The sequence below is a fragment of the Lagopus leucura genome, unplaced genomic scaffold, assembly GCF_019238085.1.
Source record: "Lagopus leucura isolate 7727_CA_CO unplaced genomic scaffold, USGS_WTPT01 Super-Scaffold_100027, whole genome shotgun sequence".
Lineage (NCBI taxonomy): Eukaryota > Metazoa > Chordata > Aves > Galliformes > Phasianidae > Lagopus > Lagopus leucura.
The window spans coordinates 5,576,372-5,720,550 of record NW_024962278.1 but is presented as its reverse complement, the minus strand read 5'-3'; the positions used below and the strand labels follow the sequence as shown (position 1 = coordinate 5,720,550).

Sequence of the window (144,179 nt, the reverse complement as noted above, 5' to 3'; positions counted from 1 at the left end):
ATACCTCCTAGGAGCAGTTCACAGACAAATGAAGCAGACTGTGTGACAACAGTTGCCACCATGATGATCCATGCAGGTTCACAAGAACGTATTAAATAGTGGCCATTCATTTGTTGTTCAGAAAAAAAACAAACAGCCATGCATTTCTACTTTCTATAGATAGCAATTCAATTATTATTGGGCTTGAGTCTCCTTGTATTCCTGTGAGAAGTTTTATTATTTATTTATTCTCATTTTATAGACCAAGATACAGGAACATACTTGGCTGAGGACACAAAATGAATCTATCTGAAGCTTTCTAGGAATTTTGCCATAGTTAATATCGCTTGTTGAAAAGCATTAGTGTAAAGGAGGCCATCAGTCTCTTCACAGCCCATCCGCCTCTGAACAGATACACACAGTGCAGAGATGTCCATTGTTTGGTTGCATTGCTGCTCAGAAAGTTGCTCTGCCTCTTCCCGCCAGCAAAAGGCTTTGCAAGAGAGCAAAATGACGAATCCCACAGCAAGAAGGGTATACCTAAACCACTCTCACTCCCAAATCATGCTGTTAACATTTGACAGCTTCCCTTGTTTTTCACATCTCCACCTTTCTGTGCTTTCAGTGTGGAAGGGCTGTAGATATGGATATCTATGGCTCACAAGGAACTTTGGGGCACATTGCTGCCAATCAGCCACGTCACACAGAGAGCCCCCAGAGCAGACCCGAGGCCACAGCTCTGGACTTCAGCATGGCAGGGCTTCAACAGTAGAAAATTTATCTTTTCTTGCATGAAAACAAAGCTCTTCTCTTGACTGAGATTTCATGCAGCGCTGACAGTGTTTGCTGGGCTGCTGCCAAGTAATGAAGGGCAGCATTTTCTTAAAAAAGCAGAAAGCGTATTAAAAGTTCCCAGTCTGTGTTTGTGAAGATCTCAGAGCCGCTTGATTAGGAGCTTGAAGTTGGTCGGACTCCTTCCAGATTCCCCTCTTCACCCTCCTTTCTGCATGATGCTGCAGCTGTTCTGATGAAAAACAGTTATTTAAAAATGTGCTTGTCGCTATGGCAACCTCCATGCGCTGTATTTCAATTGAAACTCTAAAACAGCGGCAGAAGTTTCTTAATAGGATATTTATGAAGATTTTAGTCTTTGCACATTTTAAAATGGAAATATTCAATTTTTAAAGGAGGTTATCAAAATCTCATTAATTTTGAAACTGCTTTTTTTGTTGCGAGAGCTGCCGCTTAGCTCTATTTTTTTTATTTTTTAATTGGTCTTCTCTTTGTTTTTGTTTGAGATTCTTCTGGTTGCTTTAACCCTAGAGAGCCCACAACCTGAGGCACTTTCCCACTGCCTGCTCCTCCCCAGCCTTCTGCCCTTGCTAACAGATGGCTGTCTGTAATGGCAGGTGGAAGGGCACAGTCATGTTTGGATAGAGCTGACTCGGCTGGAGCATTGCCAGCCTTTGCCTTTCCACAGTAAATAATCCAGATAATTTATTTAGTTCTTTGTCAATGCAGTTTTCAGGTGTCTGCCTGCTCTGGGAGAAGCAAATAGATGTGCCTGCAGTTAGCCTATTTAGTGATAGTTCAACAGTTCTTCACAAAGGCACAACTTCCAGGGGGCACTTGCATTTGCCTGGGCTCAGCCACAGTAGTTTGCAACCTCCCACTCATCTCAGTGTGCCAGCTCCACCTGATGGGGTTAAATTCATAAAGCTGCTGAATTTTTTGTTCTTTGTTTTCTTCCCTCTTCTTTTTCTCTGCAGACATGAGCCTTCAAAATCACAGGGATAAAATTAAGGAAGCCTTGCACTTCGCTGCCTTAAACCCCCTGAGCCATGGTGTTATGTTCTAGTGCCTCCGAAGTGTGGATTAGGCCTCATTAATATTATTTCTTGATCAATGGTTTTGACACAAACTCGTCTAAGGGATTTGCGTAATTACAGCTTCAACAGAGAGGGCTTCCCCCCCCCCCCCCATCAGCAGTTCTCAGTACTGTGGCAGGGAACTTTGTTCCCTGATGGCTGTAGGAGCGTGTCCACCCTGCCACTCTTGCTCTTTTTCACCTGGGCAGGTATAGAGCTGCTGGTTTGCTGCTGGAAGACACCTGAGGTGCAGACAGGCATGCTCCTGTAATGGAGTCCATACCACCTGACGCACACAGTGAAATGCTCTTCTTTTTGGCAATGCCTCACAATAGGTAATAATGAAGCAGCTGAGGAGGTGTTATCAAGGTACTTAGAGTACTTAGAGAGGATTTTTGTGTTTCTTTATACTTATCTATAGAGGAAAAGTTGAACTGATCACATCTGACAGTACATCTAAAAGAAAACATGCAAGGGATGGGAAATGCTCAGCATCCTGCAGCCCTCCCACTCTGCATTTCAGATGATAAGCAGTCTCCCCATGCAATGAGCAGCCCATGTATGGTCCACCTGGCACATCTGTTGCAGTCGGCACATCTGTTGCAGTCATCAGATGAGAAGGACCAAACACAGAGGAATCTATGCCTATTGGACAGGCATGGCTCTGGAACTGCATGACTATGAAAGAGATTAATTTAAATAAGGAAACTTTGCAGACCATTGCCTGTAGTAAAGCAACCACACTTTGCTCAGGGTTGTGAAGATCTAACGGAGGCTAGAAAAGCTGCCAAAAGGACTGAAAGTATGTCTGTACTGGGAGGAGAAACTTATGGTTCTATAAGACAAGAAGAATCAAAGAAAATAAGGCTGGGTGAGTTCTAAAGGGATCACCTAGTCCCAGCCACGCAATGTGCTATGAGGCATTAATAGGCAAAAAGGAAACATAGGGCTTGGGTTCAGGGCTGGATCCAGCTGTTAGCAGCTCTACGCTGTAACATTTCCCTTTCTCAGCTACAGCTGACAGGATGTGCAGAGCTCTGCATGCCCTTGGCACAGAAGTGAACTCACACGGAAGGGTAGAGCCTTGCCAAGCACCAGCACAGTCTGTTACAGGCCAGCACAGCAGGGAAGGGGACAGAGCACAGAGCTAAAAGGATGTCATACACTCATGTCTGTCCTCTCTTCTACCAGGTCCTGGGAGGAACTCTGTCAGCCTGGAGGACTAAAGCTCCTTTGCCTTCTCTGGAAATTGCCACGTGCAGCACACAGACATACATAGCCTCAATGCACTTCCATCCATATGCTGGAGGTGCTGCAGGATTAATGCAAAGCTTGGGATTAAAATAGTGTTAACACTCCCTGTACTTTAGGACACTGTAGCGATACAGTCATACCATGAGACAAATATTTCTGGCTTAAGAGAAAACATTTTGATTCACACAGAGGCACCCAGGAAGATAAGTCAGAAACCACGGCATAACTTGCTGTGCTTTGCTGTTTTCCTGGTTGGTCTTAAAGTCCAACCAATCCAAAGGCTTCTTTTAACAGCTGGACGAGCACGACAACAGGGACTGATACTGGGAGATTCACATCAACAGGGTCTGTGCCTTGCATAAATCAAATGTTGGTGGGGTAACTTGGAAATTCCTCTTTAATTCTCTTAGCTAGCCTGAAAACTTTCATTGCTTCTTCCTGGCTTACCATGAGTTCTCTGGTTCCATATTTTTTTACTTTTCTTTTTTGCTTTCCTTCAGGATTTGTTTCTTTCCCCTTACAGCTCACATCCTTGGCAGTGGGGGAGAAGTTATCTGAACTTCTAGTTAAACAAACCCAGCTTCATAGAGGCCCCTTGTGAGAAAGCCCAGCTCTCTGATGTGAATTCCTCAAAACTGGATGAGAAACAGAAAATGCACATATTCATTTGAGCACAAGCATTTATAGGAGCTATTGATGACCTGCCTCCTGCCACGGGGTTCTGCTGCTTCGGAAACATAGGGAGATGACCATCCTGTGTACTGAGAACAGATAGCATGAAAGCCTTAAACCCAGGGTTCATACTGAGGTTTTTTTCCTCTCCTCTTAGAGCAGCAAGAAGAGCTGAGCTCGCCGTGCGCTAGAGGGCAGGAATGCAACACCGAGGCTGTGCCGAGCAGGCTTGGGGGCTGGTGTCTGTGAGGGGCTGCTCTCATTAGGAGAGGGAAAGGGGAAGTGGAGAAAGCAGAGGTGTGGACCTCTGGGAGATGAGATGCAAAGTATCTATCAAGTATTTTTAGGGGGAAAAATAAAAATAAAAATCAGGGAAATGAATGCTTGTCAATTCTACAGATGGAATTTGTAAAGGAGGAAGGCATTTACTCTATGAATCTTTGTTTTCACAGAGAATTTACAGGTGGCACTGGAAGAAGGGGACAGAAACAGCAAAGGGTGATTTCAGAACTTGTTACTTCCACTGAATGGCACTGGGAATTGTCCCATTCCTTCCCTGGGTTCTGCAGAAGACATTTAGTGCTCTCAGGCTTGTTTAATCCAAAGAGCTCTGCAGTTGCCTTTGCTTCAGGGACTGTTTACACAGAGGCTGCTCAACTGAACCTCCTAAATATTCACTGCATCTCCTTCCCCTGTCCCCAAGAAGCCGCTTTGCAGCAGCATGCAGCTCCCTTCCACTAAGCTGACCGCAGAGCTGCTTGGGAGGCCAAACACAGCTCTCTGGATTTATTGAAATGCATTGCTTGCTTTCTGTCAGCAGCGCTGATGCCAGTAAGAACAGGGCAAACACCTTAATAGTTGAGCCAAGAGCCTGTGCTGTGGGCAAACCTGGATATAGCTCAGCTAATACCAGCAGCAATGGTATTAGTTCTGAATAGTGATGGAATTAATTGCAGCTGGGCCTGCCTAAAGCCTGGGTAGCTGCTGGGTCAGCACTAGGCCCATGCAGAGCATCCTCATGGGTGCAAGGCCAGGGGGCCTGTATTGATTCTGGCAAAAGAAAGTCTTTATCTGGCTCAGAGTGACACAGAGGCTGAAAGGCTTTGGCACTGCAGAGGGATAAGTGCAGTGGGAACTTGTACTGCATGTCTGCCCCTGGCCAGCCTTCCTGGTAAAATACAAGGGAAGGAGGCAGCCCTCCATATGCTCTGCTGGGAGAGCATTTACTGAAACAGAAACCACTCTCCCAGCACTGCCCTCCTGTGGGTAGATCTGCCTCTTCTCAGCGCACAGAAGCACCCAAAAATGCTCAATGGCTGTGCCCAGAGCAGTGTCCTTTGTTACCCACACTGCAGAACTACTCCACTTAATAATTGCAATTGTAGAATTATTCGGGGGATCTGAAAAGCTATGGCCACTGTCCAGCTCAGAGTAATGTTCTTTTTATGTGAACAAAAACATCTAAATATCACAGGTACACAGCAGTGAGATAAAGAGCCTTGCTGAATAGCTGCACAAAGAGGCTGAAGGACAGCATCACACTGCCCAGATACAGATGCATCAGATGGATCTCACTTGTGATAACTGAAGTCTGAGCAGTTGTGACCAGCTGGGGTTTGCATCCCATCTCAAAAGGCAGAACATTTTGTTTTAAATGCTAAACCTTTCTTGAAGAATTGCTTCAGCAATGAATCAGGGAGCAGACCGCAGTGAATTGAATCACTGCTCAAATTGACTAGTGTGAGGAATTTAGTGCAGAGAAAAGGTTAGTGGAAAAGCTGTAAGGTCCAAGGAGATCACAGCCCAAACTGCTGCAGTCACTTTAACTTGCTAGCTGCTGCAGTTTGGTCTCAGCCCCAGTGCTGATGTCTTTTTCCTCGTTTGATTGTTCTACTTCCCTTTGGATTACATTGGTATTGCCCACTGTCCAAATATAGACTAACACAATGTTTCCATTCAGTGCTTTTGTATGTAAAATGTGTTGATCTGTACTAAGCAGCAGAACATCTTCTATAAGCTGATGTCCTGGCACCTGCTTCACTCTGGAGCTATTTTGAGTTTCAGATAGTGGTGCAAGGGATGCCTGCACCACGCAGAGCTCCCAGTGGTTCTGGGAGGCCTCTGCTAGTGGGATGCATCCAGTGAAAGAGACCAAGCTGACACAAGCATGCTAAAGCCACGCTGGTGATGTTGTGCATGAAGCCTGTGTTGAAAGGAAATATTTGGGTCTTGGTAAATCAAGGCCTGGGTCAGGCAGGGGAAGACTTTCCAAGGAACTGAAGTTTGAGTCTGTAAGAACAACTGCTATAGAGAAGTTGGGCCTGTGGATGGCATAGGCAAGGAGATGAGCTCCACCCAGGGATGTGTGTAAGCAAACAGCAGGTATCCAAGACAAGGTGGCTTCACTAAGCCATACAGGCTTACGTACAAGAGCAGTACTCCTCCCTCATGTGCTGTTCAGTAAGCCAATTCTCAGCAATCTGCCTGATCAGAGTTATAGGGACTCAGCCACCAGCACCTCCATTTGGGCTTAAAGAGAGGTGTGATGGAAGGTGGGAGTTGACAGCCAGCCTTCTTCCAAGCAACACTACCTGCTACAACCTATCTCCTGTGGTCTTCTCACAGCCCACAGCTCTGCAAAGAACCCATGTAGAAGGCAGAGCTGTCTGCTGTCATGCTTCATGAGGTTTCTTTGTTTAGAATTGACTGAATGTTGAACACCCAGTCTCAATTCAAGCCAGGGAGATTCTTGCAGCTCCAATGTAACAAAACAGAGAGACAAAACATTTTACAGTGTAATGCTATAATATGATGGAAAGTACAGCAATAATAGTGGAGTTGGCTGTAGCAAACAAGGACAAGCCCAAATGCAGCAGACATAGATAAAAAAAATGATAGGAAAAAAACCTGCTTACCTTCAGAAATCATCAGATACACAGGGGTCTCCAACAGGATATTCTCACTTCCACTGCCAACCCTTAAATGAAGTCTGGAAAGGGGCGGATCCTGGCTCCATCCCTTCTGGTCACTCAGGTACATTGCATACACTTGAGCTCCTCTGGGTGGGCCCTCCATTCTCACCAGGTGCTCAATCACTGCTTCAGGACATGACTCAGCATTTCCCCTGCACATGGCAAATATGAGTATGGAAGAGGGGAGGGCAAATCATCCATTTCCCACAGTGAGTGATGACATAATTACATCATAAGTGACAAAGCTGGTGCTTTTAGGAGGATAAATTTCCCAAGGGTAATGCTAAGACAATGAGCTTTCAACTCTGATGTGATGTTTGCTGTTTCTTCTTGTGTTGATTTTTACAGTGCTTTGTCTTGAAAAAGTGGCTACTCAGCAATCTTAGCGTGTCAGAATTGTACCCTAAGATGGAATCCAGGATTTAATGAGCAAGCTTTTCACATATTTGAAAAAATCATATTCATATCAGGAGAGACCATTTATCAGTTACCACTTTGCTTCCCAGCCCACTCCACAAAACCCAGGGATCCTTGCACTGCTCCTAGAAGCCACTGATGGAGGCTCCCTGGAGCTAATGCAAGAGAAACAATTTACTGGGAATAAAATGAAAAAAAAAGTCTCTTCTTTCTAATACACATTGTCTGTGATGAATTATCACAAGATTTCTCCAGATATAGATAGGATTAAGACAGAAGCTCAACAATTTATACCTAGCAATGGCATTTGCAGCCTCTTGGCTGCGCGGCCCAGGAGAATGGCTTCTTAATATTCCTCTTAAATACTGACTGGTTTTGTTGGGCTTCCTGTAAATTCACTGTGTTTCATTTGCAGCCAAATTGCAACAAAACCCACATAATGATTAGGAAGCCTTGCACGTATATACAGAAAATGCAGTCACAAGATTGCTAAATAGAAATCGCTCTATCTTTAAATGATCATGAGCTGTCAGCTGTTCCTTTGTTTGGATTATTATAGGCACATATAAAACGTTTGATTGAATGCTCAAGTTTTCACCATCTAGAATCCAGACGGATGTCTGACAAAATAACAAACACTCCCCACTCCACCCCTCCTCAAATTCCCCTTCCTGCTTCAGCTGAATTTCTCCCTGTAGTGAAGCCAATATTTCATGGACTAAATTGGACAAAGCAAGCAAACAATCTCCCTTGCATTGATATCCAAATCAAATCATTGTTAATCACATCAATATTCCCAGCTGACAGTAGACCCCGAGGCCGGCATTCCATCCTAAACAAGCTCTTCCATGTGGGTGTCACAGAGCTCTCTGTGTGTGCCGCTGAGATTTGCTGTTAATTATGGCTGGAAGCATTCAGTTCTGATTGTCTCACCTGTTCCTTCTCCTCTCCTCCTCCTCAGATGATGAGGAGGAAACTAAAACATAGTTTTTTGCCTGGTGCTGGCTTTCTGACCACCCTCAATGATGTCAAGGGAGCAGCTGCCCTGTGCTAAACCACAGATCACCGGCTTGCCTGTAAGCAATGCAGTACCTGACCCTTTAGTAAGCATGGCAGACATTTCAGAGTGGAAAGACACTAATTTCTGGGGCTAAACTCTGCTGTCTGTGGTACAACTCTCACAAGGGTGCAGGGGATATCAATGCCCATTTCCTTGCCTGTGGCAACTGCAAACCATAAGCCCAGTGCTGCAGACATTGCCCAAGATGCTGATTTCAAACCCGTATGGGCATCTGTCTACATTCTCATGCTTTAAACCAGGACAGTGCCTGTGCTCTGGGAGAACTAGAGATCAGTGCAGGGGCAGGAACCCACTTGTATGAACAGGGGGGAATGGGGCACACCTGGATGCTTCCCACCAGGGAGACAGCTCCCAGGAGATCTGTGCTTGTGTATGCACAGGACACGCATATGCTGCTCATTCGACACATAATAAATTTACTCTGCCAATAGGCAACACTTCAGGACTGCATCTGTAGCATCTATTAGGAATGGCAAATTAATTAAAATCACAAGCTAATTAACCTCCCAGCTCTTTGCATGCTCACTCTGCTGCTACTCACAGGGCTGTGCTGGTCCCTGCATTGCTCCGGGGTGGATAGGGACAGTGAAACCTGCTGCATCATGAGGCTGTTAACTGTTTGATGGTGCTTTCTGTGCAAGTGTTCTCTTTAGAATCATAGAATTGTTGAGTTGGAAGGGATCCTTAAAGACCAAGCAGTCCAACTTCCCTGCAATGAACGTAAACCTACAGCTTCATCGCTTCATCGCTGTCCAGCCTGACCTTGGGAGTTGGGTGTTGAGAGCCGTGTTAGCTCCTGAGGTGGCATCTCCTCATGAGAGCTACTCCTTTTCATTCTCCTGTCTGTTCACCTGTAAACCAAATTGCCATGTTCTCTTACTCCTCCAAAAGTTACTGTTTACATAGCATCTGTATGATGCTATTTTCCCCTCTGAATAATTGTTTTCATAATGAGAAACTGGAAAGAAGCTCCAAACAACTACCATGAAGAAAGGAAAATTCTCACAGAATAAATCTCCATAGGCTCAGTTAAATTTCCCCATAAGCATGTGTGACTTCTGCAGCTTCCTGGAGAGGCAGGGAATTATTCTGCCCCCTTTTTGTGTACTGACCGTACCAAGTATTTCCTTTCATGCTATCAGGTGGTAGGTAGAGCATTTGCTGTTTTCTGTTTAGTAGAGCTGATATTCAAATTAAGGGATGTCCCTTGTCACAGATATAATTTCATCCCTCTACAGCACTTGCCAAGAACAATGAGATGGCCTCGTTATTAGACACTGTGCTTGGTTCATTACTTTAAAATATGTTAGCACTTTGTTTGCAATAGGTTTGATGGCTTAAACAGCATAGTTGCTGAATTTTTAATGGTAACAATCAAGTATTTTATTTGTATTTGAAAGAGGAACAGAAAGAATGCGGCTGCTTTGGGAGAGAGCTGGTTTGTGAGACCAAAGCCTGCTGTGCCTTGCTGTGCCATGCCTGCACCCTTCTTTCAGGTCACTCTGACAATGTCACGATTACTAAAGGTGATTTGTCATTTAAGGGAGGTATAAAACATTCTCTGGGAGCTCTTGCAACACATGGGAACATTTCCCTTCAGAGCATCCACAAATAGGGTCTAATCATCTCTGTGTAAAGGGAGAAGACCTTGCCTGTTCTTGAAGCCTCTTTCAGTCAGTGCAAGGGTGTTTCTTATGAGGGTGCTAAAGAGACAGAGCTCGGATGTGTCTCATTAACAGTGAAGTTGAAACCCCACTGATCCTGTGAGAACTGCTCAGGAAGAAAGTGTTATGAGGCTGCCCCACATTCCTGTATTCCAGCCGAAATCTGGGCTGCCCTTGGGCAGCATTCCCTGATGGTGTTGGGAAGAGAAAGGGAGGAACCCTTGAGAGTATTTCCTTTGCCAAAAAAAAAAAAAAAAAAAAAAAGATTTTTTAAACCCATGCACACAAGGTTCAGCTTCCTCTGGAACTGGAGGCTGTCTCACAGCAACATATGCTAATTCATGAAATGAATTTCATTCACTGAAATGTGCAGTAGAGTAATTTCTTCCTACTTTTGAATGCAAGTTGTAATTCAGACTTTACTATGGTGGCATTCCCATTACATGGGACTGAAGAATGTCTGTAATATTTACTTCATTATTGCTTTTTTTTTTTTTTTTTTTTTTTTTTTTTTTTCCAATAAGCTCTCTCTCATCCCACAGCGCCCCCTGTGCAGTGTGTTGTATTTTGGCATTGCACAGAAGAGGTTGGCTGCCCTGGTCAGGCTGACAGTGTCCTGGACAAATGGGGGCTTTGGGAGGGGCACGATGTGACTTAGTGCTCTTCTTCTTCCTGGAGGGAAGTGCTTAGTGCAGCTCCAGCAGTGCAGTACCCCCACAACAGGAACCTATTGAGGCACAGCCAATACGTGGTGTATTTCACTTTGATTTAAATGAGCAATTAATTAATAAATAGGGGGATTTGCTTATATTATGATTTGCATTTTGAATGAATGATTCTTCCAGCAAAAATAAGCTACCCCTAAATAGTAACATCTTCATAACCCTGATGCTTCTCTTTGGGCTGCTGATAGAAATACTGCATAGCCACTGTCAGCACTGAGCTCCTACTGAGAACCACAAGCATTGAAAGAGAAAAAGGAATAGTGGGAGAGGCAGAGGAGGGTGAGAGACAAAAGGGAGTTTGCTTCCCCACTATGTAACAGACTGATTCTTAAAAATTCTTTTGATGGATTTCATGTGCTTACAATAGACTATTCTGTGTATTTATCTGTGTTCTCCCTGTGTGAGGCTAATGACTGCCTGAAATCACTCACTGAAAGCAATTGTTTGGACATCTCTCCAGATATGTTAAAAGGTGATAAAGTATAGGATTTTAGTTATTGTTCAGCTCACATCTGGAATTAACTGCAGCCAGCGTCTGGCACAACAAGTCAATAGCCTCACTCTATATTCCAGCTGCATCTTTTCCTTTTCTGAGCTTGTTCTGTCTGGCTTTGTGTTGCTGAATGGTGCAGTCACAGGAGGGATCGTGTGCGAGAGAGCGAGCTCTCTGGTTTGAGGCAGGAGCTGGTGTGAGGGATTAAAGCTCCTGTTGTGACAGAGATGGTAACAAAAGCAGAAAACTTCCTCGTGCAGAAGGAAAAGTTGTCTGTGTGATAACAGATGTTTGGAGGGGATGCATGGATATTGATCAATGGGTTTCACACTAATTCCCAAAGTGGTGGTGGTGTCAGTCTTGTTCAGGTCCTGATGCTTTCTAGCCTGGGGCTGCAGGGTGATGCTGCTTCCCACTGCTGCTGGAGAGTTTGTTCCTACTGGCATGGATACAGAACGTGCAGTGAGGAGAAAGGAGTTCCTTTTTATTGCCCTCCCATTTCCAAATCCTGGGGGTTCTATATTGCTGATGGCATATGCCAAGGAAAACCAAGCATGTTTCTCCCTGGCCAGTGCCTCGCTGTCTGCCCAGCTGTGGGTGCCAGCCCCTGCCATGGAACATCCTCACTGCAGCCCCAACATGCCAAGAGACAGCGGGCTGCTATGCACAGCCTGCGGGTGCTTAGGGTAGGCAGGCACCTCGTGGTGATAAGCTGCACTTTGGTATCAGTAAATAACAAGAAAATCCTTCAGGCTTAAAATTGCTTATGGTAAAAAGCTCCTATTTGTAGGTATCGCTGTCTAACAGAACAAACTGTGTAGGGAGCTTAAGGATAAACCTGGCATTTACTAGTGGGACTGGTTGTGGGGTGGGGGAATAAGGTGAGACTGGGGCAAAATGCACACAAGTTGCATTTGAAGAAATAGCATTTTAGCAAAAGTAGTCTTACTCTTCATCTCTCGTCTCTCACTATTTAAGTCACAGTGCAGCTTCCTGCCATTATTACAGCAATTAAAATGCAATTACTTTTTCATCTTTATTTCAGTTCTTGAATAATTAAAGCCACTTTACATCAAGGGTGATCCATAAAGGAAGTCATTTTGCATGTGAAAAGCTGTGAAGAGTGGAAGACATCGGGGTATCGCAGTCAGCAGAGAGCATCTGAGATCGGTTATAGCACGGTAAGCTGCCTCCTTTGCACAGCTCCACAGGATCATGGAAGGAGGCCAATTGCTGGATTTCAGTGCTTTATCTTGATTAAACGGCTGTTTCAATTTGGTATTTGCTCCTTTCATATTTGTAATCACTTTAAGATTTTCATTTTATAGTATTTGCTTACTTAACTGCTTTTTTCCTGCCAAGTCCAAAAAAAGAAGGGCTTTTCCCTCCTTCCCCTTTTCAGAGCTGCAATGAAGAAAAGAGTTTACACAAAATGACTTCTATATTTAAAGTCTCCTGATGTAAATCTCTGAGTGCTTTATATAGTCAGAGCTGGTAGCTATGGCAGATAAGTGTTAGAGTTCTGTGTAGGTGCCTCCCCTTCCCTGATGCTCGGAAAGATTTTGGAGATTGCTGTGATTCCTTTTCAAGTGTGTGCTGAATGCTTTCATCAGTCGTTGTCTCTTTTGTGAAATGCTTTGAGATCTTCAGTCGTGGAGGCACTGAACCATCTGAGATATCGGCATCACAGATGTATGTAAGTAGCAGCCTCCTGTGGGCAGCCCTCACCCCACACCTCTTTGCCATAGCGAACTCAGGGGTCACCAACTAGAAAAGATTCCTGCATACACAAATGCCATCTCTCAAATCACCCAGGATGGAGTTTTCAGATGACAGCCTAACAGCTGGTACAAGACCTGTGCACTCATCTTGCCCCTCCACAAAATTGCACCATGCCGTAAACTGGGTTTGATTACTGCAAGGGACAAATAGCTTGTACTGCTAAAGGATTCTGTAACTAGCTTGTGAATCAGGGGAAGGGAAGGGAGTGGAAGAAGAAGGAGAAGGAGAATGAGAAGGAGAACAAGAATGAGAAGGAGAAGAGGAATGAGAATGAGAATAATGAGAATGGGAAAGGGAAGGGAAGGGAAGGGAAGGGAAGGGAAGGGAAGGGAAGGGAAGGGAAGGGAAGGGAAGGGAAGGGAAGGGAAGGGAAGGGAAGGGAAGGGAAGGGAAGGGAAGGGAGTCTGGCCAAATAGTGCATTTACAAGAAAATCAAATTGGTCCTCAAACTTGGCAGTCTGCAAAAGCTTATTGAAAGACAAAGCAACTGTTGCACAGCCCTTCTGTGGCTGATTCAAAGATTGTGAGGGCTAAACTTGCTTTTACCTGTACTGAGTTGCAGTGCTATTGTGTGGGTTTTGCTTGGTATATTCATGGTGTATGAGCCTACCGGTGTGCTGGGAAGTGATTGCCCAGAGGAAACTTGTCTCTTGCTAGATATGCTACCTGATCAAAGAAGGGACTGATAATACAAGGGGAAATGTAAAATCTACAGGAAGAGTGGCTCAACTAGAAGTACTGGAGTCCAAGGGCTCTTACAATGTTTTTTTTTTCCCTTTCAAATAGAAATAATGCATTTATGGCCTTGATGATCTCTGAGAGCTGGAAAACCCTTGCAATCCTTTGTATGGATTTTCTTTAGCCTTCTAAATCTCAGTGATATGAATCAATCATATGTGAGCAGCTCTGTAAAAATCTCACGTCCTTTCCACTATATTTCACCCACCATCCCCTTCTCCAATCAATAGAACAAAAGCCAACTGCAATCTTCATTCATAATTGGTGCAGAAAACAAGTTTGATATTTGAAAAGAAAGTTTCCATCATTTCTCCTTAACCTCAACCCTTTTCGTCTCCTCTCTCTGCCAACTATCAGATTTCTGATGTTGTTTGATAATAAGAGGTGCCTGGTAAGAGGGCACGAGCTCTCACAGTGTCTGACACCACTAGAAGCAGCACCATCATTCCTTCTGTTGTAAATTAAAAGCTTCACAGGGACATGTGTGAACAGAAAAACCTCCTGAGCTTAAAAGAATTGGAAGAGGTGAATGAGCAAGCAAAAGCTTGATGGTTCACCTGAGCTGCATCTCCAGCAGCACAGCCACCTCTCGCTCAGGAAAGACTTTGTCTCTTCATCTCTGTTTCATACCACTTTGCTCACTTCTGGCTCTTTCCCAGTTATGCAGTGGCATAAGGCTTTTTTTACATCAGACCCCGGGGACATGCAACCTGCAGCTTATACCCTGTATAGGCCACAAGTGTTGCTAAAGAGATGTTAGGGCTCTGGGGACAGAAGCTTTGGATTTTGACAGCTCTATCTGGTGCTGCAAGCAGCACAAAGCATGGACACCCCACAGCAACTCAGAGGGATCAGAGGGATCTCAGGGTCGCTTACAACTTTGACTTCTTCCCTCAAGCTTCTCAATGAATTTCCCAACCTTTCTGCACAATGAAGGTTTAACTTTGCTGTGATTTTTGAGACAGAGAGGAAAGAAAGAGAGCAGATGAAGTCTTACATGGAAGTTTGCATGGTGCTGGGCATCACAGCCCAGTCCTGCTCATAAGAAGATGGTGTGCCTGCAGCCTGTAGGCACAGAGCGGGGTGAGCAGAGGAGATGCCATGGGTAAAGGCAGTCTCACTGCTGCAGCAGTGCCAGGCACTCTAGGTGCAGAATAGCCATATGAATTACCATCATCATAGGCAACACCTTACTTTATTCAATGCCTGAAGCAAGGTTTTATCCTACCTGGTTTTATGCTGAAACCATATTTCTGTCCCCTCCATCCCTGTCACCTCAAGGCACAGAGCTTCTCGGGGTCACAGAACTGGGGTGAGGTTTCCTCACGGGCTGCTGTGCTCCAACCCTGCTGCACTGTGATGGGAGAAAAGCACTGCAAGAAGAGGTGGAAAATTACCTGCAAGTCATTTGGTTTTTGTGTGAGTGGTTCTCTCCCAGTTCGCTCCACTGCAGAAGTTTCCTCTGAACACGTATTCCTGCAGCTTGTAGCCAATTCTGCTTGCTTTCTCTCCTGCAGTTTCTCCTGTCCTTGGATTTGATCGAACTGAGTTTTAACTGGCGCCAATTCAGGGCTCGGAGAGCAGCGTTCTGTGAGCTACGCTCTGAAAAATTAAAAGCCTTGACCTCCGCATTTCTGTCTTCACCCTTCACCTCTGACATGTAGTAAGGCTTGGGCTCAAGCTTGGGAGTTGCTGAATTTTTTATTATCTAATGCAATTTTTCTCTGCAGATTGATTTCTGTGAAGTACCTTGGGGTATTTGCTAACATAAACATTGCTCCAGTTGCACAGGCTGTTTGTTTGCATCGACAGGAGGAAAAGAGTCCTTATTACTGATATTTTGACTTCTTTCCTCAAGCTTCTCCCCAGGAGCCAGCACGTAGGCAATATTGATAACTGCTTTTTTAATTTAGGGCCAATTTTCTATATAGATGGATGTGACGATGCATAAATAATACACCTCTTTGCTGCATGGATTGTTTATCCCTGACTTCATTGGCATGCACGGCACACAGGCAAACCGAAAGCTTCTCTGGATGGGTATTGTCAGATAACTTGCCAGGTTATTCCCTAGAGAAAATCATCAGACACACAGAGCTGGAGTTTTTAAAGTCCTTTTATTTCATCCTTTCAATGCACTCCGTGCTGGTACAGCAAAGTTCAGGCTGAATCAGCACTCCCATTAAAATTCCTTATTTTCAGGAATTTATAAGTTGTTGGTGAAAAGAATAAGAACAGGGCAGGACTGTACAAGAGCTGAGCTCCAAGGATGAAGACATTTGCACAAAAGTTTAAAAAGCACACAAAGGAGGATGACAAATGCTCTCTGTACAAAGCAAATAATTGTTCCATGTGGCTGTCTGGCTGCAGAAGGTAGGCTCTGGAAAAATCCTGCTGCTTAATTCAGAGGATTTGGACATCTGTGCAGGACACCCACCCCCTCCACAGCCCCTCTCAGCCCCAGGCTGGCCACAGGGGCAGCTCAGGGCTGGTCATGGGCATTGCATGGGCATGGGTGGCAGTGAAGGCCCTTCACCTCCTAGAGAGTTCTTGAGCTCCGAGGGGAAACAAATGCCTGGACAGCTTGTTTGCTGTGGTGCTTATCATGGTGCATAATATATTCCACTTTTAAATAGATTATGAAAGGCCCAGTTCTCTCATTAATTGCAACATTCTCAAGAACGTCATTATCAGCAGGCCTTAAATGTACATTTTAGAGTCTTAATTACTTGATATGCCATATGCCATTCCCTGGATTTAATACTGTGAGCAAAACTCATTCATGAGTGCTTTATGATGAACTCAATTTTACAGCTGATACCAATAATATTCAATTCTTTCCTAATGCTAGGAAATAATCTCAACACTTTTGCTATGGGAATATATTATTTAATCTGCTGATTTGAAGAATGAAAAGGATTTAAAAATGCGTGCTGTGTTTGGTTACTAAGCACTGACCCACTCATGTTTTGAGGTCCTGGTGATTTCTGAAAATGGGGAATAGTGACCAACTTGTTTCCGCCCTGCTCGCAGAATTCTGGCTTTTATAATTACCACATATTAAAATTACATTAGGTTTATCGTTTACGGCAGTGCCTTCCAGGCTGCATAATGCACGGAAGGATGCTCAGCATCCAGATGCTGGAGTGGCCCATGCTTCAGAAGGCAAGCGTTAAGTATGGGGGATTTTCCTCAGCTGAGTGTGTGCTGTTTGGTGTTAGTTACTTCGGATTAGAAGGAGCCTGCCTCTACTCCCAACTCTGAGAGATGGCAAAGTAACACACTATTGTCTGGATTATAGTTTCTTAACAAGTTATTAAATGTTTGCTGTTAAATTTTGCAAAAATGCAAGCAGGGAAATACAGGCCTGAGAGGCATAGCTGAAGCAAACATATTACCCAGGGGAAATTATTGTGGTCTTGCATGTCTTAATAAGAATAAAAGGAGAACAAAAGATATTTTGTTACATGAGATTTGTATGGGTAGTTTGCTGAAATTGTTTTTTGCTTTTGTTTTTTTTTAGTTAGTAATTAATTGCTAGGCTAAGCTGTAATAATAATATCAGCATAGCAATGAGATAATGAGTGCTGATTGATAGCAGGCATAAATTTAAATGAGTGGTGCAACTGGCCTTGTACGAGCAAAGTGTCCCTGTTAATGGCCAGGAAAGGCTTGGAAAAATAAATATGTAAAGCATATTGACTAAGGCACATGAGTTAAGTTAAACGCAGTGGTGCTTTGGCTCTGCTCTCCTCTGCTTGCTGGTCTCCAAAATGCTGCAGCCATGTGCTGGCAGCCCAGCAAGTTGAGCAGTCACGGGATGAAGATGGCCGGGCTAAGCTGGTCAGTTCTGCAGCTTAATGGGGGGAAACTGGTTTGACTTTAGCAGCAAGGATGTGATAATGTAGTTTGGTTTCTAATGAGTACACAAAGTAGCACCCGGTCTGTGGAAGAATGGGAGTATTGCTTGTGTTCGGTTTTCTTTGGCCCACAAATTCTGTGTCCCAGTTGGATGCTGAGGCTCCTACTCTCCCTGCACTGTCAGAAGCAAACAAACTGCTGCCAGGGGCAGTTCAGAGCATTCTGGGTGGCCTCTGCTCTGAATTGCTCTGTAGGCTTTGGGACTTGGGCAACCAAATTGGTCCCACGCTTAATAGGAGTCTCCCTGGGCTTAGTGCATCACAGCTCGTGAAAGGGCTACCCTGGTTGCTCCTTCCTTTCCTAATCTCCTTTGCCTCTATAGAAAATTTCCTACCAGAAATCGTTTGCCAGCCTCAGTTTTTAAATCCCAGTTAGCCTTCAGCTGAGGAGCAGCTCGTTGAAGCAGCACCAGGACACCGGTGTCACACTGCTGAGAAGAGCCCATGGGAGAAGAAGCCCTGATGCAAGCCTTGACTTGGTAAGCAACGCACAAAAGGCTGCCAATGGGAACAAATGTATTTTGGTGATATAGGTGAACTATATTTTAGCCATACATCAGCAAGAGAGTGCCTAAAATGCTGCTGAGGGGACAGAAGTGCTGACCACACCTTGTGCCTTATTATGGACTATCATTATTAAGCTGCTATGGACAGTCAGTTCCAGCACTTTACTCGACAGTGCTGCTCACTGTGGAGCTGTTTGTCTCCTCTGAACACCTCAGAGCACATGCCATGATTTCTCAGTGTCACCTGTAGCTGCAGTGTCCCAGCTCAGCAGTGGCTGCGGTGCTGCCCCGGTGTACGCAGTGGAGGTCTGTGTGTGCTGGTAAATGTGCTACGGAGCAGTGAGAATGCAGCGAAAGCACCAGTGCAAATCACTGTTTGAGAACTGTAAGATCTAGAAAAGAAAGACAAGTTCAGACAGAAAAATACATCAGAAACATCATTAAACATTAATACTTGCAAAGCACTCAGAAGTTCCGATACACTGGAATTAAGGCATCTCGTACAGCCTGGACCTGTCGTGGCAGCGCTTTCAGCTTTTCATCAGCTATTTGCTCACATGCAGCTCTGCCATTGTTTTTCTTGTTTTCCCCAAATTCATGTGCCCAGAATGGTGACTGGCTGGTGCAGATGAGGCCTATGAAAGGAGGTGGTTTGCCTGGGAGCTGTGAATTGCTCTCTGGCCAAGTAGTTGGTCCCTCCCTCCTCCAGGTCTTTGGTTACAATGCTCCTATTGCAAACACAGGTGTTTTTTTTTTTGCAGTAGATGAGTTCTTTGATGGCATGCAAACAGAAGACTGAGCATGTAAAGATGAATGCTTCATGCTATCTCCTATTGAGCAGGCTGAGCAATGCCTCAGGACTGAATGAGGCTGAAGGCTGCAGAGAGCTCAACTGTGGTTGCAAGTGACATCAGCAGCCTCACTCCACTTACAGCTCCCTGCAGAGCAGCAGGGTGCCCCCAGGATCCGGCTGAATGACGCACAGGAGCCTCACAAAGAGCAGGAGATGCATGTGATGATCATACGCCAAAATGGATGTGGGCAAGATGCCTAACACGATGTAGGGGCTTGAGCAATTGCTGGAGATATGCAGCAAGCCCTGGCACTTCTCTTAAATGAGAACTATCTTTTTTTGCTGGGATAATCTATCATACTTGAAACATTTGAAAGGCTGTATCTTTCCCCTTAACCATTTTATCATTTTAATTTAAAAGCTTTTTAAAATTATCACCCAAATAAATGATTAGTAACAGGGTAAACTCCTCTGAGCTCTCCATTAGTGCAAACAATGCAATGTGACTGTGTTCTATTTACAGAAAATTAATGAACGTAAAAAAGATGAAGTGCTCGCCATCCTGGTGATTGTAGGTTGTTTTTCATGCAGCTTTATCCATTAAATTCTGGGACAAAAGAAACGTCCTCACAATTTTAATAGTTGTAATATATGATTGCATGTGCAGGGAATAGGAATAACATTTATTTTATTTAATGAAGACTAATGAAGTTGTTCTGATCTTTCCATTACAGTTTCAACAAATTTTTCTAATCAGGAAGATCCTACTTTCTGAAAGCTAATTTTTCATCTTAAACATCATCTAAAATGCCAGCATAATAGTGAAATGCAGGAGCAATATTATAGGATGCCAGAAAATTTCCAGTACTAATGGAAAATTGATGCATTTCAGAGGTTTTTTGGTCTCTTTTTTGGTTAAGAGAAAAATGCTCAGGTTACTAGAGAAACGTTTGCTTTTCTGTCATGGTGCTTTATCATCTATTAGACAAACATGGCAGATATTGGCTGATACTTCAGCTGGGAGGAATGAAGGAGTACGTTTCCTGAGTCTGGTCAGGGCAGGACACTGGACAGTGTAAAGTAAAGGACGGTGTTGGGAGATGGAGAGACTGAAGGAGGTAATCACTGCAACCAGGTCCTCCTGGGGCACTGCAGTCAGTGATGACATTCTTTGAAAAGTGTGCTTGACTCATTAAGCCAAGGTTCAGGCTGCAAATACTGGGAAGTTATCAGGGCCAAATTTTAGGGAATACGTATGTTAAGATTCACGAACGAGCGTGGCTGTAGGGATCCAGATGCTTTTGGGGATCCCAAAGCACCAGCAATTCCTTTGGTGTGGGCACCTAAACGACTCCATAGGCAGGACAGGGTGCTAAAGGCAGCAGGACTGAAGGTCTCTGAGAATGCCTTAGTCAATAGTCATGACTTGATGTTGGGGTCTTCTATGATGACCTGTCCCATTTCCTGCTGTAAGCTGCTGTGTTTCAGATCATGTGCAGCAGCATTGCTCTTAGGAAAAAAAAGGAGTAGTTGCCCAGTCTTGTGCTGTCTTAATTTCTGTTATATATATCTTCTGCTGTGTTGGTGCTGCTACATAAATCTGTCTAACACCTTCTCGTAGCATTAATAGGGTTGTTGAGCCGTCAACATTTTTCACACCTGACAGTTTCTTAGAATGCATCAATTATTTTTCTACCTTTGTTCACAGTTTTGCTGTCTTCTGGAGAGAAAAAAAAAAAAAAAAGAAAAGAAAGGATTGATTTTACTTTTGGTTTGAATAGAAGAACTGAAGTATTTTATAGCCTTTGTGTAAGCACAAACATGATAAATACCACGGGCAGTGGTGAATCTTGAACTGGTGAACTGCCATTTTTAGGCCAGCAGGTGTGCAGAACAAGCAGGACAGGAAACTCACACTGAAAATAACAGGAAAAAAATCACTGCCTGTTATTGCCATTTCTAGATATGCTGATGCACACGTATACACTCGTGGATTCACACAGAAACTACGTCTGTCCTTAGCAATTTGGTTTTGTTGTATAAACTTCTTGTCATCTGCCTTGTGTTGCAGCAGCTCTTCCTCTGTTTGCTCTCCCCATTATTCACTGCCTCTCCTCCAGCTTAATGCTCAGGGGGTGGCAAGTCAGTGAGTCCTTTGTGGCAAGTCTTGCCTTGTTTGTCTGGAAAAGCACTACATCACGCAATGACAGATGATAGGTTCTTTTTGTATTTTCTTAGGAGTCCTGATGTCTCACTAGCAATGAGACTTTTATTCCTCTATTTACTTAGCTCTTTCCCTCAGCAGTGTAACCCACACTTCTACTTGACTTCTTTCTTGCCCTTACACACATACAGTAGAAAGCTGGCAGTTTTAATAAGTACAGACTTGGCTGCCTAATTGAGATTAACATAGATAGTTAAAGTATTAGCACAGGAGCTGAACCTTGGTGGCTTTCAGGAATTGCTCATCTCTTTGCTGGGTCAGGTTCTGGTGAGTTATTTTAACACTTCCATATTTGCAATGCGACGTCATGCGATAGACCTACTTATGCCATCCTGCCCTTCATGGTGTGCGCAGGGAGGGAGCCTGAGAGAGAGGAAAAACCCACACACATGCACAGACCTTCCATCTGTCTCTCTGATTTACATGCTTCAACACACTCTGGTGCTAGCCAGAACTCTGGGCACTACGTGTCCTTGCATGGCCAGGAACCAGCGTGACCCAGGCTCCTGCTTGCTTGAGTGATGCTAGAAAGAGTGTCACTTGCTGCCTGTCAGTAAAATGCTGCCATAAAATGACTCCAGAAGAGGTAGCTCTTACACTAATTTTGCGGTCGTTACTACTAGCAGCAACAGACAGGTAGGTGACCTTGGGCAGATCACACTTACCCCTGCCCTGAACGCCCCCCAGAACACAAGGGATTTCTGAAGATCTGCCCTGCTGGCAATCAGTGATGGATTTCCTCAGGTTTCTCTTTTTGTGCTGAAGCTGTTCAAGGCTCGTGGGGGATGACTTCTCTCTCGCACTAAAGCTCCAGGGTGCACAGCCCCAGGAAGGACAGCACTGTGACCTCTGCGCCACCCTGAGCTCCAAGGCCATCGCAAGCAGAAAGGGCACCAGGCAGCAGTCCCTCTGTGGCTCAGCCCAAGTGCTGAGCCCATGGCAGGGAGGAATGGCAGCGGGATGGAAACACGAGGGGTGATCTGCATGACTTTGATCTCTGAGCACAATTCTTGCCCTAAAAAGGGCACAGCTGTCACTCCGTTTGTCAACATCAGCAAGTCATTATGTAAAGCAATACATCATTGTACTTTTGACTTTGTTGCTTGTCGTTTCGGTCGGAGACCGATAGATGGACCACTTGGTCTGTGTGAGGTAACCGCACGGTGGGGAATGCGCAAAGCTGGAAGGGCTCCTCTGGCTCCAGCTAAGCTTGTTATTTTTTCCTCTAATAATAGAGTGAGAATCGAGAAAGAGAGAGAAAATTAGCAGGAGAAAAAGCAGTTCCTCTTTGTTGAATAGACAGTTTAATTTATTCCTGAGCACAATGTACCTGAAGAATGATAAGAAACAACTTTGATATCATGCTAAATAAATAAAAAAGAGGTTACATAATCTAATTTTCCCCGGGTCCTGCAGCAGTGTCTATTTTATCAGCTTTCATTTAACCAGAGCAAAATTAATAAGATGAGAAAAGTAAGGCTACCTGAAATACTATGAGATTTCTTACAATGACAAGGAAAGGGTCTTTTAGCTAATTATTTCGTGTGTGGGTTGCTGTCTGGCATGTCAGGAGGACTCACCTGCAGGAGACGCTGATGTTATGTGTGGGGCATTGTGATCTGATGGTGGGCTGGCACAAACTGCTGCTCTGGGGCTGCATGAGGTGTTGGACATTGGGCATAGAGGGCAGCAGGGCAGATTTGTGTAGATTTGTGTTGTTCTTCTCATGTGAGACGTGATAAACCATGGTAAGCACCCAAGATTTCAAAGGCAGTTGATTAAAACAGACTGAAATTATTTACTCCCTGTGAGAGCATAACAAGCCCTTCAGTTATTTCCTCTCTCATGGCTTCCCAAAGAAAAGAAAGCAAAATATGAAAATAAGCTGTTTTTTTCTTCTTTTTCTTTTCCAGATTTTTATTCCATTTGATGTAGAAATTGACCAATACTACAACAGTTGCAGTGAGAGGAGATCGTGACACCTCCACGCATCCCTTCCCCTGTGTCAGACCTTCAGAGTCCCTCACCAGCTGACAGTGGCTTCAGGCACAGCTTTACCATTTTGGCTCTGGATGTGTTTTAATATCAGTCTGGGGAGGGCAGTGGATGTAAAATTCCCCTTAAAAAGCAGTGATAGGTAATTATTTTCTGTTTCTGCAGAGGAGGATGTACATGTAGATACTGTAGTTTTCCTTTTGGTGAGTATGACTAACACTAACCCATGCAGGAGGGCATCTGTGCCTTCTCATTAACTGGAGGGGCAGAGCAAAGGGGAGCTGCACTCATGCAGATACAGCCTGTAAAGCTGTGTAGTGCAGTAACATCTTTTGCACTAAAATTTTCAGAGAGGCTTAAATTGTCATGGTGAAAGGTAGAAGGTCCCAGGAGCTTGTTTTGTGCCTCTTCTCCTTGGGCACAGCTTAAAGGCTCCTGGTAAGGAGCAGCGCTGGTGCTGTCAGTGCCTGGGAGCTGGCTATGCTTCTCCAGAAGAAACACCCATCTGCCAGCTGCTAGTCCCAGGGCTCAAACAGCTCTCACAATGGTCTGACATGAGGCTAAGCCTCTTATCTTATGTGTTGTAACCATGCAGCTGGAAGCAAACTTATATATGCAAATTGTACATCAGTAAATAGTGACAAACATGACCTGATTCCTCTGGCATTACGTGTTTATATTGGTATCTTTTGTGCTTTGGAAATACAAAATGGGTATGGGAAAATAAATTAGAGAGTGTTGGGAGTTTTGTCACCAGAGGTACTTATCTTTTTTTTTTTTTTTTTAAAGGAAGGAAATCTCAGTTGTGCTGCAAGTTGAGAGACACTAGCCTCAGAAAGCCACTCGATGTTTTTGGCTTGCTTCTTGCAGTCTTTACTGCTGCAGTACCACTCAAACAAGGATAAAACTCATGAGTGCCTGGTTCAGCAAGTCACTGCCTAGCTTCCTCTGTGGGCCTCCGTGTACCACTCTGCCCATTTGTCTCAAAGCACCTGATGACACACAGACCTGGGGTTACAGACAGACCCTTACTGGTACTCTTGCTATTAGGCCAAAGGCATTTATGGCCCCAAACATCTGACACATTGGTTAAAACAGGCATTCCTCATGTCCAAGCTATGCTGCAACAAAACTATTGCAGTCCATTTGCCTTAATCGAGGTCCCTTCCAACCCAAGCCATTCTATGTTTCCGTAATTCTACAACCACCTTTCCACCATAGATAAAATAATGCTATAGCATAGCAGGCTGCAGATATGCTTTGCACTGGATTGTAGAATGGAAATATATTGCAGATGGTATTTACTTAAAAGACAAGTAAATTTTTATTTTTGTCTCTGCAAGGAGTAAAACTAATTAAAAACTAGGCAGAATGTTTTCTTCTTCACTTGAACATTACAATAAGTGGTAACATCTGCGTTGCACAATTTATTATTTGTGTGTGCAATGTTGTAAAATATACTTTCCCAACATTATAAGCTGGTGTACTAATTTACATTAAAATGCTAATTTAATTTGGAGTAGAAGAGCTCAGTATCATTACTTTTTTTCAAAGTATTTTTCTCATCCCATTCCAAAACTCCAGGGAAACTGTTCTAGAATGACTTTGGGGAGTCCTCTCACCACATACAATGGTCTGTTAATTACAGGATGCAACTTCAGCTGAACTCAACACTGGGACACTGAAACTGGAAAAATGCCCTGTAAGTGTTTATTGAATCAACAAGATTTGAGCCAAATGAGACTGCAGAGTCTCCTAGACATTGCCCTGAGTCGCACAGGCAGCCTTGCAGTACATAGTGGGGATAGTGACTCAGGAAGTAATACTTCTGGTATAACATAATACATTATCACAGCTTTTCATCCAGCAGCCACCTAATGCAGAGCACAGCGGGAGTCCTCTTTGCAAGGACAAAAAGGATGCTCACTGCCACACAAGTGTCCAACTTTACTCATTTTACTTCTGCAGTGGTGTTCCATTCAGCCTTTCTTTCCTTCTCCACTTATTGTCCCCATCAACCAAACCCTTAATAGACCCCTCCAAGTCCATCCATCCTTTGCTAAATCCCAGGGGAGGCTGCACTCTCCTGAGAGGTGCACTGCTTCCAGGAGACACGTAGTCCTGTGCCTCAATGTATGTGGGAGGGAAGGTAGAGACACGAGAGCTGAAGAGGCTGCTTGTCCCCTAGTGTATGATATGAGCTCAGCCCATTCCCCCTATGACTCACACTGTTAGGAGACTAATTAAGCAGAGGAATATCTCTGTATGGATTATAAATAGCCTGAGGGAGTACATAGGGTAAATCAAAGGAAGACCTTGATCACTGTCATTGGCAGCTTAAATCAGGCAGTGTGACTTTGCACAGGGATGACTCAAACAGGAGTGTGGGAATTGCTGCTCCTTCTCCTGAGCACTTGGCTGGTGGCTCTCCTCTGCCACTGTCTTACCTGACTGCAGCTCCAGCCTGGCACTGATAACACAGTGTCACCATGTTAGCAGACGTACTGTGAATAAGCCTGTGGGCAAGAACCTTCAGATCATGTGTGTTTAATCTTGAGGTGATTGATTTAGCCTGTGTACAAGGGAGTAGCCTGTTCTACCACTGCAGCCAAGTTTATTGGGGACTGTGAATTGATTTGAGCCACTAGATGCTACCAGTAGGGCCTTGCTGTTAGCAAGCAGCAGTGAAGAAACATCAGCTGCATCCCTCTTTTGGAAAGAACCATTAACCTCCCGGCTACTGTTAGCCTGGAGATATTCAGCAAGGATTTGTCTCTTTATCTGTGCTTTTAACCTCAGCTGTGAGCTGTTTCTTCAGCTTTGAGAGTTGATTGCATTCCCAATTCTACTTAAGCTGTCGGAATATCTTTGTGCAGCCCATTACTGCCACCAGTCATCTAAATTACATAATTTGCATTGATTTGGTTAATACAAAGAATTTTTATCCATTCAGAATGGGAACTGATTTTCTGTTGCTGTTGTTCACACAACCATTGCAGACAAAGTAACGTCAGGTGTTCTTCTGCCTTCCAGATACCTCCATTCCCACTGCAAGGCTGGGTGTCAGAGTGGCACGTCAGATCACAGGAAGGTATGGGACACCCCTGCCTTTGTGTTTCCTACCCACAGACAACCATGATCACTAGAGAAATATTAAACTGAGACTCATCACCTCATCAGCATTTGGGCCGCAAAGTATTAATACAACAAATCAAACTCTCCCCCTCCTTTGGCTCTCACATGGAACTGTCCCTCTAAAAAACCAGACTCCGTTTGGGTTACAGCTTCAGTTTAGTATCAAGTTCAAAATCCTATTCTATTGTCACGGTGAACAAGAGCTGAAGTAAGAAAAGGGAAGGTTACTTTTTTTTTTAAAAAAAGTTGGTTTTTATTACAACTGGAAGGTAGAACTGAAAACTCTGGAAAGCCACATGAAACTCCATGTAGTCAGATTCCCTCAGTGATTAATTAATCAGAAAATAAATCAAATAAACTGTGTTTTTCTCTGTTTCTTTTGGTGGATCCCATGTTATGTGCTTGGCAATCCCAAGGGGATCCCTCTGCTTCTGACTATTGCAATCCACTTTATTCTCTTGCCCTTTGTTCAGTCCCAGGATGCTTCCACCTGCCATGAGTATGAGGAGATGATAACAAAAACCCCACTGTCTATGGGGAATGATCACTTTACCTTTTATTACAATCTGTTTTCAGGCAGCATGTCTTTTGTGTTCAGTTCTTTGCACTGCAATCTGCATCGCTCAGTGACGTTAGAACAAATTGAGTTACTCCTTCTCGCTCATTAAAAATATCTTGTGTCTGAAAGGGAGATGAGGACAGAAGGGGGAGAGAGAAAGCATCATTATGAGCATGAATTGCTCTCTGATCTTGTTTGGTTTCATCCTAGCCTGTGGAGCAGAAAGTGTTCTGTCTGGCTTTGGCAAAGCCAGAATTTGAAAGTTTTTAATTACCGTCAGCCATTGTATATGCTTGTTATAGAGCCAGCATAAGAAAAACTCAATTCGCAGCACCAAAACCCAGCCCTCCATGTGTGCTGATGCTGCCCACTGCAACAGCATGTGGAGCTGACGCGCCGGGTGCCATCAGACTGCTGGGTATGGGGCCTCACCTCTGCGCACTGCTTGGCAGTGCTCATGTAACACTAGAGAGTAAATGATGCCCTCTGCTATGTTTGAGTGAATCTGGAAGTAACATCTACTACAAGTGTGATGCTGCTGGCCCTCCCGTGGAGGGAAGTACAGCGAGGCAGCCCACTGGGTGCACGAGGGGTGTGCAAACCCTCACTCCCCGCACGGCAGCCTGGGTGTGAAGGGCACTGGCTGTTTGTCGGGCTCTGCAGGCTGCTCTCGGGGCAGCTTGTTCTGAGCAAGTCCTGCGGAGACCTGGCTCACACTCCCGGCTGCATTCACACACAGCTTTGTACAACCAGAACAGGGCATGTTGTTCTCCCACTGAGAACAAACAGCTCCTCAGGCTGTCCTTTCTTTCTCTGCCTTTCCTTTGGTCCCAGAGCAGAATGAGCCCAGCACCACAAACAGCTGAGCACCAGAGAAGAAGCCGTAATGTCTAACCTGTGTGTCAGGCTGCTGAGGGAGGACTGGCTGTGCTGCCTGGAGTGATGTCTCACAACACATCTGTCTGTCCTACAGCAGTGTGCACCAGAGGGAATGGCGGCTGCTGCCTGTCTGCTCAGCTGAGTGCCCAACGCTGACCTCCAGCCTTAGGTCCCACAGCACTGCTGGTTTTCTTGGAGCCTGGAGAAATCTGCCAGAAGCAGAAGGAGCTCTCACCTTATTGTTTTTCTATGGTTTGTCCTGTGTCACAGTCAGGCTTTCTGGCTGTCCCTGCTGGCCCAGTAAATGGGATTTCTTTACCTCTTGTTCTCAAACAGAGGATACAAAGTGTAACTGGGATCTGTGCTTTATCAGTGTATAGAAAATAAGTTGATTGGAGTTAAACCAGTCAGCAGACACCCACCTCGGCTGTTGCTATACGAATAAGGTATCCATGGAGATCAAGAGGCTAAATCTAAGAGACATAAAGATCTGGCCCTTGCCTTTTAGGGATTCAGCTGTACGTACAGATTTGCCTATCCTCTCCATCTTAGCAGCAGCCCCAGAGGGCAGGGGAGAGGAGATCCCTCATAGGAGAGGAGATGCTGTGAAGAGGCAGCGAGGCACTGCCTGTTCCCTGCTGGGTTCTGAGAACAGGTGCTGCTCATCCAGCCCAGGTAGCTGAGTTTTAAAGCAGGTTAAACCCAAAGATCACAGGAAATGAGGAAAGGAGAAAGGAATGGTTTGGGGGCAGAGCCATTACCAAATCTCTGTAAAATGTTTTTTTCCACTCTTTCTGCTATTAAAGTCATTTTTTTCTTTAGCACTCAAACTGATTCTGCTTTTGCAGGCTTAGATTTGGTTTAAAGTGCTGTTGGCTCGGTTGTGGATTAGCTGGTTCAGACAAGCCTGCAGGCGGATCCCATTAGCACCTGCTCTTCCCCTATCTTTGTGAAGCCTTGCTGGGACCTGCAGGGATGCAGCTGAAAGGGCAGCAGATCCAGCAGTGCCAACACCCACACAGGGCCTGATCCACACTCCCACACATGTGAAGACCAAAGAGTACAAACAACCAGGCAGTGCAATGCTATACGTATCCATTTGTCTCTTTTTCTAGGATATTGACAACTTCTTCTTCCCTTACATTTAGCAAATACATGGACATGTTACCTGCTTGATAATTTTTCTGGAAGGTCTTTGTCTCGTTACTAAAAATTTTCTTTCTGTGAAAGCTTTTAATAAGTCACATCCAGCCTGGAAAAACACTGTGAGGGACATTATCTTTTTAGCTGTGCTGTGTGGGGCTTAGACCCTGCTTACCAGTCTGCTCAATGTTCTCCCTTTAACTATTAGGTCTCAGTAAGCTTGTATTAATTTTGCTTTTCCCCAGTTTTAATGTATGTGCTTAAGAGACTGGCTGGTTGGCTGGCTGGGGGGAGGTTTTAGATGTCAGGGGGAGAGTTCTTCATTGAGAGAGCAGTGAGGTGCTGGCACAGGCTGCCTAGAGAGGCTGTGGGTGCCCCATTCCAGGAGGTGTTCAAGACCAGGTTGGATGGAGCCGTGGGCAGCCTGGTCTAGTACCAGATCTGGAGGTAGGTGGCCCTGCCTGTGGCAGGGGGGTTGGAACTTGATCCTTGGGGTCCCTTCCAACCCAAGCCATTCTATGATTGGCATGATTCTGACCAAAGTCCATTTATCTGCCTTGATTTTGCTGACTATCCTGCCTGTTAATTCTAATCAAGCTCTTCCATATCCATATTTTTCTCTTCCAGAGAATTATTTGCTCCAGTGTTTTGATACGCCGTTACTGGATTACAGTACTGGAGAACCAGGTTTGCAGGGAGATGTGCTCTGGTAACTGACTACAGCTGGAGTCAGGGACTGTGCTCAGCATTTGCAGAATTAATGTAATTTCAGCACTGAAAGTTGGCAGAAAAGGAATTAAAGAAAAGTAGAATCCGACTCCTCTAGCTGGATAGAAACTTCATGGTAAAGCGTCTCAATTAGAAGGATATGTTTTAATGGCTTTGTAACTGCCTTAACTTTCAGCATCGCACAGCTCTCAGGTCCAGGCAGCACAAGCAGAAGGTGGCTGCGAGGCCCTGTGCTCAGGTACAGGTGGGCTGGCAGAGCTCATCAGAAGTGAAGCACGTACTGAAGGATAAGCAGCTGTATGTTGCCAGGAAGCATTAAAAAGTACAGGTAAAATGTGACACAGGAATCTCTCTTCTCTGATCATGTAAGTACCTGGAAAAACATAGGAATTATCTAGAAGTAATATGCATAATAATATACATAAATACATGCAGTGTATGCATATAATTCATATATGTATGCATGCATCTATTTCAAAGCAAAGACATTGGAAATGCACACCTTTGCTTCTAAGGGTTAACTATATTTCATTGTTACGCAGTTTAAATCCTCCCAACCTATAACTGCCAGTATGACAATTATTCTTTGTTTCCTTTCTTCCTATACAGTGTTAATTTCTTAATGTCAAATGTGATGCTTTTGACACTCATAAAAAGTACTAATTTGTAAATTAATTTATTTATAGTCTTCTCTATGGAGTTCAGCACCATCGAGTCTGAATGCCCTTGAAAAGTTGCTAGGTGACACTGTCATACCTCAGTCTGATGAACAAATGAGAGCTCGTAATGTTGATGCAGTGACTTTAACCAAGCATTCTGCTTTCATTCTGATAGACTTTTTGATTGCAAATTGTTTGTTGTGAACTGCAAACAAGCTCAAATTATCCTATTCTCCAGTTATGGCTTGGTTCATAACTAAACTGGTTCATAAAATCAATGCTAATCTTTCTATGTTGTTTTTATGGAAATCACAGCAAATTCAAATATTTACATACGCACCAATATTCATAGCCTGTTCCAGAAAATGAACAAACCCATCACATTTTCACAATGTTGAACCTGAACAGCATTCATTGACAATGTTGTTAATTTCTTCCTTTCCCACCTGCGCTGGAAATGGAATCCAGCTGATTGGAATCCTCTTTGTAATGCTCTTTCACGTTGAGGAAGATGAGTTACAACAATGGTAGGGCACACAGAGTAGAGGCACATAGATGTGTGTATGTGCTTGTGAGCACCGGGCCTGGGAATCAGCTCTGACTCTACAGTTCCTTGATCAGAATGAGCATGGCTTTCTCCCAGCTCCATCCCAGCAGCTGGAACCATATTGCTAATATTACAGCATTATGGCAGGAAAAAGGATGAAAAGAGCCAACAGCCTCTTATTTCACTGCATAGTTTTCCTTCTTTTCTGTTTCATTTTCTTTCTCAAAACAAGCAAACAAAAATAAAAGCAACAATTTCTATTATGTTTCCTCCCTGCTTTGGAATAGTAACACTGCTGCATTGACTCAGAGCGCTCACAAACAAGGTGATTCCATTTAGGTGGGATTGGTGAGAAATGTGTTTCTGACAATTTTCCTGCAGATTTAAGCCTACCGAGCTGGGAAATGTCTCTCAGTGGGGCTTTTCTGCAGTGAAATCGTGAGTTTGAAAAGGGACTGTCAATGGGCTTTCAAGGCTTTGGCCTGGCTCTCTCTAGCAACATTTTTGTGATCCAAATTGGCATCGATTTGAGATATGTTCCTGTGCAGGGTAAGCAATAGCTTACAGCAGCTGCTAATTAGCTCTGCTCTGCTCTGTTCTTGCTTTTCATGTCTAGATACCTCCTTCAGAAATAAGGAGCAGAAGGAAAACATCCAAGCAGAAGAATCAGAAGGCAAAGAAAAGGGAATGGATGGGGATTGCAACTGAAAAATTAATGAGGAGAGACCTCATTTCACAAAGCTTATATAAAGTCGGACTGCATCTGTGCAAGGAACAGTGACCCAGAAAGAGAAATCTGTAAAAATTCAGGGCAAGGTGCAAAACTTGGTATCCTCCTTCCCTCCGAGACACACCTACACTCACACACAAGGATCCTTTGCTCCAGGCCACTGCAAACACCTTTGTGACGTCCCTCCATCCCTGCAGCAGGCTCTGGGTGCAGCAGCAGGACGCGGTGCTCACAGAGGTGAGTCTGGAAATCTGTGCTGCAAGGTCAGGATGAATTGTCTCACATTTATCAGGGGATATCAAATCTCCTTATGTACCCTATTTACTTTTTTACTGTCTGCTCAATACGCACTTTTGTTTGTTGTTAGCTTCTGCATGAGGTGAAGTACTGCTGCTCCCCATCCTGCTGCCTGGAGAGAATTCCCTTCCAGGAGATTCTGGGGTTGTTCCCAAGTGAACTGCTAAAATCTGTTTGTGGTATGTCAGAACAGCAGAAGTCTGGAGGAGGTCACATAACTGAAAAGCAAACTGAATAATGGCACTTAGAGCTAAAAAGAATGAGTAATATGTCTCATTACTTTACAGTGAAAATGCACAATTAATGGCATAATCTTACATAACCAGATCCAGAAAAAAATGACCTTTTGCACCTTGAAGGTCAGGGCTGGGATTCTCAACCCAAAAGCCTGCTCCCTCAGTGCCTGACAAAGAGAGTTCTTCAGATCTCCCTGGAGGAGAGGGACGTTTCCAGCTGTGCCACATCAACACGCAAGATTGAACTGCACCTTGTCTGCTCGCCTGTTGCCTTGAGCAGAAGCTCAAGGGGAATTATTTAAAATGAAGACTGCTTTCTATATTAAGCACATCTCAGGTAATACCGAGCAGCTCACTCTCTACTATTAATGGGTCTCCAGGTATTAGCAGAGCACTTCCCTCTCCTATTAATTTCTCCTGTCAATCTTTGCCTCACAGTTCAAAAAAAGGGATCGAGGCATCATCTGCTATAGTGTAGCATAGGCTTCTCCTCTGAGCAGCATTGCCTGGTAGCAGCCAGCCTAATGTGATTGTTTCCAAACCAGAAAGGACAGCTGTCACTTGCCTCTCCAGAACGTACTCACAGGGTATAATCAAGAAATCTTCTCGAAGAAGTTGTTCAAAGCTATGCTTATCAAATGACTGTTAAGACAATAAACTAGTTAATTTGCTCTAATGGACAGTTGCAGTGTGAGTATTTAGTGTCTCGTTAATATTGACTGGCGATACTTAAAAGAATCCGAATGTTAGCTGCTAGAGTGGCAGAACATAAAGCACTGATGATAAATATTTCTACTTCTACAAGCAGTTCATTCCAGTTTAGTTAACAACTGAAATTAAAAGTGTTTAAAACTCACACTTTGTGAATCTGTTCAGCTTTCCCTTTCAGATGCTCATTGTTAGCTCTGACAAGGTGCCACCATACCATGGTAGGGATTTCTACTGAAAAAACTCACCTGGATCCTCCCTACATTTCACACCAACTCGTTCTACTCCTTCCTGTCTCCCCTACTTTAGCCAATATGATGATATAAAGCCAGTTTGTGCAAGGTAAGGCTGAGGATGATTATTCTACTTACAAACTGGAAGCGCAATGCTGGGAACTGCATTCTGCAAGACATTCTCTGCCAGCATCCTGAGCAACCAAAGAACCCCAAAGCAACACGTTTGTTTTCCAAAACAAGGGTTTCCCAGCAGCAGACCCACATGGGGGTAGTGGGACAACCTCTGCATTGTTATTTGTGTGTTTTGCTTTTGTTTAAGAGTACTGTTTAACATGAACTACATAGAGAGGTTACTGAACGCCACCTCATGTTCTGTGCAGTCTCATGAACCAGGGGAAGGGCTGTTTGTCCCTTCTTAAGCCCTGAAGCAGAGGGCAGAGACTATTATGCCATCTGTTTCACAGTTAAGTCTGGAAAAATATATATTGTTCCATAACTTGTTTTCTTTCTGTTTCAGCAGCATGTTATCCACTTTACTGCTGGCTCCTGCAGCATTCCAATCTGGGGAACTCTGCTCTGGGGAAAGAGCATCACTAGGGACTGGCTTACGGAAGCCTGTGCAGATAGGCAATACCTCCTTAACCTTGGGATAGTGATTAAAACATTCCTTGAGTCTGCTGTGAGTCAGGTAACAAAACAAAAGGGCTCAAAAGGTCTGGGGAGGGATGTAAGTAGATAACAAAACCTAGTAAGACCTTACTTTTGTGGCAGGCAGTTTCCATATATTAAACTTAAGTCTTGCTGAAGTTTTTTTAAAACCACTTATGTACAGTTTCTTTTCACGGAAATACAGAGGAATTATTCTCTTTCCTCTTCCTGAATATCTGATTATTTAGCAGAGTTGAATTATTACTGGCTTAACAAAGAACCATGTGCAATAATAGCACTACTTTTGTAGTAAATTCTATGTTTTGCCTTTTGTGAGCTGAAAGAATCTTTTTGACGCTGACAGGCAATTGATTAGAGCTGGGTAAATAGTATTAAGCAGACAAAATATTTCTTAAATCTTAGCATTTAGGGGATTCAGAATAATTTCCTATCCCTTATCACCATTTAAAAGGATTTTCATTATCCACCAAACAGCATAGATTAAAAAAATAAATTGCAAAACAGTGGCTTGCTGATAAACCTTTGACTATCTGGTTTTTATCAAACCCAACTAACTTGAGCTTTACCTGCTTTTTCTCTGGTGTCTATACATTTCCAGAGAAATAAAACACTGTTGTATGTAACAAGCAAAGCATATCTAAGAACACATTTCCAACAAAATGGATTTCAAACTTTTGATGTTTGTGGTCATTGTCATGAATTTTTATGATAATAGGCATCATAGGAAGCAATAGGTATTGACATTTTTACAATAAAAGAGCAACAAATTGATTCTGAATCTTTAGTGTATTGATATTTATGTGAACTTATTATTCTAGCATTTGACTAAACTCTCTAAATTCCATTTTGCTTCAGAATTTTTGTGTTTGTTACGCCAAAAGTCTTGTATGGAAAACTGGTCTCCAGTTAATTCTGCACCATAATAAAAGTTGTGACATTTACCACAATGACCGTTATGAGATGCTTGCTTTCTTTTTGGTTGCCTATAAAATTGTTCTAATAGCTACATGATTACTGATCCAAATATAAAAGCATAGCTCCCATCAGCAGAAACCATAAGCAAAGGGTCACACCAAAAAAAGTCCTGCATTTTCAGATGATGTGGGTAGAGATCTGGTTTCAGAAAAATCATATAATAAATATATACCAGAGACAGCTCTTAAAGATGTTCTGTAGCTGATTTCCCTGTATGGTTCATCTTCTAGTTCTTCCTGTTGCTAAGATACTAGCAGCACTGCCTTTCACTGTGGCTTTGGGATTTGAAGATTTATATTCCCTTACTCCCAAGTAAAAGTCTCCTCCATATACTGCATCCATACCTTTTCTGGCACTTTTACTTTCAGAAAGGACAGGTGGAGAGTGTAGGTGACAGAAAGCCACAGCCATCCAGTTACTCCAGTGGAACACTCCTACCTTACAACCACTTACAATCTGGCCTGGTAAATGTTACAGCTTTATTTAGCAATTATGGTTTTGAGGTTGTGTCATAGTAGGTAATGCAAATTCTTCTTTAAATGCAATTAAATTCATTGTCCTTAATGAAAACAGAATTATTTTGCATTTTATATGAGAGTTCTGATTTTCAAAGTTAACTTTAAAATTCCCTACTCAAATACCTGATTGCCTCAGTCAAAACAATTTTGATATCTAAATGGTTTTGTATTTTAGTACTGCCATCAGCCTTGAGCCATCACAAAACCTTCAGGCTAGGAAGTTAACTTCAGTGTTTTATAAATGATGATGTCCATTTCCAGGAGAACTGAAGATGGAGTGATTTGAAAGAAATTCATTCTTTAAAGTTCATCACTCTCACTAAGCATGATTAAATACTATATAATTTAACATTATTTGCTGATAGAAAATCAAAGCATTTGCCCCTAGCATGCTGACATTTACAGCAGTGGAGAACATTTGCACATTTTATGCTTATAATAACAGATGAGGTATGAAATGGATTGTGATAATGCTTTGAACACCATGGAAGTCTTCTCATTTATCATAGCATGTGAAGTCTGGATCCCTACCATTATTCCATACAGTGGAAATATAGAAAAGCCTTCTTTAGGTCTCTTCAAGGAAGCCCCAATGTAGATTCAATCTCATTTCTTACAGTCTTTTTATTTATTTATTTATTTTTAAATGAGGGCTTGGATAGACAAATAACTGATGTGATGTAGATTGTACCTCCTTAGTGCAAAGAGATTACATCCTCTCCTGAGATGCTCTGCTTTCCTACATTTCTGTGGGATCCCGACTAACCACTTATGTGGAGTAGCCTCAAGAAACTGCAAAAATGAACGCAAATCAAATGGACGCATTGTCCAAGTCTCCTTTTAAATAAGTGTCTTTCCAAATCAGTATTAGGATTTTAAACTTTTATTTGGCATATGCTGGAATCATGGCATCACTGAATTATAAAGTTGGAAAAGACCTCTAAGGTCTTCAGCCCAACCCCTTCATGCCCACTAACCATGTCCCTCAGTGCCAGGTCTACCCTTCTATTTTTTATCTAAGAGTTATCAACTGCAAGCACAGTTCTGGCTCTGTGATATCTCTGGGCTATATTCCTTGCTTGTTATAAAACTCAACGTTATGAAACAGAGCAAAAAATTTTAAGAACAAATTTCCATAATATATATATGTTCAAAATTTCTGTAAGGTCACATTTGAAGCTTTACAGCATTACCTCCTCGCAAAACAAGATTAAAAGCAGAAACATTTTAGCCTGCTACGTCTGAGTTCATTATTCACAGTTCTCTCTACTTAATTAAGCACATGTAGATGCATACTTTATTCATTTTACTCTTAAAACACTCTAGACAGACATTTCAAGACATGAGAAACCACTGAAAGATGCCTGAAAATGGTTTAAGGACTTTGTGAATATGCTGAAGGCTGTAGACAAGTTTATGTTCCTCCTTTATCATTAATCTTTCCTGAACTTGGTACTTATGAGCCCATCTCCTGTTCTGCCCGGTGTACACAACAAGAAAATGAAGAATCTGCTCTTGTATTTGGATGTTGACTTAGAACATGACTTTACTGGCCATAAGCTGCAAAAACATTGTGAATGAGGCACCATTCACATCAAACACAAACAGACATTTATTCTTCCTGCCAAAAGTAGAAGTAAACTATCAACAAAACAAGATGGGCTCTAATAAAATTGCAGTTGAATCCAGATGACTTTAAATGAGCTCCGCTGACCTGTCTGCATCCTGCTAATTCGCATTTTTGCTTCTTGAATAAAACCAATAATGCTAGAGGAGTTTTGCCAGTCAGCTTGAGGTTAAATAGAATGACAGTACAAAGGGAGAAATGCCAGTACACAAAAGAAAAGCACCAGCTGTGTTTGTATTCACCTTTCAACATACTGGCTACTTATTTCAATATTTTTTTTCTCAGGGTTCTGAAATAATACCTTATTTCCATTGGTGTTTCTTAAGATGCTGACAGGTGCTGCACAGGCAATGGCAGGACTTGGGATGGTGCAGCCCATTGAAAGGAGCTCATCGGGGTGGAATTCATGACTATGCCATGGCCTGAGCTACTATAACATGTAAGCTGTCAAAACTGCCATACCGACAGGCTGTGGAGGTGGGAGAATACTTCAGTAGCTGCACAAGGAAAGGTGAATAACCACTGCCTTCAGTGCCCTCAGACAACAGTTACCTCTCTGCTATTCTTGGAAAAATAAACTCTTCATACTCTGTATTCAGATTTATTCTTGTTTAAGTAGCTGCGAATTATCAGATGTTACATTATAAGAGCTGGGCAGCTCTGTTCATGGTGGTCACATGTCCTGATAATTGCAGCAAGCTCCAATCACTGCCAATGTCAAAAGTACTTCACAGATCTTCAGTGCTATTTGGTCAGCTCTCCAAGTCCCACCCTCTGGGATCATTAACTTCAAGCATCTCTTGTTTCTGCATTTATGTTTTTACTCATCAGTGCTGCTCGCAAGCACCTAATAACGCACCTAAAACATCCTGCCTGCACTCACCCTGATGCAAATAGTTCCGCACATCACCTTGAACTGCAATCAAACAAATGGATTAAACAGTGCAACATCAGCCAACAATGTGGCAAGATATATGCAATTTGTCCGTGGGAAAAATGTCTTTTTTTGTTGTTGTTGTTCTGCAGCATTATAAATGCCTCTCTCCAGATAATCTAAAAGCCCTTTTAATTTTTTTTTTTTCTTTTTTATTGTTCTGAGAATTAAAAGAGGACAAACTGGATTCTTCCTCCTATCCCACCTGACTAATTCTGAATTTTAGACCGAAAGAGTTACTGCTGATACCAAACAGATTTCAGCTGTAGAGGCACATATATTCAGATTGTGATGCTAAGGCAGGCATGAACAAAGTGTATATATCCATATGGATTTCCTATTCCTTGTATTAAAACAAGCAAACAACTCACAACTCACCTCTGTGAGAACATGATGGATGGCTCTTCACTGGCCACTGCAAGCAGCATGGAATCACATCTGTTATTCAACCGATTTTCTTGGTGTATCAGCTCCTCTCCGGCTATGCATGAGACATCTCCTCCAGTTTGCCACGTAGGTAGAGCTATGTACAGCTCAAAGCACTGTTGCTTATGCAGCATCATTATTACAATAATATGACTGTAAGAAAAACATGCAGTGACTTCACAAAAACCAATGATTTTATAGTCCAAGTACATGCAACACTATCAAAAGAACATGTATTAAAACGTGAGACACCTGCTGTGTTGAGTTCATGTAAAACTAACAGAACTTAAATCCTGACAGTATTACTAAATACATCTTGAAATAAAAAGCTATCTTGAAAGACCAGCTAGGCCTAAAGAACACATTTAGTAAACATATATCCCTTCTGCAAACAACACGTTAGAGGGTTTTGTTTTCTCATGGTAGGCTTGTGTTAACTGGGAAAAAAAAAAAAGGCTTTAAATCCAGAGCCTATTCTGTAAAGGGACTGATTTATCTCTTGATCAAAGGGAAGTGCCAGTCCACTGCCTTTCTAATAAAAGAGAGTTCATGATCACTGCTTACCCAGGAGCATAGGAGAGATCAGCTATTTAGCAGTGAGCACAGGTTTTGAACTATGGGCAGTACCTGCTTCAGAGAAGGACTGGTAGCATTGTCACCCAACAGGAGATGTATTTGGAGAGAGCTTTATACAGCTGTGGAGTCAGTTGGGATGCAGAGGCCAGGTCTGGTCTTCCCTGATATTTCCTGATGCCCCTTTTATTTTTGGTTGTTTTACATTTCTGCCTCCTTGGGAACCAGCATTACTTTTCCTCTGTGTTGCAGACTCTTTGAGTGAATTAACCTATTGAATCAATTTGTTGTCATCTACCACACAACAAAATTAACAGGCTGTAGATCTATCCATAGAATTATTCAAGGCATCCGTGCAAATTTTGCTCCTTTCTGTCTTTTGACTGAAGTAACTGTTTTTGGTTATAACCTGGAAGCTAGTTAGAGGAGCTTCCACTTTGTTCATTACTTCACTTAGCGTGGACTTCATCGTTCTATCATTCATCATTCACTTTACAGTATTTATCATTCATCAATCATTCATCATTCACTTTACAGTGAGGGTGACGGAGCACTGGAACAGGCTGCCCAGGGAGGTGGTGGAGTTTCCTTCTCTGGAGATGTTCAAGACCTGCCTGGATGCCTACCTGTGCAACCAGGTGTAGGGAACCTGCTTTGGCAGGGAGGTTGGACTCGATGATCTCTGGAGGTCCCTTCCAACCCCTACAGTTCTGTGATTCTGTGGTTCTAGAGCTTTTAGGGACTGTTTTGATGGAGATCATAAGCAGTTCTTGCTTCCCATTCTTTCTAGAGGAAACAGTATTGTTGAGGAACAATATACTGTTTCTGAATGTAAGCCTAGTTGTCCAGGAAAAATGCATGGCAGAATTATTTTGCAGAAACACCGTCAAAAAATGAACTTCTCAGCTTTGATTTCCAGAATCTTTACAGGTCCTTCAGATTTTGTTAAGTATAAGCTGTCTGTCCATGGATCATTTCCACATGTGCTCAGTCCCCTTGCTTTATGACAAGCACACCTACAGCAAGGCCTAGTAAATAGAGGAGCTATCTCTGAAAACATGCCTCTCCTGAGTACAGCAGCAAAACTACTCTTCCCCCTGTTTCTGTGTTAGTCTCACAACAACACACAAAGTCATGACCACGTTACATTTTATTACTGTAAAAAACTTCACATTTTGTAATAAAATATATAACAAGAAATTGTCACCTTTAAGTAAACGGACCATTTCATGTAAAAACACAGCTGTGAACTGTAGGCTTGATCTTAAAGTCTTGTCACCCAAGGTTCATTACCAGCTAGTGAGCAAACATCTCAGCAATCTCACACCCCATTAGCAATAATCTCAGCTATGCCTAATTCCCTTCATTTGTACATCATGCAAAAATCTTCTAAATTGCTTTACAGCTGACAATTAATACTTTATCAATTACAGTGCTATCCGTGCTCTTGCTCTGGCTACCAGAAATCCCAGTGGCAGATATGCTGCTCAGTCTTGCCTGAGTTGCATTAAAGTAACATCTTGGGGACTCTAGTTACAGTACTGTAACACACAGAGGATGAATTACTGTTTGCTATAGAGGCTATTAAACAGACTTCACACATCATGATTGGTGGCAAATAGCTAAAATAACCTATATATATAAAGCTAAAAACATACTTAAATCAGAAACACTGATAGATTCACAGAAGCACAGACGGCTTTGAGTTTAAAACATGATTAAGATTTCACCCCACATTGTGAAGAAAAATTGGGAAATGGTCCTAGCAGTCAACATTTCTATAAGAAATACCAAAGTCACCTTTAATTGCATTGCAATAGGTAGTGATGAAGGTGACATTTTGTGTTTTTTAATTCCTTGCATCTTGTTGCCCAGAGATAACAAAAAGAAGGGACATATTATGCATATCCTGGTCATTTTATACCATGTGTTGCCATGTGGTTAGTGAACCTTCATATATTACGTGTCAAAATCTTTGTCATTAGTATCTCCATCAACTACTGAATGTAAGTAAGTGAGGGGAAAAACATAATTTATACTTGATTGAATGCAGCAGCAATATAAGATAAGACAGGGAATTAAAGGAACAAAATGATTTCCAGGTGAAAAAGCAGGGAGAATTTTAACATTCTGGAACATAAATCTTTGAATTAGACTTGTTATGTCTGTCTACTTCTGCAGATATGAAGAAGTAGACTCCATTTATCGTTGAGTTATGCTGTCAGTTCTTGCAGTTCTGTATTCGCATTCTTCAATTTCATAAACTGCTTTCTCCTTTTCTTAAAAGCCTCAGGTAAAACCAGTGCCTGCATAAAACACAGTTTACTGTGCAGGGGAAGCACAGTAGACCTGGTATTGTAAGGTATATGAAGTCTATATGTTAAAAATTGAACATTCTCTAGTATCTTTCAGATGCTGTGATTCTGCAGCACCAGCAGACTTTTCTTTTTTTCCTGCTAGAAGTGTGATTTTTAAGCTAGTAATGTCTAAGACTTTTCTAGAAAGTTTAAAGTAGGGTGTGCTACTCTAAGACTTGCTTAATGTTGAATGGATTTTCTTTCCATTACTCCAACATGGGCACATCACTAGTGCAGTTATTCACTGGTATCGTGAAAGAAAAATATTCCTTGAAGAAAGAAAGAAATTGTAGCTTTCTCAGCAACTGCTTAATGATCGCGTAATTTTTCTCAAATGACACAATACCAGGAAGATCAAGAAGTCATCTCCAGTGATATATGCACTAAAGAGAAGCCGAATATTAGAAATCCTATTGCACTACTCCAGCGAGTTTATAAATCCACACCTCTCTCTCCTTTTGTAGTGAGCATTATGATGAAGTATAAGTGTAATTTTTATTTTCCCGATGCTATCTTTCTCCAATTGCGCTGCAGAGCAGAGATACCATGTCCAGAAAAGGAATCTCATTTCTGAATGCATCTTCAAAGTGTCACTGCACTCACAGATCGCCGATGGCTTCCACAGTTAAAATTCTTAGCTTTTCCTTTAGTTAGTTTGCCACTGTCCTGTACAGGAGATGCTATCCCACTGGATACTAGGGGGTAACAGCCAGAGAGAGGTCCCGAGGAAGACTCTGTAGCAGTAGATTCTTCCTCTGCCCACCTGTTAAAGAAATAGTATCCTTCCTCAAGTGCCCATTTCCGGAGAGGATTCACCTCAGAGGCCAAAAGTCCCTGACTTCCTGCGTCCACCGGAGGTACAGATGCTGCTACTGGATGTAAAAATGGTGAAAAACAAAAGTGGCTGTTGCGTTGGTCAAGATCCTCAGTGGGTGCTGGTGACGCTACAGGTGCATCAGAAGTAGTTTGTTTTCTTGACCTCAGTTTCTGGATCTCACAATCCCGTTGCCCTTTAGGAAGTTTATCTAACTGTTGAGCTTTCAGAAGCAGTGATGCTCCAAAGGTTCCTCGAAGAGCAAAAATAAAGTACCTAATGAAAGAGGAAGAGAATGGATTGTCTTAGCAGTGGGCTCCTCCCATAGTCTGCACTGTATAACACAAATCCTGTTGCTAATTTTCCAATGCCCTTCAGGCCTCTGATAGACATCTTATACCTGGTAGTTGAAAGAGGGCTTCTGGATATTAATGCAACTGTACACTTATCTTCACCTGTATGGAGTCAACTGCAAGCATATGAATACTAAAAACATGATAATAGAACAATTTGGTCACTGAATAGTGCAAGAATGATACACAGAAGCTCGCTAAGAGATTCAGTATTTGTGGAGCTTTTGTACACTACAAAAACAGGCTAAAGAAAGAACCTTAAATTGATAGAAAACATAAAACCAGAAATTTAACATCAGCTGGTGCATTTGCTCAGGAAGCAGTAAAAACACTGTGTCCTACTTGCCAATGCAGGACAGAGAACTTGTATTGCTGTATATTATGTGCAGTGAGAGTACACACACCTCTGCACATCATGACAGTCTTATCTGAAAAACAAAGCCTCTCTCAAAACAACATTTCTAGTAGGGTTTGATCTTTACATACGTGACCTTTATACAGATTTTACAGCAAACATCAGAGCTCTTTGAAATTGCATTAATGAAGGTGTCACTCTTGCATCTGGCTGCTAAATATATACATAAATAAGTGTACAATGTTAAAAATGCCAGCAAATCAGACTGAGTACAGAAAGGGCTCTTAAAGCAATGGGCTTTCCTCTCTCGTAGATAGGAAATACACAAAACTACATAGAATAATAGAATTGAGTTGGAAGCAATCTTTAAAGGACATCCAGTCCAACTTCCCTGCAATGAGCAGGGACACCTATGGCTCAACTAAGTGCTCAGAGCCCCTCCAGCCTGACCTTGTGGGTCTGCAGAGACCACCAGCTCTCTGGGCAACCTGTGCCAGTGCCTCTCTGCCCTTATTGTAAAGAAGGAACTTCTTCCTTATATCAAGTCTGTATTAGCCATGCCCATGGCCAGGCTCATACCCTTTCAGAGCTGTGCAGTTGCTAGTTACAGCTGGGCAGCTAAGAGAACAACTATAGAGAACCCAACCCCACAAGAAATGGATCGCATTTTGCTCTGTCCTTGCTCTCAAGCTGTTCTCCGTGTCTTCTGTGTAAGTTGATGGCAGACTGGGTAGAAGGACATCCCACCAACAGACTCTGCTTGCTGCTGCCCTTCTCACAGCCCTGCAGTGTAAGATATAGTGCAATATGCTGACACAGCCAAGTTGTAGCAGAACCCAGGGGCTGTATTCTATGAACTGAGGACCCTACAGAAAATAATCTTAGGTATCTACAGGATGGAACAGCAATTTTCCAACTCCGAAGAAAACAAGATATAAATCTTTAGGCTCAGTATTCTGCTGAGGAACTAACACTCCTAACCTTGCTGAATTCTCAATATGGATTCTTAAATTCTTAACAATGCATTTGATGCAGACCTGAGCAGAAAGCCCAGGATCAAAAATGACACTGTGAATGTGGTCTTATAGGAAGACAAAAATCACACAGGAAAAGAAAGTCTGGAAAATGACGCTCTGCCTAGAAGACATAAGACCTCACTGAACTATGTGTTGTTTATCCTGACCTTAAGTTATATAACATAACACAAAATCACAATGGCTGGGGAAATAAAATTAATTTGAAGAGAAATATGATTTTTCCTCAGAGAGCTTCTTTAAGACAAAGTTAGTATTCAAATTTTAATTCTTCATAGCATTAAAAACAAGTGCTAAAAATGTTTTCTTGATTCTTCCAATTCCAGCATACTGAGCTACTTCATGACAATTAGTACAAGAACAATACTAGCAAGTCAGTCAAACAGATCCATTACTTCAATCGTCTAAGCAGAAATAAAATTTTTAAATTTTAAATTTAAGTTTTAAATTTAAATTTTAGATGTGAAAAGTGGCGCAGCTCAGACAAAACATACCTTAAAGAATGATTAAGGTATTAAGCATTAAAAATAAGTAAAGTTACCATATACATATATGGGAGCAGGTTTTCAAGCCAGCTTTTCCCTGGAAACTATCAAAACAATTAATCTTCCTCCAAATATCATTTAAATTCAATTGCAGTTATCACTACCTACCTGACTAGTCACAGAATAAAACTAAGACTCTGCATTGGATGTAGAAAAGCATTTGATATGGAAACTTGGCTTACTGATGCACTGTAATGTACAGAAGCAACAGAATATGCTCTGTAACTTTCAAAGCATATAGGAACATTTCAAAGACTTGTTTTCGAGCCTTCATCTGCTCTACTACATTGTGTTTTTCATAATGAACAATTATATAAAGGATTTGTACCAGTAAGCTTTGAAGCACCCAGAAAGGAAGGTTTTTCTGATGGGAAAATGAAGGCAGTAGGTTACTTATCTAGGGTTATAAGACTGAATAAATTAATGATTCGTGAACCAGAAAGTTGAACCCAAGTTTCTGACTTCCAGACCAACAGCCTATCTCTGCACAACACCTGTGCCTCACATATCTCCTATTCATAGGCATTCTTATTGTTATTTCACTCAAACGCCTACAAATTCACAAAATGAAAACTGAGAAGAGTGCTTTGCTCAAACCTTGGCAAGAGTGCGATGGCTGGAGTGATGAGACACACTAAATAGAAAGTGGGCTCTGAAAGCTGTTTCTCCATTATCCAATAGGAGTCGGTGGGAGGGTTGCAGGCCATGCACACAGCATTGTAGATCAGAGAGAAGACGAAGTAAATTACCACACTCCCAATTATCGTGATCCAGTGGAACAGTGTCTGTAAGAATAAAATGACCATAAAATGACCATAATACATTTGAGACACTGACTCTTAGTACAAGACAGTACACAAAAAAAAGACTAGAAAGCAGGTACCCAATAGATCCATCCTCTTGAAGAGTGCAGGCCAAATGCCTGGAAATTAACTTATGGGACAATAGTGACAACTGTTACAGTTCTTGAAGTAATGTGTTTTGCTCATGTTACTGAAATATGTAAAAGTGGTGTACTGTCCAGTCCAAAAGCAAAGCAGAAGTGCCTTTTGTTTCTACACTTACAAAGCTATTACCCTGAGGCTAATAATAAATTCTGACACATTGTGAAGTCTCACTGCATATGTTATTTTCTTTTTGTGACACAGAATCAATGTAAAAGACTCTGAAAGAAAACTCTTTGTCTATACAAAATATTATTTAGAAAATAAAAAAAGTCATGTGGATAGGACAGGCCAAACACGTACCCATGTTTTCATTTCTAGAGCCTGATGCAAGAGGATGGTCAGGAGGGAAACAGTATTGATGGGGTTTCCAAAGGAAAACACATCGATGTCGGAATCCTTGTATGCCTAGAAAACAGGTAAGTAGACTGTGTTGAACCTTGACTTTTTAGAAGATAATTTTTCTTTTTTTTTTTTTTTTCTTTTCTATTTTTCACAGAAGATTGCAGACTGAGGATATGAATGACCCTTGTACTTACCAAATAGGGGACAAAGAAGCAAACGAGGCTTTGATAGAAGGCATCCAACATTGTAATAATAAAAGTCGACAGCTTGTATATCTGTAGGAGTTTACAGACAACAGTCATTATGATGGTACACACATTTCTGATCTGTCCTGCAGACATATTTGTTTTTCTTCTGCTCAGCTACTCATTATAGCTAACTGGTCTCTCTTCATGAGCAAATGCCTCTTGAACAGGTGATTTAGAGCTAAGACTTATCCCTGAACAGACATTTTCTCTTTGTTAACTAGACAGTAAGATTACTGGGAAGATTAGCCAGTCAGCTAGGGGTTGTAAAGTGGAATACAATCTCTGCTTCCATCCTTCCCCACAGGATCCCATTCCTCAAATTCTTTTTAAAAACAGCTCTTCCTGTACAGTTGGATGAAGTTAATTTGTTTTAAGGATCCTTCCCTTGATGCATGTATTTTGCACCATCTTAATTTGACTGCAAGATGTATTTAAACTTATCTAGAAACCAGTGGTGTCACAAACATTCTGGGAGTGACAGAAGGAAAGGTCCTACTGTTTCAAGGCAGACAACGTCAAATCAGAAATAATGACCTCTTCATAATGACATGTGAGGTTCAAGAACTCTTAAGAAGGAAAGTCCTACAAAAATCACCACATTCTGCACACCCTTGACTAGATTTTTCAAAACATTACTAAACATGATGTGAACTCCAGTCAGTGATAAAAAATACAGTCCATGATAAGGAAAGCAACTACTATGAGAAGGAATGATAGGAAGAGTTCCTAATTATCCTGCAATTTTGTGATCTAAAACAAAGAACACATCAAATTTTGCCCATTTTCATTTTTATAATTTTAAATTGAAAATATTAAGACAATTTTGGAATATATTTTACTGTATATACAAACTCTCACACATGCACATATATAAATATATGCATTGTCACAATATACAGAGATCAGGCCAGTTTTCTAAATCTGACAGACAATATGAGGGAAAAACTTAATATAATCTTACATGTATATTTTCTGAGCATTACCATTTCTGACAGTTTAAAGTAAAAGTAGTAAATAAATGGAACACCTTTGGATTGGGACAACCTGAACACCTAACTCTGACATAAACCTTTATATATTTAACAGGTCTGTTTCAGAATGCAAGAGTAGAAAATAAAAGTCTAGCTGTTCATTGATTTAAACATTTACATTTCCTTTCAGTGTGCTGCAGTCTTTTAAAGACAATTTTTTTCTGTACGTTGAGACTGTTTAAAACACTAAATCTCAGCAGAGTTTAATCAGGAACCAGCCAAACTATTTCAAGCTACATTTGTTATATTTCTCTTTTTAATCACTCGTTCTTTTTTTGTCATTTGGATTTTTTTTTCTATATATGGTGTGTTTATATACAATACACACACACACATATTTGCTCCATCTTTTCTTCACATCAGAAACAACAAATACAGGTCTGATTCACTAGTATATCACTTTATTTATTATAATGCAGCAAACTGGTACCAAATCAGATTGCTCAATACATTTAATGGCAGAATAAACCTTTTCATTTACATCTTCCAACCATGAACAAGTAACCAACTTACTCCCAAGATGGAACTTCAGTTGTATATTCCCTAGGAGCTCTTCCGATAGTTACAATTAACCCTTCTTTTTGTGGATATCAGTAAAATAGAATATATAAATAGATAATTTGGTTCCAGTTGAGTCTGAAACTCTTCCCTCCCTTTCCACAAAACCAAAAACACTGTTGTCTTCTGGCTTACCAAGCAGTTATTCAGGAATCAAGACATACCTCTGAATTCTGCCCATTCTTGTATAACTCAGGCAAGCTCAGTAGAGTTTCTGCAGAAACATCTCTATCCAGAACTCCAAAGACCAGAGGGGGCAACGAGGTGAAGAAAAGATTGAAAAAAATCATCTGCCAATAATCTATCATTGTGTTGCCTGAGAACCCGCAGAAGAACTGGTACCAGAAGAGCAGGTTGACGTAGCTCTGTTGGAGAAGAAAGTACAAACCCAATGCTCTGTTACAGGCTGAACTGTTGCTCTTCGTGTGTGCAAAAGCACATCCCTTCATGCTGATGTGCTTTCTCTTTGGGTTGTGAAGGCAGTGGAGATACACATTTCCTGTGGCTTCTCCTTTATGCTCTTCTCCCTCTCCCACCTCATTATTCCCTACTCTGAAAGCTCATGTGGACCCTTTAGTTTGCAATGCACAGGTAGTTTACACCTCCCATAGTCTCATCAAAGAAGCTTATGCAGCACATTGGTTGTTAACAGTTTCCAAAGAATACTTTATTTTAGTTAAAGGTGCTTTCAGTAGACATCTCTGTGTGTTGTTCCATAAAGCAGTATATCTCAAGGGACTGCTTCACACTGACCCACTGTGATACAGCTTTATAAAAGCTGTTAGGTTTCTTAAAGAAAATATCAGAGAATAATTAAACAAATTGTTCACAGCTATGAATGCCAGACTTTAAAATCCTTTTACAGGCTTGCTGTCAGTATGGAATCAAAGGCCTCCTGCTCCCTAATGGTACCAAGGAGATAATAGAACAGCAGCATCCTGGTCTGGAGAGCTATTTCACGTTGCAATTTCTTTTGAACTGAGAAAGGGTGCCCAGTTAGGAAAAAGAAAATTTTCCATTTCCATTACAAGTGTTAACACTGCCAGGACATAATCCTTATTCAAAATTATATATTAAAAAAAATAAAATATGGATGCTTTGAATTCTTAGTAAATAGTCTTTCATGCTCAGAGAGTACATTTTGTGTCAGATAGAGTTGTTTGCACAGTCTTGCAGAAACTGTTCTGCTGTCAGTTTTATCCACTTTACATTATTCTTCAATGCGCCATTAATTTGCATATACATTAAATTTTTAATAAAAATGCCAGATATGACTGCATCGTTGCTTGCAAGTGGTTCCTATCAAATTAAATGCAAAAAAATCAGGTTTCACAGGCAATCGTTTTTTAGTGCAGAGTCATCTTCTGTATTCCAGCACTAATAATCTGCTGCTCCTTATGCATATTTTATTTTGAAACTCATGGGTATTATTAATAAAGTTTCTTGAACTGCTATATAGAATTACAAAACCTTGAGTTCCTTTTTCCCCATGGAATAATGCTATTTCAATAGATATTTAGATTCCATATTTTTCTCTATTCTTTATGCAGTACATTACTAAGATGGAAATAGCAAACCCTAAACTTCTGCAAAGTGGAGAGGCAGAGATTGCAGCTTCATAAAAGAAAAAAAAAAGAAAAGAGAGAGCAATGTCTTCAAAAAACAAAACACTCCTTTAATTAGCGATTGCTAGGATGAAAGCTTCCAGAATTTTAATCATCTTACCACATTTTTGTAGAAAAAGTAAATCACCATCTTTGCCAAGCGAGCATAACACCAATGTCCATGGACGAGAAGCAGTTTTTTGAGATGCTTGAATCGGGATATTGCAAAGTCACTAGCCATCACAGCCTTCATTAAAGAGAACAAAAGTTACTTTACAATCTATCTTTTACACCCATCCAGCGAGATGGATTCTGCATATGGACTTTGAAACAATTTTCTACTATTGCACATTGTAATAAAAATAATTGAGAAATTTCTTTATCTGCAGAACTCTCCATCTGATGAGAAGAAGGAAAGGGGATATGTGGCAAAGAATCTGAGGCAGAAAACACTGAAAATCAGCAAAATCTGAAAATGTTGTTAGCAGAGTCTGTTCACAGACCAGATGCTAACCTAAAAGTGGACAGGCATCTGTTAATTTTCCAGGCTTATAAGCAAATACTTATTTCTCCATGAATGCTAATTGTTGGCTCAAACTCTCTTTTTTATCTGGACTCGCAATTATGGACTGCATATTCTTTTATGACAGTAATAATGCCAGCCTGTGGTACTCAGAATACAGGGCTGCTATAAAACTTATTAATGAGCAAGAACCTATTTGACAAAAGAGAAGAGGAAGTAAACTGAACAGATACCTGCATGCCTTCTTGGCCAGATATTCCAATTCCAACATCAGCTGCTTGAATCATACTTACATCATTTGCACCATCACCTAGAAAGGGAAGACAGAAGTGAATAGTAAAGGCACAAGAAAGGGTGCTTAACATGACTATGCTAGAGCTAAAAGAACAAACAAACAACAACAACAAAAAAATAACCACATCTGTCTGTTAAATGTAGGCTATTATGCTGTACCATGCATCTTCACTAGGGTAACAGACGGCATCAAGCAATTATGACCTTTAGCTTCTGATCTTGGTTGGAACATCCTCCTCAGCCTAGCACCGGGACCAGCTTGGCTGGTGGCATGGACACCCAGACACCATCTACATCTGCACTATTTTGTACATTTCTGCTTGGTGAACTCCATATGCTCAACCACATGCTTTGCAGCACCCTATTTCACTGAACTTTTTGAATTACATGACAAATTTTATTCCAATTGACAATGTAACAAGCCTATTTCAGGAGTTATTCTGCTCTTTTCAACTTTCAGCAATATGTTGAATACATAACCAAATTTCCATGGAAAGAAACAGCAATGATTGCCTGCAATGTGGAGACTGTGAATTAGGTTACCTGGTAAAGTAAATGAAATGAAGTGGAAGGCTGAAATTTTGTATTTTGAAATCTGAGGCAAAGCAAGAAATTTAATGTATACCAGGCTCTTCCTTTTCTGATACGCCTTGTTGGTCCACAGAGATGTACTTTTTAGTTTTAAGTCATAAAAATCAATTCTGCAAGGATTTTAGCAGGATCTCTTACCAACAGTGAGCAGGAAACTCAACACATTTCACATTATTTGAAGGTAAAAAGCAAAGGAGTCGGTGTTTAATGCTACTCTGGGAATAATGCTATTTTCACCAGCTGGGAAAATCTGACAGGAGAAGGCCTTTGTGAAAACAGAAAACAGTAACTATTTCTGACTGCTTTGCTTCCCTCGGTGAGTGGATTCCATGGGGAATGTGTACATATGTTTGCACTGCTGTGCTTGAAAGGGACTACTGGGAGTTATGGTATTTGGAGCGCTTTCATCTTGTTCAAACGGGGGTTGTACTGAAAGCTAAAGGAGGACTTCCACATGCTTATTGGTCAGGAAAGGCTATTCAGTACTTGTTTTCCACTGTGTCTTTCCAAGGGGAATTAGAAGTAGCTCATGCAATGTACACATTCCACACGTTTTCATAACACAGAGAAAGAACCCGCTTCCCTCTTTCTGCTGTAAGATTCCAAAGAGTGGTACCTATGGACAGGGTCATCACTTTGAGCTGCCTCCGCACCAGCTTGACCACAATGCTCTTCTGCAGCGGGGTGGAACGGCAGCACAGCACCGAGCGGCAGAGCCGCGCCAGCTCCAAGAACCGCTCCTCCAGACCTCCCTGCAGGATGATGTCCAGTGTCCTTCCATCGATCACCAGCCCAAATTCAGGGCTGGGTGTCTCAGAGGCTGGTAAAGATGTTGGGATAAAGCCAAAAAGTTTCCTCTGTGGTTTTTCAACCTCATAGTTCTTCCTCACTTCTTCCAAGGTTAAATTCAAGAGCGATTCGCAAGTTTCCTGTAAGAAAACAGAAGTGTTGCTAGAAATAGTTATCTCCATCTCCCTCCACAGCACAGCACCTTACAAAGTGTGTGTTTGTATAATCATGCCAGTGGGTTGGAGCCTATCAGATGAATACTGGGGAAAACTGACTGAGAAAGGCACTGATTCATCAGATTGGAGATTATTCCAGTGACGACATTAAATCCTTCAGTGAAAACACTGCACATCTTATCAGGTAGTTACCTACAAGAAGAAATTACTTCAAAACAGAAAATAAGCTCCCTTCAGGAGGACATATTTCTATTTGCAATGCTGAGAGCTCAGAAAGAAAATTTTTTTTTTTTGTTAAAGGTGATTTTTTAAAACAAGCTCTGATGTGAATTATTTGAGATAGTCCAGCTCTTGCTTCTGTCACAAATAAATGATGGCAGAGAAACAAGAGGTTCAGCTGTTCAAAATTAGTAACTTTGACAGTTTGGCCTTTTCTAGGTCACAAATCAGGTCTGAGTCAAAGGGACAGAAATAAAGCTTTGTATTACACAGTTCTGTACCTCAAATACAGGCTAAGCCTTTCCCTACTAGCAAATTTGCCTCATTTTGGATCAGAGCCCCTTTCCAAATACACACAGCCTGAGTGGATGTAGCATCCCACACCGATTGATGGGGGCACTTCTACCGCTCCCCTACAGATCTCCCAATTTGGTGCACCACTATCAAAAGACACCACAATGATCTAAAAGTGATTTTGCTGCCTGTTAGTGCTAAAAGTCCTCCTTCTGTGGCACAGTACCAAATACCTGAGGAGCTAATCACTCCTTTTCCTACCTTTTTGTCAGCTTTATTGAATGATGATTCAGTTCTGAAATGTTATTTTCACTTCGTGTTGCATAAGGTAGTTGTGTAGGATGTTTGCAAGATTTAAATTACACTTCAGTGGGAGGTTCTGGAATCAAATGTTCCTCTGACACCTAATAAAGAGCTACATCTAGCCTGCACACTGAAATCTCAAAAAAATATTGAAGCGACATCATCCTTCTGTGAGCAAACCAAAAATTGTATGGGAAATTCCAGGATTGCTGGGGTTTTCATTTTTAAATGAATCCCTCCAAACTGCCTGCTTGTGTTGCGCCTTACTGGAAGATGGCTAATTTCCAGCATTTCAATAAGCTGCTGGGTTTAGGGCTGGAAAGTCTATCCTTTCCCACTGCCACTGTGGTTCCCCAACTGCTGCCCTTGCAATTGTCTCCCCTTGTTGAGCCTCACATTTTCCTCAGTACTAGAAAAGATTGGGTAAAATTATCTGGCACAGCAGAAAAGACCGGATTTCTTGATGCAGTGCTCAAAATTGATTCAGACAGCAAAATGAAAAACAGGCAAAGATGCTAAAATATTTCAACCTCTTGAATTCAGAATCCTGCAGGGGAAGAACTTGGGCATGAACAAAGATGAACTTCTGGTAGTAGAAAATTACCCATAGGTATAAAGAAGCACTGTGGTATTTTCCACCTGAATCCACTTCAGCTATCATCTTCTATTAACCCCCATCAAACGCTTTGTACTTCAATGGGTATTTTGTTTAAGAGTTAACTTTATGAAAATTAATGGGCTTTTGTGAAAGGACCATTGCTTGTATCTTTGTTTTCCTCCACTGCAGCTATCAGGAAGCTTCCCAGAAATTGTACCCTTGGCTTCATTTTGAACCACATATATTCATGCAAGCACTTATGTGCATGCAGCACGCACCTGCCTCAGCCTGATGGCCCTGCTGGGTGCTGTAGCTGGGCACAAGTAACTGTTTCCTGGAGGTGGGGCGGTGCTACTTGCAGCATCCCTCCTCTGACAGAAACCATCTTCTAATTTCCATCCTAAATATATTCATTCTGCCTTCCGTTAAAGCAGATACGCGTATCAAATGAAATTACACATTGAAGCAAGGAATGCATTCCATGCCAAATTCCATACCATCTTTGTGTGTTTCCCTATTTCCGTGACATTAAAAGGGAGAGACATTTGCATAGGATTTTATTCCTTTTTGGAGAGCTACAAGCTGCAGACAAAAGAAGCTAGAAAGTAGGCCATCTAACTGTTCTATACAATTGCCTATCATAAGAAAAACAGTCAGTATTTTTAAATTATTTAATTATCCTCATAATAGCTTTATGGAAAAAATCAAAGTTGGATTAGGAATCTATCTTCCGTAGGGAAAAAAATGGAGGAAAGCATGACAAATGATTTATCTAGCCCAGAAAGAAGCCCTGCCTTCTCCCTTTGACCTTCTACCTACAAAAAAGCTTTTCTCATGACAGCTCTTATTGCTGATGAGTGTGGCTCACAACAGTATGCTGCACGAAGAGAACAGAGCAGCACTATGCTGCCCCTCACAGCACATGGGTGGATAAGAGAGCATTAACAACGAAATAAGGATGAGGACAGCACAGATGGCCTTTTGGACATTAAAAATGGTAAAGACTGGCTTCCCCTTTGCAATTGGTTCTGGCTAAGCTGCAATGCTTGAACTTGCCCATCCCTAAGTCTGCCTCTCAAAGCCATCTGCCTTGCCAGGATGCCCAGAGCAATGAGATGTGAAGCTGTGCACTGTAGTGGACATTCCACTTGCTGAAAGCGATGGTTTCCCTGGTATCCTACTAATGTTGCTCCAAAAGCTGCAAAAGCAAGAGCTGTTTTTCTAAAGTATTTAATCCTCACTGTCCTTAATGGCATCTACCTCTGTTGAAAGTTTCTCTATTTCTCTTCTTTGTCCAGGTGGTTTTAGGAGTAGCCATAGATTGTACTACTGATTGTTCTCTGTATTTTCATGAGCCACAGGAGCTGTCAGTAATGCCTTTCAAGTGATTACTTCCATTCTGGAGCATGCTTGCCTTTCCCACCATCTGACCTTCTCACTGCCCATGGAAATTCAGGGAATATCTGTGTGTATCTACAACTAAGCTTGCCATGATGGAGTGTCAATAAAGTCACTGCTTCTTCAACCTCTTCACAAGAACTATATTTAAGTATGTGAGAAGGTGAAATGTTGCTTACTCAAAAAGACACTTTTATTTGCCAATATATTTCTGCTTCAGCCTAATCCTATTTGGGAACATGCAACTAGAAAGTTCTGAATTTCATTAAATCTATACCTGTTTTTTTTTTTTTTTTTTCTTTTTTTTTTTTTTTTTCTCCAGACTGACTCATGCAAGTACTTTCCAAAAGCCCAACTTCCAACAGATATCACCTGGATTTATAATACTACTGCAGCTGAAATTTCCATTGTAATGTGAAAAGATAACTATCAATTCTATTAAAGAATCAGACACTGCATTTATCAGAACTGCATGTATAAGGAATCACAACTCCATATTATTCTCTTCATAAAGCTCGCTGGAGAGGTCATTTTTAGAAAAGATAGATTTTATTTGGGAAACTCATTTTATTTTAAGTGAACTAAATTATACACAACTGTCTTGTGTTCCAGCTCATCCTGTTACACGCAGTCTAGAGAGTGTATGGCCTAATGCAGTTTCATTGACTTAGCTGTGTTTTCTTGTGGTGATTGCAGCTTAAAGCAGAACAGTGTCAAACTGCAAGCTGTGAAGAAATGGAGCGACAGCACTCTCTATTTCTCTGCACTCACCTTATTTTCTGTGTTAATAGTGAAGACAGTGTCCCTTTGGTCCAGGAGCTTACAGGAATATGCAATGTTAACTGCTGTTTCCTGTTTGTCTCCTGTCAGCACCCAGATCTGTATCCCAGCTTCTCGAAGCGCTGCGATAGTGTCAGGCACTCCATCTTGTAGCCGATCTTCAATCCCTGTTGCTCCTGGGCAAACAGGAGAAGAAGACGTGAACTGATTTTCTTTCATTTGGAAAGCATCTTGCTTTCTTTTTCTTAAAGAAAAATGATTCAGTTATTATCCTGAGCTTATAAAGAGTTGAATCAATGTATTGTCCAGCAAATAAGCACACAGGCACAAAATCTGCATCTGGATTAAGACCTAAATCTGTCATCAATCAAATTCTGGCTCTTCATTTTACTTGATGCTAGAACAATACATTTCATTTCTTCTTAATAAACCAAAACGACAATGTACTGCCAGAGGAATTACACCATATGCATTTTTAAAGTACTGCATCAAGCCCCATATAAGCAACCAGGAAAGATGAACTTTGGCTATTTAAATGAATGTTATCCTGTTGCCAAGTTAGAGGCTCCACTCATCAAAGGGAAAAGCAAAGATACAGGATGTTTTCTTTTTTAAAATGTGCAAACTTAAAAACAGATGCCACACACTCATCCTGGACCCAAATCACCACCTGAATGTTAAAATACTCTTCTTATCTCTTCCACTAGAGGTCAGTTTGGAGATGCTATAAACATGGTGTGTTACAGATACTGATTCAAGCTAAAATAACAGTTTTTGCGAAATGAAGTATGAATGCACACAGAGCCTTCAGAGTCGGCAAAGGTAACAGATTCTGACAAGACCTACATTACTTCTTATGTCATTCTGCTTATGGCATTTAATGCTGTTACTTTAATTTTTAAAATCATTGCAGAGATTATGAGAAGCCATAATGCCACTAGTTTGCAATCATAGAAATTCAGAGGATAACAAAGTATGGGGAAAGACTGTATTCACAGAAAGATAAAAATGGGGTGAATCTGAAAACTGAAGTCTTAAAGACCAAAATATTTGGAAAAATGAAGAAAAAAAGCACTGAAATTCTCTGCAATTTAACAGAATAAGGTGAAAGTGAAAAAGATACTACGGATTTGGAAGATGCACAAGTACCAGAAAGGTAACTTTTAACATGAAATACGTTTACTATTTTACAAAATTCAGAAAGCAAACATGACAGTGAAATGATGGCAGGAATTTGCTAGCAAGAATGCCTTTGTGCAGTTACCATTTTTTATAATGCAGTTCTAGAATAGAAATTCCCTTGGAATTTGTGCTCAAAAATAAACTCGATATATACCATTTTATAGGTTTATCTGAGGACACAAATGCTATCAAGTTATGGGAACTTCATTATCTATCATGTCAGCAGAGCTGCAGTAACATCTGATGAACATGTTCTTTGCTTATGGCACATGAAAGTTTCAGTACACCTTTTCAAAGTTACTGCTACTCAAAATGCATAAGAACTTGTTTAAACACCATCACTGGATTGTGAACTCTTGCCCTGAGATTTTCAAACCTCAGAGGAAGCCTTTTTGATATAAACTAGTATAAGCTGTTGTCTGTCTGATTGCCAAGAATATCACAGAAGAGCAAGTGATACTTCATGCAATGACAATTCATATTTTTAGCTACCCAGCAAGGTGAGTTTGGTCTCCAGATGCTGTGCTGTCTCCATTAACAGCTCATCTCTGTTGTCAATTGCAGCTTCTGCCTCTTGACGAAAATTGGCCCATTTCTGAAAGTCATCCTCACTCAAGACCTGCATAATACAATTTAAGCAGAACTCATTTTAAATTTAAATAAGAGGAGAAGGACGCCGACACTCTGGATTGCAAGACTTAGCTCCTGGATTGTTATGGTACTCCGTTGCCTTCAAAACAGCACAAACTTTTTCAATTTTAGATTGCAGAAAGAGCAGCAATCAGTAGCAATGCAGGAGCTAAGTATTAAAAACATGGTCTACAGAAACTGCTGTTCCCACAGCCCTCAGCTCAGAGTCTGGACTGGAGCACACAGATTCTGAAGATCACTCCACATTTCTCGAGTGTTTGAATATGACCCATTTATTGCACAGACACCTTCTGTATCAGGCTAAAATGCACTGACCCAGGCTGAGAACAAGATTTTGGAAAGCTGAATGCCAAGAAAAACAGAAGGTTGGCTCTCTTATGGACTTTCTGTTTCTTTCCCGGAATCTGTACTAGAAAAGGTCAGCTAGAGTTACCACAGGATAAACAGAAATGAATGCATTGAGGCTGATGAAGAATCCATTGTCTGCCTAAACTGGCCAAACACTGGAGAAAAAGAGGAGAAAAAGAATGCAGAACAATCAAAGAATGACATAAAATGTGCTCAATCAGTCTTGTTTTCCAAAGAACAAAGCATTATAACTACTGCATTTTTCTAATAAATCTAATGCCATATACAGAAAACTGCAAACATTAGGGAATGCCTTCCTACCTTCTTAGCTATGCAAAGAGTTCGGAGGCCATCACGTGCATAGTAGTCCAAATGTTTCTGTGTTTTGTCCTTTATTCTTTTCATTCTCCTCTCTGCATTAGTATCAGCTATGAAATACAAGGAAAATATTCCATATGTTAAGCACAGATCATTTCAGACTTAATCACCTAAGGGTGGACATTAGTGAAAACAGGACTTCGTAGTAACAGCAATTCCCTTTAAAGTGGCCATGGGTTGCATGAATCAAAAGCTTAGTAAGGTTCCCTGTTTCCTTTAAAACTACATTACTTGCTTTTTGTTTGTTTGTTTTTTTAATGTTATAGCACTCTTGCTGACAAGCTAAAATACCATGGTCAGCTCCTTATGACAGTATTATTGCAGAGTACACAGTCCACACGGGTTAGCATCGTCAGTGAATTTTAATTAGCCCATTCCATATTCTCAGCACTCCTCTGGTTAAATAAGTACCTCAGTTCTGATATGCAAGGATAACACCATGGAGAGCTTGTTCTTTTTTTATACTCCTGATGCCTAGATATAATATTTAATGCAAAAAATGGTACTGCAGACTTCTTATGCCCCTGTGTAGGAGACACAACAGAAATAGCTCTTTGACTAATTACCTTTGCCAGGGTCTTCCAACAAGTCCATTATAACAGAGTCAGCTCCTTTTGTGTAGACAATGATCTCCTTGGTCAGAGGGTGTCTCACCACTACAGACATCCTTTTCCTTACTGAGTCAAATCCCAAAGTGTAGAGAATATCAAAAGTTAGAAGTGTGCCCTGTGGCAACCGTACTGTCACCTGTTCAGGAGTCCGGGACACTAAAGTAAAACTGTATGCTTGGGCAGCATAGACAAGTGCTGCCTCATCTGGGCTCTCAGCCTCATAGCAAAAGTCTGTTGGCAAAGTAGCACGAGTAACAGACTGAAAAACCTCATCCAAGGAAGCACTGCCAATGTCTGTGCTGCTCTTGTCCTGGAGCCCAGCGCCCCTACTGCTGTCACAGCAGCTGTCATCGTTGTCACAGCAATCCAGCGTGGCAAGATGCTCCTCTGTGTTCTTTGCACTGAAGCTAGCTCCTAGGTCTGAACTAGACTGAGAAGATGAAAAAGACTGGCTAAGGCTTACTAGTTTCAGCCGCTGAAATATCTGATGAATCTTCTCCAGGGTGATTCCTGAGGGTTTTATTGGTGGTGGGACTGTAACCTAGAAATTATGAGAAAATCTTGGTTTACCGTGGTCAAAAATAAACAAATATGAGCTACAAGATATTTTCCAAAAGCAAAACATATTTCTTTGCATCTAAGTGACATTAATAAAATAGAGCTGCAATGTTTTTTTGTTTTTTTTTTTTTTGTTTTTTTTTTTTCCTATTTAACTGTGTTGGGGAAATCTGTAGAGGAGTCATTTGTGAAGTGACATCCAAATGTGATGGTGATTTGTCTCTCTTCCTCTGAAATAGAGATGGAATCAAGGCTCTTGTAATTCTGTTAACGGCCTGAGAGATAAGAGAAAACCCAGTACATTCAGCATATTTATTACAGTAAATGTAATATTAAAGCTAAAAGGGAAAGTGCAGATAGCATGGTAGTCACAGCTATCCATCAAACATAAAGAGCCTTGTTGGGTAGGGATGTATGTAGGCAGTGAGATGGTGCACACTACACAAAAGGTAAAAGAACTAGAGAAGAGTGCCCCAAATAACCATTGCTCAGGTTTCACTGAACACTACCCTATGTTGTTAAATGCAAGCATAATTAATTTCTCTTGAATGGTTAATCAAAGTTAGATTACCCTTTGTCTTGGCTCAGTAGTTGTGGAGACTACGACTGTATTGCAGATGGCAAGGGCAAGAAAAAAGTCAGTGAGAGCAGTGGCAGTTTTCATATGTATAAAAGGAGAGAGGTTTTCAGTCCGCAGTGCAGCTTCCCTCACTCTCCTCAGCAGCCTGCTATCCGGAGTCACATCCTTCTCCTGCAAGAGAAGTTACTTAAGGAGAATTATTTGCATTTACAGCTGTCACCAAGAAAGAGCTCTCAGCTCAGTATTTTTTTTGTTATCTCTTACTGAGTTCACACCTAGAATTATGTAAGGTAAATGCCTTTTTACTGAATGTCTAGGGGAAAGGATGGATTCCTAAAGGCTGAATAACTAATTAGATTATTAGGAGGAAATACTCCTTAAAATAGAAGGAAGTTTCAGAATTTTATTTCTTCTGAGATATATGCCAAAAATAGTCTATAATATGACCCCCAATTTTGAAAGTGCTGACTATTGAATTAAGGGGCATCCCAGATGGAAATGCATTTGGAATCTCCTATCACACTGGGGGAATGGGAATTTTACTTCAACAGAGAATACAGGTGGCTTATGGCTTGCTTACAATACAGCTCTGCTTCCTGAAAGAGAAGTTTGTCTCAAATTGTTTTTCCTAAGTTTTACAACAAATAAATGAATGCATGCATAACGCATTTGTTCTTGAAATGGTGTTGTAATTTTACCACCTTGTCTATAATCAAACCTAAATTCACAAGCCGAACTACTTAACAATGTCATTTATCTACAATTTAATCTGATGTAGGCTGTGGGAATGCTACTTTTAACAGAAATTTCATGTTAGCAGAGTGTGGTTTGGATTTAATTCAGGGCCATATTTAACTGGAGCTTCCCAAGTTAGAGACACCTTCCTGTGAGCTAAGACTTTTGTATGCGTTCTTTAAGGAACTGACAAAGTGATTTAGCTGCTTTCTAGTTCATCTCAGTTATTACCCCTCTTCTTCTTCAATCTGGCACAGTTTTCTCGAGTTCCCTAAATATGCAGCAGCAATCAATCAACCACCTTTATGGCTGTGTAGTGCTGAGCTGAATGGTACATTGTTAACTCCCGCTTGCAAACATGAATACTGGTTCTTAAATTGTCCTAATAATTGAAAATAAATCTATTGCTCATTTTGTTGAAGCACAGAACTCAGCTGAAATCCAAATATAAAGCAAGATAATGCACTTTCTTTGCTACAGGAAATTCTGGTTATGTGCTTTCATGCTTTTTCTTTTGTATTTGGGGAAATATTTAAGTACAGATACATTCCCTCCACTAGAAAATTGATATGCATTGGGGAAGAGCCTGCTTCTTAAATATCTGCTCAGGTCTCTTAGAATGAATCAGAAGCTGAAAAGTTACAATGGTCATTCTTCAGAAACCCTTTAACAGCATCATACTACAACACACAACAGGTAGTTGTCTGCTGCCTGCAGTGTGCCTGCTAGGTACAGCAGTGCCATGAGGACTAAGTGGGTAATTCCTGTGAATAACACATATGTGCTGTCACAACTCTCAAAACAGTCATGTTGGGGATTACATTCAATTCTAAATACTGATGATTAGGAATTCTCTCTTTGCCCAGCTATTCTTATCAATTCTTATAATACGCATGTGCAGCACCACAGTTAGAATGAACCTCAAGAACCACAAATTGGTACACAGGGATCTCAGCCTCTCCTAATCCCATCCAATTTTTTTTTTTTTTTTTTTTTTTATCTACATCCTCACCATCTGCCTCTAACTCATGCAAAAAATGGCAGTGTGGAAGTATGTATTCTATTTAAATTGAAATATTCTCAAAATTTATCTCTGGAAAAAAATGGAAAATTGTGAAGTCAATTGTGGTTTCAGAAACAGATTTAAAAAAAAAAAAATAAAATATGAAAGCCAGAGAAGCCTCTCTTTATATTTACATCTAGTGAAAGCAGGGCTGACTTGAATTTCCCTGTCTTCCTGCATTCACCCTTATGAAATGTCAGCAGATAAAAGAATTCAGACAAAAAAATCTGTTCATTGATTAGCCTGAACAAACAGAAAACCAAATGAACAAAACAGAAAATGAAACAGAGCAGCATCAGTGATGATGATCAATTAAATTTACCACACTTTCAATCATAGTAATCATGTTAGTAAAGTGCTGAAGTTGTAAAATGGCTAGTACCATTCAATTGTTAAGATTTCCCATTAGTTTGATAGCATTTCTTCTACTTGATGGCACTAAAACCTGATGGCAATAGGACAATTGAAATCTCCATGAAATGATTCTAATAGCAGGGCACTCTTTATTGGAACCATTAAATCTAGGAAGAAATGTGCTGTCAAGATCTAAATTCATAAGGACATGTAAAGGTAGAGACATGTAAATGCTAATGCATTGTTCTCTTCCAAATTTTATTATAATTTTGTATTTTTTTTTTACTCTTTTAATGTTCCCTGAAGTCTTTCTGTCAACCATAGCTCTGTGGTTTATAGTACACTATTTTTCCCCCTGAGAAGTTGCAGCAGCCACAAAGAATCACATGAATGAAGTAAATCAAGACTGTTTCTTACCGAGGTACGGAAAGAAATGAGTAACGGGGCCAATGACATCTTGAAGCCTCTAAAGTGAGGTGATGTCCTCTGCCTTGGCTGAAGGCTGTCTCTTTAGAGATCCAGACAGGCAGGATAAATACCAGTTTACATTTTCACAAGAGATATGAAAGAACAGGTGAGTCTGTTCTTGTCCCAATGGCACTAGACAGTTTATATACGGACTCGTCCTTCTCCCTCCAGAGTTCTCATAAATGTTTATGAAATGAATAAATCAGTCACTGCGTTTGTTTCTCTCAGACTCTTTTAGAGCTTTCTGAAGTCTACACCATTCTTCTGTCCTTTACATTCCACATAAAACTTAAGACATACACAGACATTACGCATTTTTTTTATGATATCAGTATAATACTACAGACATGACAACACTTCTCAACTACAGATTTTTGGAATAGCTTGAGTTTGGATACGAACAGATCTGTCCAGCTAAAAGGTTGGCCTCTATTTTTTATTTTTTCCTTTGCTTCTAGAGATAGCAAGAGATACAGCTGCTAACAACAAATTAGGATTTTTTTACAATTTTGCTTTTCCGTTGTCCAAGACCTTCCCACTGAACAGACTGTGCCAGTGAATTTTACGGGGCTGTATCTGGACATGGGATTCATCTTATCTTATGAACTTCATAAACAGTATGCAATGAGGCTCCATAAACTGTCATGGATCACAAGTACTACAGACAGAAATATTGGGAAGGGAAAAAAAAGAAGGTAAGCCATAGGATTTCGATTCCACTAAATAACTGTGTTATATTTACTCCAGGAAAGACAAGCTATGCTGTTCAGTTATTCTTCCAGGATCTGCAGTCTCCAGTTTAACTAACTTTATCAAATGCCATGAAATACCCATCATCCTCATCTTGAGCTCAGAGATGCAGTGAGATGAACAAGTTAATTGATAAGAGATTTTCAGATTTCAGCAAAACTTCAAAACTTGTCAAGCAGAGAACACTCTGACAAACAGGCAGGCTGAAATACATTGTGTAGCTGTAGAGCTTCCTAATTGCAGAGCGGTTCAGAATACCGAGACAAAGTTTCAGACACACTGATGTGCAGACACAATCAACTGCTGCTGTGCAAACGCACTTAAAATACTATGTGCAACCTGGTTATCACTGATCCACCTAAGGCTGATTAACAATAAGCAAATTTTGTGATTGCTGCATAGATAATCTTCCATTAAAAGTTGTTTGCATATACATTTTTAACATTAGTATGTGATCATTCTTTGGCTGTCATAGCTATTTTCCAATTAAACTCTCTGCATTTTGCAGGATGTTATCACATCAAGAGCTCTCTTTTTTAAAAATGTTTTTCTTGGCAAGAGTTCTGATATGCAGGTGCTCACAGCAGATGCTGTGCTAACCCTTACCCAAAAACCACAGTGTTCTCTCAGCAGTGCAAAGTTCTTCAATTTTCCTGTTACCTGAGGCTACTAATTTCCATGAGAAGCTTTCAAATGGTTGGCACATTAACCCTTGGAAATTTGGCATGTGTTAAGAAAAAGCAAAAACAAATCATACAGTCCCAGCTACTGGCCTTTGGACTTTGCATTTCAAAAAGAGCAAGGTTTTGCTTTTACTTGCATTTTGTTGATCTGAAGAATGTGAGCCTCATGATTTCATAGTGAGAACCTCATTTGACAACTGTTGACTACCACTGAATTCTTCATCGTTTGTAGTTAAACAGAAACATTAATCCATAAGGACTCTGCAAGCCTTAAGTTCAATAAACAGCAATATTTCACTCAGGCATTTGAAAATGGATTTTTAATGAGAAACTTTGATTGAGATACTTTCAAACCCACAATACTGTCTGTATAACCAGAGGATCCAAGATGCTCCAGCTGTTCTTAGCAATGCACAAATGCATCAGAGGAGAGGAAACAAACAGAGACATAGAAAATGTTATGATTCCCATTTTACATTGAGGGAATTGGCCATGTATAAAAAAAAGACATTACTGTGCATCATCTGAAGGACATCAACACCCAGCACAGTCTCTAAGCAATAGCTAAGTGTCTTCATTTTTATTGCATCTTCATATTTCTCACTGAGGTTAGCTGATGTCGCCAAATAGACTGACAGCAGCAGAGGCCAGTAATTCCCAGGACAGTAGCTTAACCTCTCTCTATAAAGCAAATATTTGATACTAAAATAAACAAACAAAAACAAAACACAAAACCCACCTCAAAACAGTAACAGCAATGACAAAAAAAGACCAAAAACCCCCGCAGCCTCAAGCAAAACAACAATAGGCAGACAAACCAATCAACCAACCAGGGCAGTTTAAATCCGGAAGAAACTGAAGAGGCCTGGCAGAGGAAATATATCTGGCAAGGAATTCCTTTGTCACACTGACATATAAAGGAAAAAGACAAAGAGTGGTTCTCAATATTACTCGAGGACTGGGTTGGGAAACGTGAGAACAACTGACAGACCCACCATATTCCAAGAACAGGAGGAACACTGACTAATATCTACTTCTACATGACAGAGGAACTGAATGAGACAAGCAGGATCTTAAATTGAACTTAAAACTACATCAAACAATCCTTAGCTCTACCAGGTCTAGGATTTCTCCTGTCTCCCTGTCAGCTCCCCATCAGAAAATGCCATAGAAAGGAGAATTCCTTAAAGACATGCCAACTCAGTCTTCTTGTACTCACAATGGTACTGCTGAATGCCACTTGAGATTGGTTGCTATCACGACGACCAAGTGATCTGCTCCTTGTATGCCCCTGAAAGTGAGCCCTGGCACTCTGGGACCTCCTTAAAGGTCTCATGGTCCTCTGATAAGTGGCTGGTTTTTCAATATTCATTGGAGGAAGTGTGAATTGCTGAAGTTTTGCGAAGTCCTCATCTTCTAAGTCCAACTCTTTGTGCATTTCCAGGCGCTTGGCTGTAAACAGAAAACAAAACCTCACCTCTTACACTGTTCTTGGCATGGCTCAGAAGAAATTCCTTGTTTAGTTAAAAAACCCTTGAAATAAACCAACCAAAAGCTAAAACAACCCCAAAGTCCTAACCAGAAAAACTTCATTATCCACTTCAGCTTCCGGCAACTCCCTCTCTGCAATGTTTGTTATTGCAAGAAAACAAAAATGCACTTCAAAGTGATCAGTCATTTTTAAGGATGCTAGGTCTATTTAACTGCTCTTTGCAGTTGGCTGGAACTGGTTAATGAAATACAGTTTCACAAATTTGCTAATGCTCTCAGTCACAGAGCACAAACATCTTTCTGGCAGCTGCTTGCCAGCTTAATAAAATCCTTTGCACAACATAGGGAGAGAAAGTAGCAACCAAGGAGGGTCTGAGTCAAAAGTTCAGATTCAGTGCTGAATGCCAAGAGGCTTCAGATACAGCTTGCAGCTAAAGTTGACTCTAGGTGAAAATGAGCCTTCGTTCATATCACACTATGGTAACTACTTCTGGATCCACTGAGCTTGATTACTAACTAATCTCAGTTTGTGAATCTGTGAAAGATTGGCTGGCACTTATTAAGAAATGAAGAATTAAACGTTCTCTTTGCACTCTCAAGTGCAGTGCAGGAAACCAAAACAACTTCCCAATCTAACCTCCATATCATTTAAAACTTTCAGGAGTCTCCGTAAAGGGAAGTCCCTCACAAAAAGGATACAAAACCACTGACCCAGTCAGAAGGCTCAGGAGGCTGAAATATTAATATTTAAATTATGAAGATTTAGTAGCTGAGAGAAAAAAGCAAGTGTAGGAGTTTCCCTTACCATTTTCCTGATGTGAAAACTCATGTCCATCCACAGTACAGCGTCGGAATACCATTTTGTTTTCTGTTAGTGTCCCAGTTTTGTCTGAGAAAATATATTGGATTTGCCCAAGATCTTCAGTAATATTTAGGGCTCGGCACTGTATGGGCAAATCTGCTTCTTCATTATATAGGTCAATGTCATTGTGAATTAAAAAGACTTGGCCCAACTTGACTAATTCAATGGACACATAAAGAGAAATGGGGATCAAAACCTGAAAGAGATTAAAATCTCTGTGAGAACCAACCCGAAGGATGAATCTTCCAGAGAATGCTCTTACAAAAACACATTTTCTGGACCAAGGTAAATGCTGCTCTTACCCTCCTGAAAGTCAGAAATGATACACTAGCACAAACTACCTCTTGGTGTAAACCTGTTTAACAAGCAATGCCTTTATATGCAACGCTTCCTATCCAATAACTTCCCCACCGTGAAATAATTCTGAATTCATAAGATGCACAGATATTCTGTTTCAGTAATGAAGAATAAGCCCCTAAGGAATCTAAGCAGCTCAAAAAGTTCTCTTCTTATTTTACTCATATCAAAGAAATCCTGTCCACTTTAATCTCAGCAGATCTCAATCTCAAGAAACCTGAAAAGTAAATGTGATTTTCCCCCATCCTATTAATTGTTCTTTCTCAATTACGTTTGATCAGATCCAGATATATGAGCACCTTACTTTTAATTTAGCTTATTTTCTAAACCTGCAGAACCTTACCTAGTTATTATTCCCTGTAGGTGAAAACTACAAGTTTTGTTTCACTATTTTCTTGAGACATTGAGTGGCATTTCTACCTAGGAATGATGAACGTAGGCAAAAGAAAAAAAATAAACAACACCAAACAACTGATATTTGGATGTAAGCATTCTCTACACATATCCTTGATACTCTGGAGCTGTTCAGAGATACAATACCTGTTCTTCCTGTATATATCCCTGTGAGGTTTATAAGCAACAAAGAAAATTTGTGTTATAGTGCATTCCCCACTTTGATGATTTGAAAGACTCTTCACAAAATTTCCAAATAGGATCAAGAAAATACTGAACAATCTATTCATTGATATTATTTTCTTTATTACTGATTGTAGTCAGTTTTTAATACCTTCTTCCTTGAAAGTAACAGAGAAGCTTTGTCTTTTACCTGCAACAAGATTATCATAGTCAAGAACATGTAGAAGCCAGAAAGAACTGGAGACAGAAAATTGCCATTCTCATCTGGGACATCATAAGGTGGGTGTTCTGGGAAACTTCCAGACCAAATGCCATGCCCTGTAGGAATTATATGTGATATTGAAACACACTGAGCAGGACGGTGACTGATAAAGCTTCTGATATGGACTGCAGTGCTAATTAAGAAGAACGCTTCCAACTCAAGTACCCAAGCAGTGCTGCAAATCTGCTGAAGAATGCCAAACATACGCAGAACTTTGTAGCACATGCACATAACAGACACGTTGGGCATGGCGATTTTTTTTCCACCTGTCCTTCAGCAGGTTTCTCCCATGGCCCTTATGCCTGTGTAGATCTCTTCTCACTCCATCTTTTATCATGCGAGGATTCCATCTCTGCCACTTAGCTTTAAAAGTCCTCAGTGCTGAAGGCTCCTATTCCTCTTTCTAACAGAAAGATGTATCACTGTCTGCATAGACAATCTGAAATCTTCATAATTACATGCTAACATTAAATTAAAAATTAATTCAGGTAGCTAGTTTTTACATTTCCTCAATTCCCCGTCAGTTAACACACACTCCCAAATTGCACTACTACAGCTCTGGTTCAGGACTTACCAACATTCCATCACGATTTCTTTACCACCTTTCATATTGCCACTACAGACATAAATTTAATACAGAGTCAGAAACTTGACATGTAGCCAGCACAAATGACTTAGTTTCCACACACTGTCATTGCTCTAGATGCCCTTTTCCTGCCAAAATCCCCTATTAGTCCACTTTGTGCATCCAGTTCTGATAAAACTTCTATTAGCACCAATTAAGCAAGCGACCGTTTTGGAGCATCTGCCTACTAAAATCCTGCCAAAAGAATTAAAATTATTTCAGCAATATTTTCTGTCTGCTAGAGACTTCGATCACAACTGAGGATGCTGGTACAGCTATGGTGTACAACTCACTCCTTCCCCCTCTTTTTTCACTGTGTGCAAGGAAAATACTGATGGATTCACCTGTACTGTTTCTTCCTGGAGCCCTACATTCAGACAAGGTTGCAAAAAACTCACGGTAAAGCAGTGGGATCTTTCAAACAGATGAAAGTTGGTATACTTGTTCCTGCTTTACACGTTTCAACTAAACTATGAATATTTTAAAGTCTTTCTTCTTTTTCTTTTTTTTTCTTCTTCTTAACCTGAGCATATAAATTGTTTTTTAAATTTTTTTTCTTTTTCTTTTTTTTTTTTTTTTTTCATCTGAGACCACTTCAAACCTTAAGTTAAAGGACTTTATTACTCAAGGGCTCCTACACACCAGACAAAGACAAGTTCTAAATTGACATGACAGCAGTCAGGGAACAACGAAAATGAAGTCTCTCTCTCTCTCCCTCACATAGAGCTCAGTTGTCAAACTGAAATCCCATTTCTGTGCCAAGAAGGCCCATTGCAACATGAAGCAGCAAAATTAAAAAAGTGATTAAGTCAGTTCTATTGTTCATCTTTTTGGATGGCCTTTACTTCTAACAGTGTTACAGTGATGACTGACTGGTGGGTCACATCGCAGGGCTCTGGGGAAGGTTCAGGAAGGCTTGACAGGGCCACATGATTTGACTTTGTCTCTACAAAACTAAATCAGAGCAGTAACACTAAGCAAGTTATCACTGAGATGAAATAGATTAAAAAGAAAAGAGGCTTTGAACACAAAATTCTCATGGGAGCCTCTGTTATCTTTCAAAAGCAGTGACCCACTCAAAGCTTAGCAGGCTTAAAATCTGGCCCTTCTCCTCAGGGTTAGGAGATCCATTAATAGTGACCTGCCAGGGACAGATTGCTATCAGACCCGTAGGGCAAGTGGGTGCTTCTGCGCAATGAAAGCAAGGCCTTTGAGATCATCAATCAAGTAAATCAGAGTCAGATAACCTCAGCCCCATCTAGTTGCGGTGTTCAAGAAGGGAAGCCCCTAGAAAAATGCAATGCTCCTATTTAAGCAATTGATTCAGCTCAGCCTGTGCCAAAAAGGCCTTTGAGAAGAAGATAGCTTTAGAGATCGGGAACCAAATGAATTACCCATGTGCAGCTCATGGGTTGCTAAAGTCACCATGAAGATGTTTAGGAAAATGTTACAGAAATGTAGGTAAAGCTGCATCATTATATTTTTTAGTCATATAAGGAACAAGCAATATGAAAGTCAATGGATGCCATTTCCTACAGCATAGAGGAATTCAATGACACACTTTTGCTTCATACACACTGCCATGTCAGACGCTGTTGTGCCACAGTGCTTCTCTACTTCCATTTGTTGCACGGCAGCAAAAGGTAACAGAATACTGGTGGAAAGGTTCAACTTTTGCTGCCATTCCACCAACATCAGTCTCTCACATCTTGAGCCAACATGATAAAATAGGATACATGACTTTCAGAGCAGCACTCTATGCATTAAGTCAACAGCTTTCACTTGGTTGCGTTACACATATTTTATAGAGGAAACAGATCTTATCTGAAATATTTACAGCCATGGCTGAGTTTTCTTCCATCCAAATTGCTCAGATTTGCCATTTCAATTTGTATGTTATAAGACCAAAGAACCTAGATTCCAAAAGCCTGAGGCCTTCAGCTCTAGATCTGATCTCACTTGTCTCTGTAAGATCAGTTTTAATAATCATTGTAGAAAATAGGAATCAAAAGATTTTTGTCAGCGCTTCATACCTATAGAACCAACAAGACACATTATGAACAGGAGTCCCACACACAAGAAAATATCCATGTTCATCCGTCGCTCTATCTTGCTGCGCTTGTAGCGAGGACCATTGTTATTCAGCATGGCCTTGGTTTCATGACCTTCAAAAAGCAAATGGATATCATCATGTTTACATAACATTTTGCAGGTTTTTTTTTTTCTTTCGAAAAAAAAGCATTTCACAAAGTGGGATGATCATGATTAATATTAATTTATCTCCAGCTTCATTGAGGAACTGTATTGCCCATTTTCCCATTTGACTGAATGTCAGAATATATGAGACACTAAATCTAGGTAGGGGTTTACAGAAGAGCTCAATTACATTTCAGCTTTAAGCTGACACATACATTTTACTTTCTCAAAGGCAGCAGGTTCAATAGGAACAAGGATTGTACCAATATTCAAAACACTTGAGACTCAGAAGCACAGATATTCTCCTACATAACAGCTAAATCTCCTGGAGAATGGAAGGAAAAGGAATAATAATATTGCATTTTGGAGTTTTATAATCAACATGATCAGGTGCTATACTGGTCCCTGGAATCAACATTTGAAAAATATTGGAAATATTATTCATTAGCTATTTGGGAGCCACTAGACATGTTTCATGTATTAACTTAAATACAATCCAACATGTCAGGTCCAGCAGTGAAGTACACTAATGTTATTTACTTTTTCATCATGTGGATGTAAAGTGCTAACAAAACAGCAGAGCAAGGAATGAAAAAGAGCCCACTAAATCCTAAGAACACACTGAATTAAAATTGAGCTGGACTACTTGTAATTAGAAAAGAGTTCTGTAAGAAGCCAACAAGCAGAATTTGCTTTTTCTATTTTACTAATATCATCTAAACCATGGCTCCACAAATGGAATACCTGGATTCTATCTGTTGCTATGTTAAATTGTATATTTTATACTAATTTCTATAATAAAAAATAAAGGTCACGCAGCCTTGTATTTGCATTGTTGTTTATACGTGTGTTTAGTGTGTGAGAGGTACTGTTCGCCCATCTATCTTTTGGCTTTTCCTAGAGAAGTGATTTGAACCAAAAGCTGGAAGTAAGGAGTGATTTAATCACTGCTATTGGATTCGCTCCAGCTTTACATCAAAGAATATTAACAGAGGTAGAGAGCGAGAGAGAAAATTACTATCCAGCCTTATGTTCAGGACATTCACTAAGAGCAGGGACTCTTGGCTTCCCATTCCAATAACTATGTAATTTCTACACAACCCAGAGCTATGCTGGGGGGACCAACTCACACCACCAGTACTCCTTCCTTTTCAGCACACGTATTTCGCTTACTGTACCAAGTCAGCTAAGTCAGGGCACTACTTGTGAATCAGGAGGTGTGGGTTCACTCATGTTCAGCCTTTCCTTCTGTGAACAAATGCTTTTACCACTGAGTTACAAAGAAAATGAGAGCACTACAGCCTGCACGTGGTTCCTCCAGCAGCTCTGTAAATCTTGCTTCTCACTTCTCTTCTTACGTCAGTCTTAATGGAATATTTTGTGTTGAAAAAAAACAACAAATAAACAACAACAAATAAAGCCAACAACAAATGCCTTGGGACAAAGCTCTTTAGTCCCCCTCAAAGATTCCTCAGGGAAATGCTGATGGATTTATGCAGTGAAATTGGAGGAGCTTTAATTCCAGATTTCACCTCTCTCATTCCCCTCCACTTCAGCTGCTCAACAGGAAAAGGAATTTTCCCCACACCTCTAATAAGGATATAAGTCTGCAAGATATGAATATCAGAAAAGATTAGAATAAACTATACACAGGTTTGTTTTTTCTCCTAAAATCCTCACAGATTTACATGCTGTGTAACCCAGCACCTCACCTATCACACTCCAATACATTATCACTCAATTTCTGGATGCTAATGGCTTCATTTAAAACTTGTTTCCATTCTGGTACTTTATTACTGGAAAAGCATTTTTAATTCTTGATGCTGTCCCCATCACAGCAGGTAAACCGTGTTGGCCGTGGCTCTGTAATTTGGCTTTGGTGCATTAGTACTATTGCTTTATGTAAAATGTTTGGGTAGCCATGAAAGGTGAAACTCTACTTGGGTCAGATGAGAACTGCACAAGCTAAACAATGACTTAAGTGATGGCTCCACGCTTCACAAAGCATCCGTTAGAAAGTAAGATTGAGCAGTAATAGGGTTATAAAAATGGAGAATGTGCCATGTCACAATGTGACTGATTTTGGATGTTCAGAAAAGGTCATGGACCATGATTAAAAGCCAGAATACAATCAATGTCAAAGAAACCTAGAAATGAAGCTGGTTACTGGCTCAAGTGAGTCTAATTTTAGAAGAGAAAGAATAAGCCTTTATTCTGACATGAACAAAAGATGTCAGTGGGAAATTGAATTGAAGTCTTACTCAGACCAATGACACCACATCTTGACAATCATTAAAACTCCAACCTTTGCAGCTGGCAGCTTAAGCAACATTAATACAGGCCCACATTATGATCTTTGCTGTTGGTGAAGGAGCACACTAGGAAATGGCTAGAGAATGAAAATGGGAATCCTGACAGGAGAAGGTAAGACATGGATCTCTTAAAGCAGGTCCATGATGGCCGTGAAGTTGAACAGAACGCTCAAACACCTCTTCTGTAAAGAGCAACTGTGAGAGTTGGCATTGTTAAGCCTAGAGAAGGCTCAAGGGAGATGTTATAGCAAACTTCTAATGTGTAAAGGAGCCTTAGTAACAGACAGAAGAAGAGGATGGAAAAAGAGGGTGGATTTAGATTGAATATAAGGAAAATAATTTTTTTAATAGGGGTTGGAACAGGTTTCCCAGAAAAGGTGTATATACTTCATCCCTGTCAGTTTACAACCAGGCTGGATGGGACTTTGAGCATCCTGATCTAGTGAAAGATTTGCCTAACCATGGGGCAGGAAGGGTCAGAGCATATGATCCTTAAAGTGATCCTTAAAATGATCCCTTCTAAATCTGGCTATTCTATAATTCTGAGAAACTACTTCAATTCTATAGGAAATAATTCCTAGAGATATTTGTATAGTAGTTCCAAAAAACAGATGATAGTTTTGGAATTCTCCTATGCCTGCCTCTCTTCCCTTGGTCTGGTAGGCACCATTCTTCCCAATGCTGTTTACAAAGATAGGAGTTGAAAGACTAACAAAATGAAGGTTGCAGAAATATATGGGAGTTGTAGCCATTTAAAATCCTCTTTTACAGCAAGGAAATAAAATGGCCAGTTTGTGGAAGGGAATCCAAGGTAAATGACTCTTGCAAAAATGGTGATTTTTATTCTCTTGTTAGGTGGCTCAGCCTTGAACCTCATTGATGCTTGTTATACATACATCACCTGACAAGACTCTTCCAGAAATATAAAAATAACCAATAATGAGATTGATCATTGTATTTAAACTGACTATTTTCATCAGCAAATGAAGAGGCCATAAGGAGGGAAGTCAATACACTGTTTATGAAGAGGAAGAGGGGACAGATGTCAAAATCAGTGATAAATCACTCTTGCTGAATAAAAGCAGTGGTAACGCTCTGAAGGTAAAAGAAGCTGAGAAAAAGATGAGCTGACCCACTGTTGAACCTGGACTGCTGTGTTTGATCTGGACTCTGACACTGTCTGGTGTGGTTCATGTATCTACAGCACGAAATGCACAATTGCAGAGACATGCTATATCTATGTCAGCACGTAATGGATCTTCAGCTGCAATGGTTTCTGCTCTGAGGAGCCATTGAGATCTCTCTTAGGGCAGCAGTGAAGATTTTATGACCAATGAAATTAGCATTATAATCAGAGCTGCAGAGCTGAGAGTTAAACTAACCTTATCAAATTTAACTGGTCTAGATATCTTTGCATAAATGTAGCAAGATATTTGACACACACAGGCGTACTGTCACTTGTCAGAGAACCAGTATAGGATCCCTTTGCTTTAGAGATGCGGGAGTAACACCTTTACTTCAAAAGTAAAGGTGTATGCACTCTTCCCTTTGACCTACCAGTTCTTAAAACTAAATGTCAAATTACGGTGCAAGGTTAGACTACTCATGTTTACTTGAGGATATTTACAGGGAAATTCTGTGTTTAGTGAGATAGAATGTACTTCTTACCTGCATATATAACAATTCCTATTGCAACTTCAGTATTTCTGATTGTACATCCACGAAGCAGAAGGCTTTCAATGTTAAAACCAATCCGTTCATGATTTGGCTGTTCCCTGGGAAAATAAAAAGACAAAATAAATAAAGCAGTTTCATTTTCTGTTCTGATAAATCTCAAACAATTTTTTTTTTGTGTTCATGTCCAATTCAAGGTGAAATCAAGAAACTGTGAGGAGCCTAATTTGTTTGTGCTTCACTCAGCTTCAGTGAAGACTCCAGTAAGAAGTCACAGAAAAGTCAAATAACCACTAGAGGGCTTTTCATCTTTGCGAACCTCAGCTCCCTCGAGGAGTGTCCGGTCTGAGGCTTTCTCCCTCACCCACACGGAGTGGAAGATTTTTCTGGCTGAGGAAGTTCCATCACACATCTGCTCCTTCTGCTAGTAGAACAGACAGGTGAAAACTTACTGAAAATTGTAAGCTCAGTACACCATCAGGCGGGCAATTGGTTACTTGCCTCTGAAAATGAAAACTATTTTTGCACAGATTTCTGTTATGAATTTGTGTAGGCTCTTCCTGAAACCAAAGCTGAGATTTTTCCACTTGAACTGATTTTATTAAATATCAGCATAAGGTGAGAGTTCTTCCAGAATACGTATATTTTATGACTCTCTACTGGATATTTGGTATTGCATTTACCAGCAAAATGCAGTCTTACTTAAATGAGGGGCAAGGTTCAGTGCTATTTATATGTGTGCAATCCTGTATCTGTTTGCAGCTGCACATGGCAATGTGACATCAAAGGGAGGAGTAAAAAGGCTCAGAGACCAAATAGCTATAAGATAGCAGAATGATGGCTTTGATCAAAGACCCTACAGAGGAAGAACACAAGGCAGCTCTGGCTTGCAGTGTTAAAAAAGAAGGTCACTGTTATACGCTGAAGAGCAGGTGTGTAATTTCCAAAGCAGCTTCAGATTATAGATCTTCTGTTGTCTTCATTGGAATTTGACCATAATGGGAGTTATCACAGAGTGTTTTCTGTACGTGAAGCCCAGGCTTCAGCGCAGTGAGATTTAAGTATCTCACATACGAAGTTACATTAGTAAATTTAATTCAGATATCTTTGTCAGCGCATTTTAAAAGGTAACACCAGAACTTCCTTATCCTAGGGAGCTAGCTTCAGCCTTGGCAAAATCACTAAGCAGAAGCCTTCCTACATCCCCTTTCAGCAGTGTTTGCTGTGGCCAGAGCACACCAGGCAGATATCACTAAGTTCGTGCTTATCATTTTTAGCAGAGACAGTTCTTCCACACTGCTGCAATTTTACAGCAAGGAGATGGACATTCAATAAGGGCTCTTGGAGAAAAATGTAAGCTGGCAGAACCGTGAGGGTGCACATCTCTTGGAGCAGCACTGTAAGCTGGCCATACCTTGTTTTGCTGAGAGTCCAGTTTTTGTTTGAATACTACTCAAAGTCATTTGGGTTTAGAAAACACCTCAGACAAAAGTAGACTGAAGAAGAGAACTCCACCGTTAGTAAATTATTTTCCACAGAATTCTTTCACCTACCCTTGAAGCAGGGAGAGAAAGGCAGCTAATTTCCTACTGCACCAAGCAGGTGAGATGACAGACATTTCCAAAATAAATATCTGCTATAGATTTTCAACAGAGATTTAAGGATGTTGAAGCCAGTCCTGAACATTACGGGTGTGTTTTTGTGTGTTTTCTTGTGACATATTTCTTACATTTGCACAATATCAGTGTTCTTGTGCTTTATTATAGCAGGCTAATTGTAAGGATTGGTTCAATTTAGTTGATAACTAGTGGTCCACTAATCTAGCAACCAATACAGACTTGACCTATTCAACTTGTTAAGGTATCACAGAGGAGGGAAAACAGGATTGCTGTATTGGGTATAATTTTACAGCACATAAATTCTCAAAACCAGATTAGGAATGATGAGGGCTAATGGTCAAGAATCTGCTGGTTTTACTCTAGTTCCCAGGTTCAACATTCTCACTGCATCACTGGAAAGACTTTAACTACTAGTTTAGCTACTAGTAAGCTTTTAATACACTATTCTAATGCATTGGTTTCATGTAGAGTTTTGGTGCTTGCTTGTGTTCTTCAGCTGTAAGAAAAAATTAGGTTTGTGTGTCGGATCCTGGATACCTTTTCCCCATGGCCATAAATATGGAGAAATAAGAACAATGCAGATGGATATCTTTCAACATTAGAAAGGATTTACACAGAAAATCTAGCCTAGCCTAACCCTCAGGTCAAACACAAATGCACTCATGTCAGAATTCTGATAAGAGCTGAAGCCTTGTGAGAATAATTTGTATAAAACAACTGTGAATTCAATGGCAAGCTTTTGTCCTTCTTTGCCTTGAAGCCCAAATTCCAGTCTGCATAATCTATTAAATTCTGAGTCCAGGAATAGATAATAGTAATGTCTACCAATTTCTGCAAAATGCATTACTTCCATCTATATCCCCCCACATGAAGCACTAAAGCTGAGATAGACAATGTATTTATGGATAACAAATACTTACATGTATCCTTTGAATTTATTGAGATCATTGTTAGGCATTTCACAGATGATGGTATTTTGGAAAAGTTCTGGTTCAAACGAAGTATTCTGCAAGAGGAAACACAGGGAATGAGTGTCAAATCCAGAGTAATAGCTAAATACCCATGCCATATCAGCACTAACAGGTAAAGTTTAAGCACAGTATCAGAGGTAAAAATAACAGGCTTGGTAAACCCACCTCACCAAAAAGCAGGGGTTTGGAAAAAATAAATGCTTAGATCAGGTTCACAGCTTGCCTGCAATTGTTTACTTTCTCTATAAGGTAAATTCATACACAGACAGACAGTACAGCCAAAGCTGGAAGTTGCCAACAGTTTTCATCTTTAATTTCTCAAATAGCACTCGCTCAAATCAATTCTTGCTTTACTTATTTTTTGTCAACACAAATCTATTGGACAGCAAAGCAAATTTGAGTGTGCAAATTAATGTAATTCGTTGTACAATCAAAAGGATATTGTCATGGTGTAGCAGATCTGAGATTTTCCTTGGCTGGATTATCAATTATAAATTTTAAAACATGCTATGAATTGTATCATACAATAGAGATGCTAGTTAGTGGCAGCACCTGCCCTCATTTAAAGTAAATGTAACAAATTTTTATAATTCTCTGTTAAATAACAACACTCTTCAGGCAAAAGCAAGATCAAATGAAAATAATTGCAATATTAATATGGATTTTGAAACATATTAGAAGACTTGTTTTACCAGCCTGGAGTACATGAGAATAAAATGAGAGACCATGCCTTTAAATAATTTGAATACATTCAAATGCGACTAAAATAAAGACTAACAGTAAAACAAGGAAACAAACAAAAGATCCCCTCAGAAGGAAGGGAAGTGAAAGAGCCCAAAGTGCTGGGAGAGACAAAATAAGATGAAGCTCACTGGGCTAAGCATGTCCTGAATTAGAGCTTGGAGCTGAATCAAGACACACACTTTTGCTTTATTTTCTCCTCATTCAAGGGAAAAGGCTTGCTTTTGGGGCTCTTTGAAGCAGTCTGGAAAGCCAGCTTCATGAAAGGCACATGTTTGCCATAACCTTTTTTCCTCAACTGAAAAGATACTGAAGACTTTCATTTAAGATTAAGAATATGTAATAAAAATGGGATGTGAGAAACATGAAAGAGAATAATTACTGCTGTGAGATAAAAACCAAAAGAACTGCAGCCGACTTGAATCCAAACTCCTCTCATTAGGAAATTCAGACCTGGAAATCAGATCTGCTGCTGAGCTTCCTTATCTTCTTCTAAAGCAAGAGAGACTTCCAGAAGTCACACTCCTTTGGAAACTGAAAATCTCGAGAATCTCCTAGTGGAATTCATCACAGCTTTGCCAGGCTGTAAAAATTTATCATGGTGACAATGCCCTAGCCTCATTTTGCTCTCATTCTTTTTCTGAGCAATACGTAATTCTATTTTGTATATGTATGTTCAAAATCTAAGTAAGAGCAAGCTGAGAATCTGATCTAAAAAATAAGTTTTGGAGGAAAAATACCTTGATGAATTCAGCCTAGAGAAGAGAAAGCTGCAAGGAGACCTCATTGCGGCCTTCCAGTATTTAAAAGGGGATTATAAACAGGATGGGAATCAATATTTTACAAGGGTAGATAGTGATAGGGTAAGGGGGAATGCTTTTAAGCTCAAGAAATGAAGGCTTAGATTGGACATCAGAGGGAAGCTCTTCACAGAGAGAGGGTGAGGTGCCGGCACAGGCTGTCCAGACATGTTGTGGATGCTCTATCCCTGGAGGTGTTCAAGGCCAGGTTGGATGGAGCCCTGGACAGCTTGGTTTAGTACTAGATCTGGAGGGTGGTGGCCCTACCTGTGGCAGGGATTTGGAACTTGATGATCCTTGAGGTCCTTTCCATCTCAAGCCATTCTGTGATTCTATGGATACCAGGGCAGTTTGTATAACATTTGTCTCACGTGAGTGAATATTTTTAGACTCTCTTTCAAGAACTCTGTGGAATCTTGTCCATCTCATGAAACTCAAGAGTAAAACTTTATGTTATCATTACTCTAGAAACATTTGTGCAACAGGAGAACAACAAGATGCAACTAAGCAGGAGCTTAGAGGGCTCATTACTACCCAATAGGTTCCTAGCTAGAAAAGGGGTAGAGAAAGATGATTCTTCTTTCTCCCTCCCTCTCCCTCTCTCTCTCTCTTAGTAAATAAATAAATATATAGTTATTTTGATGACAAAAGTTTTACAGTTGAAAATTCAGGTCAGAAAGTGGCTTACAAGAAGTTTCCTTTGTCTCAGCATTTTAAAGGTAGGGGAATTCAGCATTCCAAAGAGTTTCCTAAGCAGAAGAACTAACCTCAGTTCATTCTCTCCTCCTTAAAGAGTCACATTTTATAGCTGCAGTTAAATCTGGGAAGTTTTATGGAGCAATTAAATCATATGATTAAACAAAGCTCCAAGAACAAGGAACACGTTGCAGACAGGGAGACTAAAACCAACTTGTATGATACCTAGTGCATTGGTTTTGTTTTTTTTTTAATCAACATGCTATTTACACTAATAATTTTAAATAACAGGGTAATAGAGATGATTATTTAATCTCTGACCTTCCTGAACACCGTGGTCATCATGGTTAGAACTGCATTCCACTCTGCTTACGTAACAAGACTTCCTAAGTGTAAAGGCTTCTATGCATGCGGTGTATCTACATAATAACTCAAAGACTAAACAAAATAATCATGTACAGTCTGAAGCATAACTAGTACTGAAGTGTTTTCTGATTTGAAAGTAGACTTCTCCACTGCACTTTGTGGCTTTACTTTGTGGCTAGAGCTGCTAGAGCTGCAGAGCAGTCAGACTGCTGCTCAGAGCAGTCCTTGGCTGCATGGGCTGCGGTTTCATAGATTTTACCTGGCTGGAGAACCCCATGACAACTCGTCGCTGTTTAAGGTTGGTCTCTCCATCAAGGTTGGCAGTTTCCAAGTGGCAGATCCCGTTCTGATCAGAGGAGTACAGCAAGAGGATATCAGCTGGGATGGTCTCATTACACTGCAGCTGAACAAAATCTCCCACTAGGACATCTTTCCAGCACTTCTCAACATAGGCACGGTCTTCCCTGCGGCATCAAAAACATGTCAAGGGTGAATAGTGACAATAGGAAGGCAGGCTCCCTGCTAAGTGGGGTTTTGATAAAAGAAAGTAGGGCAGTGGTGCCACATTGCTGCATTTTTTAAAAAGACACAGAGAAACACCTAGAAACTAGTGCTTTAGACAGTTTACTAGTACCATTTCACCATATCTCACATGCAAAGTAAAATATCTACATGGAGTAAATAGAAACTAGAAGAAAATTTCTCTTTCGTTCACTAGCACTGGGCCTATATTCTCCACAGCAAAAGCCAGAAAGTTGCTCAGACTAACAAAAATGTTTTTAAGTATATTAGACAAGAAATACAAACATTTAAAAATATATATTTTTGAGTATGTCACAGATACTTTCAAGCGTCAGCGTATAGACCCTGAAAGAAGTAAAGAATTATCATACTTCTGCTTGCACCAGGTCTCTCCAATTTGTAATTCTCAAAAGATAATTAAAAATCTTAAGCTTAGGTAGTAGATACAACTTAAAAAGGTAGAGCAGCCAACAAATGACTCCGTAGCATTAAACAAGAAAACAAACAAACAAAAAACAAAACAAAACAAAAGGCAGCTAGAGCCTAAGATGAATGAAAAAAGGTAAGGAACAAAGGGATTCTAACTTAAAAAAAAAAAAAAAAAAAAAAAAAAAAAAGAGGATTGAAGTTTGAGGAAAATAAATGACTAAATGACTATTTCATCAACAAACTGGCATTCAACAGTTCAGGATACAGCAATAGTTTTTGAAATAACCTTTTCAGTAATTGATCTCTCAGCTGCTCTTCATCATCTAAATCCACTGAAGACTGCAGAATATACTCTGCAATTAGTTAAAGGGAAAACTGCAAAGGCAGCAATGGCTCAGTTCATTATGAGAAAATTATTTTTTAGTATAAATAATTGTCATCTTGTATGTTGCTCTGTAAGACGGAAAATGCTCACAACACTTTACTAGACTCACAGTAAAAGGCTTTTCATAATGACTCAGTCTCATTTCTGCCAAAGTCTGGCCAAAGTCTACTGTGTACTAACCTGCCTTCCTTGTCTTGGGGAAAGAGGAGTCAGCCCTAATGCTGTCAGGCAATTTGTGGCAGTTGGCTCACATCCTTATCTAAAAACAACATGAAAAAACTGCTTCCTGCAAAGGTTACATGCAGTTACAGAAGTCCACACTTCCTGGTGGTATTCACTTTTTATTAAAACAAAAGAAGAACAACAAAAACCAGAAAAACTCCTGTAACTATGTAAAAAAATCTTTGGTGCTAGAACTGAGATTCATTAATAATAGCTAAATAATGGTATTGTAGCAATGATTTTTCCTTCCTAAATGTTCATTCTTCTTTCTGCTGCATTTACTTATATGCATATCCTTGCTTCCTTTGCTCAACAATAGACATAAAAGATCACACTGAGAAACAGATGTTTGCTGTAAGTGAATCTGATATTGCTGATCTTTGAAACAAAAATTCCAGAACAGTTTCTACTTGAAAAATATTTAAGCAGGTGCACGATGAGTATTTATTGCACAATGAAGTGGATGTTAAAGCTAATATAGGAAAACCACTAAGCAATAAGGAATTCTTCTCATATCTAATGCTTTCCTGGTAGAATTCCTCGTTTGTTTAAAGCGTGATTACAGAAGCAGTTTCATACAAGCAGATGGGCTGTCTTGCTACCCTAGACATCTAGATGTCATGTAGAGTTTGTATATGCTGTTTGCCAGGACATCTGCAAGGCAATCCTACTTTTCTCTACGTCAGCTGTTGCACAGCTCTGTTGTTTATGGAACATTTCCTGCTCACAGAATGCTATAGATAGGCCTTACCCAGCTGCCTGTTTTCTACGTCAGCCTAAAGAAACTGGGTTAATAAAATAAGCCACAGAAATCATAGATTTGTAGTAATTTTTCAGTAACAGCCAATGAAACTTACGTTACCCGTGTGACTCAAGATTCGGTTCTTACACTAATTACAGAGGAGACAGTGAGTCAGAAAAGCCAAATGAGCTCCTCCAGATCAAAGAGGTTGTTTTCTGTTGCATAGGGAATAAAGTTCAGGAATTTCTAGTCTTCCAGGCTTACATTCAGGTGAAGGGTGCCCCTCTCTCTCAGTGAAAAAAAATAATTCAGTGAAGTACATTTTCTTCATAGAGAGCTCTATTCTCTGAAAGGAGCTGTAAGATTAGGAATCCTGCAGAATAAGGGTTTTCTAAAATTTTGCTGAGAATTATTAAAGGATAAAAGGAAGAAAAGGTTCACAAGGAACCTCTTGCACCCCACAACAACACTGGTCCAATTGCTCCAAAAGATTTCTCAAATGAAGCAGTTTACTTCCAGTAATTCCCATAACGGGGAACACTGCCCTTTTCCTGTTCACTGATTAAGGTTCATAGCTCATGCTATGGCTGCTAAATAAACACAAGAGCTTCGTAAGTCTGAGATGGTTTGTCAAGAGATGTATAAAAAAAACACACATATTTATGCAATAAAATAACAACACATGGTGATTTTCAATAGGTGGAGAGTTGAAAGTCTGATTCTCACGGTGGAAGGCACCACGGCTGTGGCACATCGAAGTTATGCTCTAGGATGAAAGTCTCTCCATTATCTTCTCTCTTTCACCAGTCAATTTATCACCATCACACTTAAAAGCATTCCCTCACTGCCCTGGAACAACAGGTAGCACAACAACACCCATCACAGGGTAGTGCAGACAGAAAGAGACAGCCTGGAACAGTCACAGTGAAGTCTGCCAGAATTTGATATTAGACTCGTCATATCTGATGAGAAGGACCAAATTGAATAGGATTTTATGAAGGAATTTTAAGGGAGAAAGAATCATACAAAAATGCCTGCTGTGGCTGGAAATTGTTGGGGAACAGGAATAAATTACTGTTGACACAAAGTCATTTCACATTCTTTGACTCAATAAAAATGAACTTCAAACAAAGACTGGGTCAGGAGGGGTGGTGAACAGAAGGAAGTAAGAAAATATTGCGCTGCTCCCAAGAGGAGATGAAATAAAAATTTTCTATGTGCATGTCACAGCACGGCTATGAATCCTAGACTGTCTTAGAGGAAGATCTTCAGAAACTTCGTCATGTATAAACAACAACCAATTAGCTCAGTGGGTCTGGTTCCTCTGAATTACTAAAAGTTCCAGTTAACTTCCCTTGCAGTTTGTAGTAAAGATGTTACTTTGTTTTTCACCTGAAAATTACCATTAGACTGTAATATCAGACACGTTAGACAAAAATAAAATAAAATAAAATAAAATAAAATAAAATAAAATAAAATAAAATCAGCATAACATATAGGCAAATCCAAATGTTTTTTACTGCATGTAATTCATTAGAATGTAATATTTGAAAATGGTCCTACTAAAGGATCACTTTTTCAAAAATACTCCAACACACTCAGTGCTTTGCCATGAACAGCTGGAATTCCACAGGTGTTTAAACTTTACAGCCTATTTTTGCTAATAGAAATTGAACACACACTGTCAAAGATTTTACCAGCTTTTAAATGGAAAACTCAACACTGTACTTTCAAAGACCATTTTAAGGCTATGAACGCAAGGTTAGGAGCTGCTGCCATAAAACCTTGAAAAAATGACGACACAGGAGGAGGAGATTAAGAAATTGAGGGTGGCACTAGACTAGAGAGGAACTGCTCCTGAAACCTGCCCATAGCTCACAATACAGCACAACTTCACTCAGTATTCCTGAGCTGGAGCTATCATCTGAGCCAAAATATCTGTGCCAATTCATCCTTGGTTTATACCATGTTACCATCATTTAGGGGGAGGCTGTTTCTGTCTTGTGGACATCACCAGCATCAAAACACTGTATCACTTAGTAGCAGTCAGTCCAGTAAAAGGACTTAGCAAGCACCTATAGCCACTCCCCCCCCCAACAGCTCTGCAATTTCAGCAAACCTTTTAATTATAGATAGAACTCTTTCTTTTTCTAGTCAAACGGAAGACATCTTTAATTATATCATTTTGGCATTTCAAACTCCTTAATACTAGAAGCAAATCCTAACTTTTTATGCGTTAAAACTGTCTGTAGCATCATACTATGGATGTTACAATCTCAATGATAAAACCATCTACACTCAACTTCTGTTAACGTTCCAAGTTTATATGGACTTCCGCTAAGTACCAGAAACTTAAAAATATATTTTTTGCAATACTTTGGTTTTAACTTGGTTGTTGTTTTTTTTTCTTTTTTTCTTTTTTTTTTTTTTTCTCCAACGCTGTCTTGTTTTGTAACGACCTGCTCCAAATGAGGAAATAAAGTAGAATTCAAAAGTATTTTGAATACACATTGGCTTAAATTACAAAAAGCAATGTAATAAAATCTATCAATTAATGTAATTAGGAACATTTAATTTATTCTTATTTTTATTTATTGTGTGTGAATATTCCCTAGAGAAATATGCTGTGACTCTACTGGCACTATCTGGAGTGAATAAGTAACTCCAAGTCAGTGACTTAAAGACCGCTTTTATCTTACAAAGTTTCTGGAAGCCTTAGCCTAAGTCATCATCTTTGCTACAGTCATTTCCTTACACGATCACGTAGCATCTTCAGGTCACATAGCAGGTAGCATTCTGCTCCTCTCCAGGTTTTAGACGCATTCAGAAAAAACATACTTAACCCAGATACAAAAATTCCATACAACCTGGAGTACACACAAAAGCTGTATAGAGCAGAGGATGCAGACTGCCAGTGACAAGGCCATGGAGACAACAGTACCATAGCATGTCTTGGGTTGCAAGGGACCTTAGAGATCACCTAGTTCCAACACCCTGCTGCAAGCAGGGTAGCTAATATACTCACTTATACTCACTTATAATATTAAGCAAACCAGTGTCCTGTATCTTTGATAATGGATACCGAGTAGCAGTACTATCATAGCAGACAATTACCCTGCAGTTAACAGTAGTTTATTTATATTGCTATTTTATACAAAAAAGATTAAATTATCAATGTTTGTTGCTGCCTTCGAAAAGCATCTTCAGCCATGCAAAAAGCTGGAGTATGAAGCCAGGAGATTCCCTGTTGTTGATATTCATCCACCATCCAGAGGAAGCAGCAACAAGATATAGAAGTCTTGATGCGGCTGTGCCAAAGCAAATCCAATGCCATTTTGCCCAAGGCAAGATGGTGGGACTTAAAGCAGATCACAGGCTTGAGACTCTTTTTCTTGGTGTATAAAATGAATCCAATAAAGCCTCCAGCAGAACTCTAGTCTTTAAAGTTATGCTTTGTTAGAAAACAAAAATAATAAAGTAGAAAGAAATTGTTCTTCAACAAGCAAAAACTCAGTGCTGCTGAAGAAGACTTTAAATGAATATGTTGGCAACAAACCTCTTTTTGCTTACTGTGCCCCTTGGCAGGATGATGTTTTCCTCTCCTTTCTACTTGACAAGCTTTCAGGCTCACTTTGGGTTGAATGAACTGCATACGATGTTTCCTGGGTCCAGAGAAAAGTTGCCTTTTTTTTCCCTCTAAAAGATTTGACAGTAGGTCTACTCCTGTTTGCAAACACTTCCCCTCCCCTTCTCCACTATCTCCCAGACACGCTGTTCTTTCGCTGCAGACCCTGTCTGTCACTGCTGCCCTGAAGAAAGCAAATGCTTTTCCAGATGCTGACAGCACCCAGCAGAGGTGCAGTCTCTCTTCCCCTCAGAAACTCTGGCTGGTCAGAGTATATGCAGGAGGTTGAAGCTGAAGGCAGTCTTTCTCTTGACTATTCAGCTGCCTCAATTTTAAGAAAAAAAAAGTATACAATAGGTACTGTAACTGGTAAGCAAGCAGATCTCCATTGCGGTCAGAAACTTCCTGCACAACGTCTCCAACATCTGCCTCATAAATTATCACACTGAATTACAAATCTCAAATGAATTGTGATATTTTCATTCTCTTTAAAAATTGCTTCCCAGCTGATAGCAGTCCTGACTCAGTGTAATGCAATGATGAGGTCTTTGTTTTTCCCTTATTTTCACAGCACTGCTTTGCGACTACCTTAGGGTAAACGCTGATGCAGAAGTCTTTAAATCTTCTCAGACTTTATACTAAGCAAATGCAGAATCACAACAAAGTCCAGTCTTTTTTTTCCTGTGACCCAGACACCTGCAGACCTGCATGGGAAGAGGAAATTGATCCTTACAGGAATTTCTTGAAAGCCACGGAGTCTGTAAGCACTGCAGAGAAAAACTTTTCTATACTGAGTGCAGTCAGGTTCTCTCACCGGTATGCCTGCTGACTTACCTAGTTGTCTGACAACACCACTGCATAATTCAAAGGACATACACTAGGCTTCTCTGAATCACTGTATCAGATATCTGAGTGTAGGTGCTTAACATTAAGCAATGTTAATTGTCCAGATGATGTTGATGCTTTTACAGGTGTAGCTGCCTGATGAATGTGCATTCAGTCAAGCACGTTGCTCTGCCATCTTGAAATGTGATGCTAATACTTTGTATTAGCACCTGACCATCTATTCAGAATAGTCAGAAAAATTAAGGTTTGATATTCCAGAAACATGAAGTCAATGTAAAATCCTGTCTGGACGCTATGGAGTGTTTGAAGATCCTTACAGCTTAATCCTAGAGGTACATCAGACCCAGCCCACAAGTTAATCATACATACATCAAGTGGTTTCTCGAATGTCATGGAATGCTGAAATAATTAAATAGCTTTTAGTAACTGTTGGTTTGACATTCACTTACAGACCTGCATATCACACTCAGTGCTGGCCACTGTTAGTTAGGGACAAATTCAAGAGACTTCAGAGAAAAGTAACCCAAATAGGAATGGATGGACTGACTGACAAGACAGATTAAAAGGGTGTTCTGTGTACATATCTTGCCTAAAAGCTGTCTGGGAGTAGCAAAATGAACATGATAGAAATTACACATGCATGAGCACTATAATTAAATGTTGATGATGAAGAATAATTAGGGTTGCATGAAACCAGGTCACTTGAGGAATTTTAATACAATTAAAGAAGGATAATAAAGCAGAATATCATAGAAAATGCTTTGATAATCACATATTGTAGTGGTAGAAGCCTCATTCCTACAAAAATTTAAAAACAGACGAGGTATATTTAACAGAAGACTAAGTATAATTAAAAGACAAGACAAAAGAAGCAAGTATAATTTAGTTCTCATATTTTGGCGTAGCGTGATGTAATCTGGCGGCACAAGTCTGTACACAATTTATGAAAGAAATACTTTTTAATCAGAAAGTTAAATGTTCGCAATCAAACATCAGATCTAAGGTATTGCAATTCCCCAAAATACTTCAATATTATTGTTTCCTTTTTTTTTTTTCCAATTAAGCATTCTTTAAGTACACTACTTGAAGTGCCTTTTCCTTCATTTGACTAGCAGGCTAGATTAGCTATTCCAGCTGACCTCTGGAAAAAAGAAAATTAGAAGTAATGTGTTTACAGGGCAGTCTACTTGAATTCAATTTCCCTTGCTCCACGCTGAAAGAAGTTAACAGCATTTCCTCTGATGTTCAAGAAAGTTTTGGAGGACATTTGGCTTTCAGAAAAGAGAGTGCACTTTGCATGTTTTAAGGAACAGGAACTAGATTTCTTGTTACTGAAATCTGAAATAAAGACAATTTACACTCCAAGATTAATACCTTAAATCTAATTAAATTTTCATCTTACAATGGAAGATGAGTTACTCTATTACATAGGATTCTTTGGTGTCACAAAATTAACAAGATTCACAGTCCCCTGAAAAAGACTTTCACTTGTGTTAAAAAATTACTTTTGACAGATGATTCACAAGGAAGGAAATTAGAAGCCATCATACAAAGCCATGACTTTGCAGCTAGCAAGAAGAACAAGACATACCAGCTTCCCAAAGAGCTATAGAAGCCTGATTAAAATTATTCATGATATAATAAGCCGTAACTACAGATCTGAGAGCAATCACAATTGTCAACACTTATTCCAGATAGAATGAATAGTAGAGTCTGAAGGCTTCCTTATTTTGCTTTCCCTTACATCACTGTTTTGGGCTATATGAGTCCGGTGAGACACAAGATTTATTCATAGATCAAAGATCTTCCTGTGGAATGGGATGAGCAATGTTAAGATGGGCTACCTCATCTTTCTGCGTAAGAAAGTACTCTGGGCTACAGCGTGGATCTGGATGTGTATGTACACTGTAATGCCATGATGTACTTTAACATGAAAACTGTTCATATTGTATTCTCTACTTCTCATTTACTCAAGGTAAAAGTCTTTTCCATATAAATTAACATTGCGTTATGTCAAGAGGAAGTAGTGTTTCCATGGCAATCCTACCATTCCCTGTCTTATATAATCAAATAATCCACTGCTCCATGGATTAATGCAACTATGGCAGCCTCAAAAATAGGGGCAATTCAGGTACCTACCCAAAGAATTAGAATTACTGACAGTCTTCACAGTGGAAGAGGAAAAAAGTCCTAGATGTGCAATATTTAGAAACCTGTAAAATGTCCACTTTTCCAGATAAGTTAGCAAAAAGAGCAGAGATTTTATTTCTGACAAGTCATTACCTCTATGCGGGGGTAAGTAAGCAAATCCATTATTTCTCTGTTTAACCAGCAGGATACAAAAATAAAAATCCGACATGCAAGAGAAACAGTAATGACAGAACTCTGTGATAAAAGAGGTCTAGAGTTCTACAAGATTCTACTTGTGAGAACATAAAGCACTGCTGATTAATTGGAGGCATGACAAATAAAGTTCAGGTAAATTAGAAGTTTTGCTCTGCTGGCACCCTGTGTGATATTTAAGCAGGCAGAAGTCATCTTCTATGTTGATAACAGTTTTGCTACAACAAAAAGTCCTAAACTTAAGAGGTCATGAAACATTTTGAAAATGTCACAGATATTCATTTAGACAAGATCAAACAGAAGTATGCGTTACTATCTCAGTTTTTTAAAAAATACATTTACATGCAGTTTTGTTTTACATACAACCTAGAAAAAAAAAAACCCCAAAAATAAAAAAACACAACTGGAAGGCAGCCTACAGTTTGGAATATAAAACTGAAATTAGTCCAAAGCACTAGCTACGTTTTTCAAAGGTTTCTAGGTTTCTAAGCAAACAAGGACCCATTTGCATGACAGAACTTGTTCTGTGCTATATTGATTGTGCAAATCTTGTTCTGTACTGTAATGACAGAATTTAGCCGTGTTGAAAATTCCTTAGAACTCCAGGGCTCGATAGCTATTTAAACACTGCATGTCTAAGTGGCCGATCGCCACAGCAGAACCATGAAACAAAAACTTTCCTTCCCAGTCTGAACAATAGATTTAAGCAAAATAAGAACATCTTTCCTGTTACCAGACCAAGTATGGGTGTTATCTAGTCACTGCAACTTTACACCATTTCACTTAATCACTGTGATTTTTTAGCAGGCATTTATTAATATTTCAACCAAAAAAAACCTCACAAGTGATAAAAAAATCTCAAGCCAACATTTTCCAAAAGAAAATCTGTAAAAAACTCACCTGCTGTAAACGTAACAACCCATATGATTGATTTCTTTGTCTAGTTTATACCGCCGAAAGTCCTCCCAAGCATCTTTAATGGCTGTCATGGCTATTATAACACAAATAGGGATCAAAGAAACTTCTGGTTGGAAAGCATTCACCACTGGCACAAAATTCAGCAGCGCAATGACCACAAAATAAATATTGGCAAAGCGGTGAAGCTGCTCATAGATGTTTTTAGGGACGAAAGTCAAGATGCTGTATTTCGTGGTCTTAATTTTATTGGAGCCATAGTATCTGTTTGGATTTTCTTTCCAGTTTGTACTTCCAAAAGACAAATTGGACTTGATCACTCGCTTATTTTCATTTTTCTTTCTTCTTTTCTTTAATTTTCCTCTCTTCTCCAGCACTTCATTTTGGGTTTCGCTGTCTGAAGCAACGCATCGACAGCAGGTTTCCTTGAAAAAATGTTTTTTCCATACCATCTTAGAGAAGCAGCCTGGAAAACTTCTCCTTGACATCTTGCTGTCCTCTCAAAAAGTAGCCTCAAGTCATAGGCTAATGAAGTTAGAAGAGTTCAATAACCAAGATCAAGTCCAAAGTGGTGGAGGGAATACTCAAGCTGTCAGAGCACAGGGCTGCTTCTCACCGACTCCGGCATCCACCTGCCCTGAAACAGGTATCTTCCTGACCCAGCTGCTCTGGGTCCTAAAGCTTGCCGGGAAGGCTGCACGTCACACATGAGAAAAACATCCTGAATGTTTTGTTATTCCTGTTACCGCATGCCTGGAGGCCCCAGAGTATTTCCCTGGAATCATGCATCTGCTCAGATGAAGTACCTTTGTTTTAACACTGCACAGACAAAACTAAGGACATACACGCAGTTTTCACCATTCACTCCAAGTTTTCTGAATCGTTTTATAAGCCTGTTTGCAGCCAGGAAGTTCAAAGGTAAAGGGCAGAGCTCTGCGTACAGAAGTCAACAGATTACTGTAAACCTTTGTACAGAAATATTCATCTTTTCCAACCTCCTCTATTTACTATTTGCTTTCATGCCCATAACTTCATTTATTAAAACAAACAGGCAAGCATCCTGTCCCACCCTACTCTCTAATATGAGCAAAAATTTCTAGTAGAAAGAATTATACATATACATAGGCAATTTAAGGGCAGTTTACCCAGCTTGCCCCACAGCCTGTTGCTCCTCCCCCGTTAGACTGGCCTCAGGACTCACATTTCCTTTTCTCACCCAGACCTTTCTCACCCTTTTCTCCTTGCAGACTCTCATTTCTTTCAGTCTGTTGGACCTTGTGCCCTTGCCACATAAGTAATCAGCACAGATGAGAGTTAAATTGCAAGAAAGCTACACGGTAATTTTTCCTCTATGGCTTGGGCATAAGGAGGTGTTAAAAAAATGGAAGAAGCACAAGTATTTAAACATCTTTTAAAGCAAAGCTCCTATTGTGTTATGTAGAGACAAGTGATGTAGTCTCAAATCAAATTAGTACCTGGACAAGAAACTCTGATGAAATTGAAATGTTGCAATAAGAATTGCACTTGAAAATATTTCTTCCTTCTGAGTCAGTACTGAGCAAACAACACAGCTTACTGCAAGTGGGTGTTGTACCACTTCCAGAGTGAAAATATCTTGTTTTGATCACCTATGCTAACTGGAAATTCTATAAAATTTGTTCAGTTCCTGGTTATGCTTCACCTTGAATGCATAAATGCAGCTGATCATTAATTTTTTGTTTTAATGGTTTTATCAGGAAATTTCTGAAAGATGTTGTTCCAATATGTGAAAAAAGGCTAATGATCTTTTCCAGACCTTCTCAGAACCTTCTGCTACTAGGAGAAGATACAGTGTGTTGGTAAACTGGTTTGAAAACTTGGAATGAAAACTGATGTATCAGCACACAGATTTGTGATAGAAAACAAAACTTCTCAGGATAACTCCGACTCTGAGTGAGATAAATGAAGCATGTTCTGAAAGTGTTTATAACAGCTCTTCCAAACTTCCTATACTCCAAAAGGTCAGGAAGGGAATTGTTGCAAAATCAAAATGAGCGGCTTCCACCATGCCAAACGCAAGTAGAATAATTGGTTTGGTCTACTTACTTGTCATATACCCTGCTTTTAGAAGAGTTTATCTTCTTATCAAATTGGTATTTTTTATAGTCTTCAATAGCATCCTTACTCATACTGGCAAGCAGCACCACGATCAGAGGAATCATAGTAATCTCCCTGTGGAAGACTTCCATTTGTGGGAACCAGTTTAGAACCACCAGGAAGAGGAAATAAAGATTAGCTAGCCTGTAAAGAAAGATACAAAAATGAATTAAAGGTGTAATTTCCTGATGAAAATCCCCCATCTCATGTCATAAGCATTAATCATTTCATATCTCTAACCTCATCCTTTCTCAAAATAATTAATTATTTAACTGATTTGCTTATTTTTTCTTTAGAAAAGCTTGTGAGATATATTGTCATAACATTATAGCTACCTTAGTTTTCCACGTATTACAAGTATATATATATATATATATATATACACACACACACATATATAATCTCTAGGAGGTGAACATTCTCTAATGATCCCCCACAAACTCAGTTTTGAAAATAATCATAGATTCTAACAAAAGGCAAGCAAAAAAAATTATCCCCCCTCCCCCCCCTCCCAAAATAAAACTCAAACCACACCAAACAACAAAACAACAACCCCCCCCAAAAAAACCTCACAAAAAATAAACCAATGCAGCAGGATGAGTATAGAAAACACATGTTCATAATTCACATCAGGATTCACTCAAGGACCCATGAAAAATTCCATCTGTGGAAAGTGGAAGATCAAATTATGAAGGTATAAATCTAAGCTAACAGAAATTTCAATTCTAGAGATGGATATGGAACATGATATCTTATCTTGATATGCAACCTGAAATTTTTACAAGGAAAGCTGCTCCAGTACTGAATGTGGCCACAACGTGGGTTAGGACACCTACTATTTGTTTGCTTTAAGCCTCCACTTCAGTATGAATTAGGTGACATTTGTTCACAAAGAGCGTTCACCTAAAATTTAAAGACGTGGTAGCTCCAAAAGCGGCCCTTCTCTATCACCTTCAAATATCACTGCTTCAGAAAGAGTTCTTATCATCATTTGATGATTATTATTTTTACCTGTGAAACTGCTTAAAAAGATTTTTGGGCAAAAAAGTAAGCCATGTGTATTTTGTAGTTTGTATCCTGTTTCCAGAATAAAATCTAGAAGCTTGGTCCCAGCCTCTCTGCTGCCTCCCATTGTTGGAAAACACAATTCTCCACTTGTTCAAGTTGAGTTTCAGTCTGTCTCTGACAGAAAACAGCAGAGGTGTTGATTCTGACACAGTCTGGGGGCCACTTTTGGCTCCGAGTCGCTGCCAACGGTATGAAGCTGAGTCTACCGACAAAGCCATTCCCAGCAGGAACATCAGGCTGAAAGACAAATGCACAACAAGGACTGAAAGCCAATTAACTTCTGGTAGAAAATTCACTATGTATCTTGCTAGCAGAGGTTTAAAACAACAAACAATGCAACTGTTCAGTCCACTACACGTTCAGTCTTTGAACTCAGCACTTTCTACAGAGAATGCATGGAATAAGGGTTACAGCAAAATATTCGGTAATGAAAAATCCATTTCTATCTCCAGGCAATAGAAAGCCCATCTCCATTTTCTGTGTACTGTAACAGCAAACATAGATAAAACCAGTTTAACAGATGTGAACAACAGCTTTTCCATGACAAAATCTGTACCATTTTCTTCAGTCATAAACTGCCACCAAATATATTCAGGCACTTTTCTTCAAGAGTTTCAGAATTTTTTACGATAGTTTTTCTTTTCACACTTAAAGAAAAGACAGACTCAGGTGTTGAATCTCAAATCTCAGATAGTAATGAACTGCAACATCAGTTTAATCTTGTATACATTCCTATAATAGTTTTCTAGAAGCTTCACAGAAAGCTCATTTAAATGGAAAATGCCAAGCAGCATTTAAAAAAAAAAATCATTGGAGAGAGAAAAGAATTCAGTCTCCTAATACTAATCCTGTTATCTCTGAACACTTGTTTTCTGACTTGTTCACACATGCAATTGCAATCGAATGGCCAGGACACTCAGGCTCCAGCAGTGTTTTATTACGCTCAGTAGAATCTCAATTTAGCAGCAGGAGCTTGGGGACCAGGAGTTGCCTTATAAAGTTGAAGCAGCAAACGTGAAAAAACAAAACAAAACAAGAAAATGCACTGGTTTGTGCAACTTTATAGTTCCTGTGAACAAAAATTGTGAACTGAACCCACCTCAACTGGTGGAAATAGAAGGGGTTTCTTTTATTATTTAATTTTTAGACAGTGGTCACTTAGATTAATTCACTGGTTTAAACTTTTATTTAAGAGCAACCTTGTTTGAAACAGATAAAGAAGATCTGTACATGCCTGTGCAACTCTAAACAGACCTATTTCAAACATACTGTACTTTGAAATGGTTTATAGCTTTATTACACGTTGGGTCTTTCTTTCCCCTCAGCTTTCAACTTCCTCTCCAAAATGCCTTCTTTTACTGAATGCGCTGTGATTTCCTTTGGAAAAACAAAAACAAAAAAAAAGAACAGAACATAACCATATTTAAAAAGATGTAAGCAATTTAGTCACAGGAGGGGGAAATGTAGACTACTGAATTGCACCAACACATTTAAAGTGCATTGTGGCAACAGCAAGCAACAAGTAGGGTTTGTGCACTTTTGCTTACTAGCTGCTCGGAAAAATCATTGAGAGTTCGTGTCACACAGCAGTGCCCACGGGTCCTCTACAGTGAGAGCAGAAGGACTAATTTCTACCTATCAGATCTTCATGGTACTGGCTTCACTGATACAAATTTAAGTCCCAATATTCAATGAATGAGATTTAATGCTATGTTAACTTGACAAGGAACGTTGAAACTATGAATTTCTAGGAGATGAAAAAGGTGTAAATATCTGAACAAGCAAGCAAAAGAAGCTTTTAACAGGACTTGCTGTTACTGCACTGTGCACCACAGACTAGAATTACAGAACTTATCCCTTAACTTTAGATGACTTCACTGTGTTTGCAATCACAGTATTCACGTGTGGAAAGATTAGCTACTGCAACGGTAAGCAGTTGTCACTGTGATAATGGGTTACTATGTACTTAGAAAGCGAAACAGTCTATAAGTTTTCTAAGTATGCTTGATCCGTGTAGGCCATATTCATATAGGAGCATGAGGGCAGTCAGCACCAAGGCAGCTATCAGACCACAGGGTTTGCTAAAAGGGAATAAAAGCAGCATCCCCACAGGACTGAGGCCATAGATGAAGTGTAGCCAATGTGTTATAAGTCAGAGATGGCCTGCAGGAAAGAGAGAGAGAGAGAGTGATTTGGTGAAGTGTACCAAACTTAACCTCAGTTTGTGTTCAGTTTTGCTGCTCTTTTCTGACCTCCAAGTGGAAGAAACGTGCAAAAAGTTAATGCAAGACAAAATATCTCAGTTTGGAGAAAAACATGCAACATAAATGATTAAACTATAACCTATTTGTAGTAAAGGTAACAAGCAGACATCCAGTTATATTCAGGTTTGAGATGAAAAATGTGTATCCGGTGTTAGCACAGGTTACACACAGCAGTCACATTATTTCACAAGCCTGCATCAGACTTCCTGAAACATGGGAAACAATAAGCAAAGCATGAAAACCTTGATGCATCTTCCATCAGACAATGGAAGGATGTAAATCTAAGCAAGTTTTCAGGATTTCTGATGCTTGATGAAAGACTTAAGTGAACGATTCCCTGTGAATAGAAACACTATCATTCACACTGTTGACAAAAAGGTGTTGAAAAAAAAAAAAAAAAAACACAACAGAATTTCCTAACAAGAAGAAGAGGACCGACATCACACTCTCTCTACAGTACAGAGTGCAATTTCACAACAATTATCAGGTAATTCAAAGGAACAACGTCACTAAAAATTTTTTTTCCTTGCTTTTTGCACATAGATTAAAACATCCAACTTCTATTAATTAAAAAGAATGTTCCATTGTACTCATGGAAAATGAATATATTTTGTCTAACTGTTTTGTAACAGTACTCTGAAAAATATACTGTTTGAGATATTGACTACTACTGCTACTTATCATTTCAGTATAAGAAAGAGGATTTAGCACATGCTGTAAGCACAACAGCAATGTATTTATTGCAATAAGCAGATAATTATATCTCATACAGCCTACGGTCACCATTCATGTTTTGAAAGGCTCATTTATTTTATTCTTGCTCCATTTCATCAGTGAATGAAACTGTCACCATTGCTAAGGCTAGTGCTGTGTTTCTGCCCTGAACAAATTCTGCAAAGTCAGAGCGCTCACAATTTATCCTGCCTTGTGGTAAGCTTACACAGACAGCACTCAATCGTATCTAGAACATAAGATACCCAGGGGATCAGGATGTGTTTTTGAAGCTAGAGGTAAACAGTATGATTCTCTTTTCCTTTTATTGGGAGAAACGAAGAGCTGAAACTTGTACTGGGCAGATAGTTAGAGAAGAAATGCTGCTGAGTCCTTTCTAAGGGTGGAGTTCAACTTACTCAAATGATTTATTGTATCAGAAATACATCAGCATATGACTTATCTGTATCAATCTTGCTCAGACAGGCCTATGTTTACTTCTTAAAAAAATATTATTCCACAGAAGAAATTTGCAAGAACTCTTGTAGAAGAGGTGAAATTTCCCATTAAGAGCTATTTCAGACAAAGATCAAACCAGAAGGAAAACAGGAGTCCAACATCAAGCACATAGCTGGCCAAATTTGGCATTTTTCCTCTATGTGCCTCAAGCTTGTCTTCTACTTCAAAGTGTTGAAAATGTAAGCCATCAAAGGCATTTGGGAGATATTGCCCTTTACTAGAATTGAGTTGCTAAAGTCCACTGATGGCACATGTTTTCCTCTTGCATCTTTTTGGTAACAGTGGTAAAACTGCTCCTTAATTCCTACATTACTAATGTCCTCCCTGTTATTGTTCAATCTCATTCAACATGAAAGGAAGCTTCTAAAGGACAAAAGCAGACTGCAATAGAAAACCACGACAATCTTTTAGCTAGGGTGGATGAGCTGGCACACACTTTACTAGTATTTGTTTACTAGTATTTGTCCTGTCTGAAGATTTTTGCATTAAAAAAAAAAGGTAACAATGACTGTAGGAGAAAGCTCATCAGAAAGTCAGTTAAAAGAACAACTTTTTCTCTTTTGAAGTTACCTCATTCCTGCGAAGTAACAAGCTTGACTGTAAATGTCTGTGTCCAAGACTTTTGGAGACAGGAATTCTGTCCTTCCTGTAGATGCACAGGAAACTTTTACGTAATCATGACTCATTTGCTGTTTACTAAAGATGACTGACCCACGTTTAAAAAATAATTCCTTCTCATAGGCAACTTGAGAACTAGAACAAGAACTAACTTGTTTTCAAAGGTTTCTTGGATATTTCAGAAACGTTTACTTTAGGGCAATATTTCAAAAAGAATGGAGATCAGTTCTGAAAAAGAACTGCGGAAAAAAGAAGTGCAAAGGCAGCACCTCCATGCAGATGTGGGCATTATAGAGAACTCCATTTAAAACATATCCTTCCAACTTTTCACCTGATATTTTCATTTCTACATTGCCTGTATGGCATAGAAGGCATTAAATAATAGAAATCCCTTCTGATACTTGCTCCCTTATTGCAAAACTTTTATTGTATTTCCTAATTAAATGCAGCAGCAATTTGTATTCTTGACGCCCTATATGGACAATGTGGTATTCACAACTAATAAAAACAAGAGCCATTTTGGGAAGGTTCTGGCTGTGGAGACAAACATCAGTAAGTGAGCTGAATATTACAGAAACCTCAGTCACAAAGTTATTTATCTGCTTTGCAATTATCTGCTAGGGAGCTCTATCACTTTTTGGTGATACTGGATAGAAATTCCAGCTTGGTCATGTTGGCTGTTAAAAATAATGGAAAAGGGAAAGGAGGCTGAGAAGAATAAGGAAGGCAATTACACTGATTAGCAGGATATAGACTGCAACCTCAAATCATGTGGTAGCATTTCATATTAGAGCAATAATGCTTGCAGTATGAAAGAAAGCTGCTAGAAAATGAAAAGAAAGGAGCCCTGAAGGACTGCTTCACTCAAGTAACACCAGTCACTGCAGACTGCTGTCTTTCAACTGGCAAGATAAATGTATTATGGATTAACAGTTACATAATATTTTTGAGTGCAAGTTTGAGTGGGATAAACAGAAAAGAACTTTTCATAATTTTAATGCGTCATTAAACCACAGGGCTTCACTATTCTATTATTATATTAGATTGACACATTTTTCATGTCTCAACAGGATTCTCTTTCTGTGGGGAAGAAATCCAGAGATCTTGCAATAATAGGTTAATTATAAGACTCTTTCCCCAGGACAGACTGGATGGTACTGCCTGCTGCTGAACTTCCTTTCAGCTGGAGGAGTGCAGAGACATGTACAGGCAGTGCAACCTTCCACAGGGCTGCAGCTGTGCTATTAAGACTGCTTTCAAAACAGATGTGCGCTCAGCATATGCTGACATACAAGACACACAGACAAGGATGATTATCGGATGTTATTCCACAGGGAAGATGTCACCTTGCAAATAGCAATGCTGGATGAAGTGCTCTGCATCATTCTGAGAATAAGGAGTTTGCTTTACTCCCCCTATTGCATGCTCCCTTAAATGAAGGGAGCGACAAAGAATTGCTACATGCAATGAGTATCACTGCTGCCAGCGTATCCAGAACTACTCTTACTACTTTCAGGCCCACTGCATTTTTTATTAATGTAGTCAGAGATAGATTCTGCAACATTACCATCTTCCAACACTGTAATTAATTTTACTCTGCTCACTCCCAATTTCAGCTTGGGAAATACTGGGAAGAGATACCTGCATAGAGCTTCGTGAAGGTCACTAATGGCAAGATCTGACTTCGAGACTGAAGATTGACTGGAGAGATTGTCTGAAAGAGCAGACAGATCTTTGTTTTCATGACTTCAAATGAGAAATTCTTGAAGTTCCTTACAATTTGGTGCGCAGGACATTGGCAGTGAATGCCATTATATCTCCCAGAAGTGTTTTAGGTGGCCATGGTGATGATGAGTTGATGATTGGACTTGATGACATTGGAGGTTTTTTCAATCTTACCATTCTGTAATTCTATCTTTTCAAAGCAAATACAAGAGACATAAAACTATAGGTTTCAGTCCAGTGCTGAAGTGAAAGTGGTTATTACAAGAAATAATTAGAACTAAATATCTTGACATCTGAAGATGGTATTTTAAATACAAAAGTTTTCTGAAATCAGAAAACATCTTCTATTTATTCCTCTGACGCAGGACTTCTGAAAATCAGTCTAGGAACAAATCCACACTCACATTTCTTTTTAAATAATAGTAAAAAGAACTCCATATCACATGAGTCCACTGCTCTTTGAAGTTAGTTTCCAAGTAGGATCTTACATACAGGCAAAATTTTTTTTTTGTTTTGTTTTGTTTGTAGAAAAATGGCAATTCAGAAAGCATTTAAGAGCAAGGATATTAAGAGTTCTGGACCATCTTCCTTCCTGAGTTCTAGAAAGCTACTAATCCATTCTTTATTACGTGGATACCAGAGAAGAAAACCAAGGTAGGAAATGGTAAGATGCGCATGCTACACTGCCTCTTATTCATTTGACATATCTCCATCTCACTTTTTAGCAATCAGCATGTTCTACAGCTGAGGAGTCTGCCTTATTCATTTAGAAAAGCACTTAATATGCCTTGATATGATACCTGTAATTAGATAAAGCGGCAGCAACACGTGTCACCTGGGTTCTATTTGGGTTCTAATTCTGATTTGCCCATGGCAATAAAATTTTTCATTTTTAGGACTTAACGCCATCAAAGAATTCTTGATCCAGTTATTCATTTTCTTGTTGGATCCATAGAAGTCATTCTAAAAGCAGGAGTGGAATAAGGGAACCAGCATTTCCACGTAGCCACATTAAAACATCTGAAACATAAATAAAGTATGACTATAGAAACTTTGCTTGAGCAAAGTAACTTCCATAGCACACAGAACCCAGGAAGAGCCAGCAGGGCGTTTTCTACCCAGGAGGAAAAGAAAGTAAACTGTACCTAAAATGTGAATGGACAACAGACTTGCACGCCAGATCTAGGTGGCCAGTCAAGGTTAGGAGGGTGAGGTGAGGCAAATTATAGACCCACTGCACCGGAAGCTCATTTGATCAGAAAAATCATTTGATGCAGATATCTACATCTATGGCTGCTGGGGTTGTTTTTCACATGGCTGTTTCTCTCTCTTTTTTTTTTTTTTTTTCTCTCTGAATATATCACACAAGCAGCATTTTCATTGCACCAGGTTGGGGAAATTCTCTCTTCTGCTCTCAGCCAGCTACTCAGAAATCTTTTGAGTTTTCTATGTATTTCAATGCAGTTTCTGCTCCTATTGCTAGCACTTTGAGTGGTTCTGCATACTACTTAATTAGAAGACTATGTATTTCAAACTTTTGGCAATGGCAGAATTTAGTTGCATTTTAGCCCAGAAATGAGGACACTGAAATTAGAGTGATTGTCTGAATAATAATTTTTTTTTTGTTTGCTCCACTTAATATTCAAAATCAAAGTGAAGTGGCCTCTAAAAGACAATCTAATATTTATAGCGTGTATGATTATAAAGCACTTCTGATCAAAATTATGTTGCAGATGTTCATGTGGGTGCTCAGCAATGCTGAAAAAGTCCAAAAGGAAGCAGCAAAATTGAAGATGAACTGGAAACTGACCAGAAGATCCTTTATATGTAAAAACCTTTTATGCAGCTCCGGTTTTGTCAGAATGTGCTGACTCTAATTTCAGTTCTCCAAATGTGAATACTGAACTAAAGTACCCCAAAGAGAACAGTTACTTTTTTATACAAAATAGAAAGAAAAACCAGAAAGGCTAAAACAACAACCAGTGAAGTAGGGCACAGCTCCATATCAATCAAAGATCAAAGGAAAGCTTAATCAAGATCTAATCATGCAGCATTGTTGAAGGAATGTCCAGTTGCACCTGGATAACATTCTGGGATAGATTTGTTCTGCTTCATTCAGAAATTATGCTTTTTGGGCCTTTTTGATAGTGTGAAGTGAACTCAGTCTAGAAAGGTAATCCTGGCAGGAAGGTATCATGCCAGGAGCACCAGGAGAACTAAGAGGACCATGTCAGATGGCTGAGGGTGGTGATAGGTTGAGGGACAGGAAACTTATCTCCCCTTATTGCTCAAGCACAGGTTTCCTTGGTCTCAAAGCCGGTGCCAAATTTCAATGCATAATTAAGTGCTTCTGAAGTGCTCCTTAGAAGAATTCCTTGTTTTTTATAAAGCAGGAGTAAAAGTCCCTTCAAAACTCTTTCCTGTTTTCCTCCTGTTCTCTTTCATTCCCACCTAAAGTAGCTGATATGTATATTTTGCATTTAATTAAATCAGTATGGGATAATACAACAAAATCAGTTCTGTAAGACCACAGCAAACACTGTACAAAAGTTAACTTCACAAACATATTGCCCTTCAACTCTGTGTTAATAACATCTAGAAGACCAACACTGACAATGTGTCAAATTAAGGCTAATTTTGCTAATAAGGTATCTGACCGTCTTGTTCCATCTACAGTTCTGTTCCTCCTTGATCTTTCCCTTTCCTCATCCTGTCAGATCACACTGATACAACATCAACTCTGGGGAACACCACCTTATTCCAAAGAAAACGAGTCAGTCCTGACATGCAGCCAGCTGGGACAGCAGTGATGGGGAAAGTGTTGGAATTCAGCAGTAAATGCTGCTGCTTTGGGGTTGCATTTTTTTCTAAGTGCCTAAAACTAGTTGAGCTATTCTTTCTCTTTCCAAGGCAAGATATCAGGGAGCAATGGCCTGCAGATGATGCTCCATGGAGAGAAAGGGAAATTACATTTGTACTTTGAAACAGTGATTAAGCAATCTTGGGAAGCTTTACGTTTTTCTCCTGCAGAAAAACACATACAGAAAACAAGAGAAAAGAACCCAGTTACTTCAGAAACGATGCATTTCCAGGATATCAGATGTACTGCAGTGAGGTAGAACATATGAAATGAAAGTAAACTCTTGAAAAATTCCAGATTTAAAAAAAAAAAAATGTAATTCCATTTACTCAGGCTTCATATGGAGAAAATATTGATTTAAATATTGGCACAAGTAAGCAGAATTGGAACAGGCCACATGAATAACCTGTGTGCTGTTCTGCAGTCAAGATTTTATAGATAAAAATTTTCTTTTTTAGAAAATTAGGCGAGGCAATCGCTTGTCAAGATAAATGGGCAAATGGGAAGCAGAAAGCTCTAATGCTCAGTGTGATGACTATTCTGGGTTTAACAGAGGCAATCATTCTGACTGAGCACCTCCTCACTCTGGAGTACAGATAATTCCTAGGCAGAATCTCTATGGTACACAGTTTAAACCTTCTCTCCCAGACTACATTCAAATTCTGCAACTCTAGCAAAATTTAATACAGAGTCTGTATAAAAGAATGAACTTCAAACTTCAGAAAACTTCAACAGAAACCTCAGTGAAAGAAACAAATATGCATTTTTCATATTCTGAGGATTTCCTGCTGAGCTGTTGTTGTTCTTTTTTTTTTTTTTTTTTTTTTAATTGCTTTGCAACTTCTGCAGACACTTACATTAATGCAAAATCACTGTGATAATGAACAATTAGTTGACTGATTCCAAAAGAGGCAGAATGGGACATAAATGATGTCAGAACAGCAAGCATGAAGCCTGAAACTGGAAGGAATTAAGAAATCTGATTCCAAATGTGATCTTCTGTGCTCATAAATCCTCCTTTCTCCTAACTTCTGAGACTACATTACCATTACGTGTGCTCTTAATTACTACCTAACCAATGGAAATGAGGACATTTTAATCCTGCTGAAGATTGCTTAAGTCTGAAATATACTTTTAAAGCAAATGATACTCATCAGATTGTGAAAACATACTGAAGAAATGCCTTAAGTGGCATTTCCCCCCCCCCATTATTATTGAATTGCTTTCTAAAACATCCAAGAAACTGTGTAAGAATCTAAATTGTAACATATGAAAAGCTCATTTGTTCACCTGTCCTGAGGACTACTTGTTTGGTTGTGGTACACGCAAACGTCATATGTCATATACATATATAATCATAAACAATAGCACAAAAATCAGTTTGAAAACACTATGGGATAAGAAAAAAATATGAAATATACAGATGTTCTGATGATTTATAGCCAAAGCAAATATTTGTTTCTTTGCTTTTAAAGTATGACTGATTTCTGACACAATTAAAAAAAAAACCAACCTGTCTATACAAGTTACACTAGTTCATTATAACCTAAAGCAGACAATATTAAAAGTAAAACAAAACAAAAAAAACAACAAAACCAAAAACTATTAGTAAGTATTAACATTGATTGAGCCTGATGTGTAAATGGCTTCACTTCTAGGCTTTTTACATCCAATAGTTTCCAAAAAAAATAAAAAATAAAAATCCTACCCATCTCTTCTTGCTGCACCAGATACTCGCACCCAACTCTTCCTAACAAAAGGTAAAGCGTTACAACTGGTAAAAAAGCGTGTGAGAACTTCTCCATCACTGTATCCAAAGTTGCTTCTGTCAGAAAAAGCAACCTATGCATTACTACATTCAATCTTTTTATGCTTTAAAAAACATCTGAATGTAATTTATGTCTCCACACCGAAGTTGATTACAACCTGCTGCTACATGTGGTGCTTGACTCAACCATCTTCTCTACTTACTAAGGGAACCACTTTCAGCTGTGACCCTGAAGTGGGTCATACAAATGGGAATTGTTTAACGGCTTTGTTTTGAACACACAGTGCTACCAGCCTATGAAGTAGTTAGTTGACTTCCTGGAATTTTGCTAATTTTTTAACTATGTTATGTAAGCCCAGCTGGCTTACTGCTGAAATCAACAAAATTTATTTTCTGCTAAATTTAGAGAGTTATTCAAACCCTTAAGCTGTGTTCCTCTCTTTCTCAAGTATTTTCTCTGTCTTGAGTGTCATGAGTGTAGACCCTGCTGTCTCTACTCATTACAAAGTGTATACTGAAGTTAGAAATATCATGCAATCCTGGGAGTAACATTTCCTGGAATAAAGGTGTGATATGCACAAGCAATGTGTAATAACTGACACCACTGCTTGAGTGGGTGAAGTTTATAACATAACCACCACAATCTGCATACGCTCTTCTGTCATCCTGAACCAGAAGAACCTGCTGTAGAACAAGTTTACTATTCTTACCAGTTATAAGACAAATTCTTTTGGCAAAACTGTATTTCTCAGGTTAGTGTATAATCATTCACCAGTGCACTGCTGTGCCTGAACACGTGATTAACTATTGGGTATCACTGAATTCCACAAAAGAGATTTTCAGGAATAAGCTTCCTTTGTCCAAAACCCACAGGTGAAAGTTGGTCAATCTTGCCATTACACAATAGACTAACCAACTTGTCATGTTTCACCGCTTATTTCATGGTAATAGGAAGTATGAAATAAATATATACACACCAGAAACATTGCTCACTAGGAAATGTAATCTTGTTGGTAGGAAAAAAGCTGTTAAAGTGAAGAGCCAGTCTTCTTAGTTCTGATGTTCTCTGGGCCACAGCATTACATGGCTTGATTTCAAACTAACAGTGGTAGATGCTTTTATTGAGTTTTTCCTGCATTGAGTAAAATTCAGTGTTTAATGCAGTTCTTGATTTGACAACACCAACAAACATTGTTTACCACTTATTTTAAAGCCTCCCAAGCATTTTGCAATCATTAACTAGGTAGCTGTTGTAAAGATCTGATGATGATGGAAGTGAACCACCTATTTTGCAAATAGAAAAATGGTTGTTAGTGTCACAGAAAGAACAAAAATTCACTAACAATGTCCCACTAGGGTTGCACTGTACGGAGAGGTGCAAATCTCTCTGTATAAATGCAGAATCACATAGAGAATGTTAGGTTTACCTTCACAAGCTTGTTAACTTATAATTCCAGATATCGCAGATTCAAGGCTGTGTTTCCAAAAGACACTAGATTTCAAAGATGAACAGAATGCAGAAAATGTGGATTCAAGGGTATATTGCTTATACATGTATATTTTTCAGTTTGCACAGGTCTTAGTTTTTCAGACCAGTTCTCTTTTTAAAGAAAGATCTATACATTACTTTGATCCAATCATATGCAGGCAACGGCACTAAATTATTTCAGTGTAATTTGTTAGTAACAAACAAGTGTTTTAGTTCAAACATGTTACCATCTGATTTGCTGCTGTTAGGGAAGAATCCGAGAGATTCTTCTCTGACACAGATTTATTAAAATCTTTCCTTTTTTTTTTCTAAATTGAACTATCAGGAGCCCTTCCTAAACTACAGAAAGAGTTTCCTGAGCTGTACTGTGTCAAGACCAATAAAATAATGGTAAGAATCTTTCCTTGTATACAGAGAATTAGAATTAAATATGTCTACATTTATTTGTAGCTAACAGTCCAGATTTATTTTTGTTGTGCAAGATTGTAGATGTCAACAGAAGAACAGGCACAAAGGGAGTACATAACTGATATGGCACATTGAAGACAAGCAGAAGTCCCTAAGAAAAAGCTTCCAGATAACTGCACTGAAAATATTTCCACTCGGTCTATATCAGACAGCAAGTGAGGTATAAACCGAGCAAAGACAACTTCCAAAGCAGCAGTGTATTTGTTTTACAACCTGCCCACCCTGCCTGTTCTCTTTGTTAGAACGCTTTTCTGTACACATGAAGACTCCTCCTGAAGGCAGTTACGTTTATGAACTGTTTGCTCTCTTCTCGCCTCGCAGCCAGGAGTGGCACAGCCATCATTCATTCCAAGGGAAAGAGAACCAGGTGAAGAAAAACGACTCTCCCTAAATGCACTCATAAATTCACATGGAAAAATAACTGCGTGGTGCTACCCAAAACCTTCTGTTTTATTAATATCAGGATGACAGCATTTCCATCCAATAAATCTCTTTAGCTTCACCTACCGGTCAAAATGGAAGATGCACCATTTTGGCCATTTCTTCTGGTCTTGTTATTACAGTTCCTGCAAAATATTAAATCATGTAATCTGGCTCACTGAACATCCTGCTGGCAGAAACACACTCTCGGAGAACAAGTAAGTAACGTGGGAGGCTGAGCACTAATACTTCTCCCCACGCTCCAGTACAGCTCTAATGACCCTGAAGAGGGCAGCAGGATAAACAAGTGAACAAAACCTGAATGAAAACTAAAACAGAGGGGTTTATAGTTAAATAACTAACCGTGTTGAAGCACTGGAGCAGAATTCAGATTTCAATAATACGTAGGTCGCTCTGAAAGTAATACCTCCTATTTATTTCCATGGAAACTACAGCAGATACAAGAGAGCAATAACACGGTTTGATAGTGGAGATTCTCAGCTACAAAATGACATTTTTCAATGTAGTTGCCACCATCAGCTATACATTTTAACCAGCAATGTACAAGACCCTGCATACTGCACCAATGGAGGTGAGCAACTTGTTTCACAGCTGCTGTGATGAAGTCATCACTAGGAAAACGATGCCCATGCACTCCATCTCTCATCAGCTTGGACAGATGGAAATCAGAAAGTACCGAGTGTGGACTACATGATGAGTGTGATAGGACAGTCCAGCCAGGACTGGTAATGTGCTCCATGATCTTCAAACTGGCATGGAGCCTGGTGTTACCATGCTGCAAGAGAAAGATTGTCTTCTTCTCTGTCCTGACTCCGGAAGTTTGAGCCTTCAGCTTAGTCAGTGTTGCAAGGCATCACAGTTGTTGGTTTCTACAGGTTCCAGAAAATCCAGAAGTATCACCCCTTTCCAATCCTGTCTTTTAGACAGTGCACATCACTTTATCTGCTGAGAGTTGCACTCTGAACTTTTTCTTTGATGGGGAATTCACCACTCCATGGACTGTAATTTTACTTCAACTCACAGTGGAGACAGCACATCTTGTCACTGGTAATTATATAGTCCAGGAAACTGTCATGTTCAGCCTCATATTGGTTCAAAAGGTCCTGATAAAAACTTGCATACAGTGCTCTTTCTGTTCCTGTTTGAGCTTTCATACAATCGATCTAGAGCAAACCTTGTGATATTCCAGCATTGTCACCATTGTTTCCAGTGCACTGAAACCTTGATGTTCACCTCTGTACACATTTCCTCAGTCATAATCTGCTGATTCACGTGGATTAGCTGTTTTAGGCACTCTTCATTTTGTGGTGTGATAGCTGTGACCATCTGGAACATAACTTGTCGTTCACATCACTCATTGCTACTGTAAAATGTATAACAATGGCTTTCCAAAAAATGAGTGTAGATGCAACCGTGATTTTGTATCTCTTAACAAGGCGTGCTGCTGGACTTCCAGTACTTGTCATTGTTAAAGCAAAGTGAGCCAAACTGCACTGTAACAGGGGCAGGGGCAAGTGCTAGAGATGGGCCTCTTCATAAAAAACCTAGGAATGAACAAGAACAGCAATGCATCTCAGGTTTGCAAGATGATGATGTAGACACTGTGTTTCTTTTAGCCTGGATGCAAAGGCAATCATGGACAGGTATGATTCTGTCATTGCCCTTTTCCTGCCCAGCAAAAATATTCCAAACAGTTATATCCAAATTCAAAGACATCAACACTTCACCATTTTTGCAAAAACAATCACCCAGACTGAGGAGAGCCCCAGGGAAGCCTCCCCTGAACAAAAGGATGCAATACAAGTGCAGTCATGTTACTACAGAATGAGGAGACTCACTCTTCCCCAAGCCAGGCTGTAGAAGCTGCACTGCTACAGCAAAGACTTGTTTATTCTTACAAAGCCTTCAGAGCATAAACACTGTGAGGGTATTATCCAGGTTACTGAAACGTAGTGTCATTAGCAGGAACATCACAGCTTTATTTTTTTTTTTTACCACAGATCTTTAAGTGGGAGGCTTATTATGGAGCTGTTTTCAAAAGCTGAGAACAAGTTTGCAACTCTCCAGTGTGCTCCATAGGCTTTGTTCCGCTTTGCTTTTTTTTCCAGCAGTAAGTGACACATTCTCCTAAACAGAGACACTTTTTTTTTACTAATTAGAGGAGGTTTCAGGAAAGAGGATGGAAATGGCACCTAAACAAATGGAGTTTAAAATTTTCTGCAAGATTAATGCAAAACCTACTCTATGCAACTTAACATTTTTAGTCATTCCCACATGTATAACTTAAGTGGAGAATAAAATTAAAGTAATATGCTTAGTGCATGGCTACAAGCCGAAAAAAGCACAAAGCAGATGACTGGATTCTCAAGTGTTTGTTTAATTACAGTTAAACATAGGAGAATATGCCTAATTCCAGCCTTCAATGTCTGCTCCTGGACATAGCCACTTCAGAGCTCTTCTGATAAATGCTCTGAGCATCAAAGCAAAGCATCTACTTCAAAGCAGTAGAAAGTAACTGTATTTTTTCTCCAAGAGAGTGGTGGGACATAGGAGCAGGTTGTCCAAGGAAATGGTGGAGGCACCATCCCTGTAGATGTTCCAGAAACATGGAGATGTGGCACTGGGGGACATGGTTAGTGGGCAGTATTGGTGGGGATGGGTAGATGGTTGGAGCTGATGATCTTAGCTGTCTTATCCAAATGATATGATTCCAGGAATCTATGATTCTATATATGATAGAAGAGCTTTGATAAATGGATATGTCTAGGTGAACCAGAGGTGAGTACTTGATAAGTACTCTTCATAGAAATATATTGCTGGAAAGAGAGCAACTCAGATGAGGGGTGCATAAAAAAAACACATTTTTTCACATGGATTTATGATGGGGAAACTGCAGCACATAGCAGGTCACCTCATTTGTCACCAAAATTCAGTCTCTTGTAGAGTGGAAGGCAGTCACCAATTAAGAGTCAATAGCGACATTATAATAACAGCTTTGAGCAAGGGATTTCACAAAGCCATAAGGGGAATTTTAGGTAGGCAGAATGTAATTATCCATTTGGAATTCAGCCAGATATGCACAACTCACTAAACTCTGCATTTGCTGCCAATCTAACACCGCATCCCCACAATTTACAGCAGCAGCATTGCTCAGCGGATCACAGATTAAGCAGTGGGTATCTCATGAGCTATTTGTAGGATGGTTACAGCAAACCCTGCTGCACAGGAAGAAAAAAGCCAGGAAAAAAGCCAAAGGCAGTGTGACAAACCCTCTGTTACTTTGAAGGCAGGGGCAAAACCTTTTTCATACATTAGAGATGCAAAAAGTTGTTTGGCATATCAACATCCTTGCGAGCAACTGCAACCATCTGGCTTCCTTTCAAACCTCCCGCCCAGACAGTTCTTTATTTATACAGCCCCTGGGGAACCTTAAGCTTCTCTGACAGCTCCAGCAGGCTGGCAGGGTACTTTCTCCTCTCTGTTCTGATCAGCCTAGATCTGTGCTTTGGCTCACAAGCAGCTTTCTGTTCCCAGACACGCAACTGAAACTGGAAACAAGTGCCAGCTGAATTGGATCTTTTCAACAAGACACACTCAGAGCTACAGTCTCCACACTCAACAGACCATCTACAATCCTCTGGGCACACACTCACGCTCTGTTTTCCTGCTACTACAGGATTTTCCATGCTGCTATTCACTTCAGAAGACAAGTTTATTACTCAGACTAGCATGATGGGCTGGAAAGAAGCCCCTAGAGTCCATCCAGATCACTTCACTTAGTGTTGTACTCATTGATGTTCTTTTCAACCAGTCTGTTCAAGCACCATTTTGAGGAGAATAAAATAGTAGACAGTGCAGCAAGTAAAACCTTCTCCAGGTCCTGAACTCTTCTCCCCACTGACTTACTCGATATAGCATAAGTGATTGCTCCTGCTTTCTCAACAGCTTATCTTTCAAGGAATGGTTAGAGTTTGAAGAGCAGTAGTGAAGAACAGAGATTTGTAAAGAAAAAGGTACAATACACTTTTCTGACTATCAAGATGAGAATAATAATTGTATAATTTATAAATGTAGAAAATCTACATGTTCTCCTTCATTTTCACACTTTAGGAGAGTGAGTGAGTTCTGAACTGAGAGACTGAAAAGAAACTCTTGCAAGGTTATGCCCTGAACTGTCATGTTTAGATTCACAAAATCATTCAGATTAGACAGGATCTTTGAAGGTCCAAACCCCCAGTCAAGAGCAGAGCCAACTTCATAGTTAAATCAGGTTGCTCAAGGCCTAATTCACACAAGTTCTGCATATTTCCAAGGACAGAGGCTCTACTGTTACTTAAGGAATTCAGAAATTTGCAGACCTGAGATCTGACAAGGATAGCCATTCTTGTCTGTGATTTAATAGCTCTAGAGAGATACACACAGTCAACCTATCTAAATCCAAATTTGGATCTTCCTTTAGCTAAGAGGAGAGGTAAGGGTCCTGCAAAGGCTGGTTTGAGAAAATCTCTCCGAGATAATACAAGGAGCCTGTCCCTTCTAATTATGTCAACTGTCTAGGGAAATACGTCTGCAGCAAAATGTTTTAAATTAGGTATCTACATTTAGGAAGTGTAAACATAGAGCAAAGGGCAAAAAAAAAAATTAATAAATATCAAGAAAACCTAGAAAAAACAGCACCATCACATACCACTGTAACTCTTCTTGTGTCCAGAGATGACAACGATTAACATAACTATTCCCAACCTCATAATCCCCTCCCAGCTCAAAACAGCAAAATAAGTCACATGCAACATAAAATGCAAAATATGTTTTGGGAGAAGTGGGCATGTTCTGAGAACTACCCTCTTCAGAACTCTTTTGTTAGATTGAAAAAACTTAGGCACAGTAGAAGAAATAAAATGAAGAGAAATGAGATACCTTTCTCTCTGCACTGAGAATCTCTTCCATACTCCACAGAGGCACAGATTATAGGGCAAAGATTTCTGTAGCCAAATTGCAACTCTGGTTTATTATGCATAGGGTGCTCTTATTTTTAATTATCAGTACAACACACATTTTAGAGCTGTCAACATTGACATAAAGTTTTTAATTAGCCACCACATTAGAAATGGGACACCCGGGTTACTTCCAACACAAAGTAGTTGAGCTACAGTAGAATGACTCAGCACAGTGTTGCTGGATTCAAGGATATACTCAAAAAAATAGCATCCAGGAAAATGCGATACTTATTTTCATTCAGAAAAAGCTGCAGCAACATAACTCTTTCAACAACATTTTTGCCATGATTAGCTAATAACAACCTGCTTTTAGAAGGAAGCTGCTAGTTTTTTACTCTGAGTTTAATTGAAAGCACAGGCAATGGGTGCAACCAATCTCAAACTATCTGCTCAGATCAGGATATGATCAGAATCAGGTTGGAGTAGACTGTGGGAGTGACAAAACTGAAGAAAAAGTGGCCAGGAACATCAAGACTATGAGTTTTTAATGAAATCTTTGAAAGTTACAAGGAAAGAAGTAAAGCTCTGCATGCAAGCTTTGAGGCTGAATCTTCTATTGTGCCACAGCTCTTGTAGTGACAGTGTGACAAACAATGACAATGGCAAGTCCAGGTCTGATGGGAGATAACAGCAGTTCCTGCCAGACCAACTCTATCCACCTTTGGCAGAGTGTAGAATAAGTGTTGCAAGACAGACACCAAAGCTTCAAAGGGAGCTTAGAGCATAGTGGCCAAGCTGTGCAATTCCCAGCTGTGCCAAACTGTGCAGAGCTGTGCTGAACTGTACTAAGCTGTGTTGAGCTAAACCAGGCTAAACTGCACTGTACTGAGGAAAGCTGAGCCAAACTGCACTGAACCAAGCCATGTAGGGGGATGTGCTGCTCCCATAGTGAAGTATGGGGTATGAGTTGGCACAGCTTGGCATGGCTTCACCTGGCACAGGTTGTCATGGCTTGGCATAGCTCTGTATGGCCAGGCTCAGATCAGTATTGCGTGGCATGGTATATCTTGGCAAGGCTTGGCTTGGAAGTGCTTGGCATGATTCGGGACAACATAGCTTGGCACAGTACTCAGCACGTTTTGGTATGGCCCTTCATGGCTGGGAACAGCTCAGCTTTGCTTATCTCTGCACAGCTAAGCATGGTTCGACACATCTCAGCCCTGCAGGGTTTGACTCAGCACAGCACAGCACCCTTTGGCTCTGCTTGGCCTGGCACAGCTTGCACAGCACAGCACCCCCATTGCCATCACAGTGCAGTGTGGCTCCAACACAGCAACACTGAACCTGTCCTGCCACAGCCCTGCTCAGCCCATACACCATCCATCCCTGTGCACACCAGCAAGACAGGTCAGATAGCGTGGCTGGGCAGAAGGTACACAGATGCTGCTACTTCTTTTTCCACCCATAACAAAACTCATAGACAAAGCAGTCCATTAGCATTTACTATATAGATCCCTAAAGGTCAAATCCTGCTTAGGACACTAGTAACCACGATTGCATAGAAGCCCTTATTTAAGTAGCCAGGATATTCTGTCATCAAACAGCAGCAGCATTGGGCATGGATGGCAGTCTGCTAGGAATGAGCTCCAGCTGTTATACATCAGCGTCAGAACTGCATGGGAAGCTCACAGGCTGCCCAGAGATGCTGTGAAATCTTCTTCTCTAGAGATGTTCAAGACCCTCCTGGACGCCTACTTGTGCAACCTGGTCTAAGGAATCTGCTTTGGTAGGGGGCTGGACTAGGTGATCTCCAGAGGTCCCTTTCAACCTGTACAGTTCTGTGATTCTGTGACAGGGCATCTGTAGACCTCTCTCTGGCTTCTGTAACTGGTTGAAGTGAGCCAGGTTCCAGCAGAGCTTACATTAGCCATTGGAGGAGACCAGGAACCTGCAGGTGAGGCCATATTCTGAAGTGCTTTTTACAGTGCATAGCTCTCACTGAGAAACTCAAACTTTAGGCAGAGCCCAGATAGTGTCCAAAGCAAGTTCCTGACAGTCTGTTGGCTACCCAGACAGGAAAGCTTTCAGAAAAGACTTATACTCCCTTAGTTACCATAATTCACCAGAGAGCAGTCTAAAGATGCTTAAAAAAAAAGTTAAAGAGGTTGGGCTTCCAGAAATATTTCTCGGTAACTCACTGTAGCAAACTGATGATCTGCTAGGATTTATCCAGAATTCCCTCCTTTTTGTTTCTCCAACGAGTTCATAAAAAAGAGTAGATATAAGAAACTAGTGTACAGAATGGCAGCAGTTTTCCAGAGCTTTTTCTATTTTCTCTGGTAAATCAGCTTCATCTCAAGTACTGTGTGCAGATATGGGTATCACAGTACAAAAAGGACATGTACAACTATTAGAGTGTCCAAAGAAGGGCAACAAAGATGGGACAGTTCTGTAGGACAGGATGTATGAGGGGCAGCTGGAGTCAGAGCAGAGGAGCTGAGGGGAGGCTCATGGTGGCTGCAGCTCCTCACAGAGTGCAGAAGGCAGAGGCGAGCTATGCTCTCTGTGACAGTGACAGGGCCCATGGAACAGCACAGAGCTGTGTCAGGTGGAGGTCAGATGGGGGTTAGGGAAAGGTTCTGCCCCAGAGGTGGGCATGGAATGGGCTGCCCAGGGCAGCAGGCACAGCCCCAAGCTGTTGGAGTTCTGGTAGCATTTGGACAACACTCTTAGACACAGGGTCTGATTTTCATGTGGTTCTGTGTGGAGCCAGGAGGTGGACTTGATGGTCCTTAGGGCTCCCTTCTAACTCAGGATATTTAGTGATTTGAAATGTGTTAATACTAGGCTCAGTAACAGCCCTTTTAAGCCAAATCCCCACTATGTGTGTAGGTAAGAAGGAAAGATGAGAGTGATGCTGCCTGTTCGCTTTTCTGACATGGAGATTTGTGCCTCATTGACTCTATATCACATATAGACACTCTCTTCAATCTCAAGGAAAAAAAAAATACATCATTTTTTTTTCGTGTTATCTAACATGACTCTTCTCAAGCTCCTTGACTAAAATAACTTTGAAAACAGTTATCACAGTTTTTGGGGAACAGCTAGAAAAAGGCACTTAAAAAATACCAGGTTAAATAACAGGCTGAGCAGTATAGAGAGCTTGCAAATAAGTAAGTTTCAGAGCTACAGTTCTTTGGATTTGTTTAGAGAAAAGGGATTCTATTCATAAGTAGCAGATTTAAAACTTGTGGATGGTAATGGAAGAAAAATCTCAGGCTCTGTATTTTAACCCCTTCCATCATTTAAAAACGGAATATTTGGAAATACACTTCATATCCTCAGTCCTCTTTTGGGAAAACCCTCTTTGGGGCATCCTGCAGGAAAAAAGAGGCATCAGTAACTTCAGGGTCTCTACTTCTATTTGGCAAGTGAACTTGTCTGCATGGGGAGATTTACCCTTAATAGAAACATACCTATTGTAACTTAATTATTGCATAATTATTTTTTCGGAATACACTATTCCACATGAAAAGCAGCACGTTTGCAGTCAGCAATACTCAAGCCTTAATTTTAGCCAAAATTACCTTGCTAACATTTTCCCTTCATGTTTCTCAGAATGGTTATTCATCTTTTCTACCTCTTGCTAAAAGGGGGATATTTCAACAATCCCTCCTCTGCATGTGACAGGCACTTCTCTTTTATACTTGCAGAAGCCAGAAGCAGTGTAACACATCTCAACATTGGGGATTGGGTTTAATTTCCTATTTACCACGCCTAGGAAGTACTGATGTACTAGCTTGCAATTTTCACCTTCAAACCTCCTCCTCTTTTCAAACACCCAGATAAATCAGCCTTGCGGCACGCTCCAAAGGCCACTACACTTTGATTCCAACCGTTTTGTTGCAGCAGTAGGAAGAATGTAGTCTCCAAGGTTACAGGGACACAAGTAATTTAGAAATTTCAAGCAGCTCATTGAATTGCACAGAGAAGAGATGTTCCCTGCAGGAAGCAACACTGTGAAAGCAGATAGACATTGTCTGCAGTAACTGAAATTTTGGAGCGCTCTGCAGAGACAGCCCTGCTCAGCAGCACAGGCAGGCAGCCACAAACCCTGGATTACTGCAGCGGGCTCTGCAGACCTGTTGACTTGTGAGGATGGAAAAAACTTTGTCATTCCTATCTTTGGGGTTCACAACTGCTTCTGAAAATCCAGACTCAGTTCAGACATCGATGATGCTGTAAGGCGTTTCTGCTGTCGCAGGACAGAAATTGCAATTAGGTGCAAGGAAAAAAAAAATAAGAAGTGAAAGGAACTAGATCCTTTCTGTACCAGTCATATACAGGTCTCCTGTGTAAGGGATCAATTGCTTCATCATATTCTCTGATGCTGCACTAGGGGCAGGCCTAAAGATTTTTTTTTTTACCTGTTCTATTTCCATAGAATACTTTAGGTTGGAGCTGAGATTTCAGAATTAGCATGTATTCTTCCACTTGTAGCAGAAAGATCCAGGTAAAGGTCTAAGCACAGTTACCCAGGCAACTGCCAACAGCACAGCCTGCCTCATGCTCATTAGAAATACCTTTTTTTTTTTTTATAAAAAAAAAGGCATTCAATCCTACAGTCTGCAGTGCTTCCAAGCAATTATATTCATATGGTGTGTAAATGCTGCAAAAATAGCTTCTTAGCTTCTTCATTTTCTGCCAACCAAAATAACCACAAGGACAGACCAATTTAAGAATGTAATTATTATAAGCTAATTTGGCAAACTACGCAGTCAGTATTACCTCAAGCTGAGCTGCCCATCTCCTGGGATTTTATTTGCCTGAGGCTTATTACAAAAAGCTGGGAGCATGCAGTTGGCAAGAGGAGTGGGGGGAAAGAAGGGTTATGATGGAAGGGGCTCCACTCTGAGCTTCAATTTTTGCAAATGCTACTGTAAATCCTCAGCAAATGTTCAGATTTTTTTCTGGATTTAGATGAGGAAAAGATAATTACAATCCCACTGATAACAACAAAGTACATCTCCAGAGATTAAAAAAAATAGTTAATGATCCAGACTCCAATTTGAGCCACGTTTTGAGGATAAGGCTATATAATAAATAAATAAACAAATGGAAAGTCAGTGGATGCAAAGTACGGCACACAGGTAACCAACCACGTGAGTTAAAAAAGAAGTGTGCTTGCTGTCTCTTGCCGAAAAGCTTAACATGGAACAAATTCTGTAGTCTGTTATTTAGCCAGATCGTATGAAAGCACACCCCTCCCATCCCTGTGCTTCTGTGCTGTCAGCAGTGGCAAAAGATGCCATCAGTACATACCAGGGCAGCATCCTCTGCTGTAGCACCACAGCTTCAGGGCTAGTGCTAGGAGGTCTCCCAGGGACCTATCCAGGGACCCTGGATAACAAGCTATTCTGTTGCCTCTTGCTTTGTCAGGGTATATGAGACTTGTTCGTGAGACTGAGTAGCCAAGGCACAACTAGGATGACATTGGTCAAATGTTGCTGGCTGTGGTCAGGCTACCCCAGACACAATAGGAAATGAAGCAGAAGCGAGGAAGGTGTGGGAGCTCTAGAGAGTAAGATTTTGTGTTTCTACCAGGGATTATTAGTAGAAGAATAATAATTTTCTAGGATGGAATTTTGTTCGACCCAATGTATTGGTCACCTTTTTCCAGCTGCCCCTACCCCAGGGGCAGCGGTCAGCCCAGCTTTCCTCAGCCTTCAGATGCTAGGAATGAAGAGGTGTTTTGCTGCTCTCAGCAAAATAATGACTTTAATTTTCTCTACAGCTTGCTCTTCCATGCAGGAATCCATAGTCAAGACCCTCAGTTTCTCCCCTTTACATACAGAAACTGGAACAGAGGAAGTTCCATATTAATACACTACAAAGAAGAACTGTTGTTTTACTGTCAGAATGACAGGGCACTGGAACAGTCTGCCCAGAGAGGTTGTGGAGTCTCCTTCTCTGGAGATATCTGAGACCCACCAGTGCGACCTGCTGTAGGGAGCCTGCTTTAGCAGAAGTGTTTAACTTAGTTTCTAAAGGTCCCTTCCAACCCCTACAATTCTGTGAAGTGACCAGGCTGAGCTTAGAGCTGCTCAGGTCCTGCTAACAGCTCTGCTAAGCCATCAGCAAATAGGACAGGAGTGTGATGCAAAGGAGAATAAGACTGTTTAAAACTGCTTTCCTAATGCAACACCTTAATACAGCTTCCATTTGTCAGCAAGTCAGAAATCTTTCTATTGCACCAACTCACACAACTGCACAGCCCCAGGGCACCTTGTACACAGTATATATTTGGGCCAAAACAGAACTGGAATGCATCACACTTAAATCTCAGGGGCTCCTTTCAGAACAGCAGCCCATACCCTCAGCACCCTTATCTGTTCACCTCACCAGTATCATAAGGAGTCTTGTTTTCCCCTAAGCTTCAAAGGATCTGCTTATGCACTTCAGAAGAAAATAATTTTCAAGGGATTCTCATTTCTTTTTTTCAATATGTAGAGCAATGGACCTCCTGGGATTGGCTAGAAACAGGCACAAACATAAATTATCCTTTGAATGTAAGTGTAACTGCAGTGCTGCAGCTTGTAACGTTTTAAAATTAAGGTGAACACTAGTGACTTAGGAAGCTAAAATTCATAAAGGTTTAGAGTGCAGTTAGGAAGAAAGACCGGAGTAAACATCTAGCAAAGTTAACTAGGCACTGTTCAGAAGCTGCATGATCCTTTTTCCATGGGCTATAGAAGACTGCTTGGAAGCAGAGGCACAGATGGAAAAAAATCCACATTACTGTGGCTGTTCGAACACTCTAAACAAACCTCAGTAAAATTACAGAATTCAGAAAAAGCAGATTGTGGACTTACTGCTGTGGCTGGACAGCCCCCCTTGCAAAATCTCAACAGGTGAAAAAACATGCAAGATTCCAACTATTATACCATATTATGGTGGTAACATGTTTTTTTAAAGAGAACTTTTAAAACATCAAGGAAGTTATTATGAAAAGATCGTGTACCAATAAATATTATATATATATGTGTGTATTTGTGTGTGTGTGTGTAAAAGTTAGAGGTAATAACCCATTTCAGTTCCTCTACCGTTAAAAAATAAAACAATAAACATTAAGGCTCAAACAGATCTATGAACATGAAACCATTGTATGAGGCCTAAAACATTGAAAGCTATCAGAAGTATTTTCGGATGGACCAGATATAAGGACAAATATGGATTTTTGATATTTGGAAGGAAAAAGAGACACCAAGAGATATAGTGACTATATGCTAATGTATACAATGCCAGAAAATGATAATAAGCACAGCAGAAAGGAAAGGTGAATAGCTACAAGGAGCAGTAACCAGGGCTTTACCAACTGCTTCTCCACTTTTTGTCTGTCATTTGATGTGATTGCCAGAGAAGTTGGTCACTGTTATCTTGACTGAAGACTCTTTCTCTACAGGAGATTGATCAAAGTGGGCATTTTTTTTATGAAATACCTTTAGAAACAAAACAAAAAAGTCCTGTTTTATTATTTTCCATGAAGTGATGATAACTTGACAGGAATCTTTCAAAGTGTCTGACGTGTTTTGATACAACACATTTATTACCTGTAAAATCTTTAATACAGGATAGATCTGTTAAAAGAGATTAGTATAAACCCATTTGAAAACCTTAGCATTCCTTTTGTGGAAAGAACCTGTCATTTCCTGTCAAATGTTCTCAGTTGGCAATTATTATCATACCTGTATTTTTTACCTTTCATGTATTATGAGCTAGGTGGAAAATATTGTCTCTTACATCAAAGAACAAATATAAAAATAAGTTTTAAAAGCCTTGTAAAGAGAATGCATTGGAAAGCACACCAGATGACATTCTAATATATGAGTGAAGTAGAAGTTATTAAACCACATGTAGAGCTAGAAAAGAATGGTTCAGTCTATAGGAAAAGATGATAGCCCCCTATGTGTTAAGACAATAAGCATCTGTTGTCGTATGAATACAAACAGATAGGAATGGCTGCAATCACACTTTCGTACTGGCTAAAAATGCACACCTTGTTACATTTATGAGCTCTTTCCCATCACCTTCTCATGCTTTTTCTGTTGATGTTAATCCCATGAACTAATTTGCACAGAATGCACCTGGGTAAATGCTTGGTTCTGAGGTAGCAACTTTATGATTCAAAGAAGACAACTTCCACATCTAAGAAATGCTGTTTCACATTACTTTTTTGAGTATTAACTGCACACTCAAGCCAATTCTACTCATTTTCATGGTGGCTTTAGATCTTCAACCTGATATCCTCATGAACACAAAGGGCAAATTTCAGCTGCCTTTCTGCAAAGCACAAGGCTATTAACATCTGGTGCTCCATTTATCTGACATACGAATCTAAACACTTGTTTGTGCATTTACTTCTACTAGTACTTCAGACATTGCTACACATTCAAAAGAAAAAAAAAAACACTTCAAACACAGTGAATATTCTTCCTACTTTTAAATTAAATCTGTAGTTTCACTAAAATTAAAAATAAAAGCTTTATAATTGTTTGGTGATGTCAACTGGGAACTTATTTCATCAGAAGAATAGTTTTATAGTATGAAAATGTTTGGGCCAATTCAGGAACTAATGGGAGGAACACCTGGAGGACCAACAACTCTACTTTTAAAACTGTGTACAGCATCACCCATTTTACCATAATAAAATAAACTTTTTAATCAGTCCTGAAACACATTGCCAACTATTTTGACACTTAGAATCTTCACCTTGTTAAAAGACAAGTTGCATAGCACACAGAAGCATTGAAGTTCTGTCTATATCTGCCTTTTCAAGGTCTGAAGACTGCTTCTTTAGTTGAACAAGCAACACTACAATCTTTATGAAACCTTTATTTATTAATTAAATTCTTGAAATTTATTTAAGGCTCCACAAAATAAAAGCACACTGATCTTCCCATTTATTTCAATCTAGCTCTGCCCCATCACTTTCCTTGACATATACAATTCATCTTGTTGAAGTCCCTGCTTAAAGGTTATGACAGCTTGCACAGGACATGTTAGAACTCCTAGTGTCATCACTGACAAGGCTACAACCTTCACGTGTTGACACCTCATCAAATAATCTCATTCTTGTTCAAATCTTGGCCCAAGTTACTTAAAATGACACATTTCCATTGCCAGCGAGTGAGTCAGCCAGTAATTGCTGCCTAAAATAATACAAATTCATAAAAATAAATGATGGCAGATATTTTTAATGTTTGAGTTGGTTCCTGAAATATCACTCAGTGACGCAGAAGAACAACTCAACAAAGGGTGAACTTGCTAGAAAGCTGAAGTGGACTTACACGCGGGAATGACAACATTGCAAGAAAGGACACAGGAGCCTGTGCCACCTTCTTCCTCCTTTCCCCCGCTGCCATATCCAGCTTTGCACTTTTCATGAACTTTACATCGTTGGAAGCCAGAGGCTTGGCCTGTTCTCACATTAACATACACCATAGGTCAACGGTCCTGTGGAGCACTCACTGTTCTGCAGGCACTCAGCTGGCCACTCAGTTATGTTAGAACAACCCTTCAGAGCTACCACCAACCCTGAGGGTGAAAGAAGTGCAGTCTTACAGGAGCTGAAGGAAACCAGAGACCATCAAAGCAGCTAGTGATGCTGAAGCTGACACGAGCTAGAAGTCTGCATTTAGGCTGGGAAAGGCAGACTCCCCCAGGGGAGGCAGAGCAACGCAGAAGGTACAAGTCTGGGCTTTGAAAGGAAATGCTAAACACATTAACAAAGTTGCTGAGCAGTACTGATTGTTGGAAAAAGGAAGATAAAAAAAGAAAAGAAAAAAGAAAAAAGATGTGAAGCATTATCAAGAATTGACTTAGTTATTCTTCTCACAGTGACTGACTTTAACATTACTTTTTAACTCTGGGTTCCCATTTCCAGACCATTTATTTTCCTAAAATAGTTTCAATTCAATAGGAGGGAGAAGCATTGCATTTGCAATTAGAAGATCTTTGTGAATATGAAAAAAAGGAGGAAGTTTACAAGATTTAGAGATGAGTACAGGTTTCTTTTATCTTTTCTGTTCCCAAGGTGGTGATCTAATCATGAAGATGTGCCTTTTTGGTTAAATGCCTTGCTCTCACACATGCTTGTCACCAGTACTGGGACAGCCACTGAACAACTCTGATGTCTGCACTGAGTTTATCTGGGAGTCCATTTTTATTTTTCACTCTGGCACAGGCTTTATACATGGCCAGCATCCATTTGTGATATTTTTTAAGGTACACATCTAGCTTATGTGATCTAAGCATGACTTAATAGTTCAAATATGCCACCAGGAACCAATAAATATTTATGTTGCAACAATTACCTAAAACGCCAGAATAAAAAAATAATGGAATTTAGCAACTCTGACTGCTGAACCTCTGTTCTTAATTTGTTTTGTTAATTTATCATGGCTTATATCAAGATTTCTTCTCTTCCTTCTTTTACCATATGCCTCTAAGAATTGTTTGTTTTTGTCTATGACACCATTTTAAAATTAAAAAAGCAGCTCTGCTCTGATTACAACTGTCTTCTGAAATTAAATGGGGTGTTTTTCTGAACCTGGTATAATCATATTTTACATTTGGTCTACTCCCTGTTTTGGAAGACCTTACCTACTCTAACATGTTCTGCTGAATTAAGATTTTTTGGAAAAAAATCTTTTCATAAACCAAATCAACCTCCAACTGATAATTTTACGTTAGTTTAACCGTTACTTAAATGACTAAGCAATAAATTACCACTTCAAGATTCCCTAGAAACTCCAAAATAATGCGAAGGAAAGCATTATTACACCTTTTATAAGCAATGAATATATAGAAAAAGCATCTCATTTCAGCCACATAGAGTTACTCTTAACTTTATACGGGACTCACCTATATTTATGCTGGCTCTACATTTACCGGTTTCCCATTGCTGAGATCAACGTCTGCTGTATATTTGTAGTGTGTTCAGCTCAGACAACAGAAGCTAACAAATGAAACAAAGTATTGTTTTTCTACCATTTTCTGCAGTTGGATTAAATCGCATTTTTTTCACAATCTCATGAGTTGTGATGGAGCTCTGATAAACCCCTAGGAGCACAATAGTTTTTTGCACCCTTTATCTACAAATGAGCAAAACCGTAATATGACTAAGTGATTAGACAAGACTGTCCTTGTGGCATTACCATATGGCGGTCTGTCTGAAAAAAGACACGCTTTTCTTCATACAAGAAGGAGACTGTATACAAGATGAAAATCTAGCTTTCTACGTTCCCAGGATAAAACATTGTCTCTGACCTTCTCAGATGTCCATAATGAAAGCTTTCAGTTTTGTTCAGGGCACACCAAATCATGATTCAGATTCAGTGCCAGCATGACAAGACAATTTTCGCACTAAGTAGTTGCTAGTCATTATTTCACCATTTGATTAATATCCTGCTACTACTGACAGTATTACATTGCAACATCCATGCTTCCTTATTTCTCACTAGCACATTACTTACTTTGGCAACAGGATACTACATTTCTCTTATTATCCAGAGGGGTATTTTTCTTCATTAACCAATTATTTAACCAATAAATGTGATATTCCAGGAAGGAGTTACAACTGAAAGGACAGCAGATTTTGTTAACTTTTGTGCAATGTTTTGAAACACTGCGTTGCTTGCACACATATGGCTCTGGCTTGCATTACACGGTTTAACAGAAACTGAAACTCAATTCTACATTAACAGACAATAAGTCAAGGATTAAAGCTAACAAAATCAGACATATTCCACTTTGCACTCTTACATCTACCTCTGCTCTCGCCAGTCAGATCTATAGAATGAGCTGGCTGACCTAGTTAAAACTGCCCAATTAGCTGAACAAATGACAGAGTATTGAAGAAAGTGAAGAGGAGCAACGTCTTGGGAGACAGCTGTCAGGACTCTGTGAGGGTGGGGAGGATCATCCTACCTAGGATGAGATCAGGCCCAAGTTCCTATCCTGTTACTCCTTCTGATTGAAGATATACGTAACTTAACAAGTTAGGTCAAAGCAGTAAGACTGGCAGATGTATTGTTTTCTTGCGAAGGAATTTGTACTGGTCTTCAAAGGAGAAAGCCCGATACCCCTTTTGGGTGCTGTTGTAACAGGTAAAGAAAAAAAACAGAAACAAGCAGTATGTTTCAAAGGCTTATTTGACAGATGGCAGTACCTTCTGTATTATTAGGAAAACAAACGCACTGACCTTTCATTTCCCATTAGTATCGTTAAGGACATAAAGGTGTCACCTAAAGATAGCAGAGGACAACCTTGTAGAATGAAGAAATTATAGTAACATATTTTGGATAAAGAGGATGGTCCAAATCCCATTGAATTACTGCAACCACTTCAGTGGTCTTCAAGATTTCCAAGTCAGTAAAGGAAAGCTTGATCGTGACATTAATTGATTCATTCAGTATGATTAGAGAGTCTAACACTGCTGAAAAAAAGGCCAGAAACTAAAAGGGAATATTTACCATTCATAAGTTTGCAGCCAAAGAAAATGACACAGGGAGAATTCAATGTCATACAGTCATGTCCACTGGTCTAACAATATGGCAAGATTTCCTTACTAGTCAGTCCTAAGAGCTAGCAAATTATGTGTGTCATTCATTGACTATTATTATAATGAAAGGCTGTACTGTATTCTCACAGTGACAGTTGCCAAATGAGCAATTAAGAAGTAGAGTTTAGATTCATTGCTTTTGACCAGCAGTAAAAGTAGATCACATTTGGTGGGAAGGTAATTCTTCAGCTAGAGACATACTGCCAGTACTGTGGTCCTTTTCAAACCTGTTATTTCCTGCACATGATACTATTTGGCTAAGGCAATTCCTTCTATTTCAGTACCACTTGTGCTTATCTAATCTATATCAACTTGTTTAATGCTGATGATTATTTTATACTCTCATTTGCCCAGATAAGTTACTTCAGAGTGACAAACACACAACACTGCTGAACTGTATGCTGTGTGTTTTTGTTTCAAGCAAACAACATGTGTCTATGAGTATTTTCCCTGATAAAGTGACTAAAAGCAAGTGAACTGGGGAGCAGGTGTAAATCACAAGATAGAGTTTTGTGTAGATAATACAAAACTAGACAACAGGCATTTGTACTGCAGGCCTATACGTTCTTGTTCTGTAAATCTTTATGTCAGATGACTACTGGTGAGCAAATAAACATTCACAATTTATAGTAGATATAAAGACTCGAAATTAAGACTCCAAATTAACAGTACTTCAGGCTCCTCTCCAGCAGCAACATGTCAGATTTTGCATTGGATATGTGCATACCAGGAAGGAAAGGATTTTGCAGTGTAAGTGACACAGTGCCAGTAGCTGCTGCATCTTACACAGATGAATTCCCTCTTCCATGCATTGCTTGAGTAGCTGAAGGAGAAGCACTTGTGACTACATGCTGCATCCTTGAGATTGGTGGGTGCAACAGAGAAAGTACCCTTTGTGAGGACAATCAGTAACCCTCAGAAGGGATGTACATTTTCAGCAGAGCTTGTAGCACTTCTGAGAGAAAGCTTTTTTACTTTCCTGTGCATAATTGAGTTCTGTCTCACGTTTTTGGTTTCATCTCTGTACCTTAAAGCAATAGAACAAGGAATAAAATGAGAAGAACACATACGTGTAACTTAAGACAGAAGCCACTATCAGAACACAGGTTTGTTTCCAGTCCTCACTTCCTCATTGATAGAATTTCTGATAAGGAAGACAGATCAGAATGACACTGCTATATCAAATTGGTAATGCAATCCTTAACTCTGCCATCCTCTCACTCAGTTCTTATAAGTAGGCCAAAGCAGTTTTTCATCAAGGCATGGAATGCTTTTTAAAGCCTGCAAATAGAACTGAACTCCAGAACAAGGTCATTATAATAATTATGGATATTGAGTGAACTTCTCTATCCTCAGGCTGTTTAATATGAAGGTCCTCACATACACCTTAAGAATGCTGTGCAATATGTGAGTATTTGCTTCATGGATAACAAATTCAATCTTCTCTAGGTCATAAATACGATTATAAATCAAGGTGGATTTCAATTAAACTTTTTCCACCCTCCAAAATTTTAATATCGTCGAGTTTCTCTGTTCACCTTTCAGTCAATTACAAAATCTCCAGAAGTAAGAAGTTGTTATTTATGTAATAAACAGCTTTTAAGTACATAGAGCCTATATAGGATAAAATATTGCAATACTGACAAATTCAATACATTCTGCACAACTACTATGTTAAATTAAATCACTGAAAACCCTCTACAGTCAAATTTGCCAGATAATTTGGGTATCTTCATATCAAATAGCCTGCAGGTGTACAAATAAACATTCATAGTTCAAACCAGATGTCAGTGTCTAATTACAATACATAGTTTTAAAGGGTGTGCTCTCGATGCTGTCTGCATTCTGACAATAGGACTGTGGTTTTCTGTACACTATATTCCTGCTTTTCACTATCAGTATGCAAGAAAAAAGACTTACTGACAGAAGTGGCATTAAAGTGGATTCAAAAGTTGTTTCTACTTTATCAAATACCAAAAGGAGCTAAGAGTTGTTCCTTTCTTTATCCTTGCAGGTTATGAAAAAAACAAGTGTCACCTAAATCATGCACACAATTAAGAGGATGGCCATTACTATATACAGTGTGAATAGAGGAGACCGCATCAGTCTTAGTCTGCTCCTGATGAACCAGTCCTGAAGAACTGCCTACCAATGGAAACTTATGAAAATTACAGTGCTTGAAGTAGTGAAAGCCCTAAAATAAATGTTTTTGAGGGGAGTTGCTTTGACATCAGTTAGTTTGGAACAGGACAATCACTGTTAACTATTTTACTGAAAATAATGAGCAAACAGCCTACCAAATCCAAGAAATATACCAGCCTACGAGAAGAGTTCTTCCCCTCCCCCTTTTTTGACACAGGGAATCTAGTTACTTTTTCCTCCCCCAGGCAACATTCTACACTTCACTCACAATTTGTTCTTTTTTTTTTTTTTTTTAAATAAAGCTCAGAAATATAAAGATCTCTGAGCAAACATCAAACACCAAAATGTATAACAGCAACTCCAGAAATGTCTGTCTTATTTTCATCTCACATCCTGAAGTTTGCACGTTAATGAAAAGTGCATTTGGAAATCAGGAGGATTATAGCCTCAAGTACCAATGTTGATATCAAAGACAACGCTACATCTAAGATTCTGCCTTTACACCACGAATAACTGACAAAAGACACACACATGACTTACGGAATGTAGGTTAAGCGCTGAGGGCGCTGAAGAGGAGTTATTCCATAAAGCAACAGGACCCAGTGGGTCTGGTTATTCTATTTCCTCTTCTCTTTGTACGTCTTGATCAGAAAATTGTCTTATTTTTAACCAGCTACAGAGATCATTTAAAACAAGTAACTAAAGCAAAACAAACGTTGCCTTTTTTCTTTCTCTTCTCAATTATTTTAGAGTTCAAACAATTTAGCTACTTCTACTTCAGAGCTCATTTCTGTTATAATGCTGAGATTCGTGCATTCATGTTAAATGGGGAAGGATTTAGCTTCACATAAAGGCATCTTTCTACCTGTACCAGCATCTTTATTTTAATCCTCAGTACATTACTTCTGTCAAGTAGATACTCAATTACCAACTTGGAAGTTCATCTCAAAGTGTAGCATTGGAATGGTCTATAAACATCCCCCAGAGCTCCATAGTTCCAGAATAAAACAAGGTCCACAACTAATGAGAAATAATAGTAATTGAAAATCTATAAAAATGTTTTTTAGGTAAAGGAAGCGACAGCAACAAAGTCTATTTGCTTTTGTAACATGAAGACTGCTTAAAAAATTGGCACCAGTAGAAAAAAATAACATACCAATGAGACAGATGCAATACAAAATGCAATTATAGTGTTAAGTTTTGTATAGCAGCTGCTCCTTTGTACTGTAAACACAATCATAGTATCAAGAGGAATGAATACTGTCCACACTAGTAAGACTAAAAGCAATTAATCAAAAGGCAATATGTTGGCATACAATGGATTCTGGCTACTTGCCACCATGTGCAAGAATGGAATTCATTCAATTAATAATTGCACAGGTTTTGGGGGCTTTTTTCCACTGGAGTGGAACTTTCCATCCTCTACTTACATACCAAGTATTGGGTCAGTGAGCATTTGAAAGAAATCGTCTTTTTTTTCCCTTTGGAAAACACACATGCACTTACACAGCTAAAGGACAAATTTCTCATCAGCCAAAAATGAGTGCAAGTATTTCTGCACTCATGTTTATGAGGGTAATAATTCTTGGCATTGCGTTTCTACTGAATAAATAGTGGCAAGCTGTATCAGAATATGCCACCATGATTTGATTGGCAGAAGGTCTAAGCAGGCAAATCTAAAGAGTGCTATGCAGACTGCCTTTTCAGAAAACTAATTTCTTGCTTATAAATTAGGATTATGGGTCATTAAGCTTTCTGTGCTAAACATAATGCTACCCAACTAGTCAACCAAGGCAATGAGCCATGAAGGACAAACTGTGTTACATATTTCACTAATTTCAGTTTGGAAGATGAGACAAACCTTGTTGAGTAACAGTGATTTTGCTCTGTATCGATCTGTAGTCATGCAACCCAGTCATGACATTCAAGGTAATATTGCCTTGGAAGCTATTTGAAAAAGGAAAATCTCCACATTTTCAGCGCAGAGAACCGAATCTCTTTTAATTTGACCTCATTTCATCAAGTTACTTGTGTGCATCACTGAAGTACTGTGTACCTGTCTGAAGGGCTGCAAGGCATTATAGGAAACTGCATGAGTGATGATAAGAAAGAGGCTGTAGCCTTTCTTGAACCTCTTTGCAACCTTGCATCTCCCTGCTTTCAGGATACATTCTAAATCTTATGCAGCCTACAACAGTCCTGAGCTTGCTTTCTATGTAACCTTTTGCTGAGTCAAGTTTTACTAGTGCCTTTTCTTTTCTGGCATTTTCTTTTCCTTTTAACTGCTGTGCCTCAGTGACAAGACCAATCTCATTCCTATCTCCTTATCCAAGGGCCATGTGCAAGGTATCTCTCACAAAGACTCGAGTTCTTTGGCCCCATACTCTATTAAACATATCTTTTCTGTCAAGTAATGGTTAAAACACACTTAGTATTTTTTTTAAATCTTGTATCCATCATCACTTTCTAAACTAAACTAAAAACTAAATTATTTATTTATTCAATTAGAACAAAAGCACTACGTCAGATTTTCTAAAGGACTAGATTACTACAGATTTTCAGTATCTGTGAGGGCTTCCCAGCTTCTAGTGTCTTTTTTTTTTTTTTTTTTTTCAAGGTGGTCAGCATTATTATTTTACTCCTTTCTGACAGCAATATATTCAGCTACATTTAAACTATGATAGTTTAAGAAATTTTTACAGTAATAATTTTTTTTTTAAAGGACTGCTATGAACACATTCAATAATAATATTCCAAGTTCCATTCAATTTTTTTCTTTTTAATGACAACATCTTGACATAGAATCCAAATTACAGGCTAATTTCCTCATCCTTCATCCAGTTACGCTTAAAAAGACAACAAATTTTTGAAAGTTCACACACAAGCTGTGACAGAGGATGGCAGAAGAAATGAGCTTGCTGAGGTAATTCACTTGAACAGCAGAGAGAATGAAGTCTTCCTTCAGATAGTATTTCTATGTGCAAAGCGTCCCAAAGTGATTTAGAAAGTACTAGGTTATAAAGCAGCCTGGGAAAGGAGATATTGTGAACTGGAAGATGCGTTGTGCACTCTTAAAGGCTCCAGAATGTTTTGAAAATGGGAAGTTAGCTGCTTAACCGGTAATGCTCATCTTGAGATGGAAAATGAGAAAAATAGTAGAGAACATTAGAAAAGAGCAATAGGGTTCGGTGTAAGAAGAATCATCTAAATGTCAGAGTAGGGATGAAAGAGGAACTTCTAGTTTTAACGTTTGCTTGATTACCTCATTACCTTGACTGAGATGCAATATTCAATTGAACCACCAAACCTTGAATAAATATCATCAGGATGATAACATTTGCCTTGAGGTAATTCCAAGGGCTGATCAGTCTTGGTCTATCATGGGAAGCCATGGGGAAACTGCTAACTCTATCCTCACCACAGAGAAATCATCTTACAGACTTCCTGAAAGTCTGCAGCTCCCCCACAGGTAGCTTACTCCTGCCAGAAAATACTTAACGTATATTAATATTATATTGCCAATCAAAACAAAACTCTCTTAGAATTCAGAAGAGCAGAGAAAGTTGCTGCTTTCTTCTCAGACATTCCATAAGGAATAAACACATGTTCATGTTGGTGAACACATACAAAATCTCTGACTACTTTCAATGGTATTTTGATTATTTTTCTCTTTTAGGTCCACGAAATGTAAAACCAAAAGAATGCAGTCACACACTTCAGTCACAACCATGCATTACAGTCCCGAAGTGAACACCTCTCTTTGTTTTTTCGTACAACCACTCCCAGATATCTGCCCTCATCCAAAATCGGTTCTTGGCTCCATGATGTGCATTGGTAGCTGCAGAGAAGACACAAGAATTGCCTTCTCTTCAGTTACCAGAATACCCCTGCCCTTCCCCAGCTCCTGTGGCAGGAACAAGGCACTGGTTGAGAGCATCTTCCTGTTGGTGCTGGGACTCTCAGACTGAAAGGCTGACTTCTGCCTCTCTGGCCAGCTCTGCACCATGTGGGGTGTCTATGTCATAGAATCATAGAATGGCCTGGGTTGAAAAGGACCTCAAAGATCACGTAGTTTCAATCCCCTGCTGGAGTTAAGATAAGTTAATTTTATCCATTTTCAGGCAGAATCCCAAATGCCTGCTAAGCAACAAAGAAAAAAATCTGCTAAAATAAAAAAGGAATCATGTTAAAAAGGAAAACACGAAATTCGAAGCAAATATGAATCATTCAAGTTTGTCTTTATAAAAGGGGAATAATTTTTGTCTCATTATGAAGTGGATTTTCAGCATTTAAAAACCTTCCTTTGCTTATAATAAAGACATTCTATAAGACTGCAAATGGAAAGCATTTCACGGGAGGGGAATTCTTCTTTCTGTTCAGACACAAGCAGTTAAAACAGTGGTTCAAAACTGCAAGGTTTTACACCCGTAGCTGAAAGTAGCTGTCAAACATGAAGGTTATTTTGAGAAAAGTAATTAATAGTCTGAATGGATGTATGAGGCCTCTCAGTATTCTGCCTTTGTCACAAGAAATCAGAAATGCAAAGCGCATCCCTGATATCTTTTGTTGCAAAGTATTCTTCCCTTGCAATCAACATTTTAGCATTCAAATAAGGTAAGTGCAGATATTTTACCAACAACCCGAAGAAGAGTATATAAGTCAGTCTGACGAAACATCTCTGCAACATGAGGAGGAGCTTGATAGAAATACTGCATTGCAACAAAACTTTCATTAAAAATATTGGAACACTGATCTAGAAATGTGTCTTTCAAAACACCATAGCTTTGTTTTCATGGATGAAGTTCTGGTATGTGAAAATTAGGCCAAGAGAAGCCTGGACATTTAGAGCATCTGAGCTGATTTTATTTACAGAAAGCAAATGCTACTTGCAGACAGCACTTTTTTTTTTTTTCTTAAACCACAGTAGTCATCACTCCACAGACAATAAAATCCATAGCTAATTTTCCCTTTTGAATCCCCACTGGAATTATTTATTTAAAAAAAAAAAAAAAAAAAAAAAAAAGAGTACTGCTTGTGATTAAGTCCACAGAAACAAATAGAACAATGAACTCAAGTGAAAATAGAAGTCTTCCAAGAGAAGAAATGTCTCTGTTAAGCTTCTAAGCAGCTTTCCCCATCTTGCAACTGCCAAACGTTGCTGAAGAAGAGATTTTAAAATTTCTAAAGACTCAGACTTTGCTAGTGTCGTTTTAAGCTTTCCCAGTTGGGATCTTATTACTATGGTCTCAGGAATTATTTCAGGAATGGTTCTCTGGTTAAACAGATGAGAAGTGTCTGCCTGTTCTTTAAGCTCTCTATGGTGATTTAAGCACTTGTCAGTCCTAGGACATAAAAGGAAAAACTGAAATAATTATCTCACTTTTAGAATTGACATTTACTTGGATAGATAGTGGCAGTGAATTATCAAACAATTAGGATTATGGCAACTTTTCCCATTTACTTGGTAACTCATTTCTTGTTCAAAATATTCTGAATATGAGCACGTAATTTCAAATGTACTTTCTCACTTTCTGAAGTCAGCAGAGCATCACAGTCTCAAAGATGAACAGTGTCACCCATGCCAACATGGCTCTGTGGTTTGTTTACTTATTATTTTGTCTGCAAACATAAGATCACTCAGCCCATGTTTTTAACTGACTAGATGTGAACCAACTCCAAAGCAGAAAGCTGTGTATCTGTAGTTAAAAGCACTGAGCCCAAGCTAATGAGCCCCTTCGAGATACGGGATAAAACGATCTGGACTTGATGCCAGCTAACAGGGCTGTGCTGCATCCTCTGCCTCAGACAGAACTTTGGTGAGTAGATGGATTAAAGTCTGCCAGCGCAGGCACATCTGAACCCTCTGTAACACGTGCCATTGGTTTCACAGAGAACTCCCTAATCACAAAGGTTTGATAACTTTGATGGCATATCCAACTGACCAAAAACAACAGCAGTATCTCAGCAGGACACATCCCTAAACTCTCTGCCCCACTCCTCATCACTGAGCAGATGCCCATGCCCACACAGCTCACCCACCCAGAGCTCAGCTTCAACCTGGGCACTGCTGAGGGGCAGCAGTCATCAGCCTTCCTGCTGCCTGCTCTACATGGCAGTGACCCAGAGCTGAGGGCAGCAACTTGTAAATCTGCTGCAGCAAGAATCACTAGCACTCATCTATCATGAGCAACTGCACGGTCATGGGCTGTATTAGGAAGAATAGGTTGGGTGTTTAATTTATGTATGAATTACTAGGTTGCTGTGGACAGCATTGAGATTTCAGCTGTGTTCAGGATCTGGATCTTCAAAAACCTATCCACTCACTGAGCAGCATCATAAGTAGCAAAGGCAGACACTAAAAACAGACTGGACTGAAAAAATTGGTTTTCATGCAATGAAAGCTACTGAGAGCTTGGGTTACAGGAAGGTAGAAAGCTTGGCAGAAAGGATTTGCATCTAGTTCTGCATTAAAACAGGACTTAGTGGCAGTTGTTTTATACTCTGCATTACCCTATTAATGAGCAGTTATACTGCAGGGTGCTGGGGCAGCTTTTCCTGCTCCTTTCTTCTGCTTTTCTTGTCTTTTTTGGTTTGGTTCGGGCTCCATAGTGCAGGATGAATTAGCTTATCTTCTGTATTAAAGCAAGGGTTTATTAGGGTTAGATAATCTGAAGAAAATGTTAATTTTCTTCAGATAGAGAGAGAGTAAAGCAAAAAGAGTAAAGTAGGCAAAGCCTACTCTCTTTTACACTGCAAAATGATTATTTAGAGACTGCAGTGGAATTTAAGGCAAAAAGTCACAGAGCAGTTCTAGAGCAGTAGCAATCGATCAGCCTTTGGTTGAGAGTTGTATTCTCTCTCTCAGAACTAAAACAAACTGGAAACCAAAAGCCCCAATTACATTGAGCTAATTTTCATTGAACTTTCAACTGGATTAGAATGTAAGCTCAAGCCCAACTGTAGAGAGAGAGCGTTAAAGGGTTTTTGCAGGAAACTGCTTATTTAGTAAATTTTACTTTTCAATCTTTTTATAAGAGGTCATCTTTTTTATTGTTGACTACTTTCCACTGTTGGAAACAGTAAACTAACAGCAAGTACAACACAGGCATTATTTCAACCCCTCTGGTTTGGAGCCTCTAGGCACAAACTACAGTAACTTCAATACTCATGTTCCCTTAAGACACTACAGAGTCAAAAAGAATATTTTCCCTCACACTATTAGCAGCAAAGGACACCCATAAGGTGCTGATAATCCAAACAGCAAAGAAAATGAATCACGTCTTCCAAGAAATTCAGGTATTTATCATTATAGCATCATGGGTACAAAAACCACTAAATAACTTATGGAACTCATAGCATATCAGCTCAGGATGTAAAGGATGCTCTTCGAGAAAAGTCAGTTCTCAGGATCAGATTACATTACCAAAGAGTTCTTCACATCATCACTGAGTTCTATACATCATCACTGCACTGACCAATTTGCCTGCTATTTTTTTGAGCACTCTCAACAGCATGCTAAATAGTAAGCACTAACAAAAGATCAGGAATAGACTACTGTGATAACATTGAGTTTTCTCATAAATATAGTCAAAACATGAAGTTTTTTCTTACAGATCTCATGTCTCACGAGGTTATCATAAGACAAAAAGAACAAAAAAACGCCTCTTCTCCCAGGTGTTTTACTTTGGCAGTGCTTTTGACTCCAATATTCTCATTTTCCTTGTATTCTCACTCTTTGTGTCTACATCAATTTATTTAATTTCCTGGCACTATCGCACCACTCATGGGAGTTACATAGCTGTCACCTCACCTACATTTTCTCTGAGGTCTGGGAAAAACAGTGGCCAAGGTGCTAGTTGCTAGCCAAGCACAGTGCAATAGAGGGAGAATGAAGGAAAAGAAACCACTGCAGGGAAGACCTTCATGTATCTGTTGCTCTCCTGGCACAGGTACAGGAAAAAGATACAGTATGAAAAGACGTTGAAGACGAGCAATTCTGAGGCACGAACAGTAACTGATCCTTTCAATGTAAATAAGCTTAAATTTGATAGGATGTCATGTTAATTTCTTTCCTGCTTCCTTTTATTTTTCTACAAAACAAGTTCAGTGTCACAATCTTGAAAAAGGTGAACAGCTTAATTAATGCCTGTAAATGACTGAGAGCTTTTGACAAGACACCACATAGGTCTAAAGAACAAATGAACAATTGTAAGTAAAACAATAAATGCTGTGATCCTACAAGCCTATAATAAGATCACCTACATCTTCTGTATCTATTTGATTTATGTGCTTTAAGAACTACTTAAGGTTAAATTCCAGCTACGAGTACAATGGACATTCCCTGAAGATGTTTGAAATCTGTGTTACTTGCCCTCAAATGCTTTGATAGAAGCTTACCGAATTTGCCAAAAGGCTAATTAAGAGAGAAGTACACATACTCCATAGGACATTTGGCCTTAATATTTGTATTGTTTGCCAACTGCCATCTTTCAAATCAGAAAATACACTGAATAGAAAGCAGAAAGGAGTTTGGCTGGAAAACATGCACATAGATACGCACAGGTGCCCACGCACCACTGCTCAGAAAGAGGTAGAACTCCCCAAGCCTCTGTCAGGCTAATTAAATTCCAGACAAGGTAGAAAATTAAGGTATTAGCTCTCTACTCCCTGCATTGGCTGGTTTTATAAGCAATTCCTAGCAGAACTACCTGTGCAGCCTTTTGGCAAAGTAGCACGAGTTGGTAAAAAGTAATAATGAAGAGCATCCACTCAGCCATATTTTACTTTACAAACAGCACATGACCACTTCTGAGGACAGCAATATATCATCTACCAAGGGATGCTAATGAAGAAGCATTTCATTGTGCAAGGAGGGAGGAATAAGAGACATAAGGACAGAGTAGAGACTACAGCTTGGGAACAAGGCAATGTCCTTGCCTGCTCCCCGAACACCTCTTCAGTACGTGTCGGCAGTTCTCTATCCAATCTGGAGTAATCTATTTACAAGTTTCTTGCAGGACTCAAACCCACAAATTAATTTTAAATAAGAGGCTGTAAAACTGTTTCAGTGTGAAAGTAAAATTAACACCGCCCAGTATCAGCTTCATGAATTTTTGCTTTTTAAATGTACTTTTAACTATTCTAGGCTAAAATATGTATGCTGCATGCTCAGGCAAACCTCCAGCTGCATAGAAATGAAATATTACTGAAAAAATGTTGTTTACAGGAGCTGGCTAGAGCAGCTAATACATATTATAATACGCTAAGCTCTGATAGTCCCATATCAGTTGCAATTACTTAAAAATTCAACATCTCTGAGATTGAGGCAAACTGAATTCTCTTTATTCATGAAGTAACAAAAACAATGGGCAAGGAAATAAAGGAGTACATCTGTTAAAAGGTAACAACTGGTAACACACTGCAGGCAGAAAAATGGTTTGTTGATGGTACCCCAGAGAATGTATAAGAAAACACCCAGTTTTCTGCAATTGTTCCTTAGTTACACTGTTTCATCCAGGCACATAAACTCTATTAAACCAATACAAACAGTCTCCTTGGGTTTAAAGTTTGTTTCAAAAGTAGTCCGGAGGTACTGAGCTCTATGCTGACCTAAAGAATTGCTCTGAGAAATGTGTGGATGAGAAGAAGCCCAACCTGCGCACAAATGGAGAGAGTGCCTCTAACAACTGGGACCACTCAATCAAGGTGTCCATGCAAATAATTAAAATGCTTAATGAAAGAGAACTGGGGGGAGAAAAACGGTGTTAATTGGTTTCTTCAGATTGATGCTGTACAGTGCTCAAAGCAGGAATTTAATGTGGCATCTCTCAAGAACAAACAGCCCATGTCATTTTGCAAATTTACAGCTTGTACTCTTTGCTTATGTATGAGGAGTACCAACAAAATTTCACCTACCATTGCTACCTCCTGTAAGTGGCTAAAACAGAAAGGTGGCAAATAACTAAAGCTGTTTTACTTCCAATTTTGTAACTAGGGGGAAGCTACTAAAAAGTATGCTCCCATTGTGACTGAGACCACTCAGAATTTGATAACCTTAAATTAGGGCACTTGCTTGGAGCAACTGCCCACAACACTTTTGGAGAAAACTCTGCCAAAGTACAGAATAACTCAAGGGTGTTTGCAGCCAGAGGTGTGGGAAGGCAGGAGAGGGAGCACTGCCTGCTGAATCCAAGCTGGCTCACGGTGAGAAAATGAGAACAGACAATTCCCAAAACAGCATTATCTCAATATCATCCCATCTCTGAAATAGGAAGGAAAAGTTGTTCGACAGAAAATGTGTGCTTATTCATGAGCAAATCAAATATCACTCTTCAGAAGAACTCAGATGTCTCTATTATGAACTATAATAGCAGCAACATGCCAAATTTAGCTTTGATTCAGAGCAGTGATGGCTGTAGGTACCACGGGGTATAAGGTCTCAGTGTGTGAAATATAGGTGATATAGAATCTTACAAAAGGATATGGCTATTAGCAGCATTAAATAATTTAGAAAATGGTTCTTGAGGTCAAGAAGCTTTGTAGTGCCTGACCTATGTCAGGCACTACCTCTATCTGCACTAACCAGTGTTCAGCAGCTCAGAAGCTTAAACCCACACAGTATTTGCAAAGAACATCATCTACAAAAAGTGGAAGAGCAAATAACTGTGCTAATGGACAAATTTGGGCCACAGAAAGGCACCAGCATTCAAACACATGCATGTGTTCCCAGTCTTTATCCTCCTAATCTGCCTGAAATTACCTTGTAAGTAAAGCGCCTGCATGGATTTAGCCAGTTATGATCAACTGCAGATAAACTTCATTTCTAGTTGTATTAATGCAAATAGATTAAAAATAAAGGAGAATAAATCTCCCATGGTATTGCAAAAAAAGCATTCAAAATGTAACTTTCAGAAATCTTATTTTATTGACAATATTATTGCAGAGATGCACAAAATTTGGCATTCAAGTTCTTATCTTTCTGAAGCAAATTACCATTAGCCATTACACCTCCCCACTTCCAACACACACCCACAGACAGGACAGACAGAGACTGATTTCTCAACTTGCCTAATTGGCCAGAGGATATAGGAATTTAACAGGATCTGGCTCTGCTTGAGCTAGCAGTTTTTGCCTTTTGCTAGAAACAGAAAGCGAGATTATGCATTACTTATTGTTATGTCAATTCTCTTGCTAGAAGAATTAGAAGCAGCTTTCTTTGCAGGGGTAATTATTTTCTTTGCAAAGACGCTTACAGCTTTTGTTTTGTTTCCTCGATACAGTTTGCTTTATTTATTTCTTTTTTTAAATGCTTTTTTAAAAGACAGGAATTAAGGAGGTTTTTCCTCTGGAATGAAGAATAGGGAAGAATGACTCAACATGTTCACAGAGGTAAATGCAAACACATCACCGCTCTTCTCAAAGTTGACACAATAGCCCTGCAATGAAATAGCTGAGAGCAAAGGAACACACACAGTTCTGACGCACCGGCCTCACTGACATACCACGTATTCTTTTGAACTCTTTTTTTAGCCTCTATAAAAAGACTGCCTTTGCCTTTTTTTTTTTTTTTTTTTTAAACTTAATAGCTCATCTCTCTATACTCGAATCAGTAGGCAACCACTGAAAAACACTGCTCTGAGCAGCACTATATAGCTGTGTTTCCTGTGCCTAACACTGGGATTGAGCTTAGCCTGCAGCCTTTGCTTTGGTAGCGTCCCTTACTCTCCACCTTTTTTTTTTCTCCCCACAAAACATGCCAGGTTTACTTGAAGCTGTTTCAGAATAGGAATGGGACAACAACTTACCAACTAACAGCAGTGCATAAGCTTCCCCTTTAACTACTCCCCAGACTGGATTTTCTTCAAAATATGAAGAAGGCATAAAGCTCACAAAAACTCCCAATGCAGTATTCTCTTCTTATTTTGTTAACAAAAAAATTAGGTTTTTTACTCCTGACTGTCTGAGAATTCTATCATTTTCATATTTTGAACTTCTATATTTCTTCCCTGAATCTCCCTGGATAGAGCCCTCCTGCAGCCTTCCATGAAATACTGTCAATATTGGTATTCTGCTGTTAATTCATGTCCTCCACTTCACTGCCACGCAGCAGAGTACCCTAATGGAACTGCACTGTCTGCAACACACAGCAGTGAAGATTATCCTTTCTGAATCTCCTTACACATTGGCAGTCTGTCGTTTAATGGATTATTCTTTGGAGAAGTCTAATATATATGAAGTGCAAAACAGAACTTTACCTTCAACAAAAATGTTACTTTCAACAGTCACCAAAGCAAGTTCTCAATAATAAAAATGAAAGTTTCTATTTTTATGCTCCATTTCCTTCCTGTGTGGATTACTTGTTACTGCAAAAGTCTCTATTCTGTCTGTTCTATAACCTGGGTGTTTTTAAAGACCTCAAAAATTAAAAAGTCAAATCAGCAATGCTTATTAATGTTGGTTGTTTTGGTTTTTTTGTTCTTTAATTCCTCAATTCTGCAGTAATGTTTACAGTTTCGAGGGGAGTTTATAATTATGCAAATTGCTAAGCAGTCTGCATAATGTACAACATGTTTGGGTTCACTGACTAGAAGCTGAGATACATTTCTTCAATGCTGCCTGTATGCTGTGTAATTCAGTTTGCATTTCTTACGCTCCACTGCTCTGTACCTGTCTGCAGCAGTATCCCTTGTGTTTTAGAATTTATATGCAACCTCGGTACCTTTGCAGACATTTGGTTCTCAGAAATTACCTAAATAATTTATGTCTGCCAACTTAACATTTTGCAAAGGAGAGCAACATTTTGATAGCCCTGCCGCTGTTGAAACCTAGTGAAGAATTTTACCCTTTTCATTATAAGCTTAGTTGCTCTCATCATAGTTATAACTTAAACATTCCAAGCTATTCTAAGCTGAACACGACATTGATTTTTATTTTTTTTTAAAATCAAATTCTGTTAAATGTATTCCACAGTTTTAAACACTGCATACCTCTTTCATATCGTAGATATGATGTCTGTAGTCACTAACAGGCTGTGTTCTGATTTTGGTTCCCAAGGTGTCCATCACTGTGTCCCTGCCAGGGCAGTTCTGAATGGATGTTCCATGCTGCTCCTGATGCTCAGTCATAGCACCCGGTACCAGGACAGTAGCAGGGTATTTCAAACCAAGGAGGGCTGAAGAGGCCCAACAATCACCAGGCCTGTTGAAATATTCCACCCTGTGTGAAAAGCTGATTCACTCAGTCACTTTCTTAAAATACCATCTAGGCAATCACCAGATTCCTGAAAGTCAAACTAAGGTGATTAAATACCTCTACAGACAAGCTCAGGCAATTAACAAGCTCTTTTGGATTGCCAGCCATGACTGACTCAGCATCCTTCTAGTGCTGCTGATGGGCCAGGTTTCAGCTGCAGACCAAGGCATGACAAAATACCCCAAATTCACATGGTCAGTCCTGCTGCAGCACTGAACTCCTCCCTACACCCCAGGGCAAACTCAAAGAAAGGAGCTGGGGAGAAAATGACAGAAGCAGCATCAAATTAAGCATGGAAGCAGCTCTAAGTTTTACTCCATTCAATATTGTTGCTTGCTGCTGCGGCAAAGTGGTGCTTGCTCTTGCTCAGGACTCACCGGTGCTGGTCAGCAAAGTGGGGCTTCCTATTTTAACATTAGCAGCATCCTCTCAGTTTTAAGAGGTGATTAATTAGAGCAATTACTAACTCCCACCCAGCCTCAGGGTGTGGACCATACCATGCAAACTGATAGGCTGAAAACCACAGGAGGCCTTCACTCAGCTCTGGTTATGCTTTTATATGGTCTCTATGGGACAGCAGTGCTCAATTAACTTATATTGCTCTCTATAAACCTAATAGAGTTTTTATAGGTAGAAGAATTTTTTTTTACTTTTTTTTTCAAGCTCTTGTGTCTCAGATTAGCTGGAAACAACTTTTGTCCTCCTGTTATAAGTCTACAGTGGGCAAAAGGTAGTAAGTCTAGTGCAATGCCAGCCTCACTTTCCTTGCTCTCCTCAGCAGACAGTAGGAAACCCAGTCTCACTAACTTCCTGAGAGTATTCAATCCACATCTACACTTTGAATTAAAAGGAGAAAATCTGAAGATTTTTTCCCCTGCTTTATACCTGCTTTCCACATAAGTTATTTTGTGTCTACGGTTCAACAGAAAATGGATTTTATAATTTTCTTATATCCACTTATTTTAGAAAAGGTATGTCCTTCAGCACTTTCTAAGCTCCCTTCTGTAATTATATGAGGAATCTAAAACATTTCTTCTTCAGGGAATAAGCCAGCTCATGCAGTTAAGAAGAATTTTTCCTTAGAGACTGATAATTTCATAATTAGCCACTACAGGATAACTTGCAGCTTCCAACTGTCAGGAGAGAAATGGTATTTGACCATCCTAAGTCTCTGGCCTCAAACAACATAACCATCACTGTGTTCTGATAGAAATGGAGTGGACAAAAGCTCTGGTAAAATAACTAATTTAAAAAAACACAAAAAACAACCAACCAAGCCTCTCCAAGAGCAACAACAAATCCAGACTGCCAGCGTCTGCAATGTGTTCACTTTAGATAGATATACATGTATATCTTTTCCTTTCAGTTTTCAGTTATAGTTAATTTTGCCTACTGAGTTTATGTTTTATAAATGGAACAAAATTTGTAGTGATTAGAACATGAATCTTTCATATTTACTTCTCATCTTCAAGACTTGGTTCATCTACCAGATTAGATGACGCTTTTGCAATACATTTTCAGTGTCCAATAAGGAACATGCATGTGCAAGATTCAGTGATACAATAGCCCATGATTATGACAGTTGTTTCCTTGCAAGGCCTCAAAAAACTATTTTACAACAATCAGATCTATATTGTGCCAAGACATATTATTATTGTAAATTATAAAAGATGAAAAAATTATCTGCTTGAATGAACAAAAAATAACACGGGAATGAGAAAATAATGTAGAACTACAGAGAGAAAATGATTTGTCCAGAGGTAAAAGGAGAAACCTGAGAAATCTAGAGCAGAAGTTCAGATCTCAGTGGCAAAACGCTTTTTCTCCTTTTTCTGGAAAGTGCCCATTTTCATCTAAACCCATAAATATTTCCTAGCTATGTTACAGGTATTACATTGAAGTAGTTGGTATAAAGCTTAACAGCATCATACCTTGGACTTCAATCACGAAATCAGATAATTAACACTCATTGTTATTTGTATATTATGTATCTTTCAGTTACCACTTCTCATTCAAGGAAAACATTCAAATCAGTCATAATATTTAAAACGCCATTTGAATGATTGGCACCCAGTCAATTGCTAAGCAAATAGTATTTAATCAGTCATAACAGTGGGGATGGGCAGCAGGAAAGCTTGAAAGTACATTTTGGAAATGAATAAATGACAATGTTACATTCTGCATCCTAGCCTAAGGAAAAACAATCAAAGAATAGCTCTTAAGGCTGAGAAGATGAAATCTGGTGATGCACTGATGTAGGGAGCAGGAAAAGTTTTGACCTGAAATAGATTGAGAAGAGCCATGATTGAAATGCATTTATTTTATTCCAAGCTATTTCCCTGATGCCTTTTCTTTATTTTCTTTGCTTTATATATATATTACCTTTCTGTCCTCACATAAGCTTCACATGAGAGGGATCTGCTTCACCCCTTCCTCTGCTTGGTGTCATCTCTGCAGTGAGACTCATCTGCCATGACAGGAGAGCACAAGTTGCAGCCTCAGCTGGCTGGGCTCATGGGCACCAGAATTTACTCCTGGGCTCCTTAGTCACAGCCTCTGCCTCCTTGATGAGCCAGGACTATTCATCATCTATGGCCTTGGTATCAAACACAACAACAAACTCAAACTTGCATAAACCAATACCTTTATGTACTGATTTTCAATGCAACTTTAATACATGTATTCCCCCTATGTAAATGAATCAAACTACGCATTTTATATCAGTTGAGGAAGAGTTTGAAGTTGAAGTGATCAAATGTTTTAAAATATAAATATCTCATGATTTGTATTTTCTATTAATTACTAATGATTTATGGCGCTCCTGTATTTGAAAAAGCTCCTTAAGAAAAGAATACTTAAACCAGTCTGATTAAGCAAAACCAATTTTTAGCACTGTACTCCATAAGGGAGGAGCTGAAGCTGCCTAAGTAAAACAAATACTTACCAGGGATCCACCTGTATCAAGGACCCTATCTCAAGCAGACGTTGCCAAATTGTCAAACAGGTAGAAATGAAAGATTAAAATTCATGTAAGCAACATACCAAAAACTCAGAATTTTCCAGCAGAATAAACAATTCCCTGAATGACTGATTACTATTGCTAAGAATTTGCAGACTCTCCCAATACAGCGATAGTTTTAGTGACACAGATCCACAGTGCGGCTGCTAAGCCAAGCGTGTTTATATAGAGGCTCTAAGTTATTTCTGATAGAAGTCCAGAAATAAAAATGAATCGAGTTTGTGAGAAACCTACCTGGCAGTTCTGCTTTTTATCAAACAAAGGATGAGAAGTATTCAAAACAGATGGCAAGATCCGTACCACCTTGGAACAAGAAATACAGCAGGTTTGGAGTATGGAGGACCGTTCTACTAGGCAGCCCAACATGCATGTAATGTGCCACTTTGAAACTTAAGTGAAAACAGACAGTAGTTATTTAATAGCACCATGACTTTGAGTGCTGTAAGTGCAACTGTCTGAAAAACTTATTCAGAAGTTATTGTGAAGAACCTAATCAAGAAAAACAGCTTACAAAGCCACATGCAAATGAGACACAATAACTGCTGAAAATAGCACGCCTGAGGGTTCACTTAGAAGGTTGAGATTTCATGTATTTGCAGTCCTGTTTCTCACCTCCAGGAACAGGTAACTACTAACATTTTACTTTTCTACAGTGTTACTCGGAATTAATAACATACGCTGTCAACTTATTTTTTCCCTTTGTGAAAAACAGCTCCTAAAAGAGCAGTAGTAATTTTTACACGACTTCCCAATAAAGAGCTTCAATAAATAACGAATATTTAACAGTCACATTTTTTAACAGATGGCCAGGTGCACAACAACTGTTCATTCTTCAAATGGCATTAACATTTGCTTCCTAGAGGCTTATTATTTTTTAATGCTTGTACCTACATTCAAATAGCTTTAGAGTGTTTTGGTTTTTCCCTTATCATAAAAAAAAAATCTCTTAATTCCATGGTCTTGTAGAAAGCTTTCTTGAGAGACGTAGGAAATATGACAAATAAAAGGAAAAAAATATTATAAGATATTTAATAAGTAATTCTAAACTCTTCATGACAAATAACAGAAAAGAACATTCAGCATATATTTTCTGGGGAAACAGAATTTACATAGAAATATTGCTGTGACCAATCTGTAACAGATGCTTATAAAATATTATTTACAAAATAAAATAGCCAGAGTATAGTCTTTTATTTCTTAATAAATCATCAGATTGAGATTTTTCATCACAAAAACACAGAAATAGATCAAATGGAAGTATGACTACAAAAGTAGCAGGCTTTATTCCACTAAGCCTAGAGAAAACATTATGTGCTTTCTCTCTGCTTACCTCTCTATATTAGGTTTTGATTGCTTGATGATATTCAAAATGATTTGCAATTCTAATATCACTTTGTTTGGGATGAGAATCTGTAGCTATTTCAAGAGGTGAAGGGCTAATTCATGTGTTATTTATTGTGCCTTTGAGCATACAAAAAAATAAAGGACTAATCTTGCTCCAGCTACATCACATACAGAGCTACATACAGAGCATTACCCAACAGAGCTACTGAGATTATTGCTGTGGGTTTACTGACACATCTCATGACAGCACAAGAGGAAAAATTAGAAAAGTAAAATAATTCCCTACACCATAATGCATGGGTATCTGCAGAAACTTACAGTCCAGAGAAATGCAAGTGTGCTACTAATATATGGAAAGAAGCCAATGATAAAAAGCTGCTTCTCAATGGGATGAATTTGCTTCCAAATCTTTTAGCCCCAAGATGATGTTTCCATGCTAAATAAACATAACTTCCCCGGGTCTGAAGATTTGCTAAATTAATTTGTGTATATATTATAGGAACGGGCACATTACAACCAAGCAACAATTATTACCTAGAAATTAAATAATGAAACAATAAGAACCTGTAAAAGGGTACTTAGAAAGTTTCATTAGTTCTCACTGAATAGGAAATATAAATAACAACAACAAAAACAGATAGGAAGAAAAAAAACACAAAACAAAATTAAACTAGAATTGCCTTTGTCATGCAAGCAAAGCTTGCAATGTGATTTAGCAAGCTGGAGTATTTTTTTTAGGACTTGTATCATTTCATTAGTCAAAAGAATAAACTGGAAACACAAACCACATGAGTATTATATAAACAAGGCAGTGAACATAAAATATTCATTGCAGCGATTTATAAGGGTTCAGACTCTGAAGAGAAGTGAAGCATCTCTGAACTGAAGAAATACATGGGCATAAAGACACATTAACCAACCATGCCCATTTATTTCATCATCTCCTAGTTCAAAGTTTTTACACTAAATTTCGAAGACTGAGAATGAATTCAACAAAAAAACATCTGCCTGCCAATGTTTTTATTGAGGGGGATGCCAGAAGGATTTTTGAACATCTGTTGACCTTCTATGCTTGTGGCAAGATTAAGAAAGTCTCCTAAATATTAAGAAATCCCCTAAACATGAGAAAAATATAGCTTAGCTTCAGGAAAACAATGAAGTTACACCGATTATCTATGACCATATTGCAGATCTTGGCTGTGAGGTGCTCTGCAGTTCCTCTGAACTGCTGCAGCATTTGGGGTCTGACACCTGCTCCCACCATTGCCCTGAGCCCAGTGGCTGGGACACCTAGAGGAAGGCTGCAGGCTGCCAGCATGCACTGCTTGTGTGGGCAAACAAAAAGAACTCTTCAAAAGTAAAGGTGGTTAAGGTACCTTGTTTCACAAGGAAATGCTTCGTATTTGTGTTTGAAGAAAGCAGGCAAGAAAGATCGATAGTGGGAATGTGTGCAAGGGAGTAAATCATGAGGGTGCAATGGAGCAGTAGATAAACACACTCTCTGACAGTCTGCTTGGGGCTATCAGGCTGCAGTTTTGAAAGAAGCTTTCAGCATGACATTTCATTTTACTTAAGGAGTAGATAGACCTGAAATCAATGCATCTTTAAAAGAGATACATCCACCATTCATTATGTACTCTTAAGCTCTTTTTACAAGCACTTAGACTAGGAACAGCACATGAATGCACAGCCATGGACAACCAGTTCTGCAGGATCTCTGGGTTCACTATTAAGAAATGGACTTTCCCCAGGAAGACATAGCTTCTTCGTCTTTGTATTCAGGAGTGAATTCGTAATGCAGCTTGTGGGTAGCTGGAGCTGCCAGATTATTTTCAAATTTTCCCTTGCAAAGCTTTGGCTTGCCTATCAGTGCAAATGCATCATCAAGGTAATGGAACTGCTATTCTTCTCAGAAAGAAAATTAAACAAAAACAAAGCAAAGCCCATAGGTAAATCAAATGAAACAAACCAACCACCCCAAAACTCAAGAACAACAAAAGAAAAACCCAAAAGCAAGACAATAACAACATATTTTCTTGAACT

General features: G+C 39.7%; 1 protein-coding gene and 1 long non-coding RNA gene across 2 annotated transcripts; one reads left to right on the top strand and one right to left on the bottom strand.

Annotated features, from left to right (window-relative positions):
• The first annotated feature begins 14,939 nt into the window (after positions 1 to 14,939).
• Positions 14,940 to 26,255, top strand: LOC122185134. Its single transcript, XR_006180753.1, has 4 exons — positions 14,940 to 15,064; positions 17,938 to 18,044; positions 23,002 to 24,785; positions 26,117 to 26,255. It is a non-coding gene; the product is annotated as an uncharacterized LOC122185134 (long non-coding RNA).
• A 15,040-nt stretch (positions 26,256 to 41,295) lies between these two features.
• ATP10B (ATPase phospholipid transporting 10B (putative)) lies at positions 41,296 to 102,472 on the bottom strand. Its single transcript, XM_042880688.1, has 23 exons — positions 102,364 to 102,472; positions 91,902 to 92,195; positions 90,840 to 91,034; positions 78,985 to 79,189; positions 76,072 to 76,157; positions 73,527 to 73,633; positions 69,384 to 69,515; positions 66,654 to 66,781; positions 65,474 to 65,726; positions 64,397 to 64,629; positions 59,116 to 59,295; positions 57,942 to 58,527; positions 57,319 to 57,425; positions 56,491 to 56,617; positions 54,808 to 54,992; positions 50,876 to 51,188; positions 49,608 to 49,684; positions 48,973 to 49,098; positions 47,412 to 47,612; positions 45,605 to 45,685; positions 45,369 to 45,473; positions 44,719 to 44,906; positions 41,296 to 42,110 (listed from the first exon to the last, which is right to left on the bottom strand). The coding sequence occupies exons 2-23, from the start codon at positions 92,189 to 92,191 to the stop codon at positions 41,603 to 41,605; spliced, it is 4,413 nt and encodes a 1,470-aa protein (XP_042736622.1). The 5' UTR covers positions 92,192 to 92,195; positions 102,364 to 102,472; the 3' UTR covers positions 41,296 to 41,602.
• Between the last annotated feature and the right edge of the window lie 41,707 nt (positions 102,473 to 144,179).

Coding starts and splice junctions, on each gene's coding strand:
- ATP10B (XM_042880688.1), bottom strand. CDS start 92,191: ATGTTCCTGCTGGGAATGGCTTTGTCGGTAGACTCAGCTTCATACCGT. Junction 79,190..90,839: donor AAAAGCAGGGTATATGACAA/GTAAGTAGACCA, acceptor TTGATGCCGCAG/GGAAGACCGTGCCTATGTTG. Junction 73,634..76,071: donor AATAAATTCAAAGGATACAT/GTAAGTATTTGT, acceptor TTATTTTCCCAG/GGAACAGCCAAATCATGAAC.